A 102,360-nucleotide genomic window follows, 5' to 3' on the forward strand; every position below is an offset into this window, starting at 1 on the left:
AATAGAGACACTCTTCTCTGTAGTGGCCTGTCACAGGAGAAGAGTAAATGGACACAATCTGAAATGCAGAATATTACACTTGAACATATAAAAAACTTCATCACTTTTTTTACTGTGAAGCTGCTCAGACAACTGTGCAGGTTGCCCAGAGAGCATGCGGAGTTTCCATTGCTGAAAATCTTCAAAAGTGTGCTTAGGACACAGACCTAAGCAGTCTGCTGTACCTGACCCTGTGCTGACCAGGGTGGGTGGACTAGGTGATCTCCAGAGATGCCTTCAAACCTCATCTATGCTATGATTCTGTGTTCCTATGGTATTTCTTGCAGGTGTCTCCTCTAACCCTCAGCTCCTGGCCCATGTGGCAGGCAGTTGAAGAGTAGCCTGTCCCCTCTTCAATTAACCTGAGCTGTCATCAGTGCCAGTGGCACCACTCACACTAATACACCCATAGAATGGCTGAGGAGCTCATTGCCCAAGTTCTGCTGCCCCTGCCCAGGGACAGCAGTGTCTGTAGTGCCAGAGCAGTAACTCTCTACATCACTCCAGATCAAATACTCAAGAATATGTCAGAGCATTTTCTGTTTTGGGCTGAAGCAAGTAGAATAGCTTAATAAATCTATAGAAAGAAAAAAAAAAGGCATTCTTATCCTTTTTAGCCAAGCTCTCTTTTAGCTGTCAAGATAAGATGGACTAAATCCAGAGGACCTGCAAGTTTTCTTTTTTTGGTGGTAAAATCTAAGCTGTTGTTAAAAACATCGGTGGAATTTAATAGGCTTAACAGCAACTCCTAAATTCCTCAGGAGGGCTGTGAATTCAGAGTTCAGATCTATGAGAGCTAGGAAGTGCTTGGCACTTTGTCAGCATTCAGCTTGTTAGCGTTTGGAGAATGAAAATCACCTTTTTGTTCAACTTCCCCTGGTAGCTTGCCAACCTTCTAGTTACTCACTAAGTCAACTGTCCCTAAAAGATATGCTCTCTAGTCTAAGCCACAGGATTCAAAACACAGCTTAATGAGTAAGCAGCAAGACAAGGGGAATTATATCAGGTCATAACATCTCCTCAACAGCCAGAGGCAGTTCAGCCCCTTGACTGCACAACATCCTAACTAGTCATTGGGGTTTGCTCAGTGGTGCCACTACCTTGCAGGCACGGAGTCCTCCCTCACCAGGAAGTTGTCTGACCTCTTTCCTTCTGGAAAGCAGTGGGCAGGCAGGACACAAAGTGTATGTAGTATGGAGGAATGGACTGAGGAGAGAAAAGTCAAATAACAGGAGTAGGTGGATGAGCAGCTGGCAAACAACCCCAGAGCCATGAAATTTCTTTAGCATACTTCTCAGAGTGGTTAAAACATCTCCCTCAAGACAGCCTCATCATGACTGTGATGGTTCTGTTCACATGGTTGAGGTTTGCTAAATTTTCTCTTCTGATAAGGTCTCTTTGATTAACACAAATAGTCCATGTGTACAGGTACAATTACTACCATCTGAAGAGGTGTGGGATAAAATATTCTTGCATCAGTTACTAGGAACACTGGATTATAATCACAGCTATCACTAGTTTCCCTCCTTCCTCTTAAAGAAAGAAATCTCAAATTTATATTTATTCTATTGGCATCCAAGCCCATCACTGGAGAAGCTGCACAATGATCAGAGCTGCCAAAGCCATGGCCAAGGCTCAGCCAGAAACTCCCATGGCACACACCACAAGGGATGGGAGAAAAAAGAAGTACAAGGCAAAGGAGGGGATGTTCCCAAACATACTGATTGCTCTGTAATGTTAAATATTTTTCAGTCACCTTGACAAATTGTGGAGTGTTCTCTATTTAACATTCATAATTTACTATCCCATCAATCACAGCAAGTGAATCAGTAAATAGCTGTGATGAATGGAAGATGCATGTCAGCAAACACTGATAATTTTTTGAAACAAAACTCTGTCTAGCTCCAGAGGAAACACTCCAAAAAACAGTCTTCCCTCACAGATCCAAGCAAAATGTGTCGAGAAACCGGAACTTGGTTGGTTCTCCCATGTTTAGGAATTTGGGCGATTTGAGATGCTCCACTCTTTTATTTCAAGTAGCAATGTAAGTTTGCTTGTTCTGTAGCAAAGCATGTATTGGTGGTGTCATTTCCCTTGAATAGCCCTTTCATCTGAAATGCAGCTCGTGTTCCCTTCAGCATGACAAATAAAACACTTCATCCCCCCTGGAGCCTGGAAATTCTGAGATGAGATTGACACTGCAATATAAAGACAGATACTCTCAAAAGGGAGACAAAACCATTTGGATTGAGTGGAAATAATCACTGACACTTCTAGCTACAGACAGTCCTCTGATTTCAAGCTGTATTTCAACGTAAAATGGCTTTCCCTCATCACGTCTGTACAGCACCTAGCACAACTGCATCCTAATCTTGATTCTGGGTTTTTGGCACTGCAGTAAAACAAACACTGAGCTTATAAAAAAATGCACAATCATATGTTCTTGCATGAGCTATCCATGCCTTCAGTATAAATTAAATACAGACGTGGCTCTATGTGCAACTTCAGCTTTGGACATTAAAAAAATAACATTGTGTCCAGAAGAAAACTTTTCTCAACTAACCCTGGATTTCAGAGCCAGACAAGTTGGGGTTTTTTTTTAAAAGATAAAACACACAGGTGGTCTGCCATTTGTTGTGGGTACATAAAAGGAGTATTACACAGACAGTGAAGGAGAAATGGATGGATCTGGCAGATGGCATTGTGCTCAGGGTTAGCCAAATCCCCTCTCAGGCACTGGAGCCCAGATGGCCAAGCAGAAACACTTTCTGCCACAAACCCTTTGCGTGCCTTCATGGCATCTCTGCTCTGGGAAGGGAGTATGTCAATTCACAATCTTGCTGTGATAAAACAAAACTTGATGTATTTTGTGAAACTTATTCTTTCTCAGGCCCCCCTTGACCCCAAACCTTTCTTCTCTCATCTGAGCCTCTGCCTGGCTGGAGTGCTAATCACAGCTCCCGCACACTGTAAAAGGTGTTATTGCTAATTTTGAAAACTGGGTTTGGAAAAAGGGGCAAAAAGACCCTCCTGGCAGGTTTCTGTCCATGTACCTCTAAAATCAGTAAGGTCTCTGAGAATCTGTGAGAGCAAGGAGGACTGGGTGGATGCAGCTGCTAAAGGAACTCAGCAAGGATGGCTGATGCTGATGGAAGTGCTTTGCAAAATGCTCAACACTTCCCATTTGTCTTGACACTGCTCTTCAGTTCACGTGTTTTCGGAAAATCCGCTTTGCTCGAAGCCACTGGAGGTCTGAAGCACATGGTTATGCAATGAATTCTCACCACTTCTCTCACAAATGACATGCCAGGGCATCCAAAGTATCCCGACTTTGCAACTGACTCCTACCTGCTCCTTCTCATGCTCAGACCAAGTTGCCAAACACTTGTCTCTGCAAACTTGATGGCACTGGGAAACCCCAACTGAGAGCCATTGCACAGGCTTTCTAGTTCTGTGTGTCTTCTTTCAGTGCACTGTTGTCTTGCCCAGTGCTGGGACACACATTGACCATGATTAGCCCAACAGTGAAATAAAGTGAAATAAGGCTTGGGTAGGTTCTAGAGAGGGCTACAGACCCCACTCTAGCCAATGTATGCCAAGGTTGCTGGTGCCTGATACATTCAGTAAATGCTCAACACACACACAGAAGTGCACAGGGACTGGATGGGGGGAGGAGGAAGAGGATAAAAAGAGTCAGAAATGGGCCAAAGTAGTGGGGCAGGACAGGGAGGGGAGAAGCAGGCCTTGGTTTAGAGATAAGGGGAAGAAGCATCATATAGCTTTGCTGGGGGATGAATTAGTAATTATCTTTAATCTCACTTTCTCTTTTGTCTTTCCTGAAATCTGACACTGCCTCATACCATCCTGTCCTGCTCCAGACTCATTTACAGACACCTTCAATAGCTTGTACAAGTCTGGTCCCTTATATGGGCTTTCTTTTTCTCCTTGTCTTGATTCCAGTCCTCTTTCTAACTGCTAGAGTCTGTGGCTGCTCCCTTGGTACCTGTTGTGTCTCCAGCTGAAGCAGCTTGTCTGTGCAGTCACTTGAGCTGGGACTCTGTCGCCATCATGCCCTAAATGCCTGTAAAAATCCAAGTCTTGTTCAGGACAATTCTGCCTTTATGTGCTCCAGCCCATCCTTCCTCTTCCTCCTTGGAAAACCATTCCTACCATAAATCATTCACCCTGTGCACACATTTATGCCAGGAAACAGCCCCTCTGCCATCCCTGCCGTGGTTTATGGGCAACAATGACGCTTCTAAGCCAGATTTTCCCTGGCTGTTGGGCAGCCTATGCAGCCGCAGGTGCCATGCCACAGCCGGTACAGCTGAGCACGGAGGGGGCAGCCCATCCCATGGCACCCACCACTCACAGCACCTCCTTTCAAGTCAGAGCAGACTTCTCCATATGACACCTGAGGCTTTAGTCTAAAGCCAAGAGCAAAATGGAGACAGAATCGAGGCCTAAGCCCCAGCTCATGATCAGCAACTAAACTGTCAGGAAGATCCTTGGCATGGCAAGGTCTGGGCAGCCCGTAGTGTCCATCCAAGGCACGGGCTGGCAGGAGCCTGGGTCCTTGCAGGCTGTTTGGATGTAGCTGTCTGTTTTGGCGATTGGAGAGTTTGGCTGTATGGACACAAGCTGAACCATGCCGGGGGGCTCCAGCCCAAAGAACAGGGGTTTATTTCATTGCACAAATGTAGCCTCAGCAGCAGGAAACTGCTCAGTGTTGCCTATAAACTCTTAGAAGCATGAAATACACAACAGCATTCTTCAGTGAAGTGCAGTGGATATAGTATGACTTTATTTTTTGCAAATTGCAAGCAACTGATATTCCAGGATTGAGTCAAGGTAGTTTAAATGCTCTCCCAAAAACTCGGTGAGGGATTGTTGCATCCCCAGCTTTCATTTTAAAGATTTTATTAGTTTGGGATAAGCACCTTCAATGCCATGGAAGAAAATTCTTCATCTCCATAAAGCTAAGCAATGGCTTTGCTCACATCATCTGTCAAACTGCTGCTGCTCCTTCTTCTGCCATCTCTGCTTCTGCACCTTTTCCCATCTTGCACATAATCCCAGATCAGATTGCCAGACTCTGGCAGGTTCTAACAGATTCTGACTGCCAGACATGTCAGGATTACATCTAACTTTAGGGTTTAGATCACTTAGAGAGTAAAATGCTGAATGGGATGTTGATCATGTCTCTGAGAACATGGACTTTGAAAGAGCATCTCTCGGGACATGAAGTAAAAGCCAACTGGATCCCTGCTCATGTGCTGACCATGAATGGGGGAAATTCTTGCATATCAAGAGGCACTTAAAAACTCCATGCAGCTAAACCCAATGCCTGTGCTTGAAATTGATCCCTGACAAGGAAACGGGATTATATGAAGATTAAATCAACTTTTTTTCCATACCACCTGGAGACAAATATTCATTCTCACATAAAATTTGTCTGCCTACAGTGCAGAAAAAAAGCTAATATTGCAGTATAGGTGGAAAAATCCCTCTATGCATGATATTTATTCTTAAACAACAAGCATGTCTTACCCTCTTTGAACACAGCCTGCTGTGTCTGAGCAGGTCTTCAAAGTAAAAAACACCCTTTTACTCCCCAAATTCCCTCTGCCTTCCCGGTTAGAACATGTGGCAGCTTCACCACTTCAACTCGGTTTGGTGGTGGATGCTACAAATGATGAAATGGGAAAGGCTGCTCATGGCTGGAGGCTTCGTGGGCACACAGTCCAGGCAGCTGGGCAGGCTTTAGCCAGCCAGAAGCACACATGGAGAAAGAGGATGGCAGCTCACACCCCTCTGTTTCCTAGAGGATGGCAGGAGCAGCATTAGCCTGAAGACAGATTCTGGTAGTGTCAGAGAACAAGCCTGGAGCTTGTTTTCGTGCAAGGACACATATTAAAAAGAGATGCCACATTTTACACTCAAAGTACCTAAGTGAGCAGATGGAGCATGAACCTCAACGAGGTGTTGAGAAACCATGAGCTGTTGTAAAGGAAAGGTATTAAGTGTCACTAGCTTGATGGGATGAGTTAAGACAACTCTTTTTTCCTATCTTCGAGACTTCAGGCCTGAAAAAAAAAGTTGTGTGCAACAATCTTTATGCACTCTTAACCCTGACTGTGATTTCCCAAGGTTCCAGGAGAGGACATGGTATTGCTCACTGTCATTCTAACAAGCAGCCAGAAAATACCACCAAGCCCCATGTAGTGCCCAGCTGCTCCCCTCAAGCTCTTCCATGATCCTGCCTTCTGCCAGGGCAGAAGCCAGTGCTGAGCCCATGCTCAGCCCATGCTGAGCTCCATGGCACCCATACACACTGACCACAAGTCCATGTCTCACACAACACTGCCACCATCATTTCTGTGCCACTGCAGAATGGGCTGGCTCTGACTCCTGTTTACTCATAAGCTGCTATACTTGAAAAATAAGAAATTGGTTTCTTCCTAGCCATTTCATTGTTCCAGCTCCTGATTTAGTTCCAGAAGCTTGTCACCCCTCAGTAGGCATGTCTGTGTGACAGAAACAAAGTCTCTTTGTTTGCTGTGGGTCCCTGGGCCCTTCTGGGACCCATCTCCCACTGAAATGCCTCAAATGCTTTTTCCTGCAGTAAGCTTTGAGACGGTTCCATTTCATCCCAGTTCCTCAGGGAGTAAGATATCCTGCATAAAAATGCTGTAGCTCTTTCCCTGACAAGTCCTTAAGATATATTATGACTGTATTTCATATGGATGCAAAGAGGCTGGCAGCATTAAATTCAGATGGAGCCATTTGTCACCAGAGGTTAGCAAGGCTGAACATAATTTAATAGCACGAAGAAATTCTTGTTCTGTTTTTGCTGGAACCCCAAAGCTGTGGGCAAGAACATTTCAGGCCTGAGATCCAGACCGTGTCACTCCTGAGTAATGGTGGGCACAGCCCTGGGGGCATTGCTGGAAAGGAAAACAGACATATGGTGCTAGCCTGACAATTCTGGGGGTAGTTGTTATTTTCTGAAACTTTTGCATCTATTTTATTTTATGCTGATCAGAAAAGCTCTGAACTGAGAGCAGATGGTACTGATTTGCTTGGGGTTATTGCTGGTCGAAACTAAACAGTGCTGTGCTCCATTCCCACAGACAGCTCTTAAACTGGAAATTGATATTATTTATCCATCGGTATTTCATTGGTGTTTAGTTGGGAGTAAAGCTGCACTCAGCTGGACGCTGTTCACCTACACACTGGGGGAGTTATGGTTCTTCATTCCCAGAAACCCAAACCTGAACTGAAACCCCCAAATCCAGAGAGCCCTGATCTGAGGCTGTTATCAAATACTTCTCTCTATGATTTCAAACCCCTTTTCTCAGCAATATGGTTTCCTCTTTTTCCTTCTCTAATTTGAGGAGACTAGATGTGGTATTACAGCAACAGCTGACACAACAAAGCAGTGCTGAGGCTGGTACAGCTCTACAGCTGGGGTTGCTGGGAGTGGCTCCTCTTCTTTTCTGTATCAAACCATCCCCTGTCACATTATCATCCAGTTCAGACCTCCTGCATCAATTTTAGAGCTGTGTATTTGGTAAAATGTAGGCTAAACTGACACAACAGTGTCATGGAGATGTGGCCCTTGGGCAGCCTTTTCTCCTTATTGAGGGAAAGGGAGACTGAATGAGGTAGTGTTGGTAAGAGAAACATTTCCCTGAAGTAATTCTGGAAAAATCACTATATTTCTCACACTCTGTATTAAAACTACTGATTCTGAACACTATGGTCTAGCAGAGTTCAGAGGACCTCAGCAGCTCAGCATCCCATGTGGCCGGTCTGGGGCAGGTCTGGAAAGTTCTTGGGGATGGAAGAAAACAGCACTTCAGGAAGACAAGTATCTCTGAGGACCTGGACAGCAGAAGAAACAGATCCATGAGGCAGCCCCCATTTATCTTTGCAAAAGAAATCAACAGACTGTGATCTCCAGAGGCCTTGTGAGGCCACCTTGCTTTCGCTGTTAGCCTTGACTGATTGATGAATATACCTGTTGTACTCCAGTGCATGACAACATGCAAACAATGAAATCCACTGATGGCAAATATCAAGATGAAGAAAAGCTTAAAGTTAATGTAATGGTTGCCATAATAATTTATATCCAATTACAACTCACTACAAGGTTGTCTCACTGCAAATACGACAGAGACCAGTGATTGCTTTAAAATGGTACAGCTGTCATAATTTTGGATAAATAAAAGCTTACATGCAACACTGATTGATTACTTTGGACAATATTACAATTCTTCATGGGAAGTTGTATGATCCAGAATGAATTGGAAGTCTGTTTAATTTGAATAAATTCTTTCAATTAGTAATTCAAGAACAGAGATTTCCAGGTTCTACAACCAGGACAATATCTTGTTGTGTCAAGAGCTGTCAGAATTAAGTTCTAAGTATGAAACTCAGTCTGTCCCATAGTTATAATTGTGGCAAAGGTGGGTATCAGGGCTGTGCCTCTCTGTTCATCCTGTGCGTTGAAGTCATTAATTCCCTATGTGGTAGAGAAACATTCCAGCTTGTCATAAGCACAGAGGAGACAGTAGGACCATTTGAAACAACAGACTACCTTGAAAACAGATCCATTATTCTGTAATTGACACACAGGACCTCTCCAGATGGGAATTTTAGGCAGTTCTACATATTCTCCCAGATAGCTCCTGCTGTAGCTCATCTCCTTTCTATGTCTAAATGTGTATGTGATGATTAACATCCTGGATGGAGTGTCCCTGACATTCTCATGCAGTTCTGTAGCTTTGCTGGTTGCAGAAGGGATCAAGTTGTACATAGATAAGATATTTGTGAGTACTCAGTACAAACTGTTCCTGCAGATGCAAAAAATACTCATGTAGGACAGTCTTTTGTATGCAGCTAAGATATTTAAACCAGTTTTTTATGTAGTTGTCATAGACAAAACAGTTCAGAATTGGAAAATTTTACTTGATTACTGCCAGGCCACACAAGCTTCTGATCCCTGATTTGGTTATCAAGAGAAAAAAGATCACAAACAGCTAGTCAAACACTTAGCACAAAACTCCATCCTCCCTCCTTCCCAGCCTCAACTTCCCTTATTTGTGCTGCAGTTATAATCAGTCCCTCAAAACTCCCCTGGCAATGGTACAGGTAGTACCATTGGAAAGTGGAAGCGGAGCATGTGATGGCTTTCTGCTGCCCCACACGTAGCTGTTTCTTCTGAGCTGCTATTTGTGACTTCTGACACTTTTTGTGTAATGATTTCCACCACACTGCACACCACGGCCTTCATTGCTCTCCTGCCATGTGTCCCTCCTCTGGCATGGATCACCCATGGCTGTGTTTTTTCGCTATATAGTTTTCACTTACTTGAGGGCAGGCTGGAACCACTTTTGCCAGACAGCAGGTCATGGGCTTACCCCAGGCAGGTCACCACTGCAAACTGATGCTACATAAAGCCTGGCAACATCTGCCCATTGCAGAAGGTACAGTAACAGGCACGGATGGACATGCAGGATGGCGGGACAGCTTGCAACCACAAACTTGTGCAACCACTTCACTGGGGACTCCTGTTGGTACAGGACAGCCAACAGCCATTCTGAGAGATTTGATTCCCAATGTATGAGTTACCTTATGATAAGAACTTAAAAAATAGCTTTTACTTTAAACATTCTGTCATTAAGTATCTATGCAACATTGTCCTGCATGAGAAATGGTTACTAATGTGCCTCTGTAGCACTCCCTCTGAAAGATGCACAGCTCAGCAGTTCAATATATCCCCAAAAGCATGGATGTAAGGGTTAACTCTGCCTATCTGCAGCAGGCCCACTTCAATCAGAAACTACAGTAACCATCTTAGAAGGAGAGACAAATATTATCAGAGATTAGCTTTCTATTTGCACTGACAAATGAAGGGGGTCTGAAAAGAGACTCACTGTGCATCTTTCAGAGGGCATTGCAAGGGAGGAAACCTGCCAGCTTGACGTCTGTTGAGGAGTGCTCCTACTTTAGGATGAGTTTTGGTCCTGTAACTGCCGTGTGTGTGTGTGTGTGTGTGTGTGTGTGTGTGTGTGTGTGTGTGTGTGTGTGTGTGTAATGGGGAATCTGCTGAGATTGCAGAATGGAAATCAAAGACCTGCCCATAATCAGATTGCATGTAGCTACCACCCTCTAAATGCTTTAAACAGAAATCTGGGACCACTGAAGCTTACATAAAGTGTCTTAAACAATTCCTCTGTGTAGGTATACTCTGAGCTTGGAAAACAGTCTCCTTATATCATGTAAGAGCTGTCCAGGCCTGCTCCAGCTGTGCCCATTTTGGGAAAGGATTAAGAGAGGTTTAAGTGTATAGAGGCAGCCTGCAAAGCTAGAACACTTGGATGGACTGCATCCTTCTCCCTTGTGCTGGTTGACTTGGGAATTTTCACACCTGATTGTACCTGAAGGTACAATGACTGTTATAATTCAATCACTGTACACTGATCATTGATCCAAATAATTTCTGACAGCTTTATTTGTACTGATCTAAATTTAAAAAGAACAATGTCAACTGTGCTAGCAGTTATAAAGCCCTCAAATACGCTCAGATATTGCTGTCCATAATAAGTGAGCCATGTAACCTAAAGATTCTTTTCAGAATATGCTTTTAAATGAGGAAAGCCATGGGACCTTCTTAAAGAATGCAGTTTGCAGTGGCCAGGTACTTAATTTTATTGCTGATCCCTAATCCTACTTGGAGTAAATCAAAAGTGGAAATAAAATTGTACTATTACACAATTGCCAAGGCAGTCAGTTCTGCTGTCAGCAGATGTGATGGCCAAAAATCCCCTTAATCACAGACACAGGATGTCTGAGTGATACATCTCTGGATAAAGGAACAAATACCAATGTGAAAATGAAACATTGGCAAACATTTCACATAAAGCCTAAGTTATGTAGTGTGCCAGAGGGTCTGAGTCATAGATACATTATACTGTAATATTAGATGCTGCAGACTGTGAAAATGTCACCATTAGTACAAGTTCTGCCCCCTCATCAGGCAGAAATAAAATAGATAGGTCAGTTAACCTGCCACATGCTGCATTTTTTTTACTATTACGGCAATAGTATTGCCACTGGATTGCTATATGTAATTTATCTCAGGTATAGATAGGGGAATAAATATATATTTATTAAAACAAATCCATATTTTTAAATATATTTTATATATTTATTTATGGGGTATATGGATCTCACTACTCCAGATAGTTGCAAACTTCTACAGTCACACCACAAAGATTTCTCAGAGGGACTCATAGAATACTGATGTTTACCCCGGGGTAATTACTGTCACACATGTGTGTCTTTCATCTGACAGATACAGTAAATTGAGATACAGTCTGCCAAATGATGAATGTCTGTTTTCTGAAATTTCTTTAAAGATGCTCAACCTTTAACTGCTCCTCTCAGACACCAGATGAAAGCAGCATTCAGACATTCAACTAAGTTTTGCTGCACATATTCTCCCAAGGCCAAGTGAATGGAGTTTTTTTGAGGACACATGAAGGTGATCTCTGACAACCCATTCTCAGCTGGCCGGTGCTTTGGCACATAATAAGTACCTGGAACAAATCCAACTATTTTAGGGGTAGTTGTATAAAGACTAATCTAATTCAGAATTACTGTGTAAATGTTATAGATAAAATGGCATAAGATTATTTTAAATACAAGCTGTCTTCCTCATTCCTTCTGCACTCCCTTTCTTTTCTTTTTTTTCCTTAAACTTTCTTTTGACTTTGAAGTCCTTGATTACATTTTCATTGCACATCATTATACACGTAACAGCCTGGAAACTGAAGGGTTGTTTAATTTCAGTGTATGCATACTGGCAAGGCTAAAGTCCACGTGAATTTCTATATTGCTCCTGAAATGCTTGGAAACAGCAAAGGCTGATGTACTGCAACCTGTGATAGGCTGAAGCTGTCTAATTAATCTGAGATTGCATTTTTCTGGGGTGAGTTAAGAAGCTGTGAGCTGTGGACTGCTAGCTGACAAGGCTGTCGTACCACAGCTTCAAGGGATTTGAACCTCTGCATTCACAGAAGAAGCAAAGCATTTTCGTGGCTGCATTATGAGCAACATCCTGCTATAAAAGAACACTTAACACTGGTGCAAGTGGAGCCCTTATCTCCATCAGCCTCAAAAAATTAAGACATTGAGTGTCCAACCTTATATAAATACTTCTCTGCTTAGTACCTGAGGAGTACAAGGAGCGCAGATTGATTGTACTCCTGTTACAAGGCATGTGCCTCAAAACGTCTGGCTCAGATTTTACTTATTGCCTAATTTCCCCTCTACAGACTCATCTGTAGTTCAAAGCAGGTTTCAGGCAATGTCAGGTCTCTCAGTGTTATGGAAAACAAACATTCATCTAAACATATGCTCCTCTCTGGGTATGTCTGCAGTATGTGTTTGCTACATGTTCTGGAGTGAACTACTGGGCCCAGACAGCTGCTGTCAAATTGCTATGTCTCACTGGTGGCTAGTGGGAATTTGGGGATTGCTATTTTGCTCTGGAATGCTGTCAGGCATGTCTTCACTACAGAGTGGCTCAAGAGCCCTTCTGTGAGCATTGCACCCAAATGGCATGGACACCTCTAGTGCACACCACAAACCTCATCCACCTGCTGCACGTGGGTCTGATTGATGTCTTTAGCAGCACAGGATCTAGAAACTGCTATAGGCTCCCTACAGAATAAGTGACTCCTCCAGGACAAAAAGTGACACTGGGGCCTCTGGAACAGAAGTCTGAAGAAAGTCTTCTTCTAATGGCAGAAAACCTCTTGGCTCTGATGGTTACTCCACAGAAAAAAGAAACTCTGGATCTGGAAGCTCACAAAGCATGCTCTTGAATGGTCTTAAAGGATTTATCAAACCTGTTCCTTCTCTTTGGACTGCTTGTACTACTCCATTAGGAGTGGCTGCTCTGCTACCCAGCTCCTATAAGGTGAGCTCCTACACCCTTAGTGGAAGTGGTGCTCCCACGGCAGACCAGGTGTGAGTCAACAGAGCAGTTCCGATTTGGGGTCCCTGTCTCTAGGCCCTGGGCAGAAGGACCAGTCATGGCAGCAGCCAGTGCCTTTCCACCTGAGAACCTTCTGGAGAGAATGTGTGTCAATCCCTGTGGATTTCTGGAAACATACAGTACAACGCACTGCTTGTATGTGCTCCCCCCAGTGCCCCAAACGCCAAGGTCTACATTGTCTGTAGAGGAGTGAGAAGCCTGACAGATACTCATTTGAGTGTTATCTGTGTCATAAGAGTATGAGGCCACTGAGTCACAGGGCTCTTTCAACACATTCAGCTCGGCAGCAGCCTGTGCTTCAGATCACAGAGCAGGGAGTTGAGCAAGCACAGGCAAGGTGAGGGAAAGGAAGAGTCAGGTTATGCACAGCATATGAAGGACACCATAATAAATGCCCTTCTCTGCTGGGACTTGATAAACCAGCTCTAACCAGTGAATGAGCTGAGCACCTCCTGCTGATTCAGATAGTTCTCTAGGAAAGTGGATGATGCCTTCGGATGCCAAGACTTCCCACACCTTCTGCTCATCTGCAGACTGCTGGAGAGCGACAGGATACACCTCATGAAGCTGGGCAAGAGCATCTTTGTCAAAAGGCTGGCCATCCTGGTAAGATGGGCTTTAAACAACAAAGATTGTGAAATGGAGGTTATGACTCGCAGTTAGATGAGGTAGCAGAGGTTGGTACTGGTCACCAAATGATTCAAATTGTTGGGAAAAAGAGAGAGTTTTTACAAACAAGCTCTTGAGACTTACAGCACTACATGCAGAACTACATCACTGGAACAACTGAGATATGGTTGGATAGTTTGTATGACAGGTGAAATGTGAGGGATGGATAGAAACTTTTCAGGATTGACAGTAGAGAAGAGGACAAGAGAGTTCTCTTCTATGTTAAGAGACAGTTTGGATGTATGGAGCTTTCCTATGGGATAGATGATGATGCTGGTTGAGAGGTGGTTGAGAGCATGGTCAGGATCAGAAGACAGGTCAGTCAAGATCATGTTGTGGCCGGACTTAATTACAGAACACATGATCAAGGTAAGAAAGTGGATAAAGTCTTCTTCTAACATGGGATTCTGTCGATCACAGACTTCTCAGTACTTTTGGGGGATTTCAGCCTCTCTGACATCTACTGTAAGGGCGACACAGTGGGATGTAAGCAATACAGGAGAATTTTGGAGTATACCATGGGACACATCTCTGAAGTGTCAAATTGTTCAGGAAAGCTGCCAAAGTCTAAAGTACAGCATCCTCCAAGCACAAGTGCAATATGCAGGATATCAAGTAGACTCATCAGGAGACTGAATAGTGTAAATAGCAAACTCATGACTGAGCCCCGCTGCAACCAACAGCATAAAGGAGGTGGGAGCTGGGAGCTGGGATAGGCAACAAAGGAGGAATTTAGAAAGACTGCACAGTGGGGTTAGGAAAGCCAAGTTCCTTTCAAGGAGAGTTGAAACTTACAGAGGATGTGATGGGCAGCGAGAGCTTCTATCATTAATTAGTAGTAGAAGGCTGAAAAAAGAAAATACGGGACCATTGCTGAATGCAATAGGCTATTTCATAACAGTGGACACAGAAAAAGCTGAGGTATGTAGTGCTTTCTTTGCCTCAGCCTTCGCTTACAAGGTCTCTTAGGCATCTGGGCTGAAAAGCAGGGTTCAAAGAGAACTACCAACAATCAAGTCGGTCCATCCAAGTCCATAGGACCACACAGGCTGCACCCAACAGTGCTGAGACAACTGGCCAATATTACGGTGAGTCCACTGTAATTTTTGAAAGGTTGGGGAAGGTCTCCAACAAAGTGGAGAAAGGCAAAAGTTGCACTCATCTTCAAAAGGGGCATGGTCAGCCTCCCTACAACCCCTTAAGAAGTCATTTAGCGAGGCTTCTTAGGGCACATTTCTGGGCACATGAAGGAGAAGACAAAGATCTTCTTTACTTATGTGAGGGTGATGAGGCACTGGAACAGGTTGCCCAGAGAAGTTGTGGATACCCCATCCCTAGAAGTGTTCAAGGCTTGGCTGGATGGGGCTCTGAGCAACCTGGTCTAGTGGAAAGTGTCTTTGCCCATGGCAGGGGATTGGAACCAGATGATCTTTAAGGTCCCTTCCAACCCAAGCCATTCTGACAGCCTCCTGGAGTGTGTTAACACAAGCAGTGCAAATAGAATGAGTAAAGTGCTTATCTCACTTGGCAGTCATTAGACCACATCTGAAATACCACACCCAATCTGATGCTCTCCAGTACAAGAGAGATGTTGATCAGCTACAGTAACTTCAGTGGAGTAGGTTCAGGATGATCAAGGGGCTGCTGCACATGCTCCATTTAGAGGCTGAGCTTCTATAGCCTGGAGAAAGTCCTAAGTCATCCATGACAAAAGAGCAAAAGATAAAGGGCAGAAATTGAAATAAGAAAGATTGTACCAGACTCAATATTGAGAAAAACTTTTTCACCATGAGGACAATCAAGCATTAGAACACATTGTCCAGAGAATTTGTGAATTCTCCATCCTCTGAGGATTTCAAGACCCAACAGGATAAAGTCCTGAGGAACACAATCTCATCCCCTAGATGACTCTGAGACCTCCTGAGATCCCTTCTAACCTGAATTATTCTATGATTCTATAAACTTTGTGGAGTTCTCATTGCTGTTGGAGTTTGCCTCTGTGCCCTATTCCCAGTGGGCCTGGTGACACACCATGGATTCTATGTTTAGGTAGGTGTTGGAAGAATAAGTTGTAATGGCTTTGGTGGAATTTATCTAAAATATACGCTGATCTCATGCTGACTTACAACTGTCTGTGCATCCTGGGATTCATTCATGTGAAGAATTTAGAGGCTCCTATCTTGCTTTGTTTTACCAGAAAGTACCTATTTCTTATAGCCTTTCCCCCTTCTTTTAACGTACCACTAGGATCGTTCTGCTGATGGCTGCTCAGACTCTTGGGAATGCCAGTATGGCCTGATAACAGGTAGACATTTTCCAAGCCTAGTGGAAGATGGAGAAGGGATACTATAGCCCAGAAAAGGAAAAAGGGACACATGTGGAAGACAGTGCTGTACTGTTTTTTCTCAAACATGGAGAATAAGTGCAATGGCAATAGCATTCTCACAGGGACACCATATGACGCCAAGAACACCAGTGGCAGGAAATGAAAGTGGATGCTGTTCACAGCAAGTTTTTCCTTGCGGAATTGCAACCACAGTGTACCAAATCAACACAACTATTACAGCATTGTCTTAGCCAGACTGACTGATGTGATGTAGCTGGTTTCTTGCCAGCTGATGCCAAACAGGAGAAACACCTGTTTAACAAACCCAGCACACTTCACTATCTGTAGTTGGTCTACACCATGAAGAGTGGCTGGTACAGCTTTGGAAGATGCTTGCATTCACAGTCTATTGCACTCATGCACCTTTCTCCCTTCTCTTAGGGTTGAAGCAACTATACAAAGCAAAACAGTTACCAGCGTTAGGCTTCTGGGTGGCCAACAACCATGGCATGAAGACTGAGGATGGTGGTGAGAACAGAAGGAAGCTGTTACCTGATTCCACTGAACAGACTTCACCTAGACCACTGTTCTTCAACTTGGATGGGAACAAGAAGACAGAGGTTCCCAGATTCCCTCTACCATGATGGGCTTTATACGAAGGCCAAACTACATGTGGCACCATGATGAACTCATGGACAAAGTTTTTATTAAAACTTGATCATCTTAAGTGAGATAATTTTTGACAAGCAGGTAACCATAGACTCAGTGTCCTATATCTTGAACCAACATGCTTCTATTTCCATGCAACTACTGCTAGGAAATCCTTCTGGCAGCAAAACCTGAGCTCCCTCTTCCAGTATAGCCTCACACAATGTCATTTCTAGACTCCATGTCTTCCTTCTGTAGGAGGATGAAGTCTGGGACATCTGTCTTTGAGGATAAGAAAGAAGCAAAAAGTAAACCCCTAAACTTAAACTGGATAAAGAACAGGAATAAGGATAGCAAAAAGAAGCACAATAACCCCCAGAAGGAATAACAGCAAACAGCAGTAAAACGCAGTGCTCATGTCAATGGGCCCTGGCAGCAAGCTGCTGAGTGGGGACCTTCTCTGAGCTATGATATGGGCCATGCAGGAACACAAAGTGATCAGAGTGATCAGAGAATGAGGTACACACAGTGACAAAGGCTCCACAAGAAATGATAACTGTTCCAGATGACTATATGGAATTGAAAATTCAGAGACTAAACACAATTAAATGCTATAAACTGTTTTGAATTCAGAGCCTGGGACAAAGTCTTTGCCCAAAAAAATCCCAATGGGGTTTAACCATTTGAAAAATCCTTAAAAAATGGTATGCCTTGATTTCTCAATTTATTAAATGAAAATAATGTTACTTACTTGATATATTTTACATACTTCATTCATTCAATGTTCAAAGGGCTCTAAGATCTTAGGAGGGTTGACTGATACAGAAGTACAAAACAGATTCTTTTTGATTACCATCTTATTGATCAAAATTTCTCATATACTTGGAAATTCTTCCTGAATTGAAATGACTTTTCAAAACCACACAGCAGAGTTTGACTGCATGTAAAAAATAACCCGAAGACCTTTGTTCCAATTAAGATGAAGAGACGGGAAATTTATTCAGAATGCTGGATTAATATTCTTACTTAAAAAAAAAACCAACCACCAACCAACCCACAAAACCGTAAGGGTCTGTAACATAGTAAAACCACAATAAAAACCCCCACAGAGTATAAATTCTTTTCATCTCAAATCTCTTTGGGCTTCTGATCTGGCTACAGCAGGAGACAGAAAAATGTAAAATTTCAGTTCTTGGAGAATTAACCTATTAAAAAATCTGTGTGAATTACATAAAAAGGCATTTATCAAGGAATGTATGCAATCAACCTTGATTCAAGAAAGCTATGTTTTCAAAATCCAGTTACACTGATGGCATTAGCAAAATCTTCCAGCTATTTTGTGACTTCTCACCCTTAAGGGGAAGGGAGTGCCCAAGATTCGTAGATGCTCACGGTCAAATGAAATGACATAGGTAAGAGGGTCCACAAAAACTCACAAACTTTTATTAGTAAATTACATACTTGCCATGGAAATTGGTATGTTAGTCCCTGACCTCTTATATAAGTACAACACAGTGAGTTTTGGATAAAGAGGTTAGATGAAAGGGAAGAGAGAAAGAAAGAGATGAATTAAAGGTGAGGAGAGAGAAAGAAAAGTCAGAAAGGGAGAAAGAGATCACCAGTCCTGGTTTCAGCATCAGTCCAGCTGATGGGGTGTCCAAGGTCCTGGGGACACTACCTGGGCTTGGTAGGGGTACCTTTTTATGGATCATTTTCCCCACCCTGGAGACAGGTTTCTTACTTTCTATGTAAATTATTTATCATGCACAGTCCGTTCTTTCAGACCTTTCTGGAATTGGGTCAGATGATTTGGGGTACTTGGGTGGTCTTGTTCCCCCCTACAGTCCATGTTCACCTCTCGTCTTATTCCTGTGCTTGCAATGGACTGTGTTGTGCTCATTTCCAGGAACTAACAAGGACATCTGTCCCGGAAAAAGTGCTGTCCTACCTCCTCAAGGCCCCCTTCTCCAGCCACATCCTGTTCTTCTCACAGTGTGTTATTACCAACAATCCTTGGTTATTACCAACAATCCTTGGCTGGCTCCACAGCCACCCAGATATCAGTGTTTGAGACATAGCATTAGTCCTTTATCTTCTGGGCTTCTACAGGTTTGTACATGACAATACAGTGATGTGGACACTTTTCATTTCATTCTGTAACTCAACACCTTCTGATAATGGCATAAATAAACAGTGACTGATACTTGTTAAGGAAAAATACAGTCCATTTAATAACAAAATATACCACTCATCTTGTCCACTGGGTAGTTCATAGAAGATAAGATTATACTGCTTCTCCTGATAGTGTTTTTAATACTGAGAAACCCAGTCCTAGTGAGCTTAATCAGATTAAATATGACAAGCTTGATATTGATTTGATATTCAGTCACACTAATATAACACACAGCAGGTTTGTTCATTATTTGAAAAACTGATTTTATCTAATATGTTATGTCATGGTTTGAGATAGTTAAAAGAAATTTGTTAAGGGTACAGATCTTTATTGATCTTTGAAGGATTTAATTGTTATAATTTAACAAAACTGGACATGGATCAGAAAAAAAGGTCATTTTGATGTGTTGTGCTAATGAAGTCTTTTGCTTCTGTTGAATCAGAGTTCACACCCAATAATCAATTTTACTTAAACCAGGAGAAAATTTCAGCTTAAATTTGCTAAATTCTGTAATCATTACACCTGTTTCACATTGCAGTAACTACCACTGATTTCGTTATGCTTATGCATATTTTATAACTGTGATAGTTTTCACCCTAGGCCTTTTTTTCTTCCCTCTCTGGGAAGTGGGCCTTGTCAAGTTTTGGAGATTTGGCAGGAAACCAGCTCAAAACTTGCACAATATCAACATAACAGAGAATGAAACAAGGCCCATGTATTTTGACTCTTCTTAACCTTCCCTATTTAGACAGCTAAGTTTTATGTAATCAGTATATATGAAACAGATAAAAGCTTACACTCCAGCATAAAAATTGGAGTATCTGTACTGGCATGATTGCCACTGAGTGCCAGGCAGAGTCACACAGACCAGAGCTGTAGAAGATTAAAGGACTTCAGCTGTGATGCTTCTATGTTAACTGATAGGTGTTTCTCAGAAAATGCTAAATGAAGTCCAGGTTTTCCCTAGGCACTTATAATCAAGAATATTAAATCTATGCAGGAGTTCACTGTGTTTTTCTAGATAACTCAGCTGAAGATCAGAAATTTTGCAGAAGTCTTTTATACATTAATAAATCACAGCAGTATCCGCAGAAGTATTCACAGGAGCATTGGTACATTTTGCCTCCTTATGACTAATCTACAGACTCAAAAAGTATGGAGAGGGATTTCAGGAGGTGTTGCTTATACAGACTAGTCCAACCGTCATGAGCTCACCTCCTCAACCAGAACTGTTCTGAATTATTTTCACCTGAAGTCAACAATCAGAGGAAATTGTGACCACAGAAATTGCTTAAAGGTATTTACATTGCTTGTAGTGTCCAAGGGGGACACTGGCAGTTGCAATGTACATTCCCTCCTCTAATGGGTATTTCAATCAACTGACTCGAAGAAGAGAGTCATAAAGAAGAGTCATGAAGAGGTTACTGTCTGTGCACAGTAAAAGGGTAAAAAATGATTCATGTACCACACTTTAGCCACCTTCCTTCACTGTTGGCATAACATTCAGGGTCTTCCATAATCTCTGGTTGTGATGACAGGAACCACTCTTTCCTGGGTTCCAAACAGCCTGAGTTGTCTGAGCCACAATGCTGCATTATCTGAGCAATTCTCTGGGAATTTTCTGACTTAAGAGGTGGGAAAGACTGAGTAACTAGAAATAACACATCTCATGAATACATGCAGGCTTTAAAGAGTTTCTTAATAGAAAGAGATGTTAAAATAAAACCTTATCTTACTTGTTTTCAACACTTTTTTTAGGCTAGAGCATGCTTGGGCTTCCAGGAACCCCGAAGACCCAGATTTATTTAGTTCTCTGACATAGAGAGAGGAGACCTGAAACCCTGTGACCATTGGTTCCAAAGCTTCCAGATTCACCAGATTGGTCAGGTGTGATTTGCCCTCAGTGAAGCCATGCTGGCTGTCTTGGATCACCTCCTTGTATGCACCTGAACATTGTTTTATGGATCTGCTCCATGATCTTCCCAGGCACAGAGGTGAGGCTCACCAGCCTGTAGCTTCCCAGGTCTTCGTTTCCCCCCTTTTTTAAGAGTTGGAGTGATGTTTCCCTTTTTCCAGTTACTAGAGAATTTGCCTGACCTTTTCAAATATGCTTCCTTTGCCTAATTCTTCACCAGCAAGTCTTTCTGGGCTGTTGTGCTTAGTGAGGGGAGCAAAGGAGAACTATCTTCTCCTCGGAAGAGGATTGAGGCGAGTATCTCCGGAGAAATCTTGACTCACACAATGTGTTCAGACCACACATGCCCCACATGCTTGGAGAAGGGTTTAGGAAGCACCCAATAGCAGCCTTCCACTGCCTACAGAAGATTCCAGCTGGATACAAGGGGTGGGGAGAAATCACTAGCGGGATAATTAAGCATTGGAACAAATTTTCTAGAGACACTGAAGAACTTATGTCCTCAGAAATTTTAAGACCTGCCACAACAAAGCTCTGAACAATATTGTCTGAAATACTTATTGACCTGCTTTGTCAATACTTATTGACCTGCAGGTAAGACTAAGCTCTTCCAATGTCTCTTCCAACCTAGACAGCTCTATGAGCTATCACAGAGTTTGAGTTGCCTGAGATCAAACAGGAAATGCGAGGAAAAAATTGACTCAGTATTTGCCAAGACTTCAGCTCACCTTTGTCCACTTCCTGACATATCTCCTGCCTTACAAGCTCAAAATGACATAATGTTTTTAGAGACTACACCATTCCATGCAGGGATATCCTCTAATTCCCAGGTCTGAATCTGGAGCCATACCATCTCCTGACTGCATCTGGAGCTCTCATATTGATATGGATATCCAGAACTTCATAGCTGTCCCCCTTGCCCTAACCCTGCCTTGCACACCATACTAAATAATCTCAGGCACCTCCACTGGACAGCTAGAAGAGATGCTGGTAACCAGCAGCCAGAACACCACTGTACCACAGTGTGACTCAACATATAAATTGGGACACAACTCCTCTGTGGATTTCCTGATCTAGTGGAGCCCCTGAGAACTTGCCCATGGCCATGACTTATAGGAGGGGTGCGGAAGATGACCCTATCACTGTTTGCATAAACAAGGATATCCGACCATTCTTCTACATATATATTCCCACTGTTGTCTTCTGGATAATTTATTTTCAGTCTTTAATTTCACTCCCACCCTTTTCCATTGCTCCATGCTAGTTAGTTGACCCTCACCGTCCTCTGAATATTTCCCTTTGTGAGGAAAATTTTGGCTCTTTAGTATTTCAACATCAAATAGAACATTGTTGCTTGAGCTACAAATTCAGATATTTCCCCCTCAAATTTCCAGTGTTGCATTTCCATTCTTTCTGTAAAAGAGACCTTTGGGATTAGCAAATATTGCACAGCACTTATCAGTTAATTGTTATTTAAATCTCAAAAGTCTTCTAAATTTAAAACTTTTAATTGGAATCCAGTAGCAGGTCTTCATGGCAGTGTAAGTCAGGTGACTGGATAATAAATAAATGCTAATAAATATAAAGTTACATAGAAATAAATCCTCTCAACAGGAATATGAATTAATTTCCACTGCTATGATTAGTTTATAAAAGAGAGAAAACATTAATATGTAAGACATTGAAGGAGGTATCTGCTGTGAAAAAAATAAATCAGATACCTTCTGCTTCCCCAGTAAGAAGAAAGAAACTCCTGCCAGAAACAGCAAAACGGATGCATTAAACAGAAAGATGAAGCGAATGTAAAATGAAAATGCAAGGACAAGACTGGTTCAATATAGTAAAATTAACAAGAGTTGTGGAAAGGTTCACATTTCATTTGACATCAAGGATTTGACACAAACTATTCATCTCACAGGGTTCATTGGCCCACAGATTTCCCCAAGTATTTGTGGAATTATTAATTGCTACCTGATAAGCTAAATACCAGATTTTTTTTTTTTTGCTAAAGATTATCTTATATTCATGTTTAAAAAGTACATGCTGCGAGAGATATAATTGTTTCATTCCAACTTCAGTGTTGTTTTGACAAAACCCCCATACTTTAAAAATTAGCCATCTAAAATCTCGCTCGTCTTTCCACTGACTTTGAGATCTCAGGATCAAATTTATATAGAGAGAAATATAAAAGATATCTTGCTAATGATCCCAGAGAAAGAACTAGCTATAAACAAGTGCAGATTTCAGGGGTGTATTCCAATTACTTGGTTAATTTATTGAAAGTACTGAGGAAGAAATGAGACTACAGGCAGGAACTGAATTCAGGGAGCTTGGCAAACCAGCAGGAGGAGAGAAGCTGGCGAGGAAATCCTGTGTGCAGGGGGTCATGCTGTAATTCAGCTCAGTGCAACCCATCAGACTGACAAACTCTCCAAATGCTGCCACAGTCAGACCCTACAGGTATCTGTTAGGTAGGTGCAATCGAATAGCTCAAACTGGGATCCCACATTGATTCCTGATGCAGCACAAGCTGTTACATAGAATGCTTGCCATCTCCCCCCCTCATAAGCACAGGCAGTTTCTCCTTACACTTCTCAGCACTCCTTGTAGTGCCTCATAATTTAAGGTAATGTGTGGTTTTTAAAATCTATCCATCAGTCTGATCTGTACTGAAATTGATGCATAAAGTTCATCCCTGCCTCATCCTGCCACACTAGGCTCCAATCTACAGTTTTTACTTCATGTTTAATTACAAAGCTCTAAATTAAGATTAGGACAAAGGTGAGTGAAGTAGAATTTAATAGAAAAAAAAAAGTAAACTACCTAAATCCAAATGTACCATCCATAGAAAACTCTGCATAATGCAGTAGGTGCCTATTTGTTTAACCCAAAGACCTCTTGGTGTCTATCAGTTTGCTTCAGTGCCTGCCTCTCCTCAGCCTGTCGGCATTCCTTTGCTTACATCCAGAGCGCATTTCTAGGCCGTGCTCCGTGCACACTAATGGGATTAAGCTCTTCACAAAATGCAACTGCAGCCTTTTCCCATGTGGATACTGAGACCAGAAAACTGCCCACGTGCTTAAGCAGCAGCACCACAGAAAAGGGCCATCTGGGGGCTCCCAGGTTGTGCCCCCAGCCCAGTGCCCTGACCAGGGCATTGATGATGGATTGGGTCTGTAAGACAGTGGAAGAAACCTACATCTCATCTACACTGAAAGGATTGCAGGGCACTACTCTAGGAGTGTGTCTGCTGCTTCAATGACTCTGCATTTCCTGTGAATCAGTCCACAGAGATCTTGGGAACCCTGCGCAGTACAAATATTGTGTAAGACCACTCCTGAAAAAAAAACCAATTACTTCTTTCAGAAATCATTTGTGTTTGAGACATCAAAAAGAAAGACCTCCAGCTCTGCAATTGAGTGTACGCACACAAAACTTAATCATTATTGCAGTTATTCACCAAATTCACCAATTTTAATCCTGCTCAAGTCAATAGACTGCTAACATCCGAAATTTAAGCACCTGAGGCAGTTTTTGCTGGTTATTAGCTTAGGCTAATATTCTAAGGTCGACTCTTTTCCCTTCATTTTTACCTTCAGAAGCAACAAAATACAAACCTAAATATATATTTTCACGAAGATGTCCCTAGTTTCAAAGGTGTTTTCCTGGGTAATTTTATTTCAATCTCTGCACAGCAGAAGCACAAGGCATGGCTCAGTCCAGCAGCAGTTTGCATGCACCAGCTCTGAGTGAGCAGAAATGATTCTGCATCTGTATGCAGGGTTTCCTCCCCTCACCTACAGCTGGGATGACTTAGCAGAACAGCCCTGCATGCTTACACAGTATCACAGCTCCAGACACAGTTACAAATACCCTTCCTGACTGACTGAAATGGCCTTGATTGGTCTCCCAGTCAAACCGTAATCTGTAATGTACTGTTATGAGAACGGACAATGCTTGGGGCACTGTCCTGATCCCTTTATAGTCTAAATAGTCCCACTCCTCAGGAACAGCAGGAGCAAGGTCTTTGCCTGACAAACCTCACAGTTCCCTTTTAGAAAGGATGCAAGGGGGGAAATCATGTTTCTTTAAACTTAAAGTGCAACAAATTTTACAACCTTGTGATACTTTTAGCTAGAACATTTTCTGTACCATACACCTTGCCCTCCATATCATTCTTTCGGAGAGCATTAATAAATAATTCTATTTTTTTTCTTTAAAGACACAGTATATAAGATCATCCTCACTGGAGAAGCACTGCGTGTTACAGGATCAGGCCAAAGTAAAAAGTGTCTGAGCATGTTAAGCCCAGAGAAAAAGACAGTTCAAGGCTGAAGTTCATGTGAGGACACTGCTTGATGTCATAAACTGTGAAGCTGCAACTCCTCTAACTGATGGGTTGTAGCAAAATGCTGAGTGTCTGGCCCTCTACTGCTTTTTACAAATGTGTTGATTTATCTTGCTTTGCTTCAGGTACTCTCCCGCATCAACAGCATGAATATTACAGAATGGCGATCAGTAAATATGTATAATCTTTCATGTTGTCTACACAGTGAAAACAGAAACTCTGGGCAATGTTTCTAAGGGGTTGCAGGTTTTTTCTTTTCTTCCCACATAGGTAGAAATCAAATTAAGAAAATAGAACCTTCAACTTGCTAGAATAAACATGGCAATCCAGATCACTAGAAAGTCATCTTCTGTATTTCTAACTTGGACAGGTGACATTTGGTCCTCAGACACAACTATGGCAGCGTGGTTGATCTTTGCATGTGCTGCGAAAGTGTTGTCAACCTTGGATTTTCACCTAGACACACAACTGCACATCTGTCCCTCGTGTTTGAATACACACTGTGTATTGTGAAATACTAAACAAAACTCAATCAGTTTAGCCCCAGGTCTCTGATCCCTCCACCACACAAAGCTCAATTACGCCCTGCAGACACTGCAGTTGCTGTTGTTACTGTGTTAGTGCAAAGGCTTCGGTTTGAATCAGCCCTAACCATGTAAGGTGATTAACAAATACAGAACTAGAAATGGTCTCAGCTCCAAGGGACTGAGTGTTTCTTCCAGATCAGTAAAAACTGGTTAAATTATAAACATTATTTTAGACAAACAGAAGTAAAATTTTCACATGACGTCAGAACATTACAAATTCTCCATTGGTCAAACACTGCTTAAGAAATTATTTAGAAGTACATCTGAATCCTGAAATAAATTTATCAAAATATTTAACTCTTATTCCTGTCCATTATGATGAGCTCTACTTTATTTGCCCACACTGATACTCATCACTGTAGTGAAGTGGAGGAAATTTGGGTTGACAGTGAAAGAAAATACTTTGTGCTTATTTGATTCAAAAGCAAAAGAAACTCATCTGTTTGGATGTTTGGGAACCCTGATGTGTGGGCAAAGCACAAGTGATCGAGTCTAATACATGTCAGCTCCCTTCCTGCACTTCATCTCACTCTCAATAGCCGTCACTGAACTGGTTGCAGAGGGTTATTTTAGTTGCACATTAATTGTGTCAGGGACAAATTCTGTATAGCTCAGAGACTACTATTACAAAGTTTATTGGCTCAGGTACAGAGCTGCACAAACAATGCTAAACAGCTTTTGGTGTTAGTTCAGATCTGGAAGCAGTTTAGCCATCTTTACATTACCTGGAACACAAAGAATCAGCTCTACTAACCCAAGCCAGCTCCATACACTGTGTATCTGGACCACAGGACAAAACCAGGAAAACCCAGAAGTGTAACACTTGCACCTTAAACTTCGTAAAGCCTCATTAGATTCAGGAAGCTCCTGCTCAGGAAGGTCTTCCTTGTTCCAAGCTGATGCTAGACAGATGCACTCAAATACATGTGAGCAACACTTCCTTGCCACCCAGCTCACGAGGAATCTCAAACACTGAAAAATTAGAGAGCAACTCCACCCAAGTGGCTCTTGGTGGAGGGAGCTCAGGACTCCACCAAAACTGGTACACTGAGCCTCAGGATTCAGCTAAAACTGGATCCACAGTGACAACACAGAACCAGTCAGGCATCTTTGTATCAGTAAATTTCAGGGTGTCCTGTGTCATTCATCCATATGTGTGACAGCATCTTCAAGCTTGTCCTAGTTAGAGCAGCCAGTACCAATTCATCACTGTGTGGGCGCAACCCAAACTGTGTGTTCTACACCTTCTATGTCATTTCCCAGGAACTGTTAACAACAGACCATTTGCAGCAGCTGCCCAGAGCACACCTGACCCCTCAGGCTATAAGCTGGATGTTAAGAAGCTTGTGAGATAGGAGGATGTTCCTATCCTCACATCAATGACTCAGGTGTGATAACTCTGCTCCGGGGGAGTCATTAGCACCTCCAGCCTGAGGGGTCATGTCTGATGGGACATCAAGGATTCCAAAAATATCTCACTACTCACAATCACCCATTGTGGAACTCTCTGCCCTGGGGGATGTACTGGGCATTCCCACTCGAACCCGAGTGTATATAATCTTGGGGTCTTGGGACTTCTGGGCCCAATCTTCATATCCAGAGGAGGACCAGAACCTCAACGGGACTGTGACCACCACTCTTGACTGGACTGTGACCAGCACTCTCACCAACAGGTTTTCCTTCTCCTTTTACGTTGGACTCAGGAGGACCACGTGGGGCTCAGCACAGGGGCCAATGAACACCATTCTGTTCATGCCCCAGGGTGCTGGGTCATACAGCTGAGTTTTGTGGATTAAAACCAATTGTCTGTCCGTATAATTGTATTTATGATATTATTTTTATTAAGTTGTAACTGACTTATAATCTCTTTTGAGTTGGGGTTCATTTCTCCTGCCAGTTTACCCTTAAACCAGTACAAAGCTATCTCAAGATTCACAATACTCTGAACAATGCAGTGATTAAACGTCTGCTATTCTTTGAAGAACATGCAAAAACCTCAGCATTGGTTATGTAATGCATGCCAAGAAATAAAAATTTATCTGCCATACAAAGCCATAACCATAATCTGAAATTCACCTCTTCTAAAAATCAAGGCAAGAAGTCTCACAGCATATCTGGAAAACTAGCAATCCAAGTCTCAGCAGAAATACAGGCATTGACTTCCAAAGATAAGACCTAATGGCCAGATGGAGTTCTTAAGAAGGTATAAAGAAAAACTGACTTGCTGTGATCATGCTGAGAAGCACAAAAACTAACAAACACTTGAAGGTTAGCTGTGCTGATGTATGAATCTTGCTGACCAAGGTCCTGCAGACATAGAAACACTGTTTGGTAGCTGGAGTACAGAAAAGAGATGCTATGCCATGGACTGAACAGGAACTTCAGTAAACAGACCATCAAGAAGTATTTCAACAGAATATTAGAGATTTTACATATGTATATACACACACAGACAAAAGATCTAAATATCAAAATACATATAGTCCAGTGTGACTGCTCACCAGAAGAATATGTCATCTCAACAGAATCTTGCACTGGATTTAACCTTGTCCTATACATTGCATAGATAAAGAAATTCCTCTTAATTTTCATGCGTACAGTCAAGTCATTTTTCACACATATAATCTGCATAGTCCATCATTCTTAAAGAGAAACTTCTACACAAGCCTTTGGATAAACCACAAGGTAGAAACACTAGGCTTGCTGTGTTCACTGAGTATGATTTAAAATGATGAGCCAGATTTTTTTACTCACTTCTATGCAAAGTAATCTACTTCTACGTGATTCCTTGTGATTGGAATACTATTTAACAGGACTATTGACGGATACAGTTTAGCAATGAGAATTAAATTCTAGAGCACATTAAAATCTGCTTAGATGATCTTAACCAATTATGCACTGATTAACTCTAGAGTCCCAGGCAGGTATCCAAGGTGAAAGAACGCTACGAGAACACAGAGGAAACACTGAGATGTTGCAGAATGATGCAGGATGGGAAGCTTTAGGAAGGATAAAAGGAGTTTAGCCTTGGGGGAAAAAAAAGTCCCCAGGCTCCACTCTGTTTTCCTCATAGCTCCACAGCAAAGAACTGTGTGCACCGAGGTGGCGAGTGACAGACACCTGATAAACTCCAGCTACACCAGCGTGGCTGTCAGGCACCAAGGGACTTGCTGCCAAACACTGAAAGCTTAAACAGCACCACAAGTACTAGATGCACCAAACCCAAAGTACAAAGGAGTACAGCTAAAATTCTGCCCTTTTGCCAGCATATCTGAAAAGAAAAATAACAATGTAAAGAAACAATGTTGACATTTAATTTGTCAATATGCCTTGGAATTATCACCCAGATAAAGGGAGAACAGTGGATTGGTTCAGGCTCAGAATTAACAACTGAAATGACCAGAAACATTAGAGGGGAAAACTCATGCCCTGTACATAAGCATGGAGTGTGCAGAAATTCCAGTCACAGAGATCTTCTATGCAATGGTGACAGGACTCTCACAGCTAGATGAAATAAATATCAAGTTTTGCAATATTGATTGAAGAAGGGATATAATGTAATATCCATCTTAATTTGACTGTCCTTGTATACCTCCTAAGACATCAGCCTGAGGACTTATTTGCAGGACAATTATCCTCCAAATATAGCAGTAGACTATAGTATAGACTTTATATGCATAAAATGCTGACTGGACGCTTCTGCTACACAGAATATCATTTATTATCAGAAAACCCTGGGCAACAAAACATGTCCCTGGATTAATATGAATTTATTAAAGCTACCATTAGAGCTTTGTTTATTATAAATATCTAAACAAGTACCTCTAAAAATCTCTCACATGCCTAATGAAAATGCTAGTAGATAACTATTGAAGAACCCCAGCTCTATCAGGAGGCTAAATGGTATAAAAAACAATTTAGCTGAACTTGCATTTAAAAAGCATGATTTCTTGGTGTGGTTTCATCAGAAGGGAGACATTAGGCCCTCCCACAAGCCGATCCAACAGTCCAAAGTCAGTTTTACAGACAATAGATGACAGATATGGCACAGGAATTGAGTATTTGAGGTTCCTAGGATTACTTCTCTTCTGCCATTGTAACTGTACTCCCACCACCTAGTGCTACAAGAGTTCTATTTAATTTTTTCCAGACTCAAAATATATTCTCCTCACCAAACCATGATTTAATATAGCTCTGTTTAGCATAGTACCATTTTCTATTAATACTCTGAAGTGCTCTAACTTTACAATATTTCATTACAGATACAGCTTAAGATATGTTCATATGACCTAAATTAAACCATTATTCAAGTTCTGGCATGTCATAAGATACAAGAAAGAGCCAGTAGGAGGAGAATGCTGACAAAAATTCTGTCTGAGCAAATCATCATTAATTATTCTATTGAAGGTTTGAAGATATATCAGGAGAATTCTGTAGTGAGAAATGTCATCTTAAAAATAAACCAAACCAAAACCAACAAAAAGCAAGCCCTGTACTATTTTTCTGACTTTTCTAATTTCTTGCTAAAGTTAAGATGACTGATCTGATAAAATTATTTTTTCTTTTTACTAATCAGCATTATATTAAAACAGACTTTCCAAAAAGAATTTAAGCTTTGTCCTTTGCAGAAGAAAAATTTCACCATTAAAAAGATAAGGATGGATAACACAGATAAAGAATGTGCTAAGGGGCAAAATTCTGATGTAAGTGACACCACAGAAGAAAGTTTTGTGACAAAACATGAGATTTGTATATCAAGATAATGTCAAATATCCAATAATCATGTTGTCACATTGACATGACACTCCACAAAAGGAACCCTCAGAAGGAATTAAGGAAGAGTCAGTCCAGACAACTTCATAAAAAACACTTTATATTTAAAGAGGATGTGGAAAAAGGTAGAGCAGCTTTCTAAATGAGTAAGCACTTTTAGATAAGTTTTGCCAATGGAAGAGAGCAGACTGGATTGTCTATGCAGCAACAAACAAGACATAGAGATACAAATGGGAAGAGCTACAGAGAGATCAGAGACAGGAAATGGAAATTTCAACTTTTTCTTGTTCTGATGGGGAAGTAAGGGTAAAAAGATAACTTTGTGTCCATGAGACTGAACAAGAAAATCAGACTGAAGTGGAAAATCTAAGACAAGAATTAGTTGCAAGTTCATGGTAGCTGACAGTAATAACAGCAATTACCATTGCTACTACCAGATTTTGTTGAAAAACAGCACACAGACAAGCTGGTGGAGGGAAGCGTACAGGAAACTCCTGATATATGTAGTCTCTTAATGTTTCCAACTGCTTCACTGACTTTTTCCTATTCCATAGGAACCCTTTCCCTCCTGCAGTGAAATAGAGAATGAAATAAAATATTAGATATTTAGCTATGAAGGTGTGACTTTGCAAAATGTAAAACTGCTTAAAAGTCTCTGACCGAACTGTGGACAATTGAGATAAAAGGCTTAGAGAATGGGGAAGGCTTTTTAGCACGTAGAGAGGGGTGGGGAACCTGAAACTGCTTGAAGTGATAAAACTTTATGTAACTACTCTATAATGGTAAGAATAGGAGGTAAAACTAAGTGTCTATTTAGATAAGAAAGACTGCAAAAGGAGTGTGTGTAAAGATAATTTTGAGCTTGCTACTTTCAAACTGTATAAAAGGCTATGTTATTTCTTGGCTCGGCGGAGTGCACTGGGGAGAACACCTGCCCCTTTTGCATTCCCCGGCCGTAATAAAAGTGCTTTTCAGATTGGCAGAAGTTTCTTTGAATCAGCAGGAAAGTAGTTTCACAGAGTCAGAGAATGGGTCAGGTTGGAAGGGACCACAGGGTCATCTGGTCTAACCTCCCTTTTCAGGCAGGGTCATCCCAGAGCACATGGCATAGGGTTGTGTCCAGAGGGTTCTTGAAGTGGAGACTCCACAGCCTCTCTGGGCTAGGTATATATATGTATATAAAACTGGTGTTTTTCTCACACGAAATGGCATAAAGCAAGAGCATGATGAGGTCAACAGGGGTTGACAAGAGTAATCAAATGAATGTGGTTCACAGTGCAATTATGGATCCACCAGGACCTATACAGAATCAGGTCAAAAATATCTAGACCCCATTATGGATCTTATTCATTGCAATTATTTTGGACATTCATATTTCTCTGAAAATCTGACTGGTGAAACCCAATGTTTCTGAATCATCTTAATAAACAGTTATTAGTTATACAATTTCAGATTTGTGTATCATCCAACAACAACTCAAGTGTTAATTCACCACTGGTTTTACAGAAAAGGCTCACAAAGCAGCTTTTTTTAATGCAGTACAGCAGCATTGTTAATAGTTCTTTCCATACACCATCTTCCCATCATGGACGAGCCACCATGATAGAAATCATGTAACAACTGTGACGGAGCACTGGAACAGATTGCCCAGAGTGGCTGTGGAGCCTCCCTCACTGGAGACATTCCAGAACCCTCCGGACACAATCCCGTCCCACGTGCTCTGGGATGACCCTGGCTGGGCAGGGAGGTTGGACTGGATGATCCACTGTGGTCCCTTCCACCCTGACCCATCCTATCTGTATTTGCTCCTTGTGCCAAAAGAATGTTCTGTGGTCCCAGCACAATTCAAATGATGGATAAACATGATTCAGGAACCTCAAGTATTTACTCGGATTAGAAGACCAGCTACAATTATAGTGAGATGAAAGTAAGCTTTCCGGAAGCAGACGTAACTTTACACGTAATCTCTGATCCAAACCTACTGAAAAGAGGGCTAAGAAGTATTTTCTATCAAAAAGCATCATGTTCTCCCACTGAAGCAACCGGTGTGGAGGTGGATGGAGATCTGGGTCCTCCAGGAGGCCGGGGGGTCCATTTCCACAGGGCCATCGACCCCAGGCCCTCAGTGCGAGGGTCCCGGCTGAAGCAAGGGCTGCCCTGGCCCTCAGATCCTCTGGTGCCCGGGCGGAGCCTCCGCAGCCCTTTCCCGTCAGAGCCGCGGCCGCCGAGAATCGAAACCGGCCCCGCCGCCCCCCCGCGCACGCGCGCGCCGCTTCCCCCCCGCCGCGCCCGCTCTCCCGATCGCGCGCCGGCCGCGCGGTGACGTCACCGAGCGGGCCCCGCCCGGACCCCAATGAAAGGGAACGTGCGGCGCGAGGCGCTCCCCCGCCCCTCCCCCTGCACCGGCCGGGCGGCGGGACCAATCAGAGCCCTCCCAGCGCCCCGGCCCCGCCCTCCCCACGGTGCCGTCACGGCACCTCCCGCAGCAGCGCTGCCGCTCAGCCAATCAGCGGTCCCGCCACCGGCCCCCCTCGCCCGCGGGGCCGCGTCTCCGCCCCGGCCGCGCTCCCCGCGCTCCCCCCGCCCCGAGCGCGAGCGGCGGCGGCGGCACAGCCTGGTCCGGTCCGGTCCGTGCGGGCGGCGGCGCCTCCCGGTGCTCGGCGACATGGAGTGCGCTGCGGCGGGCGCCGAGTTCAACATCCTCCTCGCTACCGATTCCTACAAGGTGGGCGCGAGCACGCCGGGCGGGCGGGCGGGCGGGCGGGCGGGGGTCACCTCTGCGGGCACCGGACCCGCCGGGACGCTCCATCCGCGGGGCGCCCAGCCAGGCCGTCCCCGCCGCCACCGGCCCCCCCGCCCGCCTGGCCGGGGCTGGGAGATTCCTCGGGGTTCCACAGAGGGTGCCTGGCCTCGGGGCGGCGCGGGGGGACAGCGGAGGCCTGGCCGGGGCTGCTCCCCCCCCGCCCCAGGCAGCCCCGGGCCGCTCCCCGCGCGGTGCCCGGGGCCACGCAGCGCCGGCGGGGCCGGGAAAGAAAGTGAAAGCGGGCGGGGTGGGCGCCGCCGTCCCGCGGGCGCGGGGGGCGGCCATGGCGGGCACATGGGAGGCGGGGGCCGCCGAGCATCCTCCGGCCCCGCCGGGCCCCCGCCCCCCCGGCCGGGCACGGAGCGGGCGCGCACGGGAGGCAGCCGGGCGGTCGCTCCTTTCTTCCCGCTCTGCCCTGCTCGTGCCCGACGGTTTGTGCCCGGCGAGGCTGCGGAGCGCCCCGGGAGCCGGCTGGCCCAAAATACGTGTTTTCCAGCCCTCTGCTCCGTTGCTGCGGTGTGACACTCGCTCGGCGAGATGTTCGCTCAGAGCGGGGGAATCGCGCTCTACAGCCCTGCCTTCATTATTTGGGAATCGTGTCCCTGAAAGCTGTGGCAAAGTGCAGGCGCCCTGTCCGCGCTCCGACCCGGTGATTCCTGACCCGGGAGCTCCTGGTGTGCCTCCCAGGCACCTGTGCCCGGAATGTGCCCGGGCCGAAGTCCTGCCTCTGCGCAGCCTTCATGTATGTACAGCTTCCAGATAGTGGGCAGAGCCAGCGTGCGACTCCCTAGCCCGGCTGGACAGATGTGCCCCGCGTCTCCTAGGCTGAAAAACTCACTTATTTCCTTGAGCAGTGTCAAAGTGGCCTAAACAAAACAACAACAGCAGTTCTGATTGTCATTATCGAGCATTTAGTATGTTCTAGCTCTGTGAATATTTTGCCGCTTGGATGAGTTTCAGGGAGGAGGGTACTTGTAGATAGAGGAATCGAAAAAGCTAAAGCTATGTTGTGACCAGCTCTCGTTACTGAGTAACTACCAAAGTTCAAGCCCCTCAGTATGTGCTCCGATTGCTGACTTTTGCGGTAGTGCCTTTTCCAGCTCCTCTCTCGTGCCTTTTCCAGCTTCACCCCCCTCGAGGAGTGATATTATTATTACTATTATTATTATTTCTACTGTATTATTATAATTGTTATCATTATCTTCATCATTATTACTACTATACATTACATAAAGATGCTCTTTTTGTAAAGAAAGTCTTAGTTATTTTTGCTGTTTGTGGGAAGGTGTGTTGGAAGACAGGAGATGATGATAAACCTTGGAGCAGCTCAGAGCATCCTAACGCTGCCACTGAGGGCTCACAAAACCACTTCCATTTAGGGCTTAATCTGGATACAGGGCTCTTTATGAACTATGTTTAAGTGTTTGTTATCTGACTTATTCAAATATGGAAGATACAGTTTTCTTCCATGTCTGAGGCTAATCACATTAAATACTGCAGGCCTGGGCTTAAGCGGTACCTCAAATCTAATTTGCACACTACTTTTTTAAAATTCTCTGGATGTACTTGAGGGCTGGTGGTGATGTGGAGCACTAGAGTGACAGAAAAACAGTTTGCTTCTGTTTTGTTTGCTGTTTCATAGGAAATATGACTTGGTAACATTCCGGGAGTGGTAGAAATTTTAAAGAGGTCAAATAAAGGCCTGAGGTAGTTTTTTTTTTCCAGTTTAAAACTGAATTTGGATGAGGTTTTCTGCAGCAGCTAGGAGCATTTTGTATTATATTTAGAACAGTTGGAATTGTCTGCTTTGTTAGGACTACTGAAATTATGTCATTCTATATGCTTTTTTCCAAATCTTAGGAACTCCAGCGTCTCTGAACAATGCTTAAACAAGTAGCTGCTCTTATCTTGTTAGGTAATATGAGCAAACATCACTTATCTTCTCCCTGGATGAAACTGTCATTTCTTAATCAATGAAACTCACTTAGTGAGAATACTTTCAGTAAAATTGCACTAAAATATCAAGTAGTTTGCAACATCAAGCTTTTTACAGAGTTACCAAACACTCTTACTAGCAATTAAAACAAAAGTGAGAATTGATCTTGGGTTTTTCTTTCTTTTTTTTTTTTAAAGATAGTTTTGCTGTATCCACAACTCTAACATCTGTGTGGAGTACTGTATGTATGTAACAATCAGACTCTGAGAAAAAACATGGATCTGATCAGAAGGTTACGTGCTTATCCTGTTGCAGTAGATGCCGATCCATACAAGCTAATGTTGGTGACGAAAATCCCTTGGAAGTAAACAACTCAGAAAGAAAAAATACATGCAGACCATACTGAACAGTACAACCCTAGCTTAGGCAGCTGTCCATGAGAAAAAAGTTGTGGTATCTCAGCGTCATATCTGTCACAACTCATTAGTCTGAGTGTTAGCTTCAGTGTCCCAGTTCTCTGTTGCTGCAGTTGAAAATTTGGGATGGAAAGACAATTCGTTACTGGTTTAGTGCCTATACAGTTTCAGAAACAAAGTAATTTGGTAGGCAAGGATCTGTCTTTTGACAGTTAATCCAGCATCTCCTCCCTCTACAGTGTCTTTTCCTGTCTCTGTGTGCATCACAGGACATTTCCTCTTAAATCACAGAGATTATCAAATACTTGTTTTTGAAAAACACTTAAGAATCATGCTGATTTAGAATCATGCTGATTTCTAGTTTAGTGAATGTTTCTAGATGGGAATAGTTCCCAGTAGGTGAACTGTGCCCTGGATCCAGTACTGAGCTTCCATTATAGACTGGACCTTACTCAATTGTACAAATGCTCCAGAATTTTTCAGGCTGGGCTTCAAAATGTGCAGTTTATCTCAAAACCAGATAACAAGATAAATGTTTTTACATCAGTTAGATTTTTCTTCCTGTGTACTTTGTTACATGTTCTTAAGCTTCTACAAATCCCCCAACAGTATAATTCCTCCTGTGTGCTGGGAATTATATGCCTTTTCCTCAGAATCTGGGCATGGGCATATGGTATGGTGCATGTGCAACTTGCTGATAAATAACAGCAGTCTTTTTAAGTGTTCAGATTATGAGACTCTCAACAGATTCATCAATGTTAGCTGGGGAACCTCTTTGTCTGAATGTCCAGTTATACCAGTGGCGTTTGTTCATAGTAAAGTTTTCTGCTAGTGACTTGGTATTACTGAAAAAGGGAAGTATTTGAAGTCAAAGTCCTTGTTGCTGGAAAACTGCAAGTGAGGGGATATCAGCAGGCTCCTTGAAGCTCATTGTTTGTGCTGTGTGGTATCTTATTCTTATGTCTCTAGCAAGAAGTCCCTGGAACCTTGCCCTTCTGTGACAGTGAGGGTTCTGTTCACTCACTGCCCTTCCCAAGCCAAAGGGTCAAAGCCCTTCAGTTCCTCATTCGTCTGATGTCCCTGACACACCACCACTCCATTTTCTTTCTTTTTGATTCCCAGTGCTCTGTTTATCCCGTGTTTGTTTATTTCTGCAAAGGCAAGAAACCTTCCAGGGTGTATGTGGTCTGAAACTGTATTGAGAAGATCAGCTTGGCAGAGCTGTGTTGTTCAGTGGGAAGATACCTGTGACTGGCACGTACCGGGCCTGGGTTGGGTGGACCATGAGCTGCAAGTGGGGAAAGGCCACTGACTGAACTTTGTTCACTTAAGTAATAATAGCTTATTTTGCCTTTGCCAATGAGATTTATTACTGTTGCTTGGCATGTTTCGTAATTAAGCTGATAGCTATAATAAGCTGCCATGCAATTACCCTTAGGAGGAGCTGACTTGCTATCTAGACTGTAAATGAGATCTGTTTCAGAATTAATTTCTTTCTGGATGCTTCAAGGAAGCCTAAAAGATATGTTTTAACTCTTTATGCTTTACATGTTGAATTTTAAGTATTTGTCACTTCAAATTACTTCTTTTACTCTGTGTGGATGTAGGAGAGCACCAACTTCTGAAACACTTCACGTGAGTGTGTGTTTATTCTAGGCTTTGACAGCCTGTATATTCTTTATTTAGAAGGCTAGAGGTATGCCAGGAAGAGACATGAGTACTCTTTAGCCTGCTGATTTTGACTAGTACTTAACGACTGCAAAGTATTCGTTACAGCAGCCTATACATACTTATTTTTTAAATGAAAATCTTGTGATGGGAGTGTGAATGTGTTCTTTTACCTCCTGTAATTCTGTCAGTGGAAAATCATTGGAAACTTCTGGCTCGGCACTCCTCATAAGATGCAATCTTCACTCTCTCTAGGTTCATTATCTTCCAAGTTTTGATTTGCAGTCACATGGTGCTGTTACAAACCCCAAGACATCATTGCTCTAAAGGAACACTGCAACTGTATGGTACTCAGACAATTTTTAAATTAATGGAAAAGTAACCCTTTCCAGAATCATTGCAATTTTCAGTGTTGAAAGGGTAACTGTTTTTCTTTTTTCATTACAGAATAGGAAACATAGCAGCATGTGCAGTAGTACAGCTGAGGAGTCACAAATGTGTAAACAATAAACATAAGGCATTTTGTAATCTTTTTTCTGATAATCTTGGATGCAAAACTGTGCTGGTTTTGACTGAGGTAGAGTTAATTTTCTTCCTAGTAGCTGGTATGGGGCTGTGTTTTGGATCTGTGCTGAAAACAATGCTGATAGTTCAGGGATATTTTTGATTTTGCTGAGCAGTGCTTGCACAGAGTCAAGGCCTTTTCTGCCTCACACACCATCCCACTGGCAAGGAAGGTGGGGGTGCACAAGGAGTTGGGAGGGGACATGGGGACAGCTGACCCCAAGTGACCCAAGGGATATTCCATACCACATGACATCATGCTTAGCATATCAAGCTGGGTGAAGAAGCAGGGAGTGTTTGAAGTGACAGCATGTCTTCTCCAGTAACTGTTTCACGTGCTGGAGCCCTGCTTTCCTGGGAATGACTGAACACCTGCCTGCCCATGGGAAGTGGTGAATGAATTCCTTGTTTTGCTTTGCTTATGTGCACAGGACTTTTGCTTTCACTTTTACCCTTCGGATTCTCTCCCTCATCCCACCAGGAGAGTGAGTGAGAGGGCTTCGTTGCCAGTTGTGGTTAAACCACAACAAAAACACATGAAAATCTTTAGTGATAAAGGAATCTACTGCAAAGTGTCACTGTTTTTACTCACTGTATTTTCTCTGAGAAATTTAGAATAGATTCAGTTCTAGTGCTTACACTTGACCTTGTTTTTTATATGAATGTGGACCTCCTCATTTACAGCCTCTCTGCTGATAGTGTGCAGCTTCCATAGGAATTCAGTTGCTTGCTTTCTTTAGTTTTCTTAGTTCTGACTGATCTCTTTATTGTTTTTTTCTCACTGCTGGTCCTCTTATTTTGCAACACATGTATAAGAGATGGTGGATGAACTCAAATACAGAGACATTAGAAATCATACAAGGTCATCCTTCAGTCATAACCTCCATTACCTTATCTCTCTCATCTCATAAGAGCAGATATCTCCCAATATCCTCACTTTGGTTCTTAAACATTATCTTAATCTTATGAATTCTAATAAGGGGCCTGGAGTCTCTCTATGGCTTTTTTCTCTACAGTAATTTGAAGCTCCTATAATCAAAATAGTAAGATTGTACTTGACTCTTTAATTATTTTTTTTTTTAAACTCACGAGTGTCTTGCACTTTACCTGCTATTGTTGGATGCCCTTTCTCTGGAGTTTAATTAAAGATTGATTCTTCTGACATTTCCTCTTTAGTTCAAATAAGCTTATCAATTAACCATACTGGCTCTTGGTTTGGTTTTCATTTCCACTGTTGTGGTGTGTATTCCCTCTTGAAAGCTACAAAAGCATCCCTGTTGAATATAACTGCTAGTCACAGGTGTGTTGGGTTTTTTTCCTGAAGGGGGTCAGCACTGCCTTACAACTGCTGTTTGTTATGTCTCATCCCAGTGAGGCATATCTGATAGAGCATTCCCTTTGCTTTTAAATACTGGTTCATCTCATTGTTGTTTTCCATACAAGTTATTAGCAAACTTTGCTTTTAACTGCTCCATTGGCTAAATCTCATAAAGGTTTAGGTAAAACAGTCTTTCAAACCATGGCCTCTTTCCACAATATTTGCAAATATTACGTAATAAGACAATTCATGGTATTCTTGGAGGTGCTTTGCAGAAGTCTCCTCAGTGTTAATACCAGCAGTACCACTGCACTAAAATCATCTAACTCCGTAAGGTGTATAAGGGAGTGAGGATCCCCCAGGTACCTCTTCCAGAATCAAGGCTTGCAATACAGTGACCAACCCTGTGCCTCAGGCCCTAATTACATGCTGCAGACCTGCAGTGTTCTAGCCAAGTGACCCAGCTACTTCCAGGCCATGCTGCCTCTGGCTTATCTTCCACCTGCCCCTCTGACTCTTCATGGTTGTGGCTGTGTGGTGCCCCAGGTTCGTTAACTGGGTTGTTCTGTACCCATTTTTGCACTAAAGATTTTTCAAAATAGCTCCTGGAAATTCAAAGACTGTCTTACTTGAACTGGAATTGTCTTATCACGTGTGAGTTACAGTACAGGCAAGATCCTACTGGGTAGATGTTTGGGGATTTGTTTTCTGCACTGTAGAAAAGGCTTAGACGCATCTTTCTGGTGGTTCATGTTAGCATCTGACCCAGGGGAGCACCAGGAATTAACCACCGATGGAGATTTTTGGCCATGCCTGATTTCTCTTCACATGTTTTTCTCATGGTTTTAAATGGTTGAGTTGTATAGACTTAAATAACCTTTTAAAGTCATTTCATTGCAATATCTTGTCCAACAAAGCTTGTTGATTATAAGAATATGTATTTTTTTATGCCTAAAGTTTTCTTATCAGCTTATAAAAATGCAACATTTACCTCAGTCATCCCTGTTTTGTGATGAATACCCATTAATTCCTTTTTCTTAAAAATTAACTCTTAATGTCTGAGGTGGTTTTTTGGATGGCTCATCTAAATGCAATTTGTGCTTCATGCTTTTTCTTGAATGGCTACTTGATTTAGTTAAACAGATGTAGTCCTTGTGGAGGTATTCTTTGTTCAGAGTATATCTTTTTTGGAATTAAATTTAATAAGGAGCTATCACAACTGGAATAAAAGTGCTCTATTTCAGTCATAGTAAATAATTTTGTAGGTAGTTGTTCCAAGGCTGTTTGTCATATGTTTTGTAGACAAAACCTAAACCATAGCCTTTGAACTAAACATCAAAAGGCCTTTGAAGATATTTGGGAGGGTTGTTTTCTTATAAGGGTCTCTTAATCCCAGTAAGAGGCTTTTGTTTGGTTTTCTGTTTGATTTTTTTTTTTAATTCTTTTTTTATTTCCTGAAGAGAAGGGATTTCCTATTGACTTTATGGTCACTCCTGCTTATCAAGAGCCCGTCTGTACAAGTCCTGCTTCTGTCATCCCCTAACTGAAAGCATAGATTTATCAATACTGTCTCAATCTGTAAGTCACATAAAATTTAATTTCAAATATTGTACATTGTCGCTGTTGTCCTTTCCACTCTTCTTTAGGATATAGAAAGATGGAAAGCTTCATCTGACAACAAGGAAAGATCAGGCATTTTTTGAAGCATAGTTTTCATTGTCCAAGTGCCTCATAGTGTTGTGTTGGGGTTTTTTTTTAGTGGTGGTGGTTGGTTTGTTTTGTTTTCAGTGGCGTTCTTTTCGTTTCCTGTGAACTGTTCCCACTCCCAGAGCTTGATCCTTTTTCAGGCTGTTTTTTACATGAGGCATTTCAGTACATGCCAAACCTCCTGACCGCCACTGTGGTAGATGGGTATTATTTCCCCATGTCCTAGTAGTCCAGAAATGACAGCTAACACAATCTGCTGCTGTGACATTGTGTGGTACTTTTAAGACTGTGTTTGTGCCTTGAAATACTAAGTATTTAAAAGACCTTTATAGGTAAAACTAGCAGCTCTGTGGAATGTCAAAAGAAGCACATTTAAAATTACAGGTGTAAAGTTTGCTCAGGTGTAAATAGTGTAATTGCCAGGGATGTGTATTTTTCACTGTTTAAATAGATTCTAGTGTATGAGGAATATAATTGAATACTACACATGTGACTTGTAAAATTAGTTCATTATCTCCTTCAAGTACTTAAAGCAACTAAATCAATAAAATGACATTTCTGTCTTACACAAAATTTTCATGTAGGTTTGAATGTCTAGAAATAACTATTTTCTGGACGCTAGCTAGTATGAATTTTAAGTTCAGATTTAGTCTCATGTCAGAAAAATTAGCTAAACCTGTGATTTAATGTTTGAGGAACTTGAGCGGGTTTTTTTGGGTTGAAACTGTTGTCAAGGTAGTCAGGAGGATCTGTGTCCCCAGGTATGCTACATAAAGGATAAATCTGTTTGCATTTCAGCCTGATTTCAGCTCTCAAGTTCTGTTTTGCAGCCAGTGTATGTGTGTGTGTGTTCATATACCCATTAGTTAGAAAGACGTGTCAGATGGAGCATATTTTTGTCTGCTGCATAGTAAAGAAAGGGGGATGGGGATGTGTGTGTGTTTTCTTTTGTATGGGGTTTTTTATTTTCCTTTAAATGTGATGGTATTATGCAGAGAGTTTTCTGTGAGCTGGCAGTTTTATGTACTTTCTTGGAAGATCTGCACAGAACTAGGAAAGGACATGTTATAATTTGTGAAGCGAGACATATATTAATAGCTAGAACTAAATCTAAAAGCCAGGTTTTGTCTTCAAGACTAACATTACTACTCCTAAGCATTCTGCTTTTGAGTGGCTGTGGAATTGTAACAGAATAGGTTTGTGCTCCAATAAATGCCTGTGGTGCAGTGCTTTGTTTGAAGTGAAGGCAGAAAATTTGCAATGACAAGCTTGGGTTTTATTTGATTGGCCTTGAAAACCTCATGCGAGTAAAGACAATAGAATGATCTGAAAATTGACCTTGTCATTTTTCGAATATTTCCTTGCAGCATTGGCAATATAACCATAACAACCTTGTGTTGGTGCAGGAGAACCAAAAAATTCAGTTGAGTTGTCTAGTTCATTGTCCAAACTGAGTGAAATACTAAATTTATATGACATTTGAGAGGAAAAGGAAAACTGAAGTTTTAAAATCCTTTAACGTATAGTTTTAGTAATACAGGTATTGGAAACTTTCAAATATTTTATTTTGAGAATGTCAGAGGTACATTTAAAAGATCAAGACAAGAAGGGAGAAGTGGTAAAACTATCCCTTTTCCAGTTCCTTGTGATTTTAGAAACAGAAATTTTTAAGGTTATTTGGAGTAAATAAAGCAAGAAACATATAAGGAACTCATATCCTAACCTGTAAATATAGGGTTTTGAAAAAATTCAGACATGACTTTCACAGCATTTTGAGTTTTGTTCTGATGTATGACTGTGCTGTACTGAGCCAAAGGAGCAGCTTTTCCTTATGTAATGTATAGACTTGTTCACAGACTTTTCATCATAATTTAAGAAAACTCTTGATAGCTTCAACTCTGGGGATGCCTTACACTGATTTATGTATTCTGTAGCTTAAACACTGATTGTCATTGTGTATTCCTTTTGTTTAATATGGAGTTATGGATTTTGCATGGAGCTTGCTTTTTACACATGAGGAGATAAAATTTTGTGGATTTAAGTTTTTAAATGTTTAAAGTGTACTTGTTTCAAATGCTGCTATTACTCAAAGTAAATTTCTGGCTAGATTCAAAATCAGGAGCTAAGAAAAGCTGTCATAGTTGAATCCAGAATAGCATTGTTTGTTTGTATGTCCAGTTTCCATGTAATACACATAGGCAGCAACTTTTCATGCTTCCTCTACGTTGAATGTGAAGTGTTTCAAATTTGGAAAAGAAATCCATCTAGCAAACATTGTGGGGAGGTACAAACCTTGGGTAGATTTTTAACAGCACTACTGACAGCAACAGGTTTGTAACCAGGGTTTGAGAGACCCACTCTGGTCATGTTGAATGAGATGCTTGGGTAAAGGCTGTTACCAATGCCTTCTCAAGTCTAGGTTTTATTTGAACTATGGGACTGTAGCCTTCAGAACTTGAATCAAATACAAGGATATATTTGGTAGGGTCATGGAATTTTGTGCTTCCTGTAGCTATTAGGCTTGGCCACAGTGTGGGAGAGCAAAAACTGACCTGACACGTTGGTGTTCAGTGCTGCTTCTAAAATCCTAGCCTGTGTCTTTCCCAGTTAATCAAAGCAAAGTTGTCAGGGGAGGGGAAGAGCTAACCATGAAGATTACTCTAGGGGGAAAAGACTTGATGAAGAAGTAAAGAATACCATATGGAAGACAGTCTTTTGAACTGAAAATTGAAGGAGGCTAAAACTGTGGAAATTTCCTAAATACTTTGGTGTAGAATGTGAAAGGATAAATAATAACAGTCCAGAAGAGCTGGGAGTTACTCTTAAGCTTTAATGTCCAAATATGATTTCTATTGTGCTTTATAGTGATGCTTTGAGGTCTTACGGAAGTTTTTCTTAATGTAGGTTACACACTACAAGCAATATCCACCTAACACAAGCAAAGTATATTCCTACTTCGAATGTCGTGAAAAGAAGACTGAAAATTCCAAACTAAGGAAAGTGAAATATGAAGAAACTGTTTTTTATGGTTTACAGTACATTCTGAATAAATATTTAAAAGGTAACTGTTTCAAATTCCAGTAAAACTTTTCCTGTAAATAAATATCTTATTTTTTCTCAAACCTGTAGTCTTATAGTTAAAACAATTCCAGGTTATCTTGGTATACCATAAGTAGTGACATGCATAAGATCTTATTTATACGGTTCTGCAAATAAGTTGTCCACTCTCGTAAAACTGTAATTCAGACTATCTTTTATGCCAGTGGTTTATTAAAAATGAAGAGGTGTGCATGTCCCAACTTCAGAGGGCTAAATTAAAATAAATGGAAATAAAGCAAGACTATGCATGGGTTCACAAGCAGATAGAAGATTTAATGGAAAACACGTTTTGCATTTTGAACATAAACTTCAGTCTGTGTTTGCTGGTTTGTTTACTGTGTAAACCAATAATGGTTGTAATTTTCCTTATATTTTGGATGCCCCTCAGCTTAGATCATGGTATATGTCAGCTACATGTGAAAATGGTTTTAACAGTGCTAGTTTTAAGAATTTAAGAAAATTCCTTGGCGCTGTTTGCTTTTTTTGCATTATGTACAAATATCACCTGTTCTGACCTGAATGCAGGTTGCCTTCTGCCAAGCTTTAGAAGGAAAACTTTAGTCATATGACTTACTTATCTTTATCTTGAGCTAATGAATATCTCTGCCAATCCTGCCAAAGATTGAAATTCCATTATGATCAAAACACTTGATAATTTTATTTCTTTTGTCTTTAGCAATCTGAGGATTGTTCTCTAAGGTAGATGATTGGCCTTAGAGCAGTAGCAATGCTTATTAAAATCATGTGCTTTGTCTGTTGGCTCCTATCACAAAGTGGTCAGTCAAAGGTTGGTTGTAACACCTCTCCATGGTGATTCTCCCTGGAGCAGTGTAGCTTAACCCTTGTGTCAACTTGCACTATCAAAACATTCCTCTGGGAAAAGCACTACGACCAAACCTCTTGACAGTGCTTTGACCCTCATAAAAAAATAGTAGTCTCAAATTGTTCTGAGTCACCTGCAAACTCCAAGTGTATTTTATCCTGTTGCTTTCTTGAGCATCCTAATCCATATAATAAATTAAACTAAAATTTTGTTTAAACATACTGCATTTGACACATTCTTCATGACTTTGTTGAAGGCAAAGTGACTTTGCTGTGCCTGAACCTTTTTGTATTTAGTTTATCAATTGATGAACATTATAAGTTTCTAAGCTTTCATCTGTTTCTGAAACTACAGGTAAAGTGGTGACCAAAGAGAAAATCAAGGAAGCCAAAGAAGTATATAGGGAGCATTTTCAAGATGATGTCTTCAATGAAAAGGGATGGAACTATATTCTGGAGGTAAAAAAAAATCATGAAATAGTTTGAGATCATCATGAAGGATTTCTGAATGAACTGTAGGATAAATACTTTTAATCTTGATAGTAAAGACTGGATAAATTTAGCTTCTCATGTTTTGTGTACGGGGAGTAGCAGCTGTCAAAGAATAATCATATAATTGTAATTCCTTAGAGAAAAGTAATTTTCATCCTTTCAGATGCCAAATACAGCTTTGCAGGTAATAAGGATTTATGGCTGCCATCAGACAGCTCATGTAAGTGGGGGCTTGTTGGCAAGTCTCCATGTGTAATATAGCACTTAGTGGTTGCTTGCATCATTTATATTGCTTTCTCTAACTAATCATAACAATTTTTATTCTAATGCAGAAAGCATTACAACTTCTTGGGTGTATAAATAGTTCCAGAAATACATGTGTTGTTCAGTTGTTTCCTAAATTTTTCAGAAATATGAAAGTTGAGCTTTATTATGAAGTATAAGGCTTGAGCACTTCTCACACACAAAACCTTCCAGATTAAGTCTTTCCACAATTATCTTTTTTCCTTTTAGTTTAAAAAGGTGTCAGACTTCAACTAGTTGCAAACATCTCTTCTCTTTAAAAGCAGCAGATTCAGACTAATAGCATTCATCAGAGCTGCTCTAATCTCTGCAGATTAATTAAATGCTAAGTTTCATTGTGGGTTCTGGTGAATGGTTATTTTTAGCTTTTGAAAGCACGTTTTTTAGTCCTTTGCATTTATTTTTTCCTGGATAAAAAGTTTGAGTCCTGTATGTATTTTTATGATGGCATCTGTCTATGATTATATCTGGATGTCATCTTGCCACTGGGGTGGACCATAGCTGTGCAAAAGAAGAGTGAATTTCAACTAAATGTTTCAAATGGCAACAAGGTAAATAAGCCCCCAGTTTTGTAAGAGGGACTTATGGTTTGTAGAGGACTTGCATCCATTTCAAATAACTACAAATGTGAATTGAATTCATATTTGTGTTTAAGCTACATTATACATTGTGAACTGTTCTCATCTGTATTTGAAGTAAGCTTGATCCCTCCTTGGAAAAACTGAATTAATACACTTTTAATGCTGCACGTCTGTCCTCGCTGAGTTTTAGCATGGTTTGACTAAGTCCACTCAACTTTTGATTTAGTCAAAATAAGCCTTCCTGCATACCTCTTGTATACATTGTTTATTCCTTTGTCAGATTTTGTTATTAAATTCGTATGTATATGTTAATATAAAACCCAAGTATGATTGTCACATCTTGATCTCAGATGCCAGTGGCTCTCAAACTGGAAATGTATGTACCCTTTGGGTCTTTGTATGCCCTTAAATGCACACAGAGACCCTGCTTCTGCTCACTGAACTCCAATGTGTGTTCATATACCTGCCACTGTTTGCTCTCTAGCTGGGTTGCCTCAGATGTGTTGGGTAAAATGGAGGGTGCAGTGGCTGCATGAGTGAAGTGCCAAGATGAATCTGAAATGTGCATGTATCAGTTTGTACCGAGAGGAGATGAATGGGTAAATGTTAATCCAGATATCTCCAAGTCTGACAACTAAACCCTGTGTGGTATAAACACAATATGCTTTAGGTTATTACATGTTTGAATAGACTTTTAAACTCTAGCGTAGAAGAGATTTCTGATGTGTTTTGGGCACTGGAGAATACGTTTTGGTGCTACTTATGAATCTGTAATTTCTCTGAATTGGTGCAATTTTTATCACCTTTAAAGAATATCTCATGAGAAGCTTTCTGTCAAAAAATATTGCCATCCAAAACATTATCAATATTGTCAGTTTAGCTCACAGAGCTCTTTCAGAAAGTTATAATTACTCTAATAGAGTTGCTGTTTGCAAGTTACTCTTTTTCCAGAGACATACTTCATACAATGTTTAGTCCTTCGGGGATGACAGGCTGACAAAAGAATGACACTTCAATATGAGATTCCATGTTTAGTGAATAATTGAGATGAAAAAGTCTTTAAAATAGTTATTAAATGGATCCTGCTGTAATAAATTAACAAAGCACACATCTATACTAAGCAAAACTAGAGACTTTTTGAAGGTCTAGATAATAACTACACTTTTTTTAACTTACTTCTTGTAAAAGCACTGAAGAAAACTGAGTGGCAAATATATCTTGTTCTGTGGGTAGAACTATTTTATTTTTATAGAACACTTAAGCCTTCCTGGCTCAGTTTGCACAAGGAATACAACTGATAACCATCATTTATTTGATAAAGAGACTGGTTTTTAGATTACAGAATTTTCCTCCTTTTTTCATAAAAGTGGATTTTCTCATTTATTTGGACTGGTAGGTTTATTATTTTTAGGGTTGAAAGAAATGAAGAAGAAGAAAACTTTATCAGTAAACTTAGAACTGACTTTTATTCATTGCAGTCAAATAAAAAAGAGAAGTAATCTTTCCCATTGTCTAACAATATTATTGTTTCTTACACAGAAATATGATGGCCATCTTCCTATAGAAATAAAGGCTGTTCCTGAGGGCTCTGTAATTCCCAGAGGAAATGTTCTTTTCACAGTAGAAAATACAGATCCAGAGTGCTACTGGCTTACAAATTGGATTGAGGTCAGTTTTGGAAATTTAATATGTTTTTTCTAAGTAAATATTAGTGCACTTAAATTAAAGGCTGAATCCCGTATTGCTTTAAGGGAAATCTCTGGCAACTTTCATTTTCTGCTTTTAGTAAGCCTGGATTCTTTTTTGTAGTCCTCTTACACAGACTTTTTTTTGCCACCTGGCAGGAGATTGTAATAATTTTAGAGGAAATTCACCAGTACTTTTATCCACAAAAAAGGAGGATGGGGGAACTGTGTGTCAGTAGTTTGGGAGTGATAATTCCTGAGAAGGTCAATACCTCAGCTAGCTTATAAAGGCTAATTGCTTAAGCCCCAAAGCAAACTGTTGGAGGAATCAGTACTTTCTGTACAGGGAATGAAAATAAATAGACCTTTTTGTGCCTGCTAAAATGCCAAGTGGGCATTGTTAAGTTCTAAGCAAACATACACCTAATATTGTGATGGGTTTTGTTTTAGACTATTCTTGTGCAGTCATGGTATCCAATCACAGTGGCTACAAATTCTAGAGAGCAGAAAAAGATTTTGGCCAAATATTTGCTAGAGACTTCTGGCAGCTTAGAAGGACTGGAGTATAAACTGCATGACTTTGGCTACAGAGGAGTTTCTTCACAAGAGGTAATACTACTTGTCTAATAATTTGAAAAATCTAATTGTTCTTAACTATGAAGGGTTGTAGCAGATATCTGTGTCCCTGTTCTGCACTGAAGTTGTGAATGCACAGAGCACTGTGGACTAGTTGTGGAGGGGGGAGATCTGGGGTGGGTAGGTATGTGTCTGGACTGTGAGCACTAGACTGGGAGAGCTTTTGCCTATGTCTTCCCTGTGTAAATGCAGGAAGAGAGTATTGGTGAAACAAGAACTAAGTCAGAGTTTTGCTAACTGCAAACTAGTGCTAGATGGTGACTGGATTTAGGCTCCTGTATTTGACATGGAAACTGAAAGTTGCATCTTTTTCAGACTGCAGGCATAGGAGCTTCAGCTCATTTGGTGAACTTCAAAGGAACAGACACTGTAGCAGGAATTGCATTAATTAAAAAGTACTATGGTACAAAAGATCCAGTTCCAGGATATTCTGTTCCAGCTGCTGAACACAGGTAAGATACTAGGCTAAGCCTTTCTAAAAACAGCTTAACAGAATGTAATTTTTTTCTTATCCATCTTTGTATCCAGAAATATACCATACAGTATTAGCCATGATTGATCCAGCTGTAGAGGCTGCAGTTGAGTACTGATGCCTCTGTATGTTCCAGGCATGATTGGTCTTAACTAGAAATGTGTTTGAAATGTTTTTAACCGTAACCTTCTTATCAGGTCTAAGTAAATTTGGATTATTCTTTTTAGAATAGACTTGAAGGCATATATGTTGTAGATATTGAGGATTCACATTACAAACTTCAAGTTTGGTTTTAAACATAAAATCATAAATTGAAAAATCATGTAAGTTGCAATTCTGAACTCTCACAGATCATGTTCTCCCTCCAGAAGAAGTAGTTACTCTTAAGCTCCCCATCAGCATAACCAGTTCAGCCAATGGTAAATCCTTGATCTTTCACTAAGAATTGTGAATGAGTTTTTAAGAGTAAGGAACTGATCTCAGATCTTTGAGATGGAGAGCTCTTATTTTTTTTGTATCCAAATGCTGTACAAGGTTAGGATTGAATGCAAATCCTTGGTTTTCAGTTGCAAATCTACACACTGAAATGAGCAGAATATGAAAGAAGGTTGTGTTTTTCATATTGAGCACAAAAGCCAGTTTAATAGCATTCACTTAGGATTGCAGGACAGATAATAGAAAGGCTTACATGAATAGTCCCTGTAGGGTAGTGATCACCTTTAAAGGAGCACTGCTTCACAGAACTTTCTGTACCATTGCTGTAGTGCTGTTCTAGAACTCCTGCTTGATCAGTAGAAGTGACAAATTTTGTCTGAAATTTCTTCTCTTAGCTTAGCTTAATACTACAGATAAATTCAAAAACTGATGGCCCAAGTAATTATAAAGTTTTTTGTAATGAAAGCAAACACATGGAGTCAAGAGATCAAATGTCTTTTTTACAGCATATTGAAGTGGTGACATTAGAGCAGACAGCTTAAACTGCCCTCCATAAAGTTTGCATTGCCACATGCAGACTGCAGCCGCCCTTTCCAAGTTAATACACAAAAAGGGTCTCATACAAGAGACCTAAATTTTTTCAGAATTGTTATGCTATTCCACAATCTCCAATGCGAGGTGGTGGTGTGAGTGTGGTGCTTTCCTCTGGCATGGCAACAGGGCTGTTCCTGGCACTGCCTCAACCTCTGCAAAGCCAAGTTTGTTTTGTCTCCTCACTACCGTGATCTGAGGCTTGTCCACACAGTAGTTAATGATGGAATTTTAAAGTAAAAGTTCAATGCTACTGACTCTTATGCTGTGCTTGAGAGCGTTTTTGGGTCTTTGTGCACAGGTTACTAAAGTCAGTTATGTCAGCTGGTCTGAGACAACCACGTACAGAACAGCTACTGCAGATCAACTGGCATTCAGTAACTTATTACTGCTCTCAGCAACTCTGGTTTATGTGCTTGCCTGTACCCTTGTACCAAGGGTAATGGCCTGAGGTTCCTCTGGAAGAATGTTTATACGAGTGAGAATAATGGTTTTATATCACTATTAAAAAAGAAAATAAATTCTGCTTTCTTCTTAGGATTTTTCTAACATATGGTGCTTCGTTCTCAACTTCCCATTTTGTAGTGTGAAGTTGCCAGAGCAGATGTTCTGTTCTTGCATCTGTAGTTCCCTAACTGTCTGAATTTCAGACTTAAAAGAGAAACTCTCTCACAAATGTTCATAAAATAAAAAAATCACATTTACATGTGAAAGAATTTCATGTTCGAAGTGTTTGTCTGAAGTGCCAAAGATAAATTCAAGGTGCTGTTTATTTAGTATATAGGCTTATTATCCATGCAACAGAGCTGATAAGCACATAGTTTATGCTGTCTTGTAATCACATTGCTTATCATTATCTTGAACTGTTGGTGGTAGGAAATACAGAATATATGATTTTATGTACAAGTGCCACTCTAATATGAATTTTTCAATTGCCTTTGCAGTACCATAACAGCCTGGGGGAAAGATCATGAAAAAGATGCTTTTGAACACATAGTAACACAGTTTTCTTCAGTGCCTGTATCTGTGGTTAGTGACAGCTACGACATTTACAACGCTTGTGAAAAAATATGGGGTGATGACCTAAGGCATATAATTGAAGCCCGAAGTCCAGAGGCACCACTTATTATTAGACCAGATTCTGGGAATCCCCTTGACACTGTTTTAAAGGTAATCCTTTCTTGAAGTCATTTGTATACAAGATTGGGAGGGCAGTTATTTGTTTTGTAATGACTGGCTAGCAAACATAGAAACATAATGCTGCAACTTGATATGCATCGTATATATTTGATACTGGCTAATTTGGATTTATGAAAAATGTAAATGTTTAGTTCACCTCAGAGTAGATATAGAAACTCTTCTACAGTCTAAATAGTTTAGTATTTTTCATCAAACCTATTCTTGCATAATACATTTGTGCATTGTTACCAGTTTTGCTGAGGTAATGATGCTAGAATGCTTCTATAAAGAGAAATTTTCATCACTTAATAATAAATACGATTGGGAACATTTAAATATTAATAAATGCAGCTCAATAGAACTTCTTACCACCAAGTTTAGATATCTTGGCATCCTGTATTAAATCACTGTCTCGTGCTACAAATACAAGTTTAGTGCTCTTCTCCCTTCTCTAAGATGTGCGTTTAAGTCAGTGGCACACAACCTCCAAGTCGAAAAACACTTCTTGCCTCATTGCTCTTTAGAGAGCATAATGATTGTTGCAGTTTCCTAATAAAAGCTGTTGATACCTCTGAATTTGAGTAGCTGTCAGCACTGTCCTAATAAGAAAGTAGGGGCAATTTTAGGCACATTGGTACTCTATCAAATTGGATCTATACAGCTTTAACGCTTTTTTTTTTCCTTTGGGACAAGTGATGTGTCACAAATAGGAACTGTGAATGACCTTTATCGGAGCTGATAAGAAAAGCTCCTAACTGAAGTGTTTCATTTTAAGTATTCATGGCTTACAAAATCACAGAAAACTGAAAGCCTCATCCATTGTCTTAAGGGAGGTCTAAAGAAGAGCAGAATCTTCAGTTGACACATTTAATAACAAAAATTCACAGCAACCAAAGGGAGAAAGGAGGGAAGCATGGTTCTGATTAGCTTTTGGGTACAAGTTCACAAAGACCATATGGTCTGTGACTGCTTTAAGGGCTCCCACCACAATGGCTGGCATGTTTTTTATTTGTGGGGGTAGATTTAGAGCATGATTATGTGGGTATATTTATGGATTTATTTTATTTTTTTGGAGAGAGAATGATTCAAGTGTGGAAATTGTATTTCTTTATTGGAATGGCAGATTTTTATTTTCATTTTGAACTGTCTCCTTTCTCTTTTCAATAGGTCTTGGAGATCTTGGGGAAGAAGTTCCCCATTACAGAAAATTCAAAAGGCTACAAGTTGTTGCCACCATATCTCAGAGTTATTCAAGGGGATGGTGTGGATATCAACACGTTGCAAGAGGTAGGAGATCCTCTTCATGTGTCAGGGTGACACTGGCAACGTGGATATTTAATCTGGACTCTGTTATGACTAGTCAGATATTGCAGCAGAGACTGCTGACCCCATCCCTGCCCTTCATTTCAGACATTGGCAGCGATATCATAATGTGTAAAACAAATTCATTAAAACTCCACAGGAAATTATTAAAATGCAGAAAAAAAACCCTAAAAGGAATTTGCTAATCCCCTTGTTGTAACCCTTCTCTTTCCACCATTTCTCCTTTTGTTTGCTTTCATCATGCTTGTCAAGTCTAATTGAGATCAAAATCTGGCTGTGTTTAGTCCTTCATTGATGTCTAAGGCACACTGTGCATGATCACTGTGCTGCAGCAATAGTAATTAACTGGTTTGGCTCATTAGTTATGTACCATCTGAAGTGTGTTTGCTCTCAAATATTGAAGGTGTAGTTTTGAAGGAGACTTTTTAAAACCAAGGGTAAGGAAAGCAAGTTCATTGATTTGGCAACTAGTGGAATAAGGATCACTGAAAACCAAAAAATATGTGTAACAGATTAGGCTGTAGTCCGAATCAAAATTACAATTTCACCAAGACAAAAAATGATTATTTAGGAGATGCTGTGTGCTTGAAACTAGTCATAAATTCTCCACTATTGAGTAGATGTAGATTTTAGGTAATACAATATGGTTACAATTACAAGGGTACAGACTGCAGTGACTACAGATCATAAAGGGCATGTAGAAGGAAGAGGACTTGACTTTATCAGGTTTGTCCTTGACCATTCTTCTCCAGCTGTATTAGAGTTCAAAAACAGAAATAAGTTGGATAAATTTAAGATTAATTTTACTTGAATTTATTGACGCTTGTCCTAGCTTTCTAGACCGACACATCCTTAAATTCTTAACAAAGCTGACTTTTACTGCTCCTCAAAATTAAGAGTAAGAGAGATACCAGGTTTGTTTTTTAGTTAGTCTGAATCTATTTGTGGATCTAGCATGGGCACATAATGTGAACCTCAATGACAGAACTCAGAGTTGTCACTTGGATCCTTAGAGAACAGTTAATACTGAGATTGTAACCTGAGATGCCAACTGTAGAGCAGTCACACACTACAGTTTTCTTCTGCCTCCAACACCCTTTAAAGTAAATTTTATTTTACTTTATTTTTTCATCCCATGTGGCTTTTTGAGAACATACAACTATGCTAGCGTGCTTTACAGAACACAAGCACAAGAGGTTAATAGCTGGAAAGAAAGTCTTATCATTAGATAGCAGGGGAAGACACTCTCTTTGTTAAAAAAAAAAACAAAAAAACAAAACAAAAAACCCAAAAACCACACAAAAGAAAACTTGTTCTCAACAATGGTTTAACAGGACTGATGCTGGTGCTAGGCAAAGTATGTTGTGATTGTGATGTTCGTGAGTTGTCACAGGAAAGAAACTGGACTATTCTTTCTTGTAAGGAACTCGGGTTACTTTCTGTGGGTTATACTGGACAAAATTCAAGGATGCTCATATAGCATTGATTCTAGTCATGATATTAAAACTAGTATTTAAAATATTTGCATTAGAGTGAGAAATGCTCTGCTCTCCATATTCTAAATAGAGTAGGAAAATATTTGCAACAGCTGTTGGGGGAGGATAAGAGACACAATGAGCAATTCTTTATTCAGGTGATCTGCCTGTTTACATATTTTCCTCATCAAGCTGCACCTGATTATGAGAACTCTACCTGTAATATGTTGTAGAAGATCCAGTTCCACAAGACACACGGAACAGACATAACTACCTGCTGCCTGGTGGCACCTTCCCATCTCTTCCTGACTGTAATCTTGCTGTGCCTCAGGGCAGCTTTTGGTCATTGAACCGCTGGTCATTATAGGTTAGACCATACACGTAACAGCAAACTGACTCAGCCAAAAGTGACCACTTTTGTGGTTTAGTGAACTAAATTATCCCAAAAAGAGGGGCTAGTACTTGCCAGCACTATACGGGAGAAAATAAACTGTTGTTTTGAGCTGGGAGAAACAGGCAGGAAGGAAGGAGACACTTCTCATTTGACAGCAGCAACTTATGTTGGAGCAAAATGACCATGATCTTGCAAACTGATTTTAGTTGTGTTTACGTTTCATGGGTCTCTTCATGCTCTTGTGTCAGCAAAACCAAGGTTACCATGCTAACTTTCAGAAGATTGGGTAATTGTTCACCGTTTTAAAAAAAACAAAACAACAAACAAAACAAACAGAAACGAACACCCCAAAACAACCTACAACCCACCAAAACCGAATCAGCCCTGAAGTATAATTCATTTTTTCTGAAAGGAGTTTACATAAACAAAACAAATGTATTGTTGTGGCCATCTTTTTTCCCTCCCCTTATAACCTATGCAAGTCGTTATTCTAATTACTCCACATCAATGTTAGATTCTAGACATGATTTATTGTTACAGCTCAGAGGAAAGGTAATGGGTATAATAGGAAAATCTAGAATGGGTAATGGCCAATTAGCTATCCAAAGTCTCACTTAGCTATCCAAAGTATGAAACAACAATATAGAAAACAACTCAGAGTATAAACTGGATTTTAAAATTCTTTGTTTTAATAGGGGATGCTGGTAGAACAGGTAAGGAAACTTTTCTGACTTTCTTTGCATTTTCACTTTTTAAAATCATTCCAATCTGCTAACCCCACAATATACTACACTTTCAAAGGATTTTCTTTGAACATTCAATTTCCAGATATTTCTAAATTTTTATGCAAACAAAATCTTCTAATCTGGAGTCACAGTTGATGTATTAATCATGCTCATAACGGTCAGAGGAAGCTGGTCAAAACCTTGACACCTGAATTGTTCTCCCTATATAGGTTTGAAAGTGTGAGACAAGAAATTCTTCTGTATTATTTCTCCCTTTAGGGGAGGCTCCAGTTGTTTCAAATCTCCTCCTTCTTTCCTGTTACTGCTGCTGTTTCTTATCTCTTCCTCGTACCTAAGGAAGCTGTTACCTGGGCCTTTGCTGTGGGTCACTAGAGCTGTCTTTCAGCTTAGTCTTGATTTCTCTTGACCCCTCACCAGACAAAGATCAGTCTGAGTAAGGAAATGCCTTTGAGAGAGAGGAAAGTGAGAAGCCAGATCTTCACCCAGGGTAAGTGAGGATTTGTGCCTGTAGCACGAGGTGAACAAACCATCTATAAATGAGAGCAGGAACACGACTTGAAAGGGAGTTCACATTTCTTCTCATCCAGGCAAGAAGGTTAAGCTGCCATGGCCCAGCTATGCTATACTTGGACTAACATCTGTTAACCTACAAGTTAACCTGCAGTGGACATGAAGTCTAAACATCACGTGCCTTGGTGTAGGATGTTATTTATATAGGTAGTTTGTGCTACCTCCTGCAGGCATGTTCAAGCAAGTTCAGTGTCAGACCTGAGCTATAAAACTGCATAATGAAAGGAGCAGAAGACATTGGCTCAAGTTTGGCCAGCAGTTCACATGGCTTCAGGCTTGGTCAGTGTCTGGACAGAACTTGTTCAGAGTCCAGGTGGAGTTTACCTACATTTGCCTCCTCAAAAGACAGTGTAGGTAAGAAAAATCCATATCCAGGCCCAGTCAAGTCTTGTTTCTTACAGTACTATTGGGCATTATGCTTAAGTAGAGGGTATACAAAATCCCTTTTACCATTCCTTTGTCATCTTCAGTTACTTAAGAGATGCTAAAAGGAGTAATAAATTAATTTTAGTCCTTTATCTTCCCTGAGTACTCTTTTAACTGCTTCCAGGAGAACCTAATCACTTGAAAACAGAATTTCCTTTTGCACATGGTTACTGAAAGGTTATGATGTCTACTGCTAAAATCCACGGGATTGTCAGTGGGGCATTTGTTCAGGATACAAAACTTCCAAAGGTTTCTCTTAATTGGAAGTCATGGTGGTAGAGCTTGAGATTCATTTTGCTTGACTTCTTGAGTGAGGCCGAGTAAACTGGTACCACTGAAATGATGGAAACTCACTGATAAGATCTCGACTGGGGAGAAATATCTGGTAAAAACATAGTGAGAAGATGTTAAGGGCATGCCCTCAAAAGGTTATGACTGTTGTCCACCTCTCCTGTTGATTGGCTTCTGCCAGGCATTCAGTCTGAGAGTAACTGTGAAGACAGTCTACGTGTGACTTAGTGGATAAACAAAATACTAGTATGCTCTTCTGTTTACACTACCAGTTTGCCATGGTCTGAAGTTGGAATTGCCTTTTTTAAGCTGTCCCTTAAAAAAAAAGGCAGCTTGACATCAGTAGCTTGTGAAACAGTCCTGTTCAATGTTACTCTGGCATTTCTTCTTGCTGCAGGAGGCTGAGACTGCACAAAATATTACCAGATTTCTAATGATGCTGCTTTTTGAAACTCGGCACTGTTCCCTATAGATTATGTCCTTCCATTCTGTTTCTCACCTTCCTTTTTTCTGGGTAGATGGTATACTGCTATCTCACCCACTCTGGTTTTCTCACCTGCTTTTGTTAGTATGTTAGTAGAAGAGGGTGTTTCAACTCTATATTGGGGCTATAACCATAATTTCAGGCTGCCATAAAGGTAATAGGTCAGGGAAATAAATCTTGGCCATTTATGAGCATGACTAAGCAAGCACCCATTACTCCAGGCTAGAGGATGTCATGTTTGTCTGGATAGAATGAGGGTAAGGGGAAATGAGAGTAATTTTTACCGTAACTATTGATTGCAGTGCAGTTCACATTGATCTGTACCTGCCTGAGAAGATGGCAAAGCAAACTTAAAGCAGCTTGATATGTTTTCATTTCCCATCTTCAAAATTGCTAATCTAATTCTAGACAATGTGTCTTCAAGAGAACTGCTCTGTACAATCATTGGTCAGAGTGGGTAATAACATTCTGGAGTTGATGAGCAAGATGACTGCATTGTTTCAGGATACAAGCTCTGCTTTGAGGTCTTCCCACAATTCTGAGAAATTGGAAGGCTCTAAAGTACTCTCATGGAGTCTTTTATTTTCTTTAGAGCTCTGTTTCTCTGGGCATTGCATTACTGTGCCACCCTAGTTTGGAAAGTATATGTGCTGGCATAATAATAGTGTTACAGCAAAAGCTTTCTGTAATTATGCCATGCTGAAACTGTAAATAAAAATGCAAACAGCGTGCCAAGTGTTGACCAAATTATTATATACATCTCCTGGAAACTGAATGTTAGTTGGCTTAATTGTCTGTAAAAGCATCTTGTTTAAGTAGTATAATATTTTTATGGAAAAATGGCGTGACCTAAAAGTATGCTCCATCATGATTTTCTTTTTCTTATTAGATTGTGGAGGGAATGAAGAAGAATAAATGGAGTATTGAGAATATTGCCTTTGGATCTGGTGGAGCTTTGTTGCAGAAACTAACGAGAGATCTCTTAAACTGTTCCTTCAAATGTAGTTACGTGGTGACCAACGGTCTCGGGGTATGTCTTTGTACAGCTTCTACCATTATGCTTCCAATACAGGCCTCCCCACCTGAAAGCCTGTTTGACATTTCCTGTTACATTACCACCATCTGCATTAGGTACACACGAGTCCCACAAAACCCTTTCTCTTTAAAAAAATACTCTTTTCATTTTAGGTAAATGTCTTCAAGGATCCCGTGGCCGATCCCAACAAAAGGTCAAAGAAAGGACGGCTGTCGTTGCATAGGACACCTACTGGAGAGTATGTGACACTTGAAGAAGGCAAGGGAGATCTTGAAGAGTATGGACAGGTATGAATTTTAGAAATGTATTACATCATTCTTCCTGCAAAAATAGACTGAGAAAAAGCAGGTTATAACTTAAGAATTTATTTCTGTTTGTCTTTTTGTTCAACTCGCATCTTATTACCTCAAAAGTGTCCCCAGTGCCAAATTCGGTAACCAGCAGAATGTTAGAATGCCAATAGAATATTTATGCTTTACAATTAGAGATCTTTATCTTTTGTTTGTCTTTACAAACAAGAGAACATTGCTGCTGTTTCCCCAAAATTGATGTCTCAATGTTGCAGAATATATGTTGGCCAAGTAGTTTTGTTTGGAGTATATTGCACAATTTGAGTAGTTGGAGGTGGAAGAGGGACAGATGTAACTAAAATTTGTTTATACTTCCCCACTGAGACTTTTTAAATAGTTCCTTCAGGGGTTAATGCTCTGTACACAGAGTAGTTGCCCAGTTTTCCAACTTTTAGATTTAAACCAGGAATTCAGTTTCCCTGTGACTTCTTAACAATTGCAAAATGAAATGCTATTTCAGTGAAATAAACACAAACTTTAGGCCAATCTCAAGCTTTTGATTTGATATCTCTTGCCTTTTCAGTGTGCAACGTTGAAATGTTTAACTGCATGTTGACTCTCTTCCCATATTTAAAGGACTAAAAATAAGTTGTCAAGTTGCATTTTGGCTTTTAGAAGCTGGAAGTTTCTAGAGTTCTCTGATATACAGAAACCTGTTTCTGTGCTACTAGGCACACTGTTTTATGTAACAATAAGGATAAAACTGAGATCTCTGAGAAATTTGAAGATGAAAAAAACTAAGTTATACACGCTGTAGATATTGTGCTCTGGATGCAAAGATCTAAGAAAAAAGAGTTTCAAACTTATATATACACATATGCATGTACATATGTTTGTGATAAACATTCAGAGAGAGAGAGACTGGGGTAGGGTGGGAGGGGTAAGGACCCAATGGTGAGAAATCTCTTCAACACAAACCATGAGACTTTGGCTCTGAGATGAGGCAATATATAGTCCCTTCATTTTTGTCAGATGAAATCATTCACTAAAATTTTTTTGGTCTTGGGGTATTAGAGAGGGTTATTTGTGTGGTACAGGTTCTGGGAACAACAGAGAAGTGTCCTCTTTTGTGAGGCCATTTCCCTAAAGCTCCAGGTCCTTGCAGTAGGTCACCAAGCACAGGGACTGCTCAGTGTTGCTGTTGTGCTGACTTTTTGAGTGCCACACTGAGCTTATTGCCCTCCCAGTGTGCTGCTTTACAAAGTGAATATGAGCAAAGGGCACTGTGAAGAAAATTTTTTTTTTTTTTTGTAGTGGGGAAAAAGATTTAATTTAATATAAAATTGTAAAAAATCGGTTTGTATTTGATTGGTTGAGTGTCATCTTTCTTATATTTAGTGCGTATTTGGCTTTGGCCAGGTGTAGGTATCTCAATCAAGGCACTACCCAGCATAAAGCTGCTGTCTGTGCACAGGATGGCCCAAGCCAAGTCCTTTCTTTTGACTAACCATTAGTGAAAAATATCAGAAGAAACTGTAAAGATTATCTTGATAGTTAAAGCTCTAGTCTTACCAGCCTTGATTTGTGTGCTCACTTTAGAGTTTGTGTAACTTGTGTTGTTTGATCATTTGCCAAATTGCTCTTGCTAAAACAATGGTGTTTCTTGCAGGACCTCCTTCACACTGTATTTAAGAATGGAAAGGTAACAAAGTCATATTCATTTGATGAAGTAAGACAAAATGCCAGGCTGAAGAACAGTGAATTACAAACAGCGTCTCACTAAGTTCCATTCCATGTCTGTGTATGTGTGTGTGTAACAAGTTCGTACTGCATACCTACTGGTTTATTGTACAGATTTGTGTGTTTGTGTTTTATGACATTGTAGCCAAATTATTTGTTGGTTTATGGACATACTGCCCTATCTTTTGCCAGTCTTTAGAAGATGAAATCAGGAAACGGTACTTACATTGTAAAACATATTTAATGCTAAAGTGTGCTTTTTAGGGCCCTTTGCCAGTAGTGATTCAATCTGGTATTGATCTTTTCACAAATGAGACAGAGCTGAGAAACTTTTTTATATATAACAGAATATCACAAAATGGATTTACATAAAATTATCATGATTGCTTTATGTTTATATTTAACTTGTATTTTTGTACAAACAAGATTGTGTAAAATATATTTAAAGTTTCAATAATTAAGTCTTTCCAACTTTTCATGATTTTTATGAGCACAGACTTTCAAGAAAATATTTAGTGGGGGGGGAATCCATTGCCTTTTGTCCATTAATCAGCAAATAAAACATGGCCTTAAAGTTTGTTGTGACATTGTTCCATTTGACAACTAAATCAGGACTCGTATCTCCTTAAGATCCCATAGAGTTGCTGACCACACCATTTCTTGTAGTTGTCTGTATTAGTAAATCTGCATTAAGCAAAATTACTGTTCTTACTAGAAGGCTTAGGTACTACAGATCTTGCTAGCACAGTAAGGTTTGTAAGTGAAATGCCAAATTTGAAAGGATTCTCTACTGCAACTTAACTTGCCAGGTCTATCCCACTTGGTATATGCACCTCAATATTTTAAGAGTAAAGTTTTTAAGAGATCTCCTCTTCCACTATAGAATATATGTGTAAAATACTGAAATATGGAAGCGGTGTATTTTAAAGTAATTACACTTCTGGGTTTATTTTTCATATGCTGTAAGTGACATGACTTTAAAGCAAAATACTGGACTGGGTAGTGCACTTTTTTACTTTTTTGTATTTTTTTCATTGATTTGCCTTTTGTCAGACTGGATGTTAAATTGTAAAAATGTTTAACTATTTTTGTTAACAACTTTAATAAAAGTCTATGCTAGCCAAACTCCTACATGAATGCAGACCTGTTTCCCCTTCTCGCCCCATCTCTTTGGGATGAGGAGGGGCTTTTATTCTGCAGAGGGTAGCTGTAAAACAATATGTTTGAGATATAGCTTTGAACTGTCTGCACTTGATTGTATTTGCTCTCTGCATATGCTTGATATGAGTATCTGCTGGAAAACAAAACTGTTGAGGATTTTATTTGAGAAGCTATGTAGCAACCTCTGAAATGTTTGATAGTACTGTAGGATGGCTCTCACTAGAAAAGTACCTCCCTTAGAAACAAAAAGCTACAGCAAAAGCAAACAGCTCCTGTTATGCTGGTGATCAGCTATCAGCCAATGGCTTAATATGCTGATATAATTAATGCTTCTAATTAGTAAACAATGTTACTGGAAAATGTTAGGGGGCCTCTAAAATAATTTAAACCTACAAAATTTTATAAAATGTGCTTTTAGAGGAAGCTTGAAAAGCCATACTTCATTATTCCTATTCTCTCACCAAAAAGGGCCACATCAAAGCATCCATAATATTTCTAGGGTTTGTGGTTAAGATGTTTATGCCCAGTCTCAATAGTTCTTGTTAATAAAAACCTGTTTCTCACTTGTAGTGTATGTAATTATACATTTAAGTGATGTATTGTTTCAAAAATAGTGTTTTAGTAAGACTCTAAATGCTGACCTTTCACACTGAGGAACTGCCTTCCCTTTGCTATTAATTATATAGTTTGGTTTTGGCCAGGAAAGGTTTTGAATCTGGACCTAGGATCAGTAGCAGGTATTTCACTCTAGGATCAGTAGCAGGTAAATAGTACAGAGCCTATTTCACTCCTCCACATGTGTACTAGGGAATTCTATGATGTATGGTTTAAAAAACAATAAAGTAAATGCTGCTTTCATTCTGTACCAATAAAAATTTTGATAACTATTGACTACCCATAACTGATATTTTTGTACTTGAGAACTGAGGATATACTGTGGAAGCACTGTTTTCTTGTGTACCATGAAATACGTTAGTAATTATTCAGTATTGTCTAAAACTTTCAGCTTATTAGTTGGAAACTCAAAACAAATTCTCTATTTGTGCATGTCACTTTCAGAAGGTTGTAACGTCACTCATTTTATTAAATGTTAATATCTCTAAAAGGGAAAAAAGAAAAAAAAAAGAAAAACACCTGGTGCTATTCAGACTTGAATACTTGTCTCTGTGTTTGGCGGTTTGACATTCTGGGCAGCAAGGAGTTGACAGAAATTACTGCAGTGCTTGAACCATACAATATCCTAATTCTTCCACATGAAAGCAAACAGCATGTTTGTTTGCTTTAAATTACTAGATTTGTAGTCATTGATATATTTTAATTATCCCCATTTCATAATATAATACAGTATTTGTATTTAAAAATAGGAATTGGAAATTTTGTGTTTAATACTCTGATTTGTAACCATATTTAGCATAAGAAATGAATTTTGTAATACTATTTTTTTCTTCAGCTGCATGATTATAAAAAGATGCTTTTTTGGTACTTTGAAAGATCTGAGGAGAGAACAGAAGAATACTTTACTGTTTGGTTTGCCAAAATCAAATCAAAGCTTAAACAGTTCTTTTCTTATAGGTTTTTACATTCCTTCTTGTTTAGGGAAGAATAAATATTCCTCACTTAAATCCTCTGTTAAAGTAAGTTTAATGTACTTGACATCAAATACCAGTATGTAACACACATGGAAATAAAGTTTAGTTCTGGCAGCGAAAATAATAGCCATCTGACTGTGTCTTAAAGTTGTGATGTTGGGCATCAGATGTCATTCCTGTGCTCTTTGTTGCCAAACACAGACCAGAGCAGAGCTGTGCTGTCACTGCAGCCCTCTGAGGAGAGCTGTTCTGCTGGCTTGCAGGCAGTCTGGGGCAAAGTGATTGAATTTACAGTCAGCTCAGTTCTAGAGAAGAGAAGGGAAACTGGGCACTGGGGGTTTTTTCTGCTTTTTTTTTTTCTGGAGTGAGTGCATCTGTGCTTCAGCATCTTTTCTGTATGTGCTTAAAACTGAAGCACTTGTAATTGAATATATAAGGAATTATCCTCTATATTTGACATAATCCTTTCTCAAATAAAGAAGATTCATTGTTTAAACTTTACCTCTGAAGTCACTAAAAATGCTTGTTTAAAAGCAATTTAACCATCAGTGTTTTAGCCTTCAGTTCATTTTAGTATCTGTGAAAAAAATAACGTCAGCTTTTTGGCAGAGAGAACATCTCGTCCCTTTGGACTGGATTTTCATAATTAGAAGTCGTCATACTTTTAACTCCTGCATGACTTCAAATTGCAGCAGGTACCTTACAGACACATCAGTATGGGTGTATAAGGCACCTCCTGTAATTTATCATCTGTCATTGATCATCATTTGTTGCTGGTCCCTTCAGCTCATGCTGTACTGTAGAAGCCTTTTAGCACTTGAATTTAAAGTGTTATATTATCTACAGAGAATCTGCCCAAGTGTCAGGCAGGCTCCTCCTCCTTTCCGTACTGGTAAAACCCACCAGCCACAACACTCCAGATTTTCTCACTCTAGTCACCCTTTGTGCAAAAGTAATTACCGGTGTGAGTGTGCAGTGGTGGCTCCCAGGTCACTGCAAGGAGTCAGCAGGGAAGTTCCAGGCCTCAGACTGTGCAGAAGGCAAGGGACTCACAGGAAGAGATTTATGTCCTCCAATTCTACTCTAAAAACTAAAATAATGGCTGTGCTGAGTTGCTCAAGGCAGGGACTGTGAGGGTGCATTTGAACAATGGTAACTGCATCTCTACCTGGTAACATTGGGGTTTCTTTGTCCATGAGAGCCCTATCAGGGTCCTGCACATCTTCTCTGTCAAATTTGTAAACACCTGAGTGAAAGATCATCCTCTTGTCTTAAAACTGGTGGATAGAGGCCTTATGTGGAGAGCTGCATGCCTTCTAAATAACCAGATGATCAGAAATAAGGAAATACTGAGATGAAAGATGCTTTGTGAAGTCAGGCTTACTGAAATCACAGTTGTTAACCATGGATGTTATGTTCTTTCGGGGTTTTTTCCTGTTTCACTAGCAGCATAACTGACTTCGTTGATTATTTTAAGACACCTTCACAGGTATTTAAAGATATTTGCTTTTAATTCATGGTAAGGGATGAAAAGCACTTAGCGCTAGAGCATTTCCAAAAAGTATTTTTCTGTGGCACAGTATTTTGTTGAAAGGTACCCTGATACCTGCTATAACATAATCCAGAGAAATTCAGAGGATATGGGAGGGTAGTCAGCAAGATTCTTCTAAAGTAACATATTTTGCTCCATATAATTTCGTTACTAATCTTTGTCTGAGGACTCCTAACTGCTTTTTGAACACAATTTGTAGAACTTTCAATTTAGGGTGAGGTTTCCTGGAATCAGAATGGCAGTCCTCTCTCCTGCTCCTGGCTGGAGTAGAGAAGTCTCTTAAGGATGGCTCTTAAGGAGCCATCATGCCTCCAGCAAGGTTTTTACTTCCCTCTTATAAATATCAGTAGAAGGGCAAGTTTATTGTTTGTTTATCTTCGAGCCAAAAAACCAGTAAATTTGGGTTCTGTAACTTTTTTCCCCTCCAGCAATTTAGTTTCTATATAAATCAAATCAAGCTATTTCACAGATTTACTAGATAAATTTGCACAAGCATACTCTAATTTATTAATATATGTAACTATTTACACTTTCTAGTGTTTTGTTGGTTAATATTGAGATCTATAAGATCTGAGGATTTGATTCTTGGTAATTCTTCCAATGCTTGTGCGAGGAAGCATATTGTATATAGCCATGTAATTATAAATTGTTGAAAATTACTTCAGAATTTTTTATTGTTACAGTACTTAAGAAATTCAAGTGGATAGATAAAGGATGGATCTGAGGGCTGGACATTTTTACTTCTTTGTCATTAGTTTAGGGTATTAGTGTAGCTATTTAGAGCTTTCCCATCAACTCTTTTATACAAAAGGAGATGAGGAAACTTATTTTATAATGACTGAGTATTCATATCACCAGAATATTAAAAAAGTAATGCACATGTCAGACAAACAAAAGGACTCTAAACCTTATGTCTTCTAAGGTAAAGGGAAGAACTTCAGTCTCAAAATTCCTTCCCTTTCCTACAACTGGGAGAAGAAAAAGCCTGTTTGCTCAGAACATTTGGGATGTGCCTTCCTCAGCTTTCTGGCTGTAAACAACGAGGCTGGTGTACTCTTCCCTTTCAAGGAATTTTTCCCTATTCCAAAAGATGCTACCCTATTTTCAGCATAAGGAATTGTGGTTCACGGTTGGATGTGTCAGAAGGATGACATACCCCAGCAATTTAATAGGATAATCTCTGGGTGAAATGGCTTTGGGTAGAGATACGTCTGTAAGTCACAGAAAGGTCAGAGCATGACCTTTCTAATCTCCCTCTGGTGGGGGTGCCTCCCTGCCATTTCTGTCTCAGCTGAGCAGGTTCAAGTCTATAATCTGCTGTGAAAACATAGAATCTGTACAACCAAAACAGTGTTGCCGAGTCCCTGTGATAACAAAGCGGTGGTCTGTTACTGTGCCCCAGTCTAACCTTAATCCATTTTTCCAGGCTTGTAGCTTGTAAAACTTGTTAAACCAAATGCCAGTGACAAACTTCATTAAAGCTCCTGTTCTTCTCACACACTGTGGGTTTTGCAGTCTCACCTCCAGCGCTGCTGCTTGAAGACCATTATTTGTTTTTATTGCTACTGTAAATCTCCAGAAGATCAAAAGAAAGATTTCACCTCTGTACAAGGTTTTGCAATCCTTACACCTTCTGACAAAAGCAAATATATTTTTACACTAAAACTAAATGAGAAAAGTAATCCTTTGCTGCCATTTGTGCCCTGAGTTGCGACCATGAAAATGTTATAGACACGTGAGAATCTGGCAACAATAAGAATTTGTTCTCTTGAAAACTGGTTTCCTTGTAAAAGCCCTATAAGGAAAGATACTCTTAGAACCTTTACAGTAACTGGTGAAACATTGCTGAATACTCAAGCACTTCAGCTTGTTTTCTGCAGGTGCTTCTTGACTGACCAGGTTCCAGTGGGTTGCTCACAGGTCATCCCATCAGACAGAGGCTGCACTGGCACACAGAGTAGCAAGACAAAGTTCTCCAGATAAAGACACAGAGACTACAATGCTGGGTCTGGTGTGTGCTGGGCAAGTCCCACTACTGGAAATACCCTGTCCCACTGCCATCCTGGACCCCAAAGGAAAAAATGCATTTTTGGTGGGTTTGCTGAGCCTAATTCAGCTCCAGCTCTGCTTATAGCTGTGGAGACTATTCCCATGGCTGTTTTGTTGTAAGAAAGCATGTACATGATTAATTCCTGGTCGGTCTTTCACAGCTCGTACTGGATTAGGCAAGACCTGAGAAGAGTTTCAGTAGTTTCTTCCCTGTTACAATGGAGTGCTGCCCAAAAAGACAAGAACACATATGGTTATTGAATATGTTGTGTGCTGTAAACCAGCATGAGAGGAGGAGTGACTTTGTGGGTTTTAGTATGATTGTAAATAATAATTCCTTCCCAAGTCAATTGATTAGACACAAGTGCTGTCACTGAGATGGTTGTTATAACACCTCAGCAAAGACAAGGCTATCGAGCTGCCTCTGGTTCTTTTCCAACTGACTTTTTTTTATCCACTACTCTCTTAAAACACATGGAATTTGAGAAGTACTACTACCATCAAGCAGCCATGGGTAATTTTCCTACAATGGAGTAAAGCTCAGTGTTACAGTCTGTTCTTGACTAACCTTTGAATGGCCTGCTTTTGGTTTTGTTTGGTTGGTTTTAGTCCTACTGAGCTTTGTACTGACATTTTATGAAACTATTTTTTATAACCCCAGGATTTTCAATTTAAGAGGTAGTAGATGAATCATAACATGTCACTTCATGCAAGGTTAGGATTATTTTCTCCTATACACATCAGTTTATGCTGAATTTAATCTACTATTTTAATTAGCAATCACTGTGTTTCATAACGCCTTTTGCAATTCTTCACAATCAGCTCCCACCTTTATTACCCTGTGTAACTCAGCACCTCCAGCAAGCTGTCACTTACTTGCCCATCCTTCTCTATGTTGTTTAACAACATGTTAAGCAGCATGAGCTCCAGCACTAAGTTTCACGCTCTCTGAGAAAGCTGAGTAATTTTCCTCCTATTTTGTATCCTTTGATCCAAGTGGTATCCTTGTAAGGACCTCCCCTCACGTCTCAAAACTTGTTAGCTTCCTTCGAGACTTGATTAGAAACCTTGCTGAATGCCTTTTTGAAATTAAAATAGGTTGTATTAGAAGGGTCTCCCTTATCCACACACCTGTTGATTCTTTCAAAGGACTTCAAAAAAGTAACTTTCTCTTGTACTTATATCAATCAGAATCTTCCTCAGGAGCTTAAATTCGTTCTTTCTACTGTAATTTCTCCCTTGGTCTTACTGTGCTTTTGTCCACAAGATCAAAGGTCTTTTGAAAATTTGGAAAATCTGACTCCAGGCAACTCAGGGAACTTGTGAAATGGATTCTTTTTCTCATGCTGTCTTTGTCATCTTGCAGTACAGTGCTCAGTGGTGAATGGCATAATGCTGACAAGATTCTACAGTGGAGTACCTTGGGATAAGAAAACCAGTGAGCCATTAGGACAAATATGTTCTTCAGGTTTGAATTAAAGAGGAACAGTTACCAAGTGACAGATCACCTTGTGGGAGGCTTGTCACCTGGTGATGCTTCTCAGGGACTTGCATGAACAGGAAATCTGAACATAATAAAAGAGGCAACCCCAGCAGGCACTGTGGACTAGAGGCAGAGATAACCTAACCTAGTTTGCACAGTGCTCATCCTTGGACTCCTAAAAAATTCTTCTGTTCAGCAAGGGACTCTGGACTAAACCTGACTCCAGAATGCTGGGCATCAAGTGAGCACTGGCCACTGGTATTTTACATATACTGACTGTACAGGGATCATATGCAAATAAGTATATGTACATATATATATACAGTTTGCTCACAGGAAATGTTCATTAATACTAAGAACATTCTAATAGTGATTGTTCACGCACTATGATCTTTCTTAAACTCTACATACAGGGATCCTTGCTCTGCTTCTTCCTGATAACTTCATTTTATACATGAAAGGATTGTGTAAGCAGCCTTTTCAGCTACTACCTGACTGGCAACTTATGCTGAAATGATCATCTATGATTACTCCTCAATCTTTTTCTGGATTACTGCTTGCCAAGAGACTCCACATGTCTGTCTGTATCTGGTGTTGTGTAAATTGGTATTTAGCTACCTGCCAGTGGATGTCATGGGACTGTGATCAGGCAAGTCAGGTTTGCATAACAATAACCTGTCTTTGTCCCTCTTTATTACTTCTTAATTTCAAATGTCTTTCACAGACTTTATCAACAGAAATTTTATGTCATTGTCTAGGTCACCGATGAACAAACTAATTGTGGCAACAAGACCTCAGTCATTTGGCACCACTGCTAAATACAGTCCTGCTCATTGGTGAATCCTAATGATCAATATTTTGAGATCAGTGAAAGAACTAGTTTTTAATCCACACAGTTAATTATCTGAAAATTACATATTGCTTGAGTTTTTAAAACCAAACACAGTGTTGCCCTAATGTCTTAGAGGAATTAACATTGTATTATGATGGTTTTCTTTATTCAGCAGACCTGAAAAAGTAAAATAATGAAAGAAAAACACAACAACCCTATTTCATCCCCTTTGTTACTACCAGCCAGCAAACTGCTCTGGAATGGAAGGTTAAGGACAGTCTCCTCCACTTGGGATCTCCTTCTCCCTTTAGCTTTGAGCAGGACTCGGTGCTGGGCAAATCTTGGTTTCTCCTGCAATTCCTAGTGATGAAAAGAAATGTCGTTAGGTAAGGAATTTGTTGGGAATATTTGGCTGGAGAAAATACAGCACCAGAGGAGAAGGGGGATATGTGCATTAGCTAGGTGAAGTCACAGAAGAAGTGGGGACCATCACCCTGGGGACTGTCCTGCCTGGCACAGCCCAGACCTGGCAGTTCACCCATCCCTGCTCCAGCAACACTTGAAAGTTTCTGAAATGAACATAAATGTAGTGTTCCCCCATGTTTAGGGGGAACAGTTCACAAAACAGTGAACAATGATGATGAGGTAGGAAAAGACAATAAAGGAACAACATTTTTAAGGGAGAGCACACCTTCTTCTTACAATACACGTGGTCCAGCTCAAGCTGGTGATATGGTTCTCCGGTGAGAAGGACAGCTAGTCCCCAGCCCCTGGGGACTGCCAGTGGTAGTCATACATGCAGGAAGGCCCAGGTGGTTTTCTGTCAGCACTGATTTTCTGAAGACAATACACACGTGATCACAGAAGAATGAGTCTGAGGTCTGCTTGCCTTTCAAGGAAAGCTATCAATGCCATTATCCAAGCTTAAGAATTTTGTTTGAAGGGGATGCAGGGTTCTGGGGTGTTGGGATTCTGCGGGCACAAGATTGGGATAGCCATTGTTAGTAATAAGACCACCAGCAGGCAAGGGGCTGTTCTACCTCTGACCCATGCTGGGCTTTCCTACAGAACAGGTCTGCACAAGAGTCTGGAGAAGAAAGTCACAGCCTCTCTCAAGCCTGCAGGTGTCAGCTAGGTAACTGCAGAGAGAGCAGTTCTGTCAAGGGAGAAGCTCGAAGACTGAACTGCTTCAGCCAGGACCTGACAACCCAGAATGGCTCAACAAACCTCTCTGGGAGAGGAGCCTGTGCATGTTTAGAGCAGCTCAAATGTAAATGTGTGCTGTATTTTGGGATTACCTATAGTGCATCAGAGATAATGCACCATAATACACTTCCCAGAGCCTGCCCTGGTTGCTTCCCTGGGTTTCTCCAGCCCTGCTTTCTCACTCAGAGACAGGAGAGTTCGTTTTCTGCAGAAGTACTCACACACTCACTGCAGTTCCCTGTGGCCCGTGAGATCCCCGTGGGGTAACACAGGGCTCTGCCTGGGGTGGTGTCCACCTGTACAGGACAGCCACTGAAATGTAGCACAATCTCCTTCCTCCTCCTCTACTCTCTGGTGGACCTGCCACAATGCCACAGCCTCCAGGGCCAGTGGTCCTGGGCTGCAGCTGGGGCCAGAGAGACCACTATGGTGTCAGTGTCTCCAGACTAAACATATGGCTGATGGCAGGATGAAATTTAAACTGCTGAATTAGACAGAACTCAGGTCTGGATCAGAGAAGATTAATGCGAAGAAGGTGGGGAATAACAGAGGTCAGCAAACCAACTAAGGGTGAAGAGCAAACTCTCTTCAAATTCCCAGCATGCACCATGGAAAAAAGAAAAGGCTGTGAAGTTCATTTTCCTCTTCCACATTGCTCCCATTCAGTTAGGGATGGGCAATCACCACTGGGAGTGCAAGGAGCTTCCCAGCACACCAAACTGAACATGAGAGGTTCGCTTATGTTTCAGAACTGAGTCCCAGATCAGCACAGCTGCAAGATGGGAAGAGCAAAGTTGTACAGACCAAGGGAGTCTGTAGGCATCCAGCTCCTCTGAGGATGCCAGATCCCTCTGTCTGCATTTAAGAAAAGCCAAAGGGACAAATACTGCTGTGTGCATCCTTTTAAGCTTTCCCATATAGCTTTCCCTGGTGACCTTTCAGCTTCTAAAATTTTTGCTGTAACTTAGTAAAAAACACTTTGACTTTACTATCACACCTGTCCAAGTGAAGGTGGGGGGGAGGAAACGAACTGGAGCCAGCGGAGCACACTTTGAGCACAGTGCTCCCCTGGAGATGCCAAGCTGCAGCCAGCAGCATGGCCAGGCTGTCCTGGGCCCTGCAGCAAATCCTCTCCATCAGCAGTTGCTGCCCAAATGCTGCTCTCAGGAGCGGCCTCTCTGTCCCTGCAGCCCAGCAGCCCCTGGAGCAACTCCACCCACAGATCCAGGTAAATCCAAAAGGTGAGTGAGCAGCCTCAGGCCAAAACTACATCAGGTCTTCAGGCAGGGTCAGGCTTCTGGTCAAAACTACTGCACGTGCCTTGTGTCTGTGTAGGGTTTATTTCCCTTTGGGACACATGTGCTGTCTCTGGACAGGGCATGAGGTTTTTCTCTCCTGTAGATGCAGACTCCAACAGGACAGGACACCCCTGGGTAATGGGCAGGTGTGGCAGAGACTGTGGCCCATGGGGGATGCACTGTGCTCCTGCCTTGTTCGTTGGCACTTCCTTCTGAATAAGATCCTCTCTGGCAGGCTCAGTGTGAGCTTGGTACTGGTCAGGAAAGGGCAGCAGGCAATACCAGAAAGGAAAAATTATTTTGAAACTGAAAGAATCCAGGGTTCTCTGATGTCTTTCTCTGCTGGGTGAATAACACACCGTGCAGCCACAGTGTTTGTAAGTAGGCTCTTCTCTATATTTTTAGCAACTGATCTATGAGATCATTTTACTATTTTCAGTTGTTTGTGACTTGGGAAGTTTTTGCTGGGAACATTCTGAGTGGGAAGGAGCACATACTCTGAGGTTCCAGTGAGGGGCGGAGAGGACCCTACATACCCAGTAAATGATACTCATTTTCTGAGCAGCTCACTTCCCCAGAACATCATCAGTCCAGGGCATCTCCAGCGTTGTGGGAAATGCCCTCTGTTGTTCTTCCAAGATACAGGAGAACAGGCACGTATCCCAGAAAAATCCTGACACTCTCCATTAAACTGACCAATCAGTTTCATAAGCAGGCAGTTGGACTGTAAGCCTGGATGGCATCTCCTATGCCCCATTCACAAGCAAACAGCGTCTTGCTTAAAGCAGGAAATACAGTTCTCAGTGGTTTCAGTGCAAAGGGTCCACAGCACATGACACATATATTCAGTATGTCCTACACTGTTCCCAGTATTCACACAGTGCTGGCTACAAACACCTACATCTGGCAGCTGGGCACCATTAGCAGTCCCTGCCCTCAAAAGGGGCAGCTTGATCATCTCTCTCTTGCCTGCCCCTCCCCTGCCTGCCCTGTGGCATTAGTGCCTTACAGCATCTCTTGTCTCAAATTACAAAGAGACCCTGACCCTGAGTGCTGCTCTTCATTCATAAACGAATAAGGATGCAATAATTAATTGACTGAGAGATAAGCCACTGCTATAATTGTACATCAAGCCTGCAGGATTCCCCCAACGCCGCCCACACTGTGCTAAAACTGTGGATTCCTTCATCTATGCCAGAACTTTAACAAGTATTAAACAGAGACAGCCTCTTGCCACCAGGGCAAGGCTCAGAAGAGAGGGGTTACTGGGGCTGCCTGTATGTGGTGTGGCCCCAGCAGTGGAGGAGTTGGAATGCAGGGCTGTGGGCCACAGCTTGACGTGCTCCTGCCTGGCATCTTAGGCACAGCCTTAGCCCCTTTCTCCACCTTACACATTTGTTTCACATTGTAGATGCGATTTCTTGGTGGCAGCATCCTCCTGGCGTTGCATCCCACCAGCCCAAGTCCTCTGCACCATCCCTTTTCTCCCCAGGAGGAAACATGGACACGCACCGGCCACTCCCAGCCCCTCTGACGGGATGAATAATCTCCCACAGCAAAGGGCATTATAACAAGAAGCTTATCCTCCTTCCCCAGCAAACCTGCACCACATCAACAACTCTCCAACAGTCCCTGCAGCAATTGCCAACTGGGTGCCAGCAGCACCGCTGTCCTCTCTGCTCAGTGTCCCCCCGAGCCAGGCCAGTGTCTCACAGCCAGACACGTGGCTCACACCCCAGTCCTGCTGACCTTTAGGACCTTGGCAGGGCAGCAGGCTTTCCAGCCAGGATGATTTTGTCTGAGCAGACCCCCAAGTTCAAGGTCATTTTTAGATTTTTGCATGTTTCAGAGCTTTGGCAGGTCTTCCATGAGTGAGGCCCAGCCACTGACCCAAAAATCCATCGGAGCCACAGGACACTGGAGCCCCTCACAGCCTGACAGTCATGGCTGGCATCTGCAAGCCAGTGAGAAACAGATGTCTCAGCCTTGGGACTTTAGTGTTTCCACAGCTCCAGGTTCACCAGCTCAGACACAGAAGTTTTAAGTTACTTTATTACATTCTCTATAGCGCTTATAGAAGTGTGAAATGGCAATTTTAGTACCAAAAGGAGACTGTTTATCTATTTTTATTTCCTTTTGAGTTAGAAGAGTGAAAAAAAAACCAAACTTGTTTTCTCCAAGAAAACAAACTGACCTTTGAGTGTTATGAAAGCCTTTATACAATAATTTGGGCAAAGAGAACTGGAATTTCTTCTGTGAAGCATTTTTTTCCTTAAAAAATGCCAGTTTGCTAAGACTAGAACAGTTTGCAGAAAGGCTTCGTTTCAGTGAATCTGCCCATTTGATGGATGGTTAGAAAATTTTTGAACTGCTGAAATGCTAAATTTGTCAGCACAACTCTTCAAATAGGAAGTTTATTTACAATTGGAGTTTAAAAAATAGAATTAAAATTTAAAAAGCAGAAAAAATAATAAAACTAAAATTTAAATTTAAATAAAAACAAAGTATTTTTGCATTATTTAAAATCAAAATGTTTAAACTGACCTAATCCAAAACACATTGTGATCATCAGTTCACAACAGCTTTGAAATTTGGATTTCTGGGAAGTGGAAAGTTCACCCCACCCTAGGAGGAGCCTGGTAAGCTGCTCGGGCAAGAAAGCTTCAGGCAGGTGGGGACTGGGGTGGGAGCTGAAGTTCATGGTTGTGCTCCTGAGAAAACTGCCAACCTTGTGCAATGGCATCACTTTCTTTTCAGGTATCTCCTCTGAAATGGGCTCAAATAACTCCCTGACCTGTGCCTGTGACCATGGCCATGCAAAATATGAGCTCTGCATATGGACAGGCTGGAATGCACCTGTTACCTCCTTTAAAGAGCTGCACGCAAAATAAATATATCTAGGACTGATGCAAAAATAATGTCAGTCTGAAATCAAGAAGCCCCATGACTGTTTTCTCCCAGCAACTGGGAGGTGGGACACAGCCACTGCCTGGTTCCCTGAGCCTGCACAAGGCATGGGGTGGGCTGGGACAATGTTGGGCTGCCCTTGTTTATGCTTTTTTTACTCATCTGCCCCTATTTGGTGGGTTTGGTTTCAGTATTCAGAACAGCACATTTTCAAAGCAACAGGTTTCTGACAACATTTCTGACTCTCTCCCTCTTCACCAAAGGCAGTGCAAGACTTCTAATGAAAAGAAAAACAAACATTTAACTAAAGGCACATGTTGGTCTTGCTAACCAACACTAACTAACCTTAGAAGGCTTATTGCTGTTTTGGCTTTGCTTTTTACCAAAAAAAAAAAAAAAAAGAAGTAGTATTCTGGGCTGGAACTACTGTAAGGCATATTTAGAGCAAGATAAAAATCTAGTCAAGATCCTGACCTCTGTTGAAGGCATTATTGTCCAGGAAACATATTGGGAATAACTGGCGGGTGTGGAAGGCCAAAGGAAATAATTAAAACTGGGTGTGTGAACTGAGTTTTTTTCCCAGGTTTGTTGGTTGGTTTTTTTGCCCCTGCTTTTTGCACCAGAGAAAGCACAAAAAACCAGTTACATTCATTCTAATTTAGGGAAAAGCAGGGGTTTTAAGGTCAAAACAAAAAGGAAGATTTTATCCTACAGTACCTCTCCAAAGCCTGCGCTGGCAAGGTGCTAATGCACTTCCTTTCTGGGTGGAGTGATGCTGTCCCTGCCCCTGCCCCCTGGGACACCAAAAGGCACCCAACTACGGCTCATCATAGACATCTTTTATTGTGGCTTAGGGCCAAAAAGGCAACAATAATACTTTTATTTGCACAGAATGTTTCATAATCCACTGGGGTTGCAACCAAGTGGGTTGTGTGCAGCTGTGCCATTCTCATTCAACTTCCTAAGTACCAAATTAATGTGCTGGTTTGTGGTTGTTACAGAAGACACCAAGTGGCCTGTTTTTCCTCCTCCTTGCTTGATAATGCATCCTGCTGTGAGTCCTCCTGAGGGCTGCTGCTGTTGACTTTTATCCTCCCAGGGCTAAACCAACATTTTAATACCAAACAGTGCATAATCAGTGCAAACCTGCCCTTGCTCTGGTCCCCAGCTGGCACAAGAGATGTATTTGTTTGAAACCCAAAAAGACAAACCATTCTTTCTCTTGGTTGATCATCTCCAAACTGCTTTGCCTGGCAGCTTGGAGTGAGGCTCCTTCATCTGGAATCAATGTCTGTTCTCCTTACTGCTAAGCCTAACATTTTCCTGAATAGCCAGGAATAGACTGACATTGTGGGGTTTTTAAGTTCACAGAGCTATGTGTTATTAATAATAGCCAAGAATCAAAAGTATTATGATTAAACAGTTCTAATAAATATAATTGAGAGAGACAGAAGTCTGAAGGCATTTTTACATCTGAAACAGGTCAATTCAAGCATCATAAAAATTCACTGCTATAAAGAATATAAATACCTGGAGCTTTTGGAGCAAATCCAGTCCAAGCCCAAAGAGCATCAACCAGGAATGCCTTTAATAAACATTTAATTAATCAATCATTCCTAACTCTCTTCTAGCAGGCATTTTACCTGGTAATTAGTTTATCTATGCTCTGAGCTCACATCATAGCCCAGTGTGCTCCTCCTTCTGGGCAATACCACTGGTGGGTGCTCACTGATGGATTCCAAAGTCCCTGGTACAGCTGTGCTGGCTCCACTCCCAGAGGCTGTATCAGAGGCACATCCAGCACCACAGTGCTCAAACAGCCAGACCAGGTGAGTGCCCATACCTGCACCCAGGGCTTGAGGTGTGGCTAGGTATCCAATGTCCCCCACGGCAGGCAAAGAGGGATGTGTTCTCCCACCAAGACCTGGGGTAATGCAGCAGCTTCCCTAATCACCTGGGATTTTGTTGGCAATGAGGAATCTCTTGTCTCCCTGCTGTTGCTGCCACTGTCCATGGGAGTCACAGGGGCAGGATTGAGCTGGACTTGCTGGGCATGCTGAAGGCTTATCCTCATCCTCTAGGAGCCACAAACCTCCCAAGGCAGCCAGTGAGAGGGCTGAAACCTGGACAATAGGACAATAGGCACCCCAGCTTGGGGCATGTTCTCCCCTCACCCTGGGAGATGAGCCTGACCACAGTTCTGTAAGCATCATCTGGCTCCTGCGGTGTCCAGAGCAGTTTACATCCAGGCCATGCTATAGCCCCAATTCAAATACTGACAGTTTTGAAACTGTATTTTTTTTTTACTCAGTTTTCGTTTCTATGAAAACATGATAAGAAAGTTTATTTCAACAACTGAACTGTGGGAATCCATTAGATAATTATCCCTGTCCAGCTTTCTGAACTCCTCCGTTGTCAGATGGAACTGGTTTCTTTTGAGGACTATCTTTATTTTGACTATTTATTTAGAATATTTATTTTGACAATCAAACTAGTATAAAAATGCTGCCTTGAATCCAGCCCTAGCCTAGCTGCTTTGGGGCTGAGCTGCTTTAGATTTCAGAGACTGGAAACAAGTGCTGGGCTTGCAGAGGTTGCTCAGCTGCAGCCCTGTGGCTTGATGTATCACACCTAGCTTTGTCTCTTGAGGATTATGCTGACAGGGTAGGGTCTGTGCCCTTTCCCTGCCCGTTTGTTTTCTAGGGCATTTGATTTCAAAAGGTCTATGAGGTCTTCTAGAGGGAAATGCTTTGTAACTTCTACTAATCATAAAATAAATCAGGTAGAAACGCACATAGGGACCCTCTAGTTAGGATCTAGAACTGCGTCTTGCCAAGGGACAGAGCTGACATCTCCTGAAGTGAAAGACTGTCCTCCTCGAGGGACAACAAAATATGAGGATTCCCCACCATTGTGGACAGACAGACAAATATGTCTGTTCTGCATCTCTTCAAAGATGCAAAGCCATCATGCTCAGCAGTGGCCTCACTCTCAGGCTGGCATTGATTCCTGGAGGTTGGGACCTGCTGGAGTATCCCATGTGCACAACAGTACATACCAGTATTTTGACATGAGGGTGACAACCGAATGCCTTCACAGCTGGGTTGAGCAGTGTGTTGGAGTGAGGTTGCTGATCAAACTTGGCACGATGTGATGGAATTGTGAACTGTGGGAGAAGCCAATATCAATAAATATCAGCATTTTCAGCACCAGTCTCAGTTATGTGAAGGGCCATCTCATTCTGTGAGCACTTCCCTCACACTCCACTATTGTCCAAGCAAGTTTCTTGGCTGCTTCCTCACTCCTGTGCTGGGGCACTTGTGGGAGGAAGGGTAGGGGATGGTGTCTCCCTTCCTCTGTGTTTGGCAAGCACACTGCCATCACCATCCTCACCATGGGGTTCCCTGCAGAGCATGTGGCAGCACAAATGACTGCACAGCAAGTGCATAAGACAGTCCTTGTGTCAAGCATGTCACCATGTCATTTGTCACTGCTGCAGTGTGACTGTTGATCTCTCACTGCTAGCGATTCTTTTTAATGAGAGTAGATGGACTTCAAAGTCCCAGAGGAGTGAATTCAGGCAGGGGAAGGTTGATGTGCAGCTCAGTCTTGCTGGCCAACTTCCTACTGCTGAAGCTAAGCTGAATTTGCTAGTCGCTAGTGAGAAATGTGTGGATGTGCCTCTGCTCCAGGAGACCCATGTCCATCAACCCAGGTTGCTCCGACCTCCTGTATCTGTAAGGGGATACAGGTAAATTTTCCATGGCTATCCTGAGTGGCAGGATGCATGCTTGTGTTGGGCTCAGTCACCCAGAGGGAATTCATAAAGTTCCCAGTGCTGACAGGAGCTACCAGGACAAGTAATCCTGGAAAGTAAGCCAGCACAGGTTAGTCACTGCCCATAAATCCAAGTAGGACACTGTGGCATGTATGGGCTTAACATAGGAGGGTAGGTATGGCTGGGTGGGATTCAAACAAAGGAGAAGGAGATACCATGTAGACAAACAGGAAAAAATAGGATTTTTTTTTCCAAGGAAAAGCCTACTTTTTAAACAAAAATAGGAAAATATGAAGGAGTTTGGATGCTGCTCTCCTTCATCCTTTGCTTCCATGAGCAAGGCAGAGAACTGCAAAGCAGCTGCCAAACAAACCCAGAGAGTGTGAGTCCAAGGCACGTGGCAGCTACAGCTGGCACCATCTCAGCCCTGAGGCTTTGTCCTTCTGGGCCTGAAACCTGCCAGGGTGGCTGTGCCTGACTCTGGTCTCTTGTAAATTGCTATAAATCAGACATAGGTCCCCATCAAGTCACATTAGTGCCGTCTGTACCTCATTTCTCAGTTTCTCATATGCCATTTCACAGGAATTTCCTAACTTTTTGATGCAGGTTGCCTTTTCCACACATTTTAAAGAAGGTGAATTAACTTGAGGCTGTTAATATGTAAACCAAGTTGAAGCATTTGCTGGTAAAACATAGACCTCAGTTTGATAATGACAACTGGCAATGTTGCTAGAGCAAAATGTAGCATCCAGAAACAGAACACTGGGTATGCACACGAGGATATTGAGCTGGTTTGATGGGGGAGCATCGATTTTCCTCTACAGGCAATTGCTACCACACTGCTTCTCAAATACTCCCTGCTCCTGCTCTGTTCTGAAGTTAAAAAACGCCTGCGGTGCTGGGGACAGGGTTGATATAACAATAGCTCTTTTTGTCTTTTCTTGGCGACACAGGGAGAGCAAATTGCAAGGGAAAAAAAAGAAACAAACAAAACACATATCTGCCAAGATGAGGTTTGCCCTTTTTGCCAGTGGGCTGAGCAGAGCACGTAGCGTCTTTCTCAGAGGAATCATGACTGCAATGAAAATTACAATTCCAGTGTCAGGAAATCCTAAGTTTTCCCAGATGAAATGACCAGAGGAGATTTTTTGGTCACTGAAGACTATTAGCCACTTCCCCAAAGACAACATAGGAGTTAAGAGTGCAAGCAGCTGCCCTCAAGTGACAGGACTATATAAACCTCTGTCTCCAGGGCAATAGAAATGAAACTACCTCTAGTGCTATTGGAAAATCCTTCCTTGTTTCTTACTGGGTACAAACAAGCAGAATTAAATCACTATTTTTTCCTTACTCAGGGCTGTGCATCTTGTAGATGAAGGAAGATAAATGTATAACTGTCCATCTCTGGCAGCTTGTCTGGCTGATACTCTGTTCACAGGGGCTGGAGAAAACCAACTTCCAGAGTGAGGCAACAACTCATTTGTACTGAAATCAAGTCCTATTTTTCCTTTCAACTAGGGAAGGTCCAACATCAACATTGCTGTCATAGCAGCTGCACAAGGAAATAAGTGATTTCCTGTCTGAGCATGTTCCATAACTCAGCATTTTATTTTTGTGCTAACCACAACCAGGTGTGTCACCCCACCCTGTGCTGGGGCACTCTACCCCATCCCCTGCTGTTGGAAAGACACTGGGAAAACATCATCGGGGCAAAACATCCCACAAAATGCCTCCTCAGTACTTGTGCCAAATGCCTTTCCTAGAAACATGCTGCCAAGACAGAGCTTTCTAGACTTTTGGAGTAGCCAAGAACTATTCTTGCAGCATACGCCCCTTCCTCCCAGAGCTGTCAACCTAAATCAGGACAAGAAATCCATTCCTTGTGTCCTGGTTTTGGCTGCAATAGAGTTAATTTTTTTTTTCTTAGTAGCTGCTACAGTGTTGTGTTTTGGATTTAGTATGAGAATAATGTTGATAACACACTAATGTTTTAGTTGTTGCTCAGTAGTGAGCACTCACTTAGTGAGTGACTTTTTGGTGTCTCATGCTCTGCCAGGGAGCCAAGAAGTCAAGAGGGAACGTGACCAGGACAGTTGACCAGAACTGGCCAAAGGGATATTCCATACCATAGAACTTCATGCCCAGTATATAAAGCAGGGAGAGTTGTCCAGGAAGGGCCAATCACTGTTCAGGGACTGGCTGGATATCAGTCAGTGGGTGGTGAGCAATTGTATTGGGCATCATTGTTTTTCCTCTTGGATTTTATTCCTTTCAATCTCCCTCTCTTTTCCACTACAATTGTTTTTATTATTATTGTTTTTATTATATTTTACTCTATTTCAATTATTAAACTATTCTTAATTCACGGGTTTTATGTTTTTCAAATTCTCTTCCACATCCCAGTGGGAGTACAGAGGGGGTGGTGAGCAAGTGGCCACATGGGGTTTAATTGCTGCCTGAGGTTAAACCATGACACCTCAGCACAACCTTCAGTCCAAACTTGCTCCAGAATCCAGAAGATAATGAAACTTTCTATCTGGCTATGTAAATTATGGAGAAAAAAAAAGACATCCATCCCTCTTATTTCCTTTCCTTTCCTCAGTAATAATTCTTATAATAAGACAAAAGAGTTAACCTGCATCCTAAAAGGAGCAGATTCTGCTTGGGTGCAGTGCCTCTAATGTCCGTGAGAGGGCTATCAGCAAGTGCGTTTGGGTTTTCCACTCTCATACAGAAATACAGAAAATGCACTGCCAGCTGATTACAAAATTCACAGACACTTCCTGCTCCCTCACAAGCTTTTGCACAATCTCTGGCTCACACCGAAGTGCTCTTGCACTAACTGGAGCAGGAGGCAGCAGCTGGGTGCAACGTGACCTCCTCTCCCCAAAGCAGCTCTTGCAGTGACAAAGTCATTAATGACTTCGCAGCATCAAGTGCCCTCGAAGGGGGCACTTTGAGGGTTCTGCTGCCTCCAGCCCTGGCTCCCCACAGGTTCCTGGACAATTTTCTGCATTGTCAGAGTGTCTGAGACAAGTCCCAGGCCAAGGACTGGTTTTCTTAATATGGTAGTTGAAATAAACCACATTTTAATCATATGCAGTTGAAAGGCTCTGTCATACCCATAATGACGTATTTTGTGTCTGATCAGGTTTGAATTTATTCTCATCATTAAATAGGGCAAATTTTACAATAAAACATGCTTTCAAAGTGAAAAAATCAGAGCATTTTAACTGAAAATATGTGAAAATGAAATCTTATCTCTATACGTGTATATTTTATTCATATATGTCACATATTAATCAAAATATTTCATACTTTTTTCCTTCTCTGTATATATCATACTATTACCTTAATCCAAAAGATGCTTTCTAAATCAGACACAATTTTTGGACACCAGAGAGACTGGGGGGGAATAAGCCATTTGTAAGAAAAAAAAAAAAAAAGGAAAAGCTGAACCCCAAATCCTTTTCTAGGTCTGAGATTTTGCTACCATTCACTTTTACAGTCACCACTAGAGCTGGTGGTTTTTCTGAATGCACCTTGAGGGAAATTCAACCCGTCCTGAGGTCAACATGAATGTCAGCATTACCTTGATGGACAGGTCCTATTTGAGAGGTGCATGATCTGTAGGCTAGTGCTGGTTAATTGCAGAGGTCTAAATGTGCCCTTTAGATTGCTCCTTCAGCTCATCTGAGACTTTGTACATTATCTTTGGGACATTAAGCATGGCAGGATGAGCTCTCCAGGGAAATGTTGCCAGCATTCTGATGGCAGGTCCCATGGAACACGATGTACTTCTATCTCCAGCTTCTGGAGTCATATGACTATGTGAGGATCTCAGCTTTCATGACAATGAAGAGTATGCTTCTAGTCATTGAGACTGCAGAGAAAAGCTGGCAAATGTCACCTCCGAAAGGCAAAAGATCAGAGGACAAATAAAAGGAATCTCAGCTACACCAAGAGACTGATTTTTAATTTAACTACATGGCTTAAAAACAGCACAGTTTTGAGGACCAACTGTTAAATTTTGAATACTTGGAATAAGAAATAATATAATGAAATTCTTGAAGAGTGAAAAAATTGCTCTTCGCTTTTTTTTTTTTCTTCTCTCCCTGCCCTTCTTCCTTCCTTTCTAAGGCTCTAAGCTCTTTGATGCCTCTCAGTCCAGAGCTGCCACTGGAGGAGGATGCTGTTAACCAGTCAGACGGAGTGTGAGTACTGGGAATTTTCCAGGTTTACAAAACGTTTTCCTTGCATCTGCCAAAGCTGACGGCAGACGTTGCTGAACACGTGCCACTGGAAAATCACAAGCAGGCCGACTGCCAAATATGCAGAGCCCTTTGGACGGAGGCACGCCAGGGTCTCTTGAGTGTGAAAGGACGCTGCCGTGTCTGAGCCATCCGGGCGGCGCTGCCGGCTGGCCCCGGACACGTGTCGGCCCACGGCCGCCTTCCCAGCCAGGAGGGCTGGGGATGAGCCAGGCATTGCCCGAAGAGCCATCCCGGGAGCTGCCGAGCTGCACGTCAGAGCGGGTCTTGAGCGAGGACTGTCCGCCTGCCGTCAGAAGCCGGCGTTTATTTGTAATGGAACAGGTTAAGTGGAAGTAAAGTGTTCAGCACGGAATAAACAATCTCGGCTAATGGCTTGTTGACATTCAATCGCAGTTCAGCAGGGACATCTCCAGCACCCCTTGAATCTTGTGCCAAGCCATTAAACCCTTCTCACTTGGCAATAGGCATTTGAAAAATGAGGCTAAAAAGAAAGCTACTGAGTAATTAGTCTACTGTGAGCATGTGAAGAAGAGTGTCACCCGTGTGGTGTGGGGAATTTTAAATTTATACTGTACATGTATATCCATACTCTCTGGCAGTGCCCAAAACTAGGAGAAAGATACCGAAAAGTATGTAAGTTTTTGTCCCAGCCTCAAATGAGTTGTGACACACAGGATTTGGTGAGGGAGTCCATTTGCCCGTGGCATTGTGGAAAAGAAGGAGATATTTTTTACAACTTGATGAATCTCATTACTGTCATAATTTCTCATCCAGAGAAAAGCTGTTGGGAAAGAATGAATCTGTGGAACTTAGAGAGATCATAATTTTTCACAGGATCAAAGAATGGTTTCGGCTGGAGGAAACCACCAAAAATCGTCTGGTCGAAGCTCCCTGCCGTGGGCAGGGCCATCTTTCACTAGACCAGGTTGCTCAAAGCCCATCCAACCTGACCTTGAACACTGGGCAACCTGTTCCACTGTTTCACCACCTTCATTGTAAAACTTCTTATTTATATCCAGTTTTGGTACTATGTGTCCAGGTGAGAACCTCATCTTACATGTACAGAGAAGAGTGGAATATTCCCACATGAACACACACCTCTGTATACAACTGCTCTCATTTGAGTTGATTTCTGTCTTCATGCTTTTGCACTGAAGCCAAATACTTCCATTAAACTATTTATTTCCACAGGACATGCTCAATGGCATCCATTTTTGGAATATGACTTTCAGGGAGTTATTCTTGATTTATAGCAACTTAATGAAAAAATTGAATAAAGCTCCATCTTACAGAAGGTTTTGTCAAAATACTTAGGGCCTAAATTCTGCCTTCCATTAACAATATGCCTTTTAATCAGATGCTTGTAATTCATAGCCTAATGTAGATTATGTATGCATGTGTTATGTGCCAAGCCTATATATACCTGTTGGAGGGAGCTCCAAAAAACCCCAAACCGTCTGTTTTGGATGTTAACAGGAAAGCACAGGGAAGCTAGAATTTTTAGGCACTATGTATAGCCAAGAATTTGGTGCATGCTCAGTGCAGAAGGGATGAAGGGAGGAAATACAGGTGGATTTATGCCTTTACAGAACCAGCCAAGCTGGGACAGCCTCGCAGCTTGCTGCCTGTGCCCCTCAGAGGTTGTTGCAGCTTTATGTACCGAAACGCTGCCTGGGGCTGACAGACTACCAGCAGGACTGATTAAACCAGCCACTGGAAAAATCCCCGGGAAGCTAATCAAAACATAGCATTTCCAGCGCTGAAACACGAGCTGTGTTAGCTCCTAGAACCGACTCCTGGGTTTGGGTGTTTTAAATCACCCGTTCCCACGGGCGGGGGCACAGCAGCCCGTGGTGGGGAGGGGGCGGCACAGCGGGTGCCTCTCACGGCGCGGCAGAGCCGGGGCTGTGCGGGGCTCTGCTCAGGTGAGGCACGACCCACCAGCCGTGTGCTACTGACCTGCGGGAATTTGCTGAAGGACTTATGGCAATGACACGTAAAGGATACCAGAGTGACTACATAATCAGGCAGCGCAGAATTTCCTTCTGAGCTTTCTGTTCTTCGAAATTTTCTCTAAGTAAAGAGCTTATTTGTGAATATGATGAATGGCTCATGAAACGGCTTGTACAGCAGGATGCTCACAGTAAAATGGATTTGGAGCATAAAAGGCAGCATTATTATTATTCCCCTGCCTGCCTGGCTTCTTGCCAGCCTCCTGCTGCCTTATATCTCCCATCACAGGAGGCTGGAAAAATTCCCCCTAGGATTGATTAACATGAGAGAGACCTGTGAAAAATGGAGGCGGTATGAAGGAAGGAGGAGATGGTGGAAGGAAGAAACCAGGCTTGCAAGCACTGACACCAGCAGTTGAATGCCTGGAGAGGTGAGAGAGCGATGAGAGTCTCTTCAAGAGGGAATGAGAAGGAAATCCCAGGCAATTTCTCTCTCTACGGGTGTTCAGCCCTCCCACAAAAATGCTGCTTCAATACGAGAAAAATTCAGGAGTGGCAAGGAGAGCCACTGCCCTGGAGCACTGTCAGTCAGCAAACTGATGAAGCACTCCAGGGCAGGAATTGGACACATGGACATGCTCCCAAATAATTCCCAGGCACAGTTCAGGAGTGAGGATAGTCCAGAGATGGTTACAACCAGGTCATACAGCAGCCAGGGTTTGGAGGATGAGGCTTTTTGAGCAGAAAGTCAGATAGCCCCATGTCAGCTGACTCAGAGTCCAGGAAGGTCCCCAGACACATTTCATTTGCTGAAGCTGAGGAAACAAAGGTTTTCTGCAGCATTTTATATTATATTTTACACTGTGTCCATACTGCCACTCAACGCATTGATAAGGTCTGGAAAGTTAAGAAAATTTTTTAAAGATTAGCTGAAAAAAGTCTTAAAGAAAATCTTCTACCTGATTTCTGAAAATCATTCTGTGAGGGCCAGCTTTTTACAGTTCAAGTACTTGAAAGTCTGGACGTGTCAGGTTGCATATAGGAGATTTTTTTCTTCTGGTTTCCCTTTGATATTGTTTTCCTAGGATAATTTGCCAACATTACAATATCTTTTTTCTTAAATGGCATCCTCATTTGCTCAGTTTCCCTGCCGAAAGTCATGCTCCTGTTGAAGCCCACAGTGTGTCTGGAAGGTATTAGTAGTGCTCCAGTTTTTTCCCTGATTAGAAGCAACAAGAAAAAGCCAGGGGGGTCACTGTGCACCTACTCTGTTTCTGCTAAGTGTCAAGTGCTGAAGCAGTCCTGAGGAAAGATGTTAAACATGTAGCCATTACAGTGCCAAGAGTACAGTTTGCTTTTTCTATGTGAAGATGAACTCGGACAAACTCTTGACTTGCACCAAAAAGAGAGCTCACCCTTGCAATTGGGAGACTATGAACTTTTGGACTAAGGATTTATGATTTTTTTTTTTTAACTGAGTAGCATTTGCATTTAATGACATTAAAAAGAGTTTTTTATTTATGTAGGCTGCTTGAGACCTGTTTAGTTTGTGTTTTGTTTTCTAAAGAATTTAATCCTGTCAGATAATAACTGAATTAAATACATAGCAACACTTTAATTTGCTTGTGCCCTCCATTTGAGATTTCACTTTCCTTGCTATTTTCACTATATTTAATCTGTATGTATTTTAGCAACTTTTGATCTAAAATATATCACCTACCCAGTGCATTTATTTGTTTTCAAATTCTTAACAGATTCTCTAAGAATATCTATTGTGTTTTGTTTGGCAGACAAATATTACCTGCTTGACCATCTGTATTCGTGTACAGTTATTCCACCCAAGTACACAGACTTCCTTCCTCACCATTTAGAATGGGAAATATTTGTACTGTTGAATAGATTAATTTTTATTTTGCAGCCTGATGTCCACGACCCGGATTTGAGTTATAAACCTGTTATTTGCCAGGGCTCATTATCCACTGACAGGATAAATTTAGAATTCATCTGAAAATCACAATTAATCATTTGACCACCTCTATAAATAAGGTCAGCCAACATTTCTTGTCTCTAAGTTCAATAAGTTTGCTGCCAGAATATCTTCTGAGTTTTAGCTGCCTTGATTTGTGTTATAATCAGAAATATTTCAGATTCAAATTACAACACTAACTCAAGTGTGTTGGCAAGTCTTTTAAAGTCTCACATATTCAAAATATATGCATAGACAATAAAGTAGCAAGATCTGAAATGATTACTTTTTATACCCTTCCGTTGTTTTCTCCAAAAGCAGTACTTTAGACTTAGATATTGTTTTCAGAATGATTAAGCTGACTCCTAAAATGTTTTTCCTAAAATGTTTTTGTTTTTTCAAGTCCAATAATGCTTCATGACTATTTCCATCTGGTAGTAATAGTCCTGTTTATTCTGGAACATCTTGGTTTATATTATGCCTCTGTGTCACAAAATCTATTGAAATCATGCAAAACACCAATCTCTCTGCCAAAGTCAATAAAATTACTACTTGTTGAAGAAAATAGTAAACAACAGAACTTCATAATGATGTCATTAACACATCCTTTGTCAACAGTTGGGAAATCTGGAACCTTCAAGAAAAACAAAGAAGGAAAAAAAAAGTAATGCATTCAGCTCAATTGTATAATTAATTATACATAAACTTCTAATGAGATTTGGTTAAAAATGCAAACAATTTTATAGCAGCATGTAGAGTGGATGCTGCGTTTTAATCATCCAATAAATAAATGGACACATTTTAAAACTTCTTTAATGCTGAGAGTCAGTATTCTACAACAGGCCCTGAGCTGACCTTGAGTCCAGTTCAGGAGCCCGATTTGGCACATTTGGGAACTCGCAAGGGATTTTGTCCTACCCTGCATTTTCTGCTGGGAGCAAAATTCTCCTCTTTGTGTTTGAACACTCCTGAGATGTTGCCTCAAACCACCTCTTGCTTTGTGCCAGCACAAGCTTTTTTCACATCCATTTGGGACAAAAAAATTCTACTTACGGGTTTATTTTTCGTTCTGATCAGTTCAAACGTGTGACAGTATAACCTCCTGCAGAGAACAGCGGAGCCATGGATGGAGCATGTTTATTTAATTGTCAGTGCCAACCAAGCAGCACATAAAACACCAGAAAACCCAGCAGTTGGCTGAAGTGTGATGGACAGATATTGCCTGAAGTAGCATGATATGGTCAAAACTGAATTTACTAGATTAATTCTCAGAGATTACTGTCAAAAAAAATGAAGAGAGGGAAAAGGGAAGGGCTTTTCTGATTTCTAGATTCATCAAAAAGTAAATTAATAATAGCACTACAGAGGTGTGCTTTGCTGTAAGGTACAGATCACACGCAGTACTAAGCACAGTGAGACTAGTGTATATTCAGAGGTGCTAATGACAACCCACATCAACCTTAAGTGCTCTGACTGCAGCAGAGAATACCTTCTAGCCCCTTTCCACCTATTTTCCACTTCAAATCAGCCATTCTTAATGGCTTCGCTTCATCTAAGAAATTCTGTTGGGTTTCAGAAATTACGAACACAAATTAATAATAATTTATTAAATTAATAATAACCTCATGGTGAAAATGGGCAATTTCAACCTTGTGCACTGTCCCAATACGCCACTAGATGGTAGAACAGGACTCTGCACAGTTCTACCTGCAGCCACCCAGCATGCCCAGACAAACCCTTTCAATAAGCAGCTGAATCAATTCTGCCTGAAGATTCATAACTCCGCAGTGCAATTTACACATTTTTTTCCAACTGAATGCATCATATTCTTTGTCTTTTAGAGTTAATTGTTATCCTCCAAAACTCTGTCTTCAGCAATTACTTTCCAGAGTGTACTCAGAGAACAAGGCACACCCCAGCATCCTGTAAAGGGGAGGTCCCATAGTACCTAGTTAACACCTACAGAGTGATGAGCTATGAAAATTAAGCCACAGGATTCGCCTGTAAACTGTGATCCCCTATGGAAATCACACTGCCTGGGAGGCAAGAGCAGCTACAGGAAACTTCTGCTCTGAAACATCCTCCAGAGGAGCTACTGCCTCACTGAGAAGGGCTCCTTTCTCTCTTGCCCTTTGGAAATGCACACAGAAATGTGGACGGTAGGGGACATGATTATCTGCCCTTCAGTGGCTTCCTCAGGAATTAAGGAGAATAACAAGAATTTTTACACATGCAGTAGTAGAAAATTAAACTTCAAGGCAGTAAGGGTACTAATAAGCACCATAATAGTTCAGAAGTAACTAAGCTGCTGTGAGTAAACTAAATAAAGGCAGCGTAAAATACTTAGAATTTGGGTGTTTTAAAAAAATTGATACGGTATCTCAGAAAATTTAACTTGTATTAACTACAGAACTTAAAACCTGCTTGGATAGGAGAGACAAATGGCACATGCAGTGGAATATATCTCAAGGACTTTTAGCAAAGATCAAACACACTAAACAGTGATTTCCAAAGTCTTGGAGAAAAGGCAAAGGGGTACTACAAAAGTCAGGGAAAAGGAACAATGTAACTTCGTGTTTTTATTAGACAGGCAATGAGAAATAAATGGAACGGTAAATGTGTTCACAGGTCTAAAGAGGAAAGATTTAAAGCATCAGAGTGCACAAGCAAATAAAATTATTTAGATACTAGAACACAGACAAACAGCTAACAAAATGCAGCCCATTACATCACCAGAAACTACCTGTAGAGAGTTATGTGGCATGTAAGATTTATCTAATCTGGGAGGAAGAAAAGCATTTTTTCCACCTGAAGTTTCCAGACCTGCCAAATAGACAGCATTGTGGACAGAGCAGTCCTGTGCAATGGTGCCTCCCCTGCCAGATAAGTATTAACTTAATCACCCACTCTTGCTTTATCTATAAACACAGAGTTCAGAACTCCCGTGTTTGGATTGCTTAGGGGATTGGATGGGCTAAGAACATCATGAGCCATCTTTTTTTTCCTCTGCTGTCACAAGCAACATATTCTGAACTCCTTCTAAAAAAATTTTCTTTCATTGTTTGCCTTCTGTTGGAACATATTTCCAGAATCTCATACTCACACTTTATGTTCAACATAAATTATATTCTTTGATTACATGCAGTAATCCCTTTGGTAAATCTGCCTTTTAGCACAAATCTCTGCCTTCTCTGTGTCTACTCCCTTGTGAACTCCAAGCCAGCAGTAATACCTGAAGTTACCCTTCATTTTGCTGAACCACCCAAGTTCTTTCACTCTTAGAAAATGAGGTCTTTGTGACCCTTAATCATCCAGATAGTTTGAATTAATCTTCCACAAGCATTAGTAAATGAGACCTGCACGGTGCTCCAGGGGAAGCTCACTCACTCCTCACGCAGGGGCACAACCACTTTGCTGTCTCTGTTGCAGACATGTCTCTGGGGCAGCCAGGAATCCCACAGGCCTTTTCCACAGCCTTGTCAGACACCATGAGACCAGCAATATAAACACCTTTGTCCTTTTTTATTTTCCAGAGGATGGGACCTGGTATATTGAGAAACAGGGGTTTTTTTCACTAATAATATTGATTTTCAGTTAAAGAGCAATCAGGTACCTACTTTCTAATTAAATCAGTGTTTACATCAGTTTTATATCCTCTCAGAGTCATCAAATATCCACCAAAAGCTCCCAGAACCTGGAATTATGTTGCAGTGTCAACTATTATCAACCCAGTCTTTTGATCAGCTTAAGCATCAGCTAATCAGCAAAAACTGACTTCCAAACGACTGTGTAGCTTGACATTAACTGTATTGTTCTAATTTAATTCTCTATCAAGAGGGTTCTGCATCAGTCACTCCATCTCTTTTCTCAGGAATAGAGATAAATGGATAGGCCTATATTGCCTTAGCATTCAGACATCTGGATCTTAACCGGTGTTTCATAGATGACCGGCAATTATTGTTCATATTAAGAGAGCTCCTTTATCAGCCCTGTCCAAGCTGGGGTTGCTGGGTATTGACAACTGATATAGAAGCTTTAGCAGATGTGACTCAGCACTCCCCTGAGACATGGTGGAGTGGAAAGGATTTATTACATGATTAGCATATTAATACTGTCCTGCTTTTTCCCAAATACAGAATACAATATTGGCTGTTCCTGCCTTATTCTCTCTCTCTCTCTCTCTTTTTTTTTTTTTTTTTAAGGTGATTCCATCATCTCTGTCTGTTCACTTCGATATAAGCTCTTCTTGTCCTCCTGTGTTTCAAAAATGCATAGCTGTTGTCTGCAAGCCTGTAGACCATATACTGGTCCCTTGATCCATTTGCTTTCTTATCACTTTTCTTCTTATCACTCTTCTGCAATTTATATTATTATCAGCTTCTCCTTTCTCACATTTGTTCTATATTTTTTATACTTCTGTCACTTTTCCTTTAAGCCAAGCTGATTTTTAATCAAAATAATTCTCTTTTTCTGTAATAGGCTTTTTTGGTGCTCCTAAACAGTATACAGTCTTCCTGCTTAAACTCTTCCTTGCAGAGATTGATCCAGAATTTGTTTCAGGTTATGAAATTAACTCTCAGGAAGGACTACCTACATTTTAATGTTTGATATCACCTTGGAATGCAATCCACTATAAAAAATGTTCCAAAATACTTTTAACCTCAGTAGACAGATAAGTTATATGGAGTGAAAAATTAACAGTCTTTTCCAATTTTGAATTAATAAGCCCACAGCTAGAACACTGTATATAGTTCAGAGTACATCCATACTGGAGATGTGAAGACTTGAGAGAGAAAAAACATATAAAACATATAAAAAAACAAAAGAGCATTTTTTAAGAATGCCTTAAATAATGAAATGGTTTTAACTAACTGACAAGTGGAAAAGGAGAGTAATCAAACAAGGGTCTATATGCGTTTTTAGGGAGATACATTGCTTGTAGGATTTAAATAGAATATGAGGAAGAGGGAAGGAAGAGAAAAAAATTACAGAGGTATGTTGGATGAAAGGGCAGGGAGTTGCTTGGTTGATTTAGGCTGAACTAAGATTTTATATTGCATGTATATATGGAACAGATTTTCTTCAACATGAAGGATGTGGAGAAGATAAGCAAAGAGATATTTCATCTTCATCTGTCCCTGTTTTTGCATTCCTGTTTTACTCCTTATAGGCACTGGCTATCCAGGCAGCTAAGCTAACCAAGGTAGCTTGAACCCTCAGCACTGCTTCTCTGGATGGGGGATTTTTTGTGAGATTCATGTATATAACAAAAGCAGTGAAAGAAAGGAAAGAGGCCTCCTTTCCACAGCTCTGGCTTGGACTACCTCCGGGATCCCATGGCAGGAGGCAGATGTCAGCACCTCTTTTGGTCATTGTACAGAAAGCTAGGGTCAAAAATCCTCCTTGAACTGTGTGAGTTCTTGCCAATGTTTTGCAAGTGCAGCCTCAGGCCAGCTGAAACACTGAATCTTTGCTATTGTTCTCACATGTAGTCCCCAGCTGGGAAGCTTCCTCATGTATTCCCACCTTTGGCTGGCCTCCCAAGACTTATTCAGAGTAGTAACATCCATCACAGAGCAAGCTCAGTCGAAGTTGACCCCAGTCTCCATAGTCCTGACCAGTCTTTCCTTACCTATCAGTAACAGGTCCATAAAACACCTCAGTTTGTCAGCCCTGGGACTGAAGAGCTGCACCAGCCCTCAGCAGTTTAGTTTGAGCCAAGGCTCTGATGCACCCGGGAGAGCTGATCCCCGTGACCCGCAGCACATCACCACCACAGCTGAGCACGCATCTGCTGCTCCATGGAGACTGCTGGCCCCCTTCAGCACCAGCTGCTGCACCCACTAACTGCACCCAGGAGCTGCACTCAACCCAGCTCTTCCATTGGCATCTCCTTGGCACCTGCTGCAAGGCTGCCTGGTGGCAATAACAGGGCTCACCTGGGATGAAACCTCCCAGTACCCTTTGGCCAGGGTCTGCTCACAGATCTTCCTATAAGCTGTCAGATCAGGTAGATTCTACCAGGAGCAGCCACAGCTTTCCTTAGCCACCCCTTCCTTAGAGCATCACCAGACACCCTGATGCTCCTCAGAAGGTTCCCTGGAGTCCCCCAGCAATCCCTGAAGAAGCTTCTAAAAGATCTTGAAGCAGAGCCAGGAAATTGCAGCAGTGAGTGCTGTGTCCATGGTCACCTTGGCTCTCTGGCCAGGGAGGAGGGCAGAGGACAGCCTCTCTCACAGCCCTTCTTCAGCATGAGTTCTAGCTCTTCACTTTTACTGGTGATTAACACATCAGCAACAAAGCAATCACAATCAAATCACATCACAAATTAAAAAAGTAGTTGATGAGATTTTGGCAAACATATGAATTGTCAAGTGCCCCTGCCTTGTTTGCCATCAAATCATCAAGCTCAAAGTATGGCACATACGATTGTCCAAAGTGTGTGGTGGAGGAAGGGGATGGGGAAGAAGTCACTGTTTACTCACTGCACAAAATGGCCAATGCTGTTCCCCCTTGTGACAGTCACTGCACCACTTCCCCAGCCCACAGAAAGGTCTGAGGCTGAAGAGCCCCAGCTGAGGGATCTGTGGGTGGGTTCATCCCCATTGCCAGGTGAGGGGGTGTGGCAGGGGTATGGGGTGCCCTTATAAAAAGGTGCTGCTGAGGCTGCTATAGTGGGTAGGTGTTTGTCTTGGTTCCTGCTTGCCTCTCCTAGGATGGCTGGCTTGAGAGTGGACTTCAGCATGTTCCTGGAGGCTCTGGGCTTTGTTAAGGTCCTTGAGTGGGTGAGTGGGGCTGTTTCCTCTCCTTCCCCAGGCCTGGCTTTGCTCCTGTGCCTGAGCTGGGTAGAGCCAAAGAGGTGTGAGCTAATGGGCTGCCACCTCTCTATCCCCAGTTGCTGGTAGTGAGCGTCCAACACGAGGCTGCTTGTCAGCCAAGCCCTCTGGTTGGCAGTGAAGAAAACACTTCTGCAGATACATAAACTCAATGTGTTAATTACGAGTGTGTTACAGTACCTTATAGTGCTGTGTGTTGCATGTTCTGATGATCAGGGGTTTAGTGTTTGGCCAGTGACCAAAGGGAAAATAAGAGCTACTTACAGAGTTAAGTTGATGTGTGATACTCTGAGCATGTACCTTCTGGTTACTCTAACTTACAGTTATGGATATCTGAGACTTGTAAAAGTATTTCCCTGATCAACTGCAAGAAATACTGTGCTGGCTGTTAGCATTTAAAAAAGAAACAAAACCAAAAACCCAGACAAAAGACTTTTTCTGTACGACTAAAAATAAACACAAAGTGCTTTCAAATGGGCTTTGGTTAGCAGTGTTGCTCATGGTTTTGGGTTACAGAAACTCAAAATTTTCTTCTTGATATCACTTCATATTTGAGCTTTACTAGCTTTGTCCCTATTTCTTGTCATCTTTAGTTGTTTCAGCTGAATGCAGAGTTTTTCTTTTGAGCTTAAGTGATGTGCACTAATGTGTCTGTGTATCAATTCCTATAGATCTTTGCCATTTTTGCTCTTGCCACATGTGGAGGCTTTCAAGGTAAAACTACCCTTCTAGTTTCCTGCGAAGGTGTGGTAAACAAAACAGTTACAGCTGCTTTTGCTTATCCATTCAGGTGAGCATTAGCTCTGTGGTGGTCACTCAGTGATTATGTATTATTCTCTTTTTCCCCATCTGTCTCCTTATGATTATGTACTTATTGTATATATCTAAATGACGATGTGAAACTTCTGGCTTGCTCTGTAGGAGCAATACATAAATATTTAGTTGTAATTGTTCAAAGCACTGTAGCTGTTCGTGCTTTATGGAAAGAAGCAGGTAGAAATGGCAATAGGCTGTGTTACTGCTTTGTATCTCTCTACCTTAAGCTTTAGTCTAGCAGTGCATGAATGCTACAGAAAGTAATTAGTAGGCAGAACAATACAATTAATTTTAACAGCCCAATTCTTCATCAATTTGTATCTGCTTTGAAGGCCTAGATAAGATTATTTTGGATGTGCCATTATTCTACAATTTTGCAAAGACTGAAAGGAAAATACATACTTCTCAGTTTATTCCACCATTAGCTTCCTGAGGGTGTTGGGCACAGAAAAACTAAATACTCCAGTGTCACTGCAGTGCTCTTGTAGAGACAAGCTCCTGTTCTGGAGCAGGAGGACGAAGCTTCCTCTTTGCCCTTGCAGCTGTACAAGTGCAACAAGCACAGGGTCAGTGTTTCATATGTGTTCAATCAACATAAGTATTGAAATGGATTCAGAAGCCACCCAGCAAAAACCACTATGAAAGTATAGAATTTGGCCACAAAGCCCAGCGTTGTTAACAGCATTCGGAGGGAAGAGTGGGGATCTGAAATGATTTTGTGCCGGTTACTGAGTGGTCACTGCTAGTCACATGAGTTTTACTCAACTTCTGTGCTTGCATTTTCCTGTAGCTGTAATGCAACTATGCCTTTTAAGTCTTGATCCCCTTATTTAATTGCCAGTCTAAAATAATGTTGTTAAGTCTGCTTCCAAATTGGAGTTTCTTAGTTCAACTCAATAAGATTAGGATCCTTCTCCTAAAGCTACTACTGTAGATCCCAGCATGGGATAGGGAACAATCTTCAGATAGCTTGACAAATATTTGTTGTATAACTGCTACATTATACAAATATAAATAATCTTATAAAGTAAACTTATGCAACCGGAATGTTTAAGCACTGTTATTGTGAAGCATGACAGCATGAAGTTTCTACTGTATAACAACCTCTAACTACATGAAGGATATAATCTTTTCAGGTTGAATACTGTTGAATTTAGTGCACCAGACCCAAAAGGCTGTGCTGGTACTTGGACTGACGTCCATCTTGTGGGCAACTTCTCCTCTTCTGCACAGTTCTTTGTTACACTTGGGGTGTTGGTGTTCCTCTACTGCATGGCTACCCTTGTGGTATATATTGGATACAACCATGTGTATCAGCAAAATGACAAGTTTCCACTAACTGTAAGTAATACTAAGATATTTTAATGCTTTGACTTTCAAACCACAAAGAGATGAGGAATACTGCTAATGCAAGAATAACTTGTGGATATTCAGTAGTTCTGAAAGTTCCATGGCGTGTGAGCACAAGTATCTCGGACTAGTTGCTAGAGCATTCCAGCAGAAAAGGGGGCCCAAAGCCCTTGGACTTCTATGGCATCATACCTTATGCAGTTATTGAAGCAGAGTGGAATGAATTTTCACTTTCTCAGGTGAACAGTGTCTTCACCACAACTTTTTTTCTTTTGCATCATGTATTTGAATATACAATTATTTTATAGGTGGGACCTCTACTGTTAATCTCTGAGAATTTTCCCTGTGTAGAGCACCTGCTGTGCAGATGCAATTAGCAGAGGGAAGTAGTTACCTTGTGAATTTTAGTCACCTTAAATATCGAAGCCTAGAATGGGAAATTTCAGAGCACGCTCAGAAATGGATCCAGCGACCTCAGGCCAGATCTAAATCACCTGCCCCTTCTCCCCTGTCACCCCCACTTTTACTGAACTTTGACTTAAATTTTTATAATGTAAATGTTAGGCATCTGATTTTTTAGAAACAGATTTCTTATGAAGGATAAGATTGCTTATGTTTGATAGACGCAAAGGTTTTGTACCTGATCATCAGCATTGTGCTGTAATTGCAACATTGTTCATGACTAAACTTGCTTGTGATCATTAGCACTGATGAAGATAATTTGGATATAATTGATACTGTCTCTGCCTTGCTCCTGTGTATATTCCTGTGTTTTTTAACCTACTAACAAATACTTCTCATGTGTAGGACTTGGCTATCAGTGTCTTGATAGCCATTTTGTGGATGGTCAGTACTTTTGTTTGGGCAAAGGCACTTGCTGACATCAAAATGTCCACGGAGGCCAACATTATTCCAGGAATTGAAGCTTGTAAAGCACCAGGAACAACATGTAATTTTGTTTCTGTGACCAGCATGGGAATTCTGAACTTGTCTGTGGTATGTATGCCTTTCACCATATGGGTACAATAAATGTGTTGGAAAATAACAAATGGCACCTGAGAGTCCTGTTCTACTGATTACATGTATTGCCTTGTGTTAGAATTGCTTTATGTGTTATTAGTCATTCAGGCCCATTAATAATGTGGTAAAACACCAAGCAAATTCTTTTCTTTAGAAGAAAACTTATTTTTTTGAGGGAACAAGATAATCAACTTGTAGGATCTATTTCTGGAGCTGTTAGATGCAGCATTTTCAGACACATTTGACTCCCTATTATTTTTGCCTGTAGACAAGAGCACCTTAAAATATGTTACTGAGCCACCCAAGTGGTTTGCTGGCTGATATAAGTAAGGAAGAAACACTATGATTCCTGCTGTCTTTTGGTGCCAAACCCAGATTTTTAATCAACTGTGAGAATTGTTACACATCAAATCAAGGTTCCTTGTAATACAATGATATAAAGCTCATGTTCAGAGAAAGAATGCTTCAGAGCAGAGCAAATTAGGCTTATTGTATGATCTTCCTAGTGAATTCTGCTTTTCAAAGCTCTGGCTGTTATTCATTGTCCCAATAATAATTAATCATATGCTCAGGGAGTGCATATGCGGAGGTGCTGAGTGACTGAAAAGAATTTGTCTAATTCTGTGCAAAGGATAGAGAAAGTCGACTATCTGATCTCCAAAGAAGTCTGTTAAAATACCTTGTCATACTCTAAAGAGTGTCAAAATGTCTTTTCCAAGCCAAAAGGGTGCCAAAAATGGTGGCTGTTTATGGTTTGCAAGGCATATTATTGTTTGTTTTTTTTTAAAAAGGCAAAACAACTAAACACAACAAACTCAGTCTCACTTTTTTCCCCTCACCCTACAGGTATTTGGCTTGCTTAATGCAGCTTTATGGGGAGGAAATGTTTGGCTTGTATACAAGGATACCAAGTTGCACAACCAATGGAACAGAATTTCTGAAAGTCCAACTGAAAGAGAAGTATAAAAACAAGTTGATACTTTAAAATGCTTCCACTTTTACACCTCACTGCCAAGAGCATAGATTCGTTAGGATTTGTTTCAGTAATAACTGATAATACTTCATAAAAACTTCTGGTTTTGTACTACGGTTTGACATAAGGTCTCGCATACTCCAATTGAAGCATTTAATTATCTTGCAATATATTATGCCTTTTGAAGTTGTGCAGCTCTTTATTACAATTTTTGAAGAGCAAAATGATGAGGTTATCTGGATGCTGACCCTTTCTGGTTCTTAATATAGCTTTATAGGAGAGATGGGTGAGTTGAGTTCTAACAAGTCTTATCTGAAAAATGAAACCAGGGCATGCAAAAGTGCAATTTGGTTTCTTCCTATCACTAATACCTTGCAAAAATCACCTGAGTAGACCTTGTAGCTCTGTTAGTGTTACAGCCATGACATGTAGGTTTCCAGGTACTTCATTCAGATCATGGTATCAAACCTTCCTGCCTGTCAGGAAGGACATTACTTCTGTGTTCAATATGTTGTTACTATCCAAGATTTTTTGGATGAGTTTATACTGAAGCTATAAGATAAGATGAGGGTTTATATATGTGTGGAATAGAGGAGTTAAACACTGAAGGCAAAGTTGGGAAGAAAAAATAAAATATGGCCCAAAACTCTTATAAATACTGTAGAAATCAAAGTTGATATATTGTAACTGCTACTGCCTGAGCTTCTGTGTATTCCCTTCGAGGTGCATGAACAATGTTTGTGTGTGAAATAACATAACTGGAGATGTCTGAATATGAATAATTTTTTCATTGATGTTGTTCAGCTCATCCATTGGAAATAATATTTGGGTCTTCTCATGTGGGTTTCTTGCTTAAGGTGTCTGACTGTGTGAATTGTCCAGAATGAATGTTATGGCAAATCTAATAAACAAGCTGTTTGCAAGCTGTTTTGATTTGTTTAAACTGTTTGTGATGAAAATAGACATAGTAGTGTGTATAAAACACAAATCCTAATTGTTCCACGTGTCAGAGCTACTGACTTTCTGATAGTAAATTTACAGTCCAAAGAGGCTATAATAAAGGCTGTATGATTGCTGAAAAATTGTGTCTTGGGTCCTTACTACTGTAAGTGATGCAAATGTCTTGGTTTTGTAGCTTCTGGGAGATGGTTTTAGCTACTGCTGACCTTGCCAGCTGAATGAGTTACCTGTGCTACAGAAGTGATTTTTCACAGTGATGCCTTGGGTTTTTTGTAGAGAGGACTATCACTCCTGCAGGCTATGGCTGTCTGGTGCTGTCCAACACTTCTGTCAGCCCAAAGTGGAGGCTTTTGTTACTTACGATTATCCAAAATGTCATTTGAATTTCCTTTTGGAAGAGGTAAGAAGTGCAATGTTGAGATGTCATTTTCTGAAAGTTCTTCTGTTTCTTCCCTATTCCTGGATAGGGGATTTGAAAGCAATGACCTTCTGCTGTTTTCTGTTTAACAATATTAGCAATGCTACTACTGTGAGAAAACAGGCTGCCTTTCCTTGGTGGTTACTCGTGTACCAAGTATTATCCCACCTTACTAAGGCCTCTTGAGGGAAGAAAAGAGAGAAGCAGTATGTAGTTTAACACTTGCACCAAAAGTATAGCACTCAGAAAAATAATGCAGTTTTCTCAGAACCTTCCCTCTGTGTCCTGGACCTTTTCCTGTTAAGAACTGCCTCTCAGGTTGCAAAAGACTGGGGCAGAGGGTTTAGGAAGAACAATATTATTCTTGCACTTGGAAATGAGATATGAAAGCAGTTACTTCTATAATGAGTTTGTTTGCAGGGTTTTTATATAGCAACACTGGGCTGTGACCTAAAGGGCTGATGAAACTGTCAAATGGTTTTGACCATGAAATGGTTTTTAGCTTCACACTCAAAAGTCTTTAAACAGATTGCTCTTACTGTAGTGATTGACCCAGCTCTCTCAGTGTCCTTGCTTGGGTAGATGTTAATGCAAGTGGACCATGGCACATGTGTTATTCCAGTAGCCCCACACTGCTTACCCTTCATTTAGGAAATGAATTATGGCTGGGTAGACTCCTGTCACTGCAGTGGTCTGAAACCGGGTCTTGAAGCTTCTCTGGAAGTATCGATAATAAAAGTTGAATGCAAAGTTTTTTCTTCATCTCTATTACCAGGCTCTACCCAGCAGAATTGCATTGAACCATAGCTGTAGTTTGACTCTTGGGATAAGTCTGCACATAAAGCAATTACAAAGCTTTGGTGCTAGCTGAGAGAGAATGCAAAGCTTCTGTTGAGATTTAAAGTACTGAGTTTGTTTAGTTGATTAGAAATACAAGGTGTTATTTTGAAGTGTTCTGTTGCTAGATGTTCTGCCTCTGAAGTAGCCCTGCTGACAATGACTTTTGAGGAGTCCTTTCTGACCTCTTCACTTGCATCAGTTTATTGTTCCAAATACTAACTTTAAATTTTGAATCCTCGCTCCTCCTTGAAGTGAGTTCTTCTATTATCTAAGGTTCCTCCAAGCTGATAGTTGTCACAGATGGCTTGTTCTGTAATGTTATATCTATATCACTGTGAATAGCTAGGAAGAGAGGGACAGAGAAAAGTTGGGGAAAGAAAATTTACTTTGCTGTATTTTTTTTTCCCATTTTTTTTGTCAAGTCAAGACTGCTTGACCTTTTCTGTTACTCTCTTCTTAGCAGAATTATAGACATCTGAGAGAAAAATGTGTTATTTCATCATAGTGAGATAAGATAGGATCACTGGGATAAGGTTACAAAGATCGGTATTTAGATGTTTTGGTAATTTTTTTGCTATATTTTAAATTTCAAAGCTAGATCTGAAGCAAATTATTATTTGTCCCTTGATCAAAGTACTGCTTTGAGTAAGAGGTCGAACCAAGTTTTTTTTCAGAGGGACCTTCTTTGTAATGCTTTCTTTTTTGGGCCATTGTTTGTCTTTGCTCACTCGTATTTTGACTTTCAGCCAGAGGGTCCTTGTTTGCATCACTGTTGCATCACAATATTTATTTAAAATACATATTTCATCCTAAAATCTAAAACTTCTATTTTCATATTGCCTAAGAAAAAACTTGCTAATTATAGATTTAAATTTCAATCTTATAACCCTTTGCAATGTAAGGTTACACATGATGTGGCTAAAATATTTTTATTAACCTTTAATATTTTTTACAGAACTATTTTCCTGTCTATTTATTATGTGCTTGTCTACTTTGTCACCAATAGACTTGTTAGAGTCATTGGGATGGCCTAGTTATAAAATAGTAGTTGTGTTATTTTTGCACACACGAGAGCAGGAAGGGATTACATCAGTATATGCCTTGTTGATGGCTGAGGTCTAGCCAACAACTGAAAAAGAGCTGGAAAGCTTAGCACACTATGACTGATTGTTTCAACAAAAACTTAAGCTTCATATGCACTTAAAAAGACACTTTTCCCTTAGGGCTGAAACTTTCCCTTACACTTTTTGTAGAAGAAACGAGTGTGTCCCATCCCCAGACAAGGAGAGAGAATACAGCAGGCAGGACTATGGCTGGTAAAATAGAGAATCACAAATATGTGGTTATATTTTGTAGAAATTTGGGCTGTACCTCTCTGTTCTACACAGCTAAATGCAGAGCTGCTAACAGGCAGTAAGTGCAATGTGTAGTCCACAACAAGTGAGACTTTAAAAAAGTAAGAGTTAGCCACGTGTCTACTTCTGGCTCACTAGGATAAGACTTGTTTCCCTTTGTAAGGGAGAGGGATTGATGCAGAATACTGCTGACTTTGATGGCTGCTAGAGCCCTGCAGCTGAGATGAAATGGAAAGCATCATGCAGCAGGAGCAAGCAGCTGCTCTCATTTACCCTGGACACCCACAAAGGGCTGAGCAGCCTTTGCCTTTGAATTGACATCATGTTCATGCTGGCAGCACCAAAACACTCAGTGTCTCATGAGAGTGGGGAAAAAAAAAGACTGTCTGATAGACAAGAGTCACCATTGTTATCAGGAGATGCAGTGTGCTTGATCCCTCTGTACTGAGGGAACAAAGGGCCTGGAGATCTGCCAGCTCTCTACAGGTAAGTAATCCTCTGCTGGCAGCAATTTTTCTTGCAGCCATCAGTGGAGCAAGTTCATAAAAATCCTGACATACTGTAGGAACTATTCTGGTAGCAGGTATAGTTATGTAGCTCTAGCAAGTAAAGTGGTGTGTGATGCCTGGTGTGATGCTAGAGAGGGAGATTTTGATCAGAAATGCATGGGGGGAAAAAAGGCTGTATAGTGCCAGTGAAGGAACATAAAGCTGAGAGGCCAGTACGGGATAGCAATAGGAAACCCCTTGGTGAAGCATAGAATCCATCAGAATTAGCAGGTGTTTAAGGAAGCTAGTACTTTGTGGTTTAGGGTGCTGTGACAAGTGATCTGAGGGTCAGGCTTCTATGGCAATGCTGAAAATCATTCTGGGTCATCTACTTTTATTTTTGTGGCAGCATTTAACGTGTTTATTCCTAACAGGTTTGCTGTATAGCCTAAAGTAAAGTTGTTATAAAGCCAGAGGTCAGTTTTTGTTGCTTAGTCACCTTTAAACATTAACCTGAATAATTAAATTAGTCAAAAAAATTCTAGAATAGGAGTGATTCCCACCTCTTAAAATTGAAGGGAGGTTCCTCATATTTGAGATCAAGTCCATGTATGGTAGTAACAGCTATTGAGTTGCATTTTAGAGCCTGACTGAAATGTGGAATTCCCTTCTTCTGGCATGTCAAGTAAATTTAGGTGTGCTTAAAAACACTGCCCTCCTACAGACTTTAGAGCAGGGGAAAAGAAATTAATATTTTAGACTAGTGTTTTCACAAATTTTTCTTATACTTTTCAGCTGCAATTTCCAAAAACTTGCCTGCACTCAGTAGCACTCTACTTGCCTGGACACTTCATTCTTCATCTTGAGTCAGGAAGGCAACAATATAGAGCTGAGTTGTGTCATCCCTAATATTTGTGCCCACATGGGCACAGTCAAGGGTTTTGCCCTTTGTTTCAGGGCAAGAACTCTAGGGACTAGAGAAATCTGTGCCAACCCTAACCATATTTTTCTTTCATTCTTTCCTTGAGGCAAACTGCCTCTGCCAGGTCCTCTTCTCTGCTGTCCATGTTTTCAGTTAATGTTTCACTGCAGATTCTGCTTGGCTGATGCAGGAACTCTCCCTAGTTTCCTAGTTTAGGGGGTTTCTTATTTGTTTTTTACCTCCTTGACCAGACTGATAATAGTAAGATTTTAAAGTATTCTTCCAGCTAGCCAAGTAGGTTCCCTC

The 102,360-nt window shown here is 41.1% G+C and overlaps 2 protein-coding genes and 1 long non-coding RNA gene across 6 annotated transcripts; 2 read left to right on the forward strand and 1 right to left on the reverse strand.

Moving 5' to 3' along the window:
* The first annotated feature begins 32,394 nt into the window (after positions 1-32,394).
* Positions 32,395-62,077, forward strand: NAMPT (nicotinamide phosphoribosyltransferase). Of its 3 annotated transcripts, none has more exons than XM_064656334.1 (12): positions 32,395-32,463; positions 43,864-44,020; positions 45,236-45,339; positions 47,796-47,924; positions 48,392-48,550; positions 48,893-49,029; positions 51,020-51,245; positions 52,422-52,541; positions 55,142-55,159; positions 57,853-57,993; positions 58,152-58,286; positions 59,959-62,077. In XM_064656334.1, exons 1-12 carry the CDS (start codon positions 32,410-32,412, stop codon positions 60,070-60,072), a joined length of 1,494 nt encoding a protein of 497 aa, XP_064512404.1. In that variant the 5' UTR covers positions 32,395-32,409; the 3' UTR covers positions 60,073-62,077. The 3 variants fall into 3 exon arrangements, with proteins under 3 accessions (XP_064512404.1, XP_064512402.1, XP_064512403.1); XM_064656332.1 differs by lacking the exon at positions 32,395-32,463 and adding an exon at positions 32,886-33,272; XM_064656333.1 differs by lacking the exons at positions 32,395-32,463; positions 55,142-55,159 and adding an exon at positions 32,886-33,272.
* On the reverse strand, positions 60,455-69,475 carry LOC135414959 (uncharacterized). Its single transcript, XR_010430919.1, has 2 exons — positions 69,387-69,475; positions 60,455-69,055 (listed from the first exon to the last, which is right to left on the reverse strand). It is a non-coding gene; the product is annotated as an uncharacterized LOC135414959 (long non-coding RNA).
* A 359-nt stretch (positions 69,476-69,834) lies between these two features.
* On the forward strand, positions 69,835-98,166 carry SYPL1 (synaptophysin like 1). Of its 2 annotated transcripts, none has more exons than XM_064656336.1 (5): positions 69,835-84,541; positions 93,584-93,702; positions 94,865-95,069; positions 95,886-96,074; positions 96,945-98,166. In XM_064656336.1, the coding sequence occupies exons 1-5, from the start codon at positions 84,530-84,532 to the stop codon at positions 97,062-97,064; spliced, it is 645 nt and encodes a 214-aa protein (XP_064512406.1). In that variant the 5' UTR covers positions 69,835-84,529; the 3' UTR covers positions 97,065-98,166. The 2 variants fall into 2 exon arrangements, with proteins under 2 accessions (XP_064512406.1, XP_064512405.1); XM_064656335.1 differs by lacking the exon at positions 69,835-84,541 and adding an exon at positions 90,271-92,861.
* The last annotated feature ends 4,194 nt before the right edge of the window (positions 98,167-102,360 follow it).

The sequence above is a fragment of the Pseudopipra pipra genome, chromosome 5 (assembly GCF_036250125.1).
Source record: "Pseudopipra pipra isolate bDixPip1 chromosome 5, bDixPip1.hap1, whole genome shotgun sequence".
Lineage (NCBI taxonomy): Eukaryota > Metazoa > Chordata > Aves > Passeriformes > Pipridae > Pseudopipra > Pseudopipra pipra.

Excerpts from the sequence above, each read along its gene's own strand:
- NAMPT (XM_064656332.1), top strand. The coding sequence starts at position 32,901 with ATGAAAGGGAACGTGCGGCGCGAGGCGCTCCCCCGCCCCTCCCCCTGC. Across the intron at positions 47,925-48,391 it reads GGCTTACAAATTGGATTGAG|ACTATTCTTGTGCAGTCATG; the intron begins GTCAGTTTTGGA and ends GTTTTGTTTTAG. Across the intron at positions 51,246-52,421 it reads CCCTTGACACTGTTTTAAAG|GTCTTGGAGATCTTGGGGAA; the intron begins GTAATCCTTTCT and ends TCTTTTCAATAG.
- SYPL1 (XM_064656335.1), top strand. The coding sequence starts at position 92,793 with ATGGCTGGCTTGAGAGTGGACTTCAGCATGTTCCTGGAGGCTCTGGGC. Across the intron at positions 93,703-94,864 it reads GCTTTTGCTTATCCATTCAG|GTTGAATACTGTTGAATTTA; the intron begins GTGAGCATTAGC and ends TAATCTTTTCAG. Across the intron at positions 96,075-96,944 it reads GAATTCTGAACTTGTCTGTG|GTATTTGGCTTGCTTAATGC; the intron begins GTATGTATGCCT and ends CTCACCCTACAG.